Here is a 144,179-nt window from a genome sequence, read left to right as displayed (position 1 = left end):
ATATAAGAAAAAATCTAATTTTTTTATTATATGGTTAATATGATTGTTTAATTTTTTTAATAATATAAAATTAAACAAAAATAAGGAAGAATGCAAAAATTCTTATCAAATCTTTATTATTCATAATTATTAATTGTCATATATATATATGTTAATCATAAATTGTCATATATATATGTTAATTATATTGGGTAACTATGAAGCTTTTATTTAAGTAAAAAATACACGTTTCTTATATTTTGGGTTAGTATAATATTTCCTATTAATTGGATTTTGGACCAACATTTTTTCAATTGATTCTTAAGCTGTCACGTAAGCTAAATTGACATTTTAATTAAGTGATACTTAAGCATGATCTGTTTTAGTTTAGTACAAACTTAAAGTTACAATTTTTTTAATGATCTTCAATTAATATATAGGGGATTTTAGCGTTCACCGTTAGTAACGTTGTTGTTCTCTTTGTAATGCTTTTTAGGTAGCATATTTTAACTAAGCACATGATATATTACGGTTTTTACCATTTTTGAACCATAGTATAAGTTTTACAAGTGTGTTTTAGGGTGCTTTCAAGTTTACATACGTTTTGAAGTATTATAAAGATCAAGGAGTCATTTAGAGCATAAAGATGAAGAAACTCATAATTGTGAGAAAATAAACAGAAGTAAGAGTCGATATTTTTGAAGGAAAACGACACCGGCGCGTTTCACGTGGCCCAGTCTATTTCCAGAAATTGCATTTTTAGCCCAGAAATTTCTACTAACTACAAGAAAGCCTCTAGACGTGTTTTGTTAGGAGTTTTCAAGGCTCCTAAAACAAATGTTGTAGTATAGTGATTGTCGAACCAGTTTTGAGGGATATCAAAGCAATGAGAATGCAAGTACTCACTTAATCTAAGTGCAACCAATGATTTAGATGAGTTTTAAGCTATGACTAAAACTAAAACGCAATAACAAAATGATACTTTCTTGACTAAGGGAAAATAGAACTCATGGGCATAGGGATTAGACCTTGGGTGATCAAGTTTCGAACTAAGGATGACAAATGATCAATCAAACTATCGACCTTAAGCCTAGACACAATTCTAAGCAAGCTCTATGTCTAGATGAATGCTCATTTGCTAACATATCTCAAACATCAAATGTCTTTGGTTGAATAATATGAAAGCAATCATTACTAACAAGTCTATTAGCTATTTTAGCACATTTAACAACAAATGTCTTTGGCAAAGTATACTAAAAGCCTAGGAGAGTTGTCTCAGGCATTTCATCAAACACCTTTTGGGTGGAAAATGCCTATTGATCAACTTTTGAGTGGCCAACTCAGAAGATGCATTATGAATACTCTACTAGCAAGGAAAAAGAATGATCTACACTAAAACATCCTAGAACTAACCTAATCACCCTTAATCTCCCTAACCCATGAATTCAAAAGGTGATTACTCACTAATCTCCATGATTCCTCTTAAACCCATATTGGATTTCAGATTAATCATGTAGAGAAATAGATAAGAAATCAACAAGAACACAAGAACATAACACTCAAAATCCAAGAGATAAACTTCTCAAGAGAGTTTTTGTGTATTTCTCAATAGATCAAAAGATAATCTGCCTGCCGGCCACAAAAGATGTTTTAAAACATAGGTTTTAGAAATGTAAAACGTGCATACTGAAATGACCAAAGGGCCCTTAAGTAAAATAGAAATCGACCCAACAATAGACGCGGAGCGACCTCGGCGTGTCGCTCCGACAAGTCGCTCCGGCCATCGGGAGCGACCTCAGTGGGTCGCTCTGAGAGGTCGCTCCGTGCTTCGCTTCGTGTCGTCTCGCCATAGAGACGCGAGCGACCTCGGGGTGTCGCTTTGGGAGGTCGCTCCGAGAGGGGTGTGAGATGCGAGCGACCTCGGTGCGTCGCTCTGGGCAAGTCGCTCTGGGCTTCCAACGGGATGAATATGGCGAGCGACTTCATGGGGTCGCTCCAGCTAGGTCGCTCTGAGAGGTGCTTTGGAGCGACCTCATGACGTCGCTGCGGAACCTCGCTCCCATCCTCTGCTCGTCCAATGATCACCTATTTCACCTCCTTTGAGCTCCAAATGCATCCAAATGTCCCCAAGAACTCCATGTGGCACTCCAACACCTGATAAAGACTCATGTATGCAAAATGTAACCTAAACATGGCTAAATCCTAGTCTATATGATCAAAATGCACATGGACGAATGGATAAGATAATGGAAATATGCAAGATATCAACTCCCCCAAACTTGTTCTTTTACTTGTCCACAAGTGAACTTTCTAGAACTCATAGGGAGAGAGGTTTGAAGGTGAGAACTCATAGCCAAAAGAAACACAACTAGCACTCAATTCAACATCTAATCTAGCATGGGCACACTCTCTTATTACACTCTAGCTTCTCTAGGCCTATTCAACTCTTTTCATCCCTACACTCATCATCATGCATTCACACATGCAAATCAGCCAACTCTCAAGTTCATTAAGCATAGCATCAAGTGAATTCTTGCAAATGGTCAATTGGTCCAAATCATTCGGTTGAGTAAGAGAAGGCTTTTATTCAAGTGGGTCAAGAGGTTCAAAATCCATGATCTTTTAAAGTGGTTTACTCTCAAAACAAGTAGCCTTGACATTGCACATAATATATCTAAGAAAGGGACCAACTCATGCATACAATGCTCAATCTCCATTGTTCTACCCTTTTCCCAAACATACAAGTTACACAATCACTTCCCAATGTCAAACCCAACTCCCATCTCTCACCAAAAGATCCCAAGAATACTTTACACATAAAACTCTTTTTCTTTGAAATCTATAAAGGATTTTCTCAACTTCTAAACAAATCTTAGCTCTAAACAACTTTGCTAGCCCCCTTTTCTTTCTTTTTCTCTTTTTTTATTTTTTATTTTTTATTTTTTTCGGGGGCCAAGACTTTTCATAAACTCGAGCTAGACGTTTATCTATTAATTCCAATAAGATTATCCATTTAAACACAAAGAGTCTATTCTTTTCCTTCGAACTTTTCATGCTTCCAAACCATAGTCACAACACTCACCCCCACCTATAGCTAGACAATAGAGTGCCTAATCTAGCAAGAATGAAGACCAAGCATTGTCGTTCTCGATACTCTCAACATTATGCACATGTAAGGCTTTCCGAAAAAAGGCCTCACTCATCAAATAATGAAAGCTTAAAAGGAGGAAGGGATTTTGGGAATAGTGTACCACTAGAGTTTGTCAAAAAAGATTGGCATAAAGGATGTGACAACTCAAGTGTGTATATCCATGATTCAGTACACAAGGGACCATGAGCAAGATGCATTAAGTTCGTTCAGTTCAAATAAGGTTGTAGTTGGCTTTAAAGACTGAGTTTCAGCAATCAACAAGTTTCAGGAAGAGTTTTCAAGGCTCGAAGCATACAAGTCCTTTTGAGAGGTGCATAAGCTACTCAGGTGCAAAGTAGTGTTCTTTACAAGGCATTTAAAATCATTGCTCCCAGTGCAAGTGAATGCAACCTATATGCTCTAGACTCTTCTAGAGATGCAAATGATGCAAACTAAATGATTTTTTTTTTATATGCAAATAGATATGCAATGCATGACTCAATGAAACAACATCAAAGTAAACATAATCAAATACTTGGTACCTCCCCCAAACTTAAATGACACAGTCTCTGTGTTGTCAAGGAGAGAGAGATACCCAAAAAGAGAAAACTAATATGCAAAAACGAAATGGTATATACAAGGGAAAGTAGTGGGTTACCTTCTATGGAGAGTGAGTAGAGCGAGATGCTCCCTCCTCGTCGTCTTCAGGTGGTAACTCTTCAAGGTGCTCATCAGCAAGAGTGCCCATCTCTTCAATGTAGAAGGCTTGCCCGAACACAGTTGGTTTCTTCATTTTCTCCTTGATGTCAAAGTGGAGAACATGCCCTTTACCCAAATGGAGATCAATCGTGCCCTCTTTCACCTTAACAATTGCTCCTTCTGTAGCTAAGAATGGCCTTCCAAGAATCAATGGGTCTTGAGCCTCCTCACCCATCTCAAGCACCACAAAATCTGTAGGTATCTCATACCTTCCAATCTTCACAGGTAGGTCCTCTAAGATGCCCACAGGGAACTTCACTGAATGATCAGCTAACACCAAGGAGAGTCTACACTTCTTGTACTGAGTGAATCCAAGCTTCTTTGCAACAGACAAAGGCATCACGCTGACACTAGCTCCCAAATCGTAGAGACATTTCTCAAATACCATAGGTCCAAGAGCACAAGGTAGTGTGAAGCATCCTGGATCCTCTAACTTCTCTGGAACATCAAGCCTCTGGATGATGGCACTGCACTCATGGATAAGAATCATCATGCTTTCCATTTCCTTCTTCTTTGCAGCTACAACATCTTTCAGGAATTTGTTGTATTGAGGAATCAACATGAAAGCATCGATGATGGGCATTGCAACCTGAGCTTCACTCATTTGCTTCTCAAATAAAGCCTTGTACTTCTCTAGCAGCTGCCTCTTGAATCTACCAGGGAATGGTAGTTTGGGTTCATAGGGAGGAGGAACAAAAGAATTCTCACTTGCTGGAGCAAGAACTTCACCATCTTTCACTGTTTTTTTCTCTTCCCCCACCTTTCCTTTACCTTTGGCTTCTACAATCTTCTCCAAGATTTCATCATTGATTTTCTCATCAACAATCACCACTTCATCATCTAAGTTGATGGCCACCTCCTCACCTAGTTTCTCAGCATCCCTGGTGAGGGTTGTAGGAGGTAACTGCTTACCACTCCTAAGTGTGATAGCTTTGGCCTCCTTGGGGTTTTGGTCAGGTTTTCCAGGTAGAGATCCTTGCTGGCGAGTCTGGTGAGTGTTCATGGAAGCAAACTGATTCTCTAAATTCTTGACTGTAGAAGCAAGATGTGAGAACTTGTTGTTGAGCTCATTGTAGCTCCCATCAATCTTGGAATGAAGGTTCTTCAACTCATAACCAACATGCTTCTCACTTCTAGTCTGAGACTCCAAGATTTGTTTCAGCAGGGTGTCAGTGCTGCTCTCTTGAGGAGCAGAGGAACAAGATGAGGGGGTTTGCTGAGGTTGATAGCTGCCTTGCTGGTTGTTTCGAGGCGGATAACCAATCTGTTGGTTGTTGGGGTAGGATTTCTGTTGGTAGTTGTTGTACTGAAAGTTGGGCTCTTTTTTGTACCAGCTACCATTGTTGTTGATGAAACACAGCTCTTCCTGACCTTTCAAACCCTCAACCTCATGGACAACAGGTGGATCGTCCTGCTTGGAGTTACCAACAAACTTCAGCTGCTCTTGGGTGGCTTTTTCAGCAATGAGTAGGTCGATCTTATCTTCCAAAGCTTTGATCTCTTTCCTCGTCTGCTTATCATCACCCCTACTGCCCCTGTCGTGATCTGCACTGTAGACTGCATCACTCTTCACCATGTTGTCAGCCAGCTCTTCCGCATCATCTTCAGTTCTTCCCAAGAAGAACCCATTGCTAGCTGTATCCAATCTGGCTCTGTACTTAGGAAGGACACCTCTGTAGAAGGTACTGAGCAAGCTCTCCTTAGAGAAACCATGATGTGGGCATTTGGTTTGATAGCCTTTGAATCTCTCCCAGGCTTCACTGAATCCTTCCAAGTTCTTCTGTTGGAAACTGGAGATCTCATTTCTCAGCTTAGCAGTTCTTGAGGATGAGAAGAATTTATCCAAGAATGCTCTCTTGCACTCATCCCAAGTAGTGATAGAGTCGCTGGGTAGAGACTTCTCCCACTGAGGTGCCTTATCCCCCAAAGAGAAAGGGAATAACTTCAGCTTTAAGACATCCTCTGACACACCATTGGTTTTTGACAACTCACAGTAGCTGTCGAACCTGTCCAAGTGATCGAATGGGTCCTCTAAAGCCAAGCCATGATATTTGTTGTTCTCGATCACGTTGAGGAGTCCTGACTTGACCTCAAAGTTGTTGGCTGCCACAGCCGGTGCTCGGATTCCCAGTCTATGACCATGAATGTTGGGCCGGTCATAAGTACCAATGGGTCGAGCTGCCCGCGGTTGGTGTTCTGCCCCTTGCGGTGGATCTGCCATATCAATATCCAAGTGGGCTTGGTGTTCTTCTTCTCTTCTAGCTCTAGCACACTCCCTCTCAAAAGCTCTGATGTCTGCTACTATTCGAACTAGGTTTGATGGACCTCTGCTCCTCAAGTTCATACACCTGAAAGTGAAAGGTAGGTGAAAAAGAAGAATCAGTAACAAAACAAAATTAAAATGACTTAGTCTCAAGCAAGTTACTAAATCTCAATGTTTAAATCTACTCAGAATTTGGCAACGGCGCCAATTTGTTGTTAGGAGTTTTCAAGGCTCCTAAGACAAATGTTGTAGTATAGTGATTGTCGAACCAGTTCTGAGGGATATCAAAGCAATGAGAATGCAAGTACTCACTTAATCTAAGTGCAACCAATGATTTAGATGAGTTTGAAGCTATGACTAAAACTAAAAAGCAATAACAAAATGATATTTTCTTGACTAAGGGAAAAGAGAACTCATGGGCATAGGGATTAGACCTTGGGTGATCAAGTTTCGAACTAAGGATGACAAATGATCAATCAAACTATCGACCTTAAGCCTAGACACAATTCTAAGCAAGCTCTATGTCTAGATGAATGCTCATTTGCTAACATATCTCAAACATCAAATGTCTTTGGTTGAATAATATGAAAACAATCATTACTAACAAGTCTATTAGCTATTTTAGCACCTTTAACAACAAATGTCTTTGGCAAAGTATACTAAAAGCCTAGAAGAGTTGTCTCAGACATTTCATCAAACACCTTTTGGGTGGAAAATGCCTATTGATCAACTTTTGAGTGGCCAACTCAGAAGATGCATTATGAATACTCTACTAGCAAGGAAAAAGAATGATCTACACTAAAACATCCTAGAACTAACCTAATCACCCTTAATCTCCCTAACCCATGAATTCAAAAGGTGATTACTCACTAATCTCCATGATTCCTCTTAACCCCATATTGGATTTCAGATTAATCATGTAGAGAAATAGATAAGAAATCAACAAGAACACAAGAACATAACAATCAAAATCCAAGAGATAAACTTCTCAAGAGAGTTTTTGTGTATTTCTCAATAGATCAAAAGATAATCTGCCTGCCGGCCACAAAAGATGTTTTAAAACATAGGTTTTAGAAATGTAAAACGTGCATACTGAAATGACCAAAGGGCCCTTAAGTAAAATAGAAATCGACCCAACAATAGACGCGGAGTGACCTCGGCGTGTCGCTCCGGCCTTCGGGAGCGACCTCAGTGGGTCGCTCCGTGCTTCGCTTCGTGTCGTCTCGCCATAGAGACGCGAGCGACCTCGGGGTGTCGCTTTGGGAGGTCGCTCCAAGAGGGGTGTGAGATGCGAGCGACCTCGGTGCGTCACTCTGGGCAAGTCGCTCTGGGCTTCCAACGGGATGAATATGGCGAGCGACTTCACGGGGTCGCTCCAGCTAGGTCGCTCTGAGAGGTGCTTTGGAGCGACCTTATGACGTCGCTGCGGAACCTCGCTCCCATCCTCTGCTCGTCCAATGATCACCTATTTCACCTCCTTTGAGCTCCAAATGCATCCAAATGTCCCCAAGAACTCCATGTGGCACTCCAACACCTGATAAAGACTCATGTATGCAAAATGTAACCTAAACATGGCTAAATCCTAGTCTATATGATCAAAATGCACATGGACGAATGGATAAGATAATGGAAATATGCAAGATATCATGTTTTGACCTATTTATACTATTTTTACAGCGGTTGCTTAGGCGAAGCTTTTATTATTCTTCTAGAGTTTTTTTAGATAGAAGATCATAAGACTCTTTCGTAGATTTGATTGCAACTCCAGTATTTCTAGCTCTACTTTTTGATGGAATTCATTCCGTTTATTTCTGTGTTTTGTTTTAATATGTTTGAATAGTTTACTTGTTAGAATTAGGATTTTCTAGGGTTTTGATGAACTTGTAAAATATTGAACTGTTAGGGTTATTGTATTGAATCCTTCACATGATTATTCATATTCCTTATATTCTAGAGTAGCTAACTTGAAACCTGATTATAGGATAATCAACAACCGCGAGAGTGGGTACGACTTCTGAATCTAATCATGTTGAGCTAGGTTGATAAACATAGTGAGAGTTGGTTTAGTAAACTTGGTGAACATATTGAATTGAATCTTAATGATTGTCTTGGATAATTAGACCCACAACGAGGGTTGGCGTCTGCTAAGTTTAGGCATCTGATAGTAATTTCATACGAGAGCTGGATTACTTACTTGTTGAATTTGATTTCTAGGACGGTTTTTATTTAAACCCTCAACATCTATAAATTTGAGTTCTGATAACATGTTTGAATTCCGTAAGTCTTGTGTCTTCCCTATTCATCTTACAACACAATTTTATTGTTTATTTACTATTTTCATATATTTTTCCTAGCTTAATCTTAAATCGTAAGTCTATTGTGTGATCCACACTCTCTGTAGATTCGATCCCTAAGTATTGTAATCGATCTCTTATTTGAAGAGTTGCTCTGAGATGAGCATTATCTGCGCACAAAAAGAAATTGAAATTGGTTAACTGTTATAGAATTGGCATAGCAAAATAAAATATTGCAACTAAAATAATAGTTCATCACATTATTAAAACTAGGTTATTCTTTGGTGTTCATGCACAAATTTAAATATTAACAAAGTAAATATGTCATAATAATTAATTAATATTTCTTTAAATTTTAAATTGTTTTCTAATTTATATGTATGATTTGTTATAAATAATATGATATTATTTTCATCATACATGCGATTTTAGATATATAACATTTAGTCGGTTTAGCTTCTTTTTTTTGTCATCAACATGCACAAACTCGATTAAGACTATGCTAACCAAATAGAGAACTTTGTATGTATATGAACAAATAGGCCAATTGACTTCGAGCACATCGTGCAAAATTGTCCACCTTTGTGTTTTGAGTCTAGGATACGTGCTTGATCAAAAATGTTATGAAATTTTTCCCAATCTATGGTATCTCTTCAAAGTATGTTGCAAAAACATGTCACTTTTCTGGTTCCAAACAAGTAAGGCAATCAGTACGCAGAAAATATTATCAAAATCCGATCTATGCCTATCTGTAAGATACCATTGATAAGAAAAATTGGGTAAAGACATGAAAGCATATCTTTCTCCTTATTTCTTCACAGAGACAGGTCCTCTGTGATCTGCCTTCGGTAACTCTTCCACAATCGGAAATCTGCCCTGTGGAGGAAGATGAAATCCCCCCGAGGAAGAAGATGAAATCGCCCCTCATCACCGTTGAGAGGCGCCAAATGATACGCGAAAAGCACTTCATTTATGCCAAAGAAGAGACGCTCCAGATCACCTAGGTTCTGAATGGCTATGAGAATTCTCCAGACGTGAGGGTTAAGCTAAGAAGGTGAAATCTTGAAGAAATCACAGAGATCAATAATCTGAGCGTGGATCTCTCCCCTGAAGCCATATTTGAAAAAGGCCTCATATATGGCTATCTCTCCGGGTCCACTGATATACCATGAATTTTACAAGTTTTTAGCCATGGTATATAAGTGCTTAGAGTATATTTATTATGTTTTGGAGTCTTTTTAGAGTCTTTACAGGTTCAGATATGTTTTCGAGCAGTGTGGTGATTTTGGTGCATTTTGGAGATAAAGATATAAGAAACTCGTAGCTGCCCATCGAACCAGCCGAGAGTCGACATCAGAGTCAAACGTCGATTGACAATCATCACTTTTCGTCGATTGACAGCGAGGCACGAGAAGCGGATCACATGTTTTGACCGACTTATAGCCCAAGTCCCACATTAATTACAGAACTACACCTAGCCGACTCATACCTAATGTTTATGTGATCTGCCATTTTTTGGGCAACACACGCTTTTCCTACTTTCATATTTTCATACCACAAAGTTTAGGGTTTTTAGTAGGTAGGAGAGAAGATCCAAGACTCTTTCTGAGCTTTGTATTGGAACTCCAGTTTTTCTATCTTATTTTATTCTATGCAATTTATTCAGATTATTATCATGTCTTGCTTGATCATGTCTGAGTAATTCATTTGTTAGATTTAGGATTTAATTAGGGTTATGAAGGATTAGCCAAAACTACAGAATTACTAAGGTAATAGAAAATCCTTCAAGGAATTGCTTGTAATGATTGTGTTTTAGAGTAGCTAACTAGAACCCTAATTTTAGGATTGTGGACAACTACGACGGTATATTATGCACTAGAATAGATTCCCTTGAGCTAGGATTGCTAGAAACAAGCGATAGGTGATTTAGTTAATACTAGTGAACCTATCGATTAACTCGCTAAAGCTTGCCTAAAGAAACGTCGATCGACGCTAACTCAATAGCATCGATCGACGTTCGATCCGTATCAACAAGCGACAACTGAAATATTGGACATAATCAATAGGATTGATTCACAGCGGAAGCTGGAATACTTTCTCATAAGAGTTTGAGTTCTAGGATTGACAACCTAAGTATTCTATATCACTATAATCCTGATTAGTTGAAACCATAAATTTAACGCTTTGTCATTATTGTTTACAACCTCAGTCAATCAACTGAACAACTACCTTGTTCACCCTACTTATTTACTGTTTTAATATATTTACCGAGCTTAATCACCACTTATTAGGATCTATTGTGTGCCCTTGCTCCTTGTGTATTCGATCCCTAACAACTGAACTTCTTATTTGAGAGAGTAAAAGTCTTTTATTGGGGTAATTTGAGTGATATAATCCACAGCTAGAAAGCGCGTTCAGACGAACCAGGAATCAGAAAGTGAAAGAGGAAGGAAGAAAATACTTTGATCTCCATTCTTTGATATCATCCTCTCCGATTACGGAAAGATGAACCATCAAAATAGGCATCATGGAAGCATTAAATAGTGGCACAAGATCCAAGAAATCATCGTCGGATGGGTCCAGAGTATCCGACGAACTGTCAAATTTAGACATGAGAATCTAGCTTTCTCTTCAATTTTTTCCTATTTGCCGTTGACGAGGAAGGAGACAGAGGACATTTCATAATTATCTTTCACTCCTAGCCAAGATACTGGAGGATGCGAAATAAAAGATCAAATCTATATTTCTAAATGCGTCGACTAGAAAAGTAACCCTAATCAACTCTGGGAAAGCAAAATTCGAAGGATTATTGATATTGCTCACATTAACTGTTACATCTCGAGCTGTGATATATGGAAAGACTTATGAAGATTTATTTGGCTACTTATGTCACCAAACTTGACTTATCTTTTTCGTCACACATCCGTTTAGAGTTCCAGAGTTAGGTGTGCTTGAGATGTAGTAGTGGAAGGATGGATGACATATCGAGATGTGATTCGCGATACCATGTGAGTGAGGCTAAAGCACAGAGAAAAGTCATGTGGTGATTGTAGGGCCAGTAAACAAGTCTTTCAAGCCTTTGAAAATTAACGCACCGCCCGTCAGATGGGATGGATCCCACGGGCCGAGTGCGCGGACGTGGGTGGCCCATTATTCGTGGAAGATCAGGGCGGTACAAGTGGTATCAAAGCCAGGTTAGCCATCTCAGTTCTGGCCCGAGAAACGTCTTGAAACCTGTCGTGGGGCGCAACGAGGATGTTGTGTTCTTTGAGAGGAGGTGAATTGTAACATCCCGAGTTGTGATATATGGAAAGGCTTAAGAGGATTGATTTGGCTACTTATATCACCAAAGTTGACTTACTTTTTCCGTCACACATTTGTTTAGAACTCCAAAGTTAAGCGTGATTGAACTGAAGTAGTGGAAGGATGGGTGACCTATCGGAAAGTGATTTGCGATACTGTGTGAGTGAGGCCAAAGCACGGGGAAGTCATGTCGTGATTGCAAGGTTAGTAAACAAATATTTTAGGCCTTAGAAAATTAACACACCGCCCATCAGATGGGACGAGGCCCACGGGCCGAGTAAGCCGGCGTGGGTGGTCGGGCATTACATTACCATATAGAAACTTTCTCTCTCAGATAAGATGTTCAGTTGTAATACTTTTGAGAATCGAATCCACAGGGAGTGTAGGCACCCAATAAAATTTAGATATTAAGATCAAACTAGGCAATCAATAAATATGCAGTAAATAGCAGTAAACAAGTAATCAATTGGTTGTGAGAATATATGAGAAAATAGTTAGACTTAGGGTTGCATCCAATCAGAATTATGATGTATATATTGATATTAGGAGTTTTCAAGGTTCCTAAGACAAATGTTGTAGTATAAATGATTGTCGAACCAATTCCAAGGGATTTCAAGCACTGAGAATGCAAGTACTTACTTAATCTAAGTGCAACCGATGATTTTAAAGGTTTTCTAAACTAATGATTATTACTAATGCAGTTTCAGAATAATAAAAACGGTAAATGAGTTGACTTTCTTAACTAAGGAAATGAGAACTCATGGGCATAGGAATTAGACCTTGGGTGATCAAGTTTTGAACTAAGGATGGCAAACGAACAATCAAACTATCAACCTTAAGCTTAGACACGATTCTAAACAAACTCTATGTCTAGATGAATGTTCATTTACTAACACATTTCAAACACCAAATGTCTTCGGTTGAATAATATGGAAGCAATCATTACTAACAGGTCTAAGGCTATCTTAGCATTTCTAACAACAAATGTCTTTGGCAAATTATGCTAAAAGCTTAGAAGAGTTGTTTCAGGCATTTCATCGAACACATTTTGGGTGGGAAATGCCTAAAGATCAACTTTTGAGAAGCTAACTCAGAAGATGCATTATGATTACTCTACTAGCAGGGTTTTGGAATGATCTACTCTAAAACATCCTAGCTCTAACCTAATCACCCTTAATCCTCCTAACCCATGAATTCAAATGGTGATTACTCACTACTCTTCATGATTCCTCTTAAACCCATTTTGGATTTCAGATTAATCATACAGAGGGATACAACAACGAATTGGAAACACAGAATTGCAATAACTAGAAGAACAAAGATGATTCAAGAGATGAACTTTCCAAAGGTTTTTTCTTAGAACAAAAGATAATCTGTCTGGTGGCTGCCAAGAGTACTTAAAACATAGGTTTTCAGAAGTAAAAACGTGCATAATAAAATGACCAAAAGGCCCTTGAGTAGAAATGAATTCGAGCAATCAGACGTCGCGCAGAGACCTCCAGTAGTCGCTCCGAGAGGTCGCTCCAGGCTTCGGGAGCGACCTGGAGGGGTCGCTGCGAGACGTCGCTCTGGGTCGCTCTTCGCGAGCGACCTCGCTGCGTCGCTCCGGTCACGTTGCTCCGAGTGATGGAGTCGCGAGCGACCTCGCTGCGTCGCTCCGGTCAGGTCGCTCCGGGTGATGGAGACGCGAGCGACCTCGCTGTGTCGCTCCAGTTAAGTCGCTCTGAAAGGGTGTCACAGCGACTTCACGGTGTCGCTCCGGTGAGGTCGCTCCCATGCACTGCTCGTCCAATGATCACCTTTTTCACCTCTTTTGAGCTCCAAATGTCTCCAAGAACTCCATGTGGTACTCCAATACCTGATAAGGACTCATGTATGCAAAATGCAACCTAAACATGGCTAAATCCTAGTCTATATGATCAAAATGTACATGGGTGAATGGATAAGACAATGGAAATATGCAAGATATCAACTCCCCCAAACTTGTTCTTTTACTTGTCCACAAGTGAACTTTCTAGAACTCATAGGGAGAGAGGTTTGAAGGTGGGAGCTCATAGCCAAAAGAAACACAACTAGCACTCGATTCAACATCTAATCTAACATGAGCACACTCTCTTATTACACTCTAGCTTCTCTAGGCCTATCTCAACTCTTTTTGCCCTTATACTCATCATCAAGCATCCACACATTCAAAAATCAACCAACTCTCACATTCATTAAGCATAAAACATCAAGTGAATTCTTGCAAATGGTCAATTGGTCCAAATCATTTGGTTGAGTAAGGAAAGACTTTTATTCAAGTGGGTCAAGAGGTTCGAAATCCATGATCTTTTAAAGTGGTTTACTCTCAAAACGAGTAGCCTTGACATTGCACATAATATATCTAAGAAAGGGACCAACTCATGCATACAATGCTCAATCTCCATTGTTCTACCTTTTTCCCAAATATATAAGTTACACAATCACTTCATAATGTCAAACCCAACTCGCATCTCTCACCAAAAGATCTCAAGAACATTTTGCACATAAAACTCTTTTCTTTGAAATCTATAAAGGAATTTCTTAACTTCTAAACAAATCTTAGCTCTAAACAACTTTGCTAGCTCCCTTTTCTTTTTTTCCTTTCTTTTTTCTTTTTTTTTTTTTTTTTTTTTTTTTTTTTTTTTGGGGCCAAGACTTTTCACAAATCGAGCTAGAAGTTTCTCTACTTATCCCATAAAGACTAGTCAATTAAACACAAGAGTTCACTCTTTTCCTTCAACTTTCTCATACTCCCAAATCAAACTTCACAACACTCACCCCCATCCTATGGCTAGACAATAATGTGCCTAATCTAGCAAGAATGAAGATCAAGCATTGTCGTTCCCGATACTCTCAACATTATGTGCATGTAAGACTTTCCGAAAAAGGCCTCACTCATCAATCAATGAAGGCTTAAACAGAGGAAGGGATTTTGGGGAGAGGTCTACCACTAGAGGTTGTCAAAAAGATTGGCATAAAGGATGTGACAACTCAAGTGTGTATATCCATGATTCAGTACACAAGGGACCATGAGCAAGATGCATTAAGTTCGTTCAGTTCAAATAAGGTTGTAGTTGGCTTCAAAGACTGAGTTTCAGCAATCAACAAGTTTCAGGAAGAGTTTTCAAGGCTCGAAGCATACAAGTCCTTTTGAGAGGTGCATAAGCTACTCAGGTGCAAAGTAGTGTTCTTTACAAGGCATTTAAAATCATTGCTCCCAATGCAAGTGAATGCAACCTATATGCTCTAGACTCTCCTAGAAATGCAAATGATGCAAACTAAATGATTTTTTTATATGCAAATAGATATCCAATGCATGACTCAATGAAACAACATCAAAGCAAACATGATCAAATACTTGGTACCTCCCCCAAACTTAAATGACACAGTCTCGGTGTTGTCAAGGAGAGGGAGATACCCAAAAAGAGAAGACTAATATGGAAAAACGAAATGGTATATACAGGGAAAAGTAGAGAAATACCTTCAAGGATAGTAAGTGGAGGCAGATGCCCCAGCATCATCGTCCTGAGCTGTAGTAACCTCCATGTCCTGAGCTGTAGTCTCCATACCATTGTTGGCTCTGAACTTCTTCAATCTCAGCTTCAATTTCTGAAGAGGCTAGGGATGGAGACTTGTTTCCAGAGGTGGAAGGCTGAGTGGGTGGGTTCCTCTGTTGTCGCTGGAGCTGTCTATCAGTGAGTGGGAAACCAAGATCAGTGGGGTGAGGTGGGGGCTGGGGGACTGATGTGTTCGCGAAGGCGAAGTCCGCTGAGCTACATCCAGCTATTCCTCCTCTGGTCAAGACATCGGCCACCTTCTTCATGAACTTGGCTTAAGTCTTTGCTTGCTTCTTCACCGTCTTGCTCAGCGCCTTGCACTTGTCCTTCAGCTTTTCGATCGTTCTGTCTTGTGCCTTGTTCCATCGCTGAAGTCGGCTAATGTGGTCATGAGCATCACGAAGCGCACCAGGGGGAAGGACTCCATCATGTGGCTTGAAGTAGTAGCGTGGAGGTCCATAGATGGGTACAGATTCTTCCCTAGGAGGTTCTGTGAAGTCGTGTCTCGTCGGAACACTCTTTTTCCTTGGTGCAGCAATGGGACCGAGAGACCCGTGTTCTCCAAGAAAGTCTTCTTGGGATAAGTTGAAGCTGATAGCTCCAGGTCTCTCTAAGCTCGTCAGTCTCTGGTTTGGAAGAACCACTTCGACCGGCTTGCCCTGCAAGTAGTAGTGGTAGACGTAGTCCTTCCCATACATCCCACTGAAATAGGTGGCAATCCTCAAGTAAGTGCCATCGATGAACTTAGGCCCTGCTGCGTCCTTTCCCAAAGGAACATTCAGAAATTGGAGCAGTGGCGTGATCATCCCGCCTATCCCAACCTTTGGTTGCGAATCAGTTGTGTACCATGCCCAGTCTCTGTAGTGCTCGAGACGATTCACGAAGAAACTGACCATCCCGAAGGAAGCATAGATGTCGTTGCTTGGAAGGGGCAACGTTCCAGGTGGGGCATAGGGGCGGATAGCCGGGCAGAGCAGTCGCATGTCTTCCTCGGTGACACTACCAGCTTGCTTCCGTGGGTAGAATGCATGGACGAGCATCCTATGGAGGTAGCGTACAGACGGGTGCCGGATATGTGAGTTCTTGTCAGCCCCGGTAGAGTGTTTGTTTCCAGTGATTAACTTCCAAAGCTGAGTGGGGAGGTTTTCACACTTGGGAAGGGAGTAGTCTGCCAAGTCTTGGAAACCCATGACTCTCCCAATGTCTTTGAAGTTCATGTTGTACTCTCTCCCATTGACCTTGAACTTTATTTTGCCCCATCCTTGCCTCACGTGCGGATCGTCATGGTAAGTGACCTCAAGGGAAGACAAGAACTGACAGGAGACATCCCGGTAGGTGGGGTAGGCCATGGTGAGGAGTTTGGGCATCTTCAGGTGCCCCAGCATTGCCTCAATATCAGAATCGAGACCCACCTCCTTCAGCAAATCAAGGTCAGCGAATCTGGTCGGAGTCCAAGTTACCCCATTCAACAAATGGTGATACAGCTCTTCCTCAGATGGAGTTTTCGCCCTGTCTCTATCCTCAGCAACCTCTTTCCCTTTGGACATCTTGGCCCTCTTTGTAGGAGCCTGCTCATCTGCACTTTCATCGCCACTCTCTCATCTGTGGCAACTGCTATACTCTTCCCTGCCCTCTTCTCTTGCTCCTTTGCCTTCTTTGCAGCCACGGTTTTCTGTCGAGAAGTCTTTTGTGTCCCAGAACCAGCTCGTTCCGAGGCTAAAGCCTTTCCTCTCAACGAAGACTCTTGACTTTCAGGTTCTTGCCTCTCAGCATCCGACTTTCCCTTTGTTTTCTTAACCATTGTACCTGAGAAATACAAAACTTGGAAAGGGATAAGTCGATTGACTTTGCAAATGTAAACTTCAAGAAGGAACGTAAAGAACCACAATTCTCAATCTTTTCATCATGTGAAAATTACAAGACAAGTAAAATTCAATAATCAAAGTTATTCTAGAATGAGAGGGTTCTCTAATCAAACCTTTCAACACCTTAACATACTAACTCACCCACTAACACACTCAAATAGGATCAATTTCGAAAAGCCCCAAATCCATGAACCCTAATTTTGCCAAAGTTCAAATTAAGCTCAGTTCCACCTTTAATTCAACAACCCAACTTGATATATAAGCTTTCCCTAGTCTATTTCACCACAATCAAGCAAGAAAATGACCAAATTTCGATTTTCAAATTCTAGGGTTCATGGACCTATCAAAAACACAATACCTTGCTTTGGATGGAAGGAAATGGGGAATGGTTGGTGAGGAATAGACTGTTGGGGCGAAAGCTTAGATTTCAAAACAAGAACTAGGAGATTTGGGTGAGAATTGAGAAAGTTAGGAGATTTTTGGTGTGGGTTTGTTTGAGAGAGTATGAGTGTTTGTGAGAGGAAGGGAGAGTGAAAGAGATGAAGGTCGTGGGTATGGGTAGTTCTAGGGTCGTCCGGTTAGGTTTAGGGTTGGTTAACTCGAATTAAACTGGACAAAATCGAAGAGGGACTTACCTGGACCAGCTCGGGAGCGACCTGGAGTGGTCGCTTTGATGGGTCGCTCCGTGTCGCAGTAAATGCGAGCGACCTCACGTGGTCGCTGCGAGATGTCGCTCCGAGAGCGACTCTCGAGCCTCGGAGACAGAAAACGCGAGCGACTTAGCCGAGTCGCTCTGATCACATCGCTCCCAGCGACAGAAATACGAGCGACCTCACGTGGTCGCTTCGAGACGTCGCTCCCAGAGCGACTCTCGAGCTCCGGACACCGAATATGCGAGCGACTTAGCCAAGTCGCTCTGATCACGTCGCTCCCAGCGACAGAAACACGAGCGACCTCACGTGGTCGCTGCGAGACGTCGCTCCCAGAGCGACTCTCGAGCTCCGGACACAGAATATGCGAGCGACTTGGACCAGTCGCTCTGATCACGTCACTCCCAGCTGGAGCGACCTCGTGGCGTCGCTGCGGAACCTCACTCCCACGCTCAAGTCCTTGCCTTGACCGGATCGATGAACCACCTGAACAATACTTCAACACTTTCCCTTTTTTTTTTTTTTTTATGAAATATGATGAAAATGAAAATACCAATGCAATATGTACAAGGATACGCATGGGACTTCCTCCCAAGTGAGCTTATTTTAAGTCTCTAGCTTGACTTTGCCTCCTTTTGGACTAGGCTGGGGTAGGATCAGACAGTGGAGTTGAAACTCCATCTTCCTCAGGTGCATCAGCCATGTAGAGCTTAACCCTTTGCCCATTGACTGTGAAGTCTCTTCCATCAGTACTCCACAAAACTATTGCTCCATATGGCTTAACCTCTTTGACCTTGAAAGGGCCGGACCACCTTGACTTAAGCTTTCCTGGAAACAACTTCAGTCTTGAGTTGTAGAGAAGAACTTGATCTCCTTCTTTAAACTCTCTCTTTAGGATATTCTTGTCATGGAAAGATTTAGTCTTCTCCTTGTAGATCCTTGAGTTTTCGAAGGCATCCATTCTTATCTCATCAAGCTCATGTAGCTGAAAAAGCCTTTTCTCCTTGGCACTCTTGATGTCAAAGTTCAGCAACTTTACTGCCCAAAGTGCCTTGTACTCAAGCTCCACTGGTAGATGGCAAGCTTTCCCGTACAATAGGTTGAAAGGTGTGGTCCCCAGAGGTGTCTTGTAAGCTGTCCTGTAAGCCCAAAGCGCATCATCAAGCTTAACTGACCAATCCTTCCTTGTAATCCCCACAATCTTCTCCAGAATGGACTTGATCTCTCTGTTAGAAATCTCAACTTGACCACTTGTTTGAGGATGGTAAGGAGTTGCAACCTTGTGCTTAACACCGTTCTTCCTGAGAAGTCCCTCAAGCAGTTTGTTGATGAAATGAGACCCTCCATCACTGATTACAACTCTTGGAACTCCGAACCTTGGAAAGATGGTGCTCTTGAACATCTTGATTACCACTCTTGCATCATTGGTGGGACTTGCAATAGCTTCCACCCATTTTGAGACATAATCAACAGCTACCAGGATGTACTTGTTGCCATGTGATGATGGAAATGGCCCCATGAAGTCAATACCCCACACATCAAACACTTCAACTTCAAGGATTGGATTCTGAGGCATCTCATTCCTCTTGGTGATGTTTCCCCTCCTTTGGCATGAATCACACCTTGAAACAAAGTCTTGTGTGTCCTTGAACATGTGTGGCCACCAGAATCCAGCTTGTAACACCTTAGCAACAGTCTTGAAGGTAGCAAAGTGGCCTCCATAAGATGATCCATGACACTGTGTAAGGATCCCATCAATCTCCTCATTAGCAACCACTCTCCTATAAAGTTGATCTTTGCAGAGAATGTAGAGGTAGGGCTCATCCCAGTAGTATCTCTTCACATCCTTGTAGAACTTCTTCTTGGCATAACCCACAAGATTCAAAGGCTCTTTTCCTGTGGCTAGGTAATTCACCAAATCAGCATACCAAGGTTCTTTCTCTTCTGTTGCCTTGACTTCTTCAAGCTTCCTTCCAGTCTCACAAACTGCTATCACTGCTCCAATAGCCATGATCTGTTCCTCAGGGAGTCCTTCGTCAATGGGAATGCCACACTCCACTCTCAGCCTGGACAAGTGATCAGCTACACCATTCTCAACTCCTGGCTTGTCCTTGATCTCTAAATCAAACTCTTGCAGCAAAAGAATCCATCTCAAGAGCCTGGGCTTTGCATCCTTCTTCGCCAAAAGGTGTCTCAACGCAGCATGATCTGTGTAGACAATGACTTTAGATCCCACCAAGTAGCTTCTGAACTTCTCAAAGGCAAAGACAATGGCTAGCATCTCCTTCTCTGTTGTGGCATATCTCATCTGAGCATCATTCAGGGTTTGGCTCGCGTAGTAGATCACATGGGTCTTGCCATCTTTCTTCTGCCCCAAAACAGCTCCCACAGCATAATCACTAGCATCACACATGATCTCAAAGGGGAGATCCCAATTAGGTGGCTGGACAATTGGAGCACTGATGAGTTCACCTTTCAGCTTCTTGAAGGCTTCTAGACACTCCACATCAAAGCTGAAGGTGGCTTCTTTGCACAGCAGCCTGGTCAATGGTCTAGTGATCATGGAGAAGTCCTTTATGAATCTCCTGTAAAACCCAGCATGACCAAGAAAACTTCGGATGTCTTTCACTGTCTTTGGTGGGGGCAAACCAACCATAACATCGATTTTGGCCTTATCCACCTCAATCCCCTTCTCTGAAATCTTGTGCCCCAGCACAATCCCTTCTTTGACCATGAAGTGACACTTCTCCCAGTTCAGCACAAGGTTGGTGTCTTCACATCTCTGTAGGACCCTGCACAAATTTGACAAACAAGCAGAAAACGAAGATCCATAGACAGAGAAATCATCCATGAACACCTCCACAACATCCTCAATCAGATCAGAAAAGATCGACATCATGCACCTTTGAAAGGTGGCTGGAGCATTACATAGACCAAATGGCATTCTTCGATATGCGAAGGTACCATAAGGACATGTGAATGTTGTTTTCTCCTGATCATTGGGATGTATGGGGATCTGGAAGAATCCTGAATATTCATCAAGAAAACAATAGAATGGATGATTTGCAAGTCTCTCAAGCATCTGATCAATAAATGGGAGTGGAAAATGATCTTTTCTAGATGCAGAGTTCAGTTTGCATAATCAATACACATCCTATGCCCAGTGACTGTTCTTGTTGGTATCAATTCATCCTTGTCATTTTTAATCACAGTTATACCACCTTTTTTTGGCACAACATGCACAGGAGATACCCATTTAGAATCTGAGATAGGGTAGATAACACCAGCATCTAAGAGTTTAAGAATCTCTTTCTTTACGACATCCTTCAGGTTAGGATTTAACCTTCATTGATTCATCCTCAAGATGTATCCTATGCATACACAAAGAAAGTGATATTCCCTTGATGTCATCAAGTGAGTAACCTATTGCTTTTCTAAATCTTTTAAGTGTTTTCAAAAGTTCAGATAGCTCAGTTTTAGTAAGTTCACTACTCACAATGACTGGATAAGTTCCATTAGGACCAAGAAATGCATACCGTACACCATTGGGGAGAGGTTTAAGCTCCACCTTAGGCGCCTTAAGTTCGCTCCAGTCGTTTTGCTGGGTGTCCCCTTGTTGAATGACCGAGGCTTCCTGATGGACAATTTGAGGCAGCTCCTCATACTGATCCTTACTACCAAATCCTCTGTGTGAATCCAACATCATCCCATAGGCAGCACTCTCCAGGTTCTGAATCACTTCAGCTGGCCTCTCTATCGTCAAAGCATGCTGTAGAGGGTCTTCTATTGACAATTCTTCAAGGAGCTCATCAGCAAGGGCATCCATCTCTTCAATGTAGAAAACTTGCCCTTGAACTGTTGGTTTCTTCATTACCTCCTTGATGTCAAAGTGAAGAACATGCCCTTTACCCAAGTGGAGATCAATCTTGCCCTCTTTCACATTAACAATTGCTCCTGCTGTAGCTAAGAAAGGCCTTCCAAGGATTAAAGGATCTGCAGCTTCCTCACCCATCTCAAGCACCACAAAGTCTGTAGGGATCTCATATTTTCCAACCATAACGGGGAGGTCCTCCAAGATACCCACCGGGTACTTCACTGAACGATCAGCCAATACCAGAGACAGTCTACACTTCTTGTACTGAGTGAAACCAAGCTTCTTAGCAACAGATAAAGGCATCAAGCTGACACTAGCTCCCAAATCGCAGAGACATCTATCAAATACCATAGGTCCAAGAGCACAAGGTAATGTGAAGCATCCTGGATCTTCTAGCTTCTTTGGAACAACAAGCCTCTGGATGATGGCACTGCACTCATGAGTGAGAATCATCATGCCCTCCATCTCCTTCTTCTTTGCAGCTACAACATCTTTCAGGAACTTACTATATTGAGGAATTAGCATGAAAGCATCAATGATGGGCATTGTGACTTGAACTTCACTCATTTGCTTCTCAAATAGAGCTTTGTACTTCTCTAGCAGCTGCCTCTTGAATCTACCAGAGAATGGTAGTTTGGGTTCATAAGGAGGAGGAACAAAAGAATTTTCACTTGCTGGAGCAACAACTTCACCATCTTTCACTGTTTTCTTCTCTTCCCCAATCTTTCCTTTACCTTTTGCTTCCACAATCTTCTCCAAGATTTCATCATTGATTTTCTCATCAACAATCACCACTTCATCATCTATGTTGATGGTAACCCCCTCACCTTGTTTCTCAGCATCCTTGGTGAGAGCTTTCTGAGGTAACTCCTTACCACTCCTGAGGGTGATAGCTTTCATGGTCTCCTTGGGGTTTGCTCAGATTTTCCAGGTAAAGAACCTTGTTGGCGATTTTGTTGAGTGTTCATGGCAGCAAACTGGTTCTCCAAGGTTCTGAACTTGTTGTTGAGCTCATTGTAGCTTCCATCAATCTTTGCGTGAAGGTTTTTCAACTCATAGCCAACATGCTTCTCACTTCTTGTCTGAGACTCCAAGATTTGTTTTAGTAGGGCATCAGTGCTGCTGACTGGAGGAGTAGAGGTAGAAGTAGTAGGTTGTTGTTGGGCAGGTTGTTGTCCTTTGTTGTTGAAACCGGGAGGAGGGTTTTGTTGAGGCTGATAGCTGCCTTGCTGGTTGTTCCGAGGCTGATAACCACTCTGTTGGTTGTTGGGGTAAGATCTCTGTTGGTAGTTGTTGTACTGAAAGTTTGGCTCTTTCTTGTACCAGCTACCATTGTTGTTGATGAAGCACAGCTCTTCTTGCCCTTCCAAACCATCAACTTCCTGGACAACAGGTGTGGCTTCTTTGTTTGGGTTACCAACAAAGTGCAGCTGCTCCTGGGTGGCCTTATCAGCAATGAGAATGTCAATCTTATCCTGGAGAGCCTTTAACTCCCTCCTCGTCTGCTTGTCATCTGTTCGACTGCCTCTGTCGTGGTCTCCACTGTAGACTGCATCACTCTTTACCATATTGTCAACCAGCTCTTCTGCATCTTCCTCAGTTCTCCCCAAGAAGAACCCATTGCTAGCTGTATCCAGTCTGGCCCTGTACTTAGGAAGAGCACCACGGTAGAATGTGCTCAGCAAGCTCTCCTTAGAGAAACCATGGTGTGGGCATTGAGCTTGGTAGCCCTTGAATCTCTCCCAGGCTTCACTGAAGCCTTCCAAGCCTTTCTGTTGAAAACTGGAGATCTCATTTCTCAGCTTAGCAGTTCTTGAAGTAGAGAAGAACTTCTCCAAGAAAGCTTTCTTGCAGTCATCCCAAGTGGTGATTGAGTCACTTGGTAGAGACTTCTCCCACTGTCGTGCCTTATCCCCCAGAGAGAAAGGGAATAACTTCAGCTTTAAGGCATCCTCAGACACACCATTGGTTTTTGACAACCCACAGTAGCTGTCGAACCTGTCCAAGTGATCAAATGGGTCCTCTAGAGCCAAGCCATGATACTTGTTGTTCTCGATCACGTTGAGGAGTCCTGATTTGATCTCAAAGTTGTTGGCTGCTACAGCTGGTGCTCGGATTCCCAATCTATGACCATGAATGTTGGGGCGGTCATAAGTGCCAATGGGTCGAGCTGCTCGCTGTTGGTTTTGTGGAACGTTGTTGGCATCATTTTGAGGTATGTCTCCCATATCAGTATCCAATCTCTGCAAGTGAGACTGTTGCTCTTCTTCTCTTCTCTTTCTAGCACACTCTCTCTCTAAAGCTCTGATGTCTGCGGCTCTTGGAACTAGGTTTGATGGACCCCTGCTCCTCAAGTTCATACACCTGTAAATTAAAGGGAGGTGAAGAAGGAGAATCAGTAACTAAAGAAAATAAAATGACTTAGTCTCAAGCAAATGACTAAATCTCAATGTTCAAATCTACTTAGAATTTGGCAACGGCGCCAATTTGATATTAGGAGTTTTCAAGGCTCCTAAGACAAATGTTGTAGTATAAATGATTGTCGAACCAATTCCAAGGGATTTCAAGCACTGAGAATGCAAGTATTTACTTAATCTAAGTGCAACCGATGATTTTAAAGGTTTTCTAAACTAATGATTATTACTAATGCAGTTTCAGAATAATAAAAACGGTAAATGAGTTGACTTTCTTAACTAAGGAAATGAGAACTCATGGGCATAGGAATTAGACCTTGGGTGATCAAGTTTCGAACTAAGGATGGCAAACGAACAATCAAACTATCAACCTTAAGCTTAGACACGATTCTAAACAAACTCTATGTCTAGATGAATGTTCATTTACTAACACATTTCAAACAACAAATGTTTTCGGTTGAATAATATGGAAGCAATCATTACTAACAGGTCTAAGGCTATCTTAGCATTTCTAACAACAAATGTCTTTGGCAAATTATGCTAAAAGCTTAGAAGAGTTGTTTCAGGCATTTCATCGAACACCTTTTGGGTGGGAAATGCCTAAAGATCAACTTTTGAGAAGCTAACTCAGAAGATGCATTATGATTACTCTACTAGCAAGGTTTTGGAATGATCTACTCTAAAACATCCTAGCTCTAACCTAATCACCCTTAATCTTCCTAACCCATGAATTCAAATGGTGATTACTCACTACTCTTCATGATTCCTCTTAAACCCATTTTGGATTTCAGATTAATCATACAGAGGGATACAACAACGAATTGGAAACACAGAATTGCAATAACTAGATGAACAAAGATGATTCAAGAGATGAACTTTCCAAAGGTTTTTTCTTAGAACAAAAGATAATCTGTCTGGTGGCTGCCAAGAGTACTTAAAACATAGGTTTTCAGAAGTAAAAACGTGCATAATAAAATGACCAAAAGGCCCTTGAGTAGAAATGAATTCGAGCAATCAGACGTCGCGCAGCGACCTCCACTAGTCGCTCCGAGAGGTCGCTCCAGGCTTCGGGAGCGACTTGGAGGGGTCGCTGCGAGCGACCTCGCTGCGTCGCTCCGGTCACGTCGCTCCGAGTGATGGAGACGCGAGCGACCTCGCTGCGTCGCTGCGGTCAAGTCGCTCCGGGTGATGGAGACGCGAGCGACCTCGCTGTGTCGCTCCGGTTAAGTCGCTCTGAAAGGGTGTCACAGCGACTTCACGGTGTCGCTCCGGTGAGGTCGCTCCCATGCACTGCTCGTCCAATGATCACCTTTTTCACCTCTTTTGAGCTCCAAATGCACCCAAATGTCTCCAAGAACTCCATGTGGTACTCCAATACCTGATAAGGACTCATGTATGCAAAATGCAACCTAAACATGGCTAAATCCTAGTCTATATGATCAAAATGCACATGGGTGAATGAATAAGACAATGGAAATATGCAAGATATCATATCTGCTAAGGGAGTGTATCAATTGACACTCACTCATTAATGTCCTAATCGATATGTTCACTAGAAGTCTAGACTAGATCTCTCATGTATCTAACAACCTACTTCAGCAAAATCATTATCAAGTAAAAAACCTACTCTTGAAGTTATCATCAATGTCCTAATTTAGAGTTCTAGTTAGCTACTCTATAACACAATCAGTAAGTCCAATTTTGATTTCATTTGGATACAGAAATAGAGACTACTCTCATTTCATTTGGATACATAAAAAACGTTATTTTTCATTATAATCAATTATTTTAATTGTTTTAATAATATTAATTTTAGTATTATTTAAAAAATATAGGTATATAAATAAAATAAAATTATTAAAATTTATGTTATTTTAGCTTTAAGGTTGTTAGAATCATATTATTAATGTGTATTTATTATATTTAAAAATTAAATATATGACTTAAAAATAGTGGAGTATGGTATGAATTTTAAAAAAAAAACTATTGTAAAAGTTGAAAATGAAGTGGATGTTGAATAAATTAGGTGGAAGAATGAGAAAATGATGTGAAATGTTAAAAAGGAAAAGAAAGGTGTTGAACATGAAATGAGTGTTGAAACCATTGTACATGGTCTAAATAATAGGTCCTTAGAATCTAGGCAAATATTGATTAGTAGTTAAAATCAAAATCCCGAGTTTATTGGTTTAAAGTTGTGTGATTTGCACGTAATTAGTTAAAACAATATATTTTAAAAATTTGAAGCGAAAATGTGATTGTTTTATAAAATCTGATCTTTGTAAAATATGTTTTAGAGTGTCACTGATTTTTCCGCTATCACCATAAATGCAACTTTTGCGAGAGGTAGTAATTGTTGGTTTTTTACGACAATCAAAAACGCTATAGATCATTTTAAACTACTCCAAAATTTTTAAATTAAATTTGGCTCCTGCTAGCATTTGTGGTTGTGGTTGTGGACGATTGTGGAAAAATAAATAAATGTAAAAATATTTTTTAAAAATATTTTTTTTTTATTTTTTTTATTTTTATTTTAATATTTAAATATTATAAGTAAAAATATTATAAATATATATATATATTTTTTATTTATATTCACTAACGATATTAAAATTTATATTATTAAAATTTTAAACCAATAATATTCATTATAATTTTAAGCATTTATATTTCTGTTGCTGAATATAAGTAATTTAAATTGCGTAATCCAATTTCTTAAAGTTGTTAGATTTGTCAAAATTGTTAGGTTTCTTAACGACATCAAAAAATCAAAGCCTATGTTAAAGTTTGTAATCCAATTTGGTTTACACGCGTAATATGAAAATTTGGATTTTACTTCTTTTTCACAATCTATTTCCTTTAAAAGAGATCATTAAACCAAATTGGAACTAAAATTTTCCTTAATGTTCAATGGGTAAAAGAAATTTCCCTTAATGTTCAATGGGTAGAAGACGACGAGCTAACCACTGATTGAGCTAACCACCAGTTGATACATTTACCAATATAAATGACGTTGTACACATTCATTTACTACGATCAAAAGAGAAATATTCTTAGGTCGTTTCACCCTGTTTTCGCACAAACAATGACTCCAACTTACAAAACTCCAACGATCAAAACAAACACATGAAAGTAAACTTCCTAAAACTATGAAGGTGGATAAAAAGCCGGAGATTAAGAAGCTCAGCATCGAGGCCGGATCTTGTTGGGGAAAGTCACACGGCGCAGCGGAAATACTAATGGTCGTGTTCCCCTGACCTTGTGCGAACCTGTGAGGAAAATACTTCGACGATGGCAAGATATCAAAGTTGCGACAACTAAATGAGACACACAATTTTTACGTGGAAAACCTTCTCGATGTGAGAAGGAAAAACCACGGGACCGTAGTCCACTCAAAAATCCACTATATAAATGGTATGAGTACAACCACGTCCTCCCTGTTCAACAGCCTGAACAGAACAGAGAGTCTAGCTACAAAGAGCTATCTCCAACACAAACAACAACAACAAGAGAGCAACACAAAGCTTCAAAACCGGCAGCAACCAAACGACCTCAGCTCACAAAGATTCCGGCTTCCAGAAACTAATCCAACCGTACAAATCCAAGATAAACACGTCTGAAATACCTCTGCCAAATTTCAGCTCAATAAGAGAAGATCTCACCGTTGGATTTACCAAACACCCAAGACTGCTCTGCTGAAGAACTATGGCGACCAGCTTCAAGAAAACCCAGACAACAGAAGATCCAACCGCTGAAATCCAAATCCCTTCGGTGAACCTCTAACCCACTGACTGAAGAAGCTTCCCACAAAATATCAGCCCGATCAGGATCCGTTTGACCCTCCAAATCCAGTCTTGAAAACACCTTACGAGTTTTCTCCTTCTCTTTCTTTTTCTCCTTTTCTCTCTCTCTTCTTTTTGTCAAAACTCTATTATTGTGAGTCTAGTGACAAAGGGGGAACATTATTATTTCTTAAGTTCACCCCAATTGGTCCTCTCCATCTAGGAGGGACCCAACAAACTCCCCCTCCGACTAGATGGAAGAGACAGCCATTCCGGCTATCTCTCGGCATACCTCAAGCTTCCCCCTCGGTAATGACTTCGTCATCATATCAGCTCCATTATCATCCGTATGAACTTTCTCAAGTTCCACTTCCTTGGAAGCAACCACATCACGTATCCAATGATACCTCCTCTGAATGTGTTTTGACTTCGAATGAAATGTAGAATTCTTCCCGAGACAAATAGCGCTTTGACTATCACAAAGCAACACATACTTTTCTTGCTTGAAACCGATCTCTTCACAGAAGTTCTTCATCCACAACAACTCTTTACAAGCTTCAGTTGCGGCAATGAACTCTGCCTCAGTGGTAGATAGTGCAACACACTTTTGCAGCCTTGACTGCCATGCCACAGCTCCACCCGCAAATGTTACCAAGTAACCCGAAGTAGACTTGCTAGAATCAGCATCTCCCGACATGTCAGAATCAGTGTAACTGACCAGCAAAGGCTTCTTACCTCCAAATGTAATCTTCAAATTAGAAGTCCCTCTGAGATATCTCAAAATCCACTTCACAGCATTCCAATGTTCTCTTCCCGGATTGGAGAGAAACCTGCTGACAACTCCAACGGCGTAGGCTAAATCCGGTCTTGTACAGACCATGGCATACATCAAACTACCCACTGCAGAAGCATACGGAACCTTCGCCATATCTTCCTTCTCCGCATATGTCTTCGGACTTTGTTGACTGCTCAGTCTTAAGTGTGGAGCAAGAGGAGTACTCAACACTTTAGACTTGTCCATGTGAAACCGCTTAAGTACTTTTTCAATGTACTTCTCCTGAGATAAGTGAATCAGCTTCTCACCTCTATCCCGAATAATTCTCATACCAAGAATCTGTTTCGCTGGACCCATATCTTTCATGGCAAAGGACTCACTGAGCTGCTCTTTCAACTCCTTAATTCTGTCCATGTTCCTGCCCACAATCAACATATCATCGACATACAGCAACAAGATGATAAAATCATCCTCACCGAACACCTTCACAAATACACAATGGTCTGAATCAGTCTCTGCATAACCATGCTCCCCCATAACAGACTTGAACTTCATGTACCACTGCCTTGGTGCTTGCTTCAATCCATAAAGGCTTTTCTTCAAGCGGCAAACCAAATTTTCTTTGCCCTTTTGCACATAGCCTTCCGGTTGTTCCATGTAGATCTCTTCCTCCAAATCACCATGAAGGAAAGCAGTCTTCACGTCCATTTGCTCAACCTCTAGATCAAGGCTCGCTGCCAATCCAAGTACAACCCGAATGGATGACATCTTCACAACAGGAGAAAAGATTTCATCATAATCAATTCCCTTCTTTTGGCTGTAGCCTTTCACAACCAATCTAGCCTTGTGTCGAGGTGGCAAATTTTCATCCTCATGCTTAATTCTGTACACCCACTTATTAAGCAAAGCCTTCTTGCCCTTAGGCAATTCCACCAACTCAAAAGTATGGTTCTCCTCAAAAGAATCCATCTCCTCATCCATGGCTCCAAACCACTTATCCTTGTGTTCATCCTCCAAAGCTTCATCATAGCTTTCAGGCTCTCCCCCATCAGTAAGTAATACATACTCACTAGGATCATACCTTGTCGACGGTTTAAGACCTCTCTCGGATCTTCTAACAATAGTAGGTTGGTTCTCAGCAGCTGGTGTCTCACCATGATCGTCACCATGATCACCACTACCATCTTCATGTGCGGGAGCATCTGCACTGGGTGTATTATCCTGAACCTCAACCTCAACCTCACCGTGAACCGATGTAGAAGGAGTAGCCTCTGTATCGATCAAACCCTCAAAAATCTGAGTTGGCTTTTTGGACTTGTCAATGTCCTTAATCGTTTGATCTTCCATAAACACAACATCTCTGCTCCTTACGAGCTTCCTCTCAACGGGATCATAAAATCTGTACCCGAACTCATCATGACCATAACCGATGAACACACACTGCCGCGACTTCATCTCAAGCTTCGATCTATCAACCTTGGGAATATGAACAAATGCCTTACACCCAAAGACCCTCAAGTGACTGTAAGAAACATCCTTACCAGTCCAAACCCTCTCTGGAACATCACCATCCAATGGAGCACTTGGTGACAAATTCAGCACATGAACCACCGTGTTCAAAGCTTCTGCCCAGAAAGTCATCGATAAGCCTGACTGTGAGATCAAACATCTCATCCTCTCGACAATCGTTCGATTCATCCTTTCAGCCAACCCATTCAACTGTGGAGTATGAGGTGGCGTGAACTGATGCCTTATTCCATGCTCTTTGCAATAAGCATCAAATGGTCCAAGATACTCTCCACCATTATCACTGCGGATACACTTCAGCTTCTTCCCCGTTTGTCTCTCAACCAATGCCACAAAGTGCTTGAAATATCCCAGCACCTGATCCTTCGTCCTCATAGGAAATACCCACGACTTCCTTGAATGATCATCAATAAAAGTCACATAATATGATGCGCCACCAAGAGATCTTGTCTTCATTGGACCACACACATCTGAGTGTACCAAATCCAGTACCTCGGGTTTCCTAGAAGGTGCGGAAGACTTGAAAGATACCCTGTGTTGTTTTCCCGCAAAGCAATGCGAACACTTCTGTAGGTGCAAACCAGAGATTCCTGGAATCACCTCATTCTTAGACAACACAACCATTCCTTTCTCACTCATGTGACCGAGTCTCTTATGCCATAGCTCCATGGCATTATCATTCTCCACCGCATTAACAACATCTTTGGAGACCTTAGCCTGCATCCAATAGAAAGATGAAGACTTCTCACCTCGAGCCACAATCAAAGAACCGCGAGAGAGCTTCCATTTACCACCACCGTGCAAACTGAAATAGCCCTCATCATCAAGTCTTCCCGTCGATATCAGATTCATCCTAATATCAGGAACATGCTTAACATCCTTAAGCACCAGCCTAGTACCAAGACTAGTCTCCAAGCAAACATCACCAATGCCAGCAACCTGAGCCATCGCATCATTCCCCATCTTCACAGAACCATAATTACCCGTAGTATAGGTAGAAAACAAATCCCGCTGTGATGTAGCATGAGTAGTAGCTCCACTGTCAATCACCCAACTGGTGTCCTGGCATGCGACATTAATGGCATCACCCTCAAGAAGAATGAGAAACTGATCTTCGGTGAGAGTCACCCGATCCACCTTTTCTTCTTGATTTCCTTGCTGCTTGTTTTTCAACTTCCAGCAATCCTTCTTCATGTGCCCTTTCTTATGACAGAAGTAGCACTCCATATTAGCAAATCTATTAGACTTGCTCCTGCTCCTGTTCTTGTCTCTCTTGGGATCTCTACTTGTACTTCTCCCCCTTGACTCAGTAACAAAAACATCTGAACGCGAACTGCTAGCATTCGACTGCCTTCTTGCTTCCTCATTAAGAACACTGTTCTTCACTGAATCCATCGAAATAACACCTTCCGACGCGGAGTTACAAAGAGACATCCTGAAAACCTCCCAAGAGTCCGGTAAAGTACCGAGAAGCCACAGACCGTGAATCTCATCATCAAACTTGATGCCCATATCAGACAACTTGTTGAGCAATCCCTGAAACGCATTCAAGTGATCTGTCATCGGAGTCCCCTCCTGATACCTCAGCTCAATCAACTTCTTGATCATGTACATCTTGTTGTTTCCGGTCTTCCTAGCATATAACTGCTCCAGCTTCTTCCACAAAGAACGAGCATCCGTCTCAGTCTCAATATGATGCAACACATTATCATCTACCCACTGCCTTATCAACCCACACACTTGGCGATGCTGCAGCTTCCACTCTTCATCCGTCTTCTTCTCAGGTTTCTGCTCCTCGAAGACTGGAACATGGAATTCTTTAACAAAGAGCAAATCCTCCATCTTGCCCTTCCATAGATGATAGTTAGCACCATTCAAGCTTATCATCCTGCTCATATTTTCCATCTTTCACACAAGCAAATAACAACCCAAAGTTATCAAAACCAAAGCTCTAAAACCAGAAGCTCTGATACCACTCTGTTGGGGAAAGTCACACGGCGCAGCGGAAATACTAATGGTCGTGTTCCCCTGACCTTGTGCGAACCTGTGAGGAAAATACTTCGACGATGGCAAGATATCAAAGTTGCGATAACTAAATGAGACACACAATTTTTACGTGGAAAACCTCCTCGATGTGAGAAGGAAAAACCACGGGACCGTAGTCCACTCAAAAATCCACTATATAAATGGTATGAGTACAACCACGTCCTCCCTGTTCAACAGCCTGAACAGAACAGAGAGTCTAGCTACAAAGAGCTATCTCCAACACAAACAACAACAACAAGAGAGCAACACAAAGCTTCAAAACCGGCAGCAACCAAACGACCTCAGCTCACAAAGATTCCGGCTTCCAGAAACTAATCCAACCGTACAAATCCAAGATAAACAAGTCTAAAATACCTCTGCCAAATTTCAGCTCAATAAGAGAAGATCTCACCGTTGGATTTACCAAACACCCAAGACTGCTCTGCTGAAGAACTATGGCGACCAGCTTCAAGAAAACCCAGACAACAGAAGATCCAACCATTGAAATCCAAATCCCTTCGGTGAACCTCTAACCCACTGACTGAAGAAGCTTCCCACAAAATATCAGCCCGATCAGGATCCGTTTGACCCTCCAAATCCAGTCTTGAAAACACCTTACGAGTTTTCTCCTTCTCTCTCTTTTTCTCCTTTTCTCTCTCTCTTCTTTTTGTCAAAACTCTATTATTGTGAGTCTAGTGACAAAGGGGGAACATTATTATTTCTTAAGTTCACCCCAATTGGTCCTCTCCATCTAGGAGGGACCCAACAAACTCCCCCTCCGACTAGATGGAAGAGACAGCCATTCCGGCTATCTCTCGGCATACCTCAAGCTTCCCCCTCGGTAATGACTTCGTCATCATATCAGCTCCATTATCATCCGTATGAACTTTCTCAAGTTCCACTTCCTTGGAAGCAACCACATCACGTATCCAATGATACCTCCTCTGAATGTGTTTTGACTTCGAATGAAATGTAGAATTCTTCCCGAGACAAATAGCGCTTTGACTATCACAAAGCAACACATACTTTTCTTGCTTGAAACCGATCTCTTCACAGAAGTTCTTCATCCACAACAACTCTTTACAAGCTTCAGTTGCGGCAATGAACTCTGCCTCAGTGGTAGATAGTGCAACACACTTTTGCAGCCTTGACTGCCATGCCACAGCTCCACCCGCAAATGTTACCAAGTAACCCGAAGTAGACTTGCTAGAATCAGCATCTCCCGACATGTCAGAATCAGTGTAACTGACAAGCAAAGCTTCTTACCTCCAAATGTAATCTTCAAATCAGAAGTCCCTCTGAGATATCTCAAAATCCACTTCACAGCATTCCAATGTTCTCTTCCCGGATTGGAGAGAAACCTGCTGACAACTCCAACGGCGTAGGCTAAATCCGGTCTTGTACAGACCATGGCATACATCAAACTACCCACTGCAGAAGCATATGGAACCTTCGCCATATCTTCCTTCTCCGCATATGTCTTCGGACTTTGTTGACTGCTCAGTCTTAAGTGTGGAGCAAGAGGAGTACTCAACACTTTAGACTTGTCCATGTGAAACCGCTTAAGTACTTTTTCAATGTACTTCTCCTGAGATAAGTGAATCAGCTTCTCACCTCTATCCCGAATAATTCTCATACCAAGAATCTGTTTCGCTGGACCCATATCTTTCATGGCAAAGGACTCACTGAGCTGCTCTTTCAACTCCTTAATTCTGTCCATGTTCCTGCCCACAATCAACATATCATCGACATACAGCAACAAGATGATAAAATCATCCTCACCGAACACCTTCACAAATACACAATGGTCTGAATCAGTCTCTGCATAACCATGCTCCCCCATAACAGACTTGAACTTCATGTACCACTGCCTTGGTGCTTGCTTCAATCCATAAAGGCTTTTCTTCAAGCGGCAAACCAAATTTTCTTTGCCCTTTTGCACATAGCCTTCCGGTTGTTCCATGTAGATCTCTTCCTCCAAATCACCATGAAGGAAAGCAGTCTTCACGTCCATTTGCTCAACCTCTAGATCAAGGCTCGCTGCCAATCCAAGTACAACCCGAATGGATGACATCTTCACAACAGGAGAAAAGATTTCATCATAATCAATTCCCTTCTTTTGGCTGTAGCCTTTCACAACCAATCTAGCCTTGTGTCGAGGTGGCAAATTTTCATCCTCATGCTTAATTCTGTACACCCACTTATTAAGCAAAGCCTTCTTGCCCTTAGGCAATTTCACCAACTCAAAAGTATGGTTCTCCTCAAAAGAATCCATCTCCTCATCCATGGCTCCAAACCACTTATCCTTGTGTTCATCCTCCAAAGCTTCATCATAGCTTTCAGGCTCTCCCCCATCAGTAAGTAATACATACTCACTAGGATCATACCTTGTCGACGGTTTAAGACCTCTCTCGGATCTTCTAACAATAGTAGGTTGGTTCTCAGCAGCTGGTGTCTCACCATGATCGTCACCATGATCACCACTACCATCTTCATGTGCGGGAGCATCTGCACTGGGTGTATTATCCTGAACCTCAACCTCAACCTCAACCTCACCGTGAACCGATGTAGAAGGAGTAGCCTCTGTATCGATCAAACCCTCAAAAATCTGAGTTGGCTTTTTGGACTTGTCAATGTCCTTAATCGTTTGATCTTCCATAAACACAACATCTCTGCTCCTTACGAGCTTCCTCTCAACGGGATCATAAAATCTGTACCCGAACTCATCATGACCATAACCGATGAACACACACTGCCGCGACTTCATCTCAAGCTTCGATCTATCAACCTTGGGAATATGAACAAATGCCTTACACCCAAAGACCCTCAAGTGACTGTAAGAAACATCCTTACCAGTCCAAACCCTCTCTGGAACATCACCATCCAATGGAGCACTTGGTGACAAATTCAGCACATGAACCACCGTGTTCAAAGCTTCTGCCCAGAAAGTCATCGATAAGCCTGACTGTGAGATCAAACATCTCATCCTCTCGACAATCGTTCGATTCATCCTTTCAGCCAACCCATTCAACTGTGGAGTATGAGGTGGCGTGAACTGATGCCTTATTCCATGCTCTTTGCAATAAGCATCAAATGGTCCAAGATACTCTCCACCATTATCACTGCGGATACACTTCAGCTTCTTCCCCGTTTGTCTCTCAACCAATGCCACAAAGTGCTTGAAATATCCCAGCACCTGATCCTTCGTCCTCATAGGAAATACCCACGACTTCCTTGAATGATCATCAATAAAAGTCACATAATATGATGCGCCACCAAGAGATCTTGTCTTCATTGGACCACACACATCTGAGTGTACCAAATCCAGTACCTCGGGTTTCCTAGAAGGTGCGGAAGACTTGAAAGATACCCTGTGTTGTTTTCCCGCAAAGCAATGCGAACACTTCTGTAGGTGCAAACCAGAGATTCCTGGAATCACCTCATTCTTAGACAACACAACCATTCCTTTCTCACTCATGTGACCGAGTCTCTTATGCCATAGCTCCATGGCATTATCATTCTCCACCGCATTAACAACATCTTTGGAGACCTTAGCCTGCATCCAATAGAAAGATGAAGACTTCTCACCTCGAGCCACAATCAAAGAACCGCGAGAGAGCTTCCATTTACCACCACCGTGCAAACTGAAATAGCCCTCATCATCAAGTCTTCCCGTCGATATCAGATTCATCCTAATATCAGGAACATGCTTAACATCCTTAAGCACCAGCCTAGTACCAAGACTAGTCTCCAAGCAAACATCACCAATGCCAGCAACCTGAGCCATCGCATCATTCCCCATCTTCACAGAACCATAATTACCCGTAGTATAGGTAGAAAACAAATCCCGCTGTGATGTAGCATGAGTAGTAGCTCCACTGTCAATCACCCAACTGGTGTCCTGGCATGCGACATTAATGGCATCACCCTCAAGAAGAATGAGAAACTGATCTTCGGTGAGAGTCACCCGATCCACCTTTTCTTCTTGATTTCCTTGCTGCTTGTTTTTCAACTTCCAGCAATCCTTCTTCATGTGCCCTTTCTTATGACAGAAGTAGCACTCCATATTAGCAAATCTATTAGACTTGCTCCTGCTCCTGTTCTTGTCTCTCTTGGGATCTCTACTTGTACTTCTCCCCCTTGACTCAGTAACAAAGACATCTGAACGCGAACTGCTAGCATTCGACTGCCTTCTTGCTTCCTCATTAAGAACACTGTTCTTCACTGAATCCATCGAAATAACACCTTCCGACGCGGAGTTACAAAGAGACATCCTGAAAACCTCCCAAGAGTCCGGTAAAGTACCGAGAAGCCACAGACCGTGAATCTCATCATCAAACTTGATGCCCATATCAGACAACTTGTTGAGCAATCCCTGAAACGCATTCAAGTGATCTGTCATCGGAGTCCCCTCCTGATACCTCAGCTCAATCAACTTCTTGATCATGTACATCTTGTTGTTTCCGGTCTTCCTAGCATATAACTGCTCCAGCTTCTTCCACAAAGAACGAGCATCCGTCTCAGTCTCAATATGATGCAACACATTATCATCTACCCACTGCCTTATCAACCCACACACTTGGCGATGCTGCAGCTTCCACTCTTCATCCGTCTTCTTCTCAGGTTTCTGCTCCTCGAAGACTGGAACATGGAATTCTTTAACAAAGAGCAAATCCTCCATCTTGCCCTTCCATAGATGATAGTTAGCACCATTCAAGCTTATCATCCTGCTCATATTTTCCATCTTTCACACAAGCAAATAACAACCCAAAGTTATCAAAACCAAAGCTCTAAAACCAGAAGCTCTGATACCACTCTGTTGGGGAAAGTCACACGGCGCAGCGGAAATACTAATGGTCGTGTTCCCCTGACCTTGTGCGAACCTGTGAGGAAAATACTTCGACGATGGCAAGATATCAAAGTTGCGATAACTAAATGAGACACACAATTTTTACGTGGAAAACCTCCTCGATGTGAGAAGGAAAAACCACGGGACCGTAGTCCACTCAAAAATCCACTATATAAATGGTATGAGTACAACCACGTCCTCCCTGTTCAACAGCCTGAACAGAACAGAGAGTCTAGCTACAAAGAGCTATCTCCAACACAAACAACAACAACAAGAGAGCAACACAAAGCTTCAAAACCGGCAGCAACCAAACGACCTCAGCTCACAAAGATTCCGGCTTCCAGAAACTAATCCAACCGTACAAATCCAAGATAAACAAGTCGACAATACCTCTGCCAAATTTCAGCTCAATAAGAGAAGATCTCACCGTTGGATTTACCAAACACCCAAGACTGCTCTGCTGAAGAACTATGGCGACCAGCTTCAAGAAAACCCAGACAACAGAAGATCCAACCGTTGAAATCCAAATCCCTTCGGTGAACCTCTAACCCACTGACTGAAGAAGCTTCCCACAAAATATCAGCCCGATCAGGATCCGTTTGACCCTCCAAATCCAGTCTTGAAAACACCTTACGAGTTTTCTCCTTCTCTCTCTTTTCTCCTTTTCTCTCTCTCTTCTTTTGTCAAAACTCTATTATTGTGAGTCTAGTGACAAAGGGGGAACATTATTATTTCTTAAGTTCACCCCAATTGGTCCTCTCCATCTAGGAGGGACCCAACAAACTCCCCCTCCGACTAGATGGAAGAGACAGCCATTCCGGCTATCTCTCGGCATACCTCAAGCTTCCCCCTCGGTAATGACTTCGTCATCATATCAGCTCCATTATCATCCGTATGAACTTTCTCAAGTTCCACTTCCTTAGAAGCAACCACATCACGTATCCAATGATACCTCCTCTGAATGTGTTTTGACTTCGAATGAAATGTAGAATTCTTCCCGAGACAAATAGCGCTTTGACTATCACAAAGCAACACATACTTTTCTTGCTTGAAACCGATCTCTTCACAGAAGTTCTTCATCCACAACAACTCTTTACAAGCTTCAGTTGCGGCAATGAACTCTGCCTCAGTGGTAGATAGTGCAACACACTTTTGCAGCCTTGACTGCCATGCCACAGCTCCACCCGCAAATGTTACCAAGTAACCCGAAGTAGACTTGCTAGAATCAGCATCTCCCGACATGTCAGAATCAGTGTAACTGACAAGCAAAGCTTCTTACCTCCAAATGTAATCTTCAAATCAGAAGTCCCTCTGAGATATCTCAAAATCCACTTCACAGCATTCCAATGTTCTCTTCCCGGATTGGAGAGAAACCTGCTGACAACTCCAACGGCGTAGGCTAAATCCGGTCTTGTACAGACCATGGCATACATCAAACTACCCACTGCAGAAGCATATGGAACCTTCGCCATATCTTCCTTCTCCGCATATGTCTTCGGACTTTGTTGACTGCTCAGTCTTAAGTGTGGAGCAAGAGGAGTACTCAACACTTTAGACTTGTCCATGTGAAACCGCTTAAGTACTTTTTCAATGTACTTCTCCTGAGATAAGTGAATCAGCTTCTCACCTCTATCTCGAATAATTCTCATACCAAGAATCTGTTTCGCTGGACCCATATCTTTCATGGCAAAGGACTCACTGAGCTGCTCTTTCAACTCCTTAATTCTGTCCATGTTCCTGCCCACAATCAACATATCATCGACATACAGCAACAAGATGATAAAATCATCCTCACCGAACACCTTCACAAATACACAATGGTCTGAATCAGTCTCTGCATAACCATGCTCCCCCATAACAGACTTGAACTTCATGTACCACTGCCTTGGTGCTTGCTTCAATCCATAAAGGCTTTTCTTCAAGCGGCAAACCAAATTTTCTTTGCCCTTTTGCACATAGCCTTCCGGTTGTTCCATGTAGATCTCTTCCTCCAAATCACCATGAAGGAAAGCAGTCTTCACGTCCATTTGCTCAACCTCTAGATCAAGGCTCGCTGCCAATCCAAGTACAACCCGAATGGATGACATCTTCACAACAGGAGAAAAGATTTCATCATAATCAATTCCCTTCTTTTGGCTGTAGCCTTTCACAACCAATCTAGCCTTGTGTCGAGGTGGCAAATTTTCATCCTCATGCTTAATTCTGTACACCCACTTATTAAGCAAAGCCTTCTTGCCCTTAGGCAATTCACCAACTCAAAAGTATGGTTCTCCTCAAAAGAATCCATCTCCTCATCCATGGCTCCAAACCACTTATCCTTGTGTTCATCCTCCAAAGCTTCATCATAGCTTTCAGGCTCTCCCCCATCAGTAAGTAATACATACTCACTAGGATCATACCTTGTCGACGGTTTAAGACCTCTCTCGGATCTTCTAACAATAGTAGGTTGGTTCTCAGCAGCTGGTGTCTCACCATGATCGTCACCATGATCACCACTACCATCTTCATGTGCGGGAGCATCTGCACTGGGTGTATTATCCTGAACCTCAACCTCAACCTCACCTCACCGTGAACCGATGTAGAAGGAGTAGCCTCTGTATCGATCAAACCCTCAAAAATCTGAGTTGGCTTTTTGGACTTGTCAATGTCCTTAATCGTTTGATCTTCCATAAACACAACATCTCTGCTCCTTACGAGCTTCCTCTCAACGGGATCATAAAATCTGTACCCGAACTCATCATGACCATAACCGATGAACACACACTGCCGCGACTTCATCTCAAGCTTCGATCTATCAACCTTGGGAATATGAACAAATGCCTTACACCCAAAGACCCTCAAGTGACTGTAAGAAACATCCTTACCAGTCCAAACCCTCTCTGGAACATCACCATCCAATGGAGCACTTGGTGACAAATTCAGCACATGAACCACCGTGTTCAAAGCTTCTGCCCAGAAAGTCATCGATAAGCCTGACTGTGAGATCAAACATCTCATCCTCTCGACAATCGTTCGATTCATCCTTTCAGCCAACCCATTCAACTGTGGAGTATGAGGTGGCGTGAACTGATGCCTTATTCCATGCTCTTTGCAATAAGCATCAAATGGTCCAAGATACTCTCCACCATTATCACTGCGGATACACTTCAGCTTCTTCCCCGTTTGTCTCTCAACCAATGCCACAAAGTGCTTGAAATATCCCAGCACCTGATCCTTCGTCCTCATAGGAAATACCCACGACTTCCTTGAATGATCATCAATAAAAGTCACATAATATGATGCGCCACCAAGAGATCTTGTCTTCATTGGACCACACACATCTGAGTGTACCAAATCCAGTACCTCGGGTTTCCTAGAAGGTGCGGAAGACTTGAAAGATACCCTGTGTTGTTTTCCCGCAAAGCAATGCGAACACTTCTGTAGGTGCAAACCAGAGATTCCTGGAATCACCTCATTCTTAGACAACACAACCATTCCTTTCTCACTCATGTGACCGAGTCTCTTATGCCATAGCTCCATGGCATTATCATTCTCCACCGCATTAACAACATCTTTGGAGACCTTAGCCTGCATCCAATAGAAAGATGAAGACTTCTCACCTCGAGCCACAATCAAAGAACCGCGAGAGAGCTTCCATTTACCACCACCGTGCAAACTGAAATAGCCCTCATCATCAAGTCTTCCCGTCGATATCAGATTCATCCTAATATCAGGAACATGCTTAACATCCTTAAGCACCAGCCTAGTACCAAGACTAGTCTCCAAGCAAACATCACCAATGCCAGCAACCTGAGCCATCGCATCATTCCCCATCTTCACAGAACCATAATTACCCGTAGTATAGGTAGAAAACAAATCCCGCTGTGATGTAGCATGAGTAGTAGCTCCACTGTCAATCACCCAACTGGTGTCCTGGCATGCGACATTAATGGCATCACCAGTCAAGAAGATGAGAAACTGATCTTCGGTTGAGAGCACCCGATCACCTTTTCTTCTTGATTTCCTTGCTCTGAATGTTTTTGACTTCGAATGAAATGTAGAATTCTTCCCGAGACAAATAGCGCTTTGACTATCACAAAGCAAACACATGCTTTTCTTGCTTGAAACCGATCTCTTCACAGAAGTTCTTCATCCACACAACTCTTTACAAGCTTCAGTTGCGGCAATGAACTCTGCCTCAGTGGTAGATAGTGCAACACACTTTTGCAGCCTTGACTGCCATGCCACAGCTCCACCCGCAAATGTTACCAAGTAACCCGAAGTAGACTTGCTAGAATCAGCATCTCCAGACATGTCAGAATCAGTGAAACTGACCAGCAAAGGCTTCTTACCTCCGAATGTAATCTTCAAATTAGAAGTCCCTCTGAGATATCTCAAAATCCACTTCACAGCATTCCAATGTTCTCTTCCCGGATTGGAGAGAAACCTGCTGACAACTCCAACGGCGTAGGCTAAATCCGGTCTTGTACAGACCATGGCATACATCAAACTACCCACTGCAGAAGCATACGGAACCTTCGCCATATCTTCCTTCTCCGCATATGTCTTCGGACTTTGTTGACTGCTCAGTCTTAAGTGTGGAGCAAGAGGAGTACTCAACACTTTAGACTTGTCCATGTGAAACCGCTTAAGTACTTTTTCAATGTACTTCTCCTGAGATAAGTGAATCAGCTTCTCACCTCTATCTCGAACAATTCTCATACCAAGAATCTGTTTCGCTGGACCCATATCTTTCATGGCAAAGGACTCACTGAGCTGCTCTTTCAGCTCCTTAATTCTGTCCATGTTCCTGCCCACAATCAACATATCATCGACATACAGCAACAAGATGATAAAATCATCCTCACCGAACACCTTCACAATACACAATGGTCTGAATCAGTCTCTGCATAACCATGCTCCCCCATAACAGACTTGAACTTCATGTACCACTGCCTTGGTGCTTGCTTCAATCCATAAAGGCTTTTCTTCAAGCGGCAAACCAAATTTTCTTTTCCCTTTTGCACATAGCCTTCCGGTTGTTCCATGTAGATCTCTTCCTCCAAATTACCATGAAGGAAAGCAGTCTTCACGTCCATTTGCTCAACCTCTAGATCAAGGCTCGCTGCCAATCCAAGTACAACCCGAATGGATGACATCTTCACAACAGGAGAAAAGATTTCATCATAATCAATTCTCTTCTTTTGGCTGTAGCCTTTCACAACCAATCTAGCCTTGTGTCGAGGTGGCAAATTTTCATCCTCATGCTTAATTCTGTACACCCACTTATTAAGCAAAAGCCTTCTTGCCCTTAGGCAATTTCACCAACTCAAAAGTATGGTTCTCCTCAAAAGAATCCATCTCCTCATCCATGGCTCCAAACCACTTATCCTTGTGTTCATCCTCCAAAGCTTCATCATAGCTTTCAGGCTCTCCCCCATCAGTAAGTAATACATACTCACTAGGATCATACCTTGTCGACGGTTTAAGACCTCTCTCGGATCTTCTAACAATAGTAGGTTGGTTCTCAGCAGCTGGTGTCTCACCATGATCGTCACCATGATCACCACTACCATCTTCATGTGCGGGAGCATCTGCACTGGGTGCATTATCATGAACCTCAACCTCAACCTCAACCTCACCGTGAACCGATGTAGAAGGAGTAGCCTCTGTATCGATCAAACCCTCAAAAATCTGAGTTGGCTTTTTGGACTTGTCAATGTCCTTAATCGTTTGATCTTCCATAAACACAACATCTCTGCTCCTTACGAGCTTCCTCTCAACGGGATCATAAAATCTGTACCCGAACTCATCATGACCATAACCGATGAACACACACTGCCGCGACTTCATCTCAAGCTTCGATCTATCAACCTTGGGAATATGAACAAATGCCTTACACCCAAAGATCCTCAAGTGACTGTAAGAAACATCCTTACCAGTCCAAACCCTCTCTGGAACATCACCATCCAATGGAGCACTTGGTGACAAATTCAGCACATGAACCACCGTGTTCAAAGCTTCTGCCCAGAAAGTCATCGATAAGCCTGACTGTGAGATCAAACATCTCATCCTCTCGACAATCGTTCGATTCATCCTTTCAGCCAACCCATTCAACTGTGGAGTATGAGGTGGCGTGAATTGATGCCTTATTCCATGCTCTTTGCAATAAGCATCAAATGGTCCAAGATACTCTCCACCATTATCATTGCGGATACACTTCAGCTTCTTCCCCGTTTGTCTCTCAACCAATGCCACAAAGTGCTTGAAATATCCCAGCACCTGATCCTTCGTCCTCATAGGAAATACCCACGACTTCCTTGAATGATCATCAATAAAAGTCACATAATATGATGCGCCACCAAGAGATCTTGTCTTCATTGGACCACACACATCTGAGTGTACCAAATCCAGTACCTCGGGTTTCCTAGAAGGTGCGGAAGACTTGAAAGATACTCTGTGTTGTTTTCCCGCAAAGCAATGCGAACACTTCTGTAGGTGCAAACCAGAGATTCCTGGAAACACCTCATTCTTAGACAACACAACCATTCCTTTCTCACTCATGTGACCGAGTCTCTTATGCCATAGCTCCATGGCATTATCATTCTCCACCGCATTAACAACATCTTTGGAGACCTTAGCCTGCATCCAATAGAAAGATGAAGACTTCTCACCTCGAGCCACAATCAAAGAACCGCGAGAGAGCTTCCATTTACGACCACCGTGCAAACTGAAATAGCCCTCATCATCAAGTCTTCCCGTCGATATCAGATTCATCCTAATATCAGGAACATGCTTAACATCCTTAAGCACCAGCCTAGTACCAAGACTAGTCTCCAAGCAAACATCACCAATGCCAGCAACCTGAGCCATCGCATCATTCCCCATCTTCACAGAACCATAATTACCCGTAGTATAGGTAGAAAACAAATCCCGTTGTGATGTAGCATGAGTAGTAGCTCCACTATCAATCACCCAACTGGTGTCCTAGCATGCGACATTAATGGCATCACCCTCAAGAAGAATGAGAAACTGATCTTCGGTGAGAGTCACCCGATCCACCTTTTCTTCTTGATTTCCTTGCTGCTTGTTTTTCAACTTCCAGCAATCCTTCTTCATGTGCCATTTCTTATGACAGAAGTAGCACTCCATATTAGCAAATCTATTAGACTTGCTCCTGCTCCTGTTCTTGTCTCTCTTGGGATCTCTACTTGTACTTCTCCCCCTTGACTCAGTAACAAAAACATCTGAACGCGAACTGCTAGCATTCGACTGCCTTCTTGCTTCCTCATTAAGAACACTGTTCTTCACTGAATCTATCGAAATAACACCTTCCGACGCGGAGTTACAAAGAGACATCCTGAAAACCTCCCAAGAGTCCGGTAAAGTACCGAGAAGCCACAGACCGTGAATCTCATCATCAAACTTGATGCCCATATCAGACAACTTGTTGAGCAATCCCTGAAACGCATTCAAGTGATCTGTCATCGGAGTCCCCTCCTGATACCTCAGCTCAATCAACTTCTTGATCATGTACATCTTATTGTTTCCTGTCTTCCTAGCATATAACTGCTCCAGCTTCTTCCACAAAGAACGAGCATCCGTCTCAGTCTCAATATGATGCAACACATTATCATCTACCCACTGCCTTATCAACCCACACACTTGGCGATGCTGCAGCTTCCACTCTTCATCCGTCTTCTTCTCAGGTTTCTGCTCCTCGAAGACTGGAACATCAAATTCTTTAACAAAGAGCAAATCCTCCATCTTGCCCTTCCATAGATGATAGTTAGCACCATTCAAGCTTATCATCCTGCTCATATTTTCCATCTTTCACACAAGCAAATAACAACCCAAAGTTATCAAAACCAAAGCTCTAAAACCAGAAGCTCTGATACCACTCTGTTGGGGAAAGTCACACGGCGCAGCGGAAATACTAATGGTCGTGTTCCCTTGACCTTGTGCGAACCTGTGAGGAAAATACTTCGACGATGGCAAGATATCAAAGTTGCGACAACTAAATGAGACACACAATTTTTACGTGGAAAACCTCCTCGATGTGAGAAGGAAAAACCACGGGACCGTAGTCCACTCAAAAATCCACTATATAAATGGTATGAGTACAACCACGTCCTCCCTTTTCAACAGCCTGAACAGAACAGAGAGTCTAGCTACAAAGAGCTATCTCCAACACAAACAACAACAACAAGAGAGCAACACAAAGCTTCAAAACCGGCAGCAACCAAACGACCTTAGCTCACAAAGATTCCGGCTTCCAGAAACTAATCCAACCGTACAAATCCAAGATAAACAAGTCTAAAATACCTCTGCCAAATTTCAGCTCAATAAGAGAAGATCTCACCGTTGGATTTACCAAACACCCAAGACTGCTCTGCTGAAGAACTATGGCGACCAGCTTCAAGAAAACCCAGACAACAGAAGATCCAACCATTGAAATCCAAATCCCTTCGGTGAACCTCTAACCCACTGACTGAAGAAGCTTCCCACAAAATATCATCCCGATCAGGATCCGTTTGACCCTCCAAATCCAGTCTTGAAAACACCTTAGGAGTTTTCTCCTTCTCTCTTTTTCTCCTTTTCTCTCTCTCTTCTTTTTGTCAAAATTCTATTATTGTGAGTCTAGTGACAAAAGGGGAACATTATTATTTTTTAAGTTCACCCCAATTGGTCATCTCCATCTAGGAGGGACCCAACAGATCTAATGTGATCACGACGACGACGGTCAAGAAATCGGCTCCGGCGAAGTCAGAGAAGTGAAGAAAAAGGAGTAACCCTGAATATATAATATTATTACTTGGCAGTCAAGAAATGTTATTACATAGTATCGTTTTACTTTTGGTCGTTATTCTATAATTTTATCCCATATGCATGAATTTTCTTCTTCTCTTTTTATTTAAGTTACTCGAGAAATGAACAGATTAATGCCAAATATAACATTTTAACATTTAAAAGAAAAACACATTTTAAGATCTACGATTGTTTTCCTTTTCATGTGCTTGGAAATAAATTATCTAAAGTCATCTAAGGGTAATGTACTTGGCTCAATTTATAAGAACGCCACAAAGTTCGTTTAACCAAGATAAACAATCGATGTTAAAGAAATTCAAAGCAACCAAAATGTTTCAGCTGAAGTCGAAGACAAATGTCTACCTCTTCTGAAAGCAGAAAATATGAAATATGGATTTGATTTGTCCCATAGCTCCGACAGTTGCTTGACAGTTGACACTCAATATTCTGGAGTCAGCTCGATCGCTCTTGCTAATAACCTATTATGTACGTGCATAACTCTTCCCCCATATTTTTGGATATATTCAGATGCCCTTACTACCTCTAAATTTGGTTTGAAACAATGGCATGGCTTTGTCACTCATCTTATCCTCACTTACGAACTTTAGAATGACCGTAACCGGCTCCATCTTCCGGCGACTTTTCCTGCTCTCTCTTTTGATCGGTTGACAGAATCATGCGTAACAGATCACTTTGCTTATATCCAGCAAACGCATATCTTTGTGACCACCGCTTTCTGTTTTGATTCCACAAGTCAGTCCCTCATAGGTCACCATATTAACCATAGCGAAAGGTTAACCATGGTTCGCTATTGCTTTTTTTTTTTTAGCACAATCATGGTTCGCTATTATTGCTTTTGTACTCTTTTAATATCTTGATCATTCTTGTACTTTATGTTCATCAAACGATGTTTAACTTTCTTACAACTTAATTAAAAATACCACTATAAAGTATAAACACACACACAATGAAATGTTACATGAGTACGAAAGAATGAAGGAGGGAACGTGTAGGTGCCGCCATAGGATCTTGAGAGAGCTGTTTGATAAAAATCCATATCCTTAAACGTTGCACATATGCATGAACGAAACTGGTTAAAATAGCTTATATATAAATATAATGAGAATCATAAAACAAATTAAAGACACCTCTTGATCAAAGATCGATCATGATAGAGGGGTCACTTTATCATGGGTCACTTTATCATCAGATTCGTTTCTTTTTTATTATTTGAGAACCGGATTACAGAACCGAAACTGGACAAAATAAAAGGATACATACAACCTTCTATGTCAGCCGCCGGGTTCACCAAACCTCCACCTCGTCGTCAAGATCTCGCGGGCGTAGTTGGATCAACCTTCGATTAGGTCCAAGGAAGAATTCGTGTCAAAGATGGCACATTAAAAAAGATGAGGAAACCAATCCTCACCGCCATCAAACGCCAAGACTTGCATATATCTCAACAAAACCACCGCTTAGATCGGTTAAGGTTTCAGTTCTCTAGTCGGACCACTACTCTCTGGTTAATCTTCTCTTAGGTCACTTAATTACCGAATCCCCGATATGTTCACTCGCTAAGTTCTCGCCGGAACCACCGCTTAATCTCTCATGCCTTAGATCAAAATGGGATCACCACATGAACCTCTCATCGGTTAGATCCTCATCCTGACCAGCTCGAACCTTCCTCATGCGAACCACTCTCTTTAGTATACGACCAGATTGTTGGACATGAAAGCAGAGTTGGGACAGACCTAAAAACAACTCAGAGTTGCACCAGCGTTCATGATTCCAATTTAACATGCATGTGTGAAGTGTCTTTAAGGTTCGAGAGTTGCTCGAGTGAGCTTTCGGGGTTTGGGGCAAGACAAGTTTGCATCTGGGCCAATTCGATACAAAGTCCAAAAGAGAGGAGCTCAGCTCTAAACGAGCTCCGTGAGTTTCTTACAAAAAAGTGGGTCCTATAGAGTAGAACGGTTTGTATTTATTTATAGCGTTTTTTATTGTTGAAAAACGTCAACAACATCTATCAACCACAAAAGTTGATTGCTGATGGTAGCAGGGAGAAGAGTCATACCCTAAGTCTTCAACTGAATTTGCAAAATCTTTCTTCCACAAGATATGCATTAATATCCTAAAACTAAGAGTACATAGATATATTAGCAATTCTCTAAGTTACTTTTTTCACATGACAATCATATTTATACCAATCCACTTGCAATGAAATCTTCCTAAACACATGAACTTTTCGACACTCCCTTACACTTGTTGACATTAGCCTTTTAACATAACTTATATATAAGAAGAAGAAACTTTTTTTTTTAACTTAACAACATATAAGAAAAAATAAATAAAAACGATGGAAGTAATATGTGACGGCAGCACAAAAATTGTAATTTTACGATGGATTGATTGTAAATTGTTCTATATATCCGCCTTGCATAATTATTGGCTCGGAAATCCTCGACATAGATTTTAGTTCATTCATCATTCTCTCCCTATCTTCAAAACTGCAAGTTGATCTCATAGAGATTGCAACTACTTTTAGACAGCTAGAGTTTGCAAGGATGTATCTCACGAGTTCCTTCTCTTCGCTTCTTGCTCTATAACCTCTCCAGTCAAAGATTTCTAGATGGGTTAACAAGCATTTGGGAACGGAATCCGGATGGTTCCAAGAAACTGGGAAATCCTCGGTTAGATAAGTCTGGTAAGTTGCAAGAAATATTAGCACATCTGCTTCAGCCTTTATTAGTCCATCAAAAATACTTTAATTTATTTGAAATAAGGGAAGAGTACGAACCCCGTCGATAACAAGCACTTTTAGTTTAGGAGAATTTTGAACTAAAATCATAAGTGGTTCCAACCAGTTCAAGTTATATGGTAGTATTATGCATTTTATTAGTCGAGAGAAGTTATTGGTGATACAGCACCCAACCTAAATGAATATAAATACTTAGATAAGCGTTGTGGATGAAGAATTAAGAGAAGGTATCAAAACTATTAGTAAATTTCTACGTACCGTGAAAATGTTCAAATATATATCGAAAATTCTGAGGGAGGAAAAAGACCTCACAGTCTTATAATCAGGGTGACCTAAAACATATATACTTGCAGCATCAAGGCAAGACCTGTTTTCGATCGAGAAAGCGTCTCCTGAATAATCGTAAATGAATATCGTCTTTAAAGTAAGAGAATCGATCATCAGAGACCCCGTGCTATCACTAGAATCCTTTTGATAATCGTTGCTATAATACAAGGTCTCCAGAGAAGATACGTTCACAACGAAATTTGTCTTCGTTACACCTAACCACTTTTAAGCCTTTAAGAATAGGACAACTTGATAAAAGCCCAACAAGAGAACTTTCATCTTTAAACACAACAGCGAGAAGACAAAGGTAACTGAGGGATGGAAGACTACCCGGAGATATAATATCTACGCAAATCTTGTCACAGAGAACCAAAGATACTAGTGTAGAGCATGTGTAAAGACTCTTAGGCAGTTTTATAGGCTTTGCAGCCCATTTGAGCTGGAAAGTTAGCTTGCACACCTTGCGATCAACCGCATTTGTTATCCACTTTCCCACATCAACGTCAACAGGACATCGTGGACCGAGTTCTGTGTGCAATTTTTTTATCACAGGTGCCTTGTGAAGTTGCAATGACTTATCAAGAAAATGCCAAATGCTTTTGCATTCATCCTCAGTAACGTCGTCGCTCTCTTTGTACTTTAGTTTTGGCAGCATCGTCCAAATATACCGCCACCGTTTGGACAAAATCATGGTAGCCACCGCATCTTTTATTGGAATATGCATTAATATTTGCACAACTAGATCATCGGGTAAAACATCAATCATGATTTTAGTTTAAACTTTTTAACAATTTCTAGCGTTTGAAGATCTTTTTTCCATGAAACTATACTAGAAATAAGACTTTAACTTGATGGTATGACTTAACAGTTATTTTTTTTTTTTTTTTTTTATTGAACACAGAGTTAACAGTTATATAATGCTGTTTTCTTTATACAAAAATGTTTAAATAAACAAAAATCTATGAAATCTCATACAGAAATTATAGATGTTTTAAAAAGCTGAGATTTTCTACTATTTTATGTGACTCTATCCAGCTAAATGATTTATATGAATATCTTAAGAATATATCTAGTTATATGATAGAAAGAGAGAGAAAAGTATCAGATTAAAAAATAATGAATTTAGAGTGATTGGTATATAATTATTTTAAGAGTGAAATAAATCTGTACTATATAAAATTTGATGCTATAATCTATTAAATGTGTCCACTAAGGATTTAAAACCACCAATCATAAAATGACAAATCGTTATTTATATTTATAAAAGTATCAAGACTGACAATTTAAAAAACAATATAGAAATTATTTTCTAATAAAATATGTTAATAAAGAAAAAAAATCAGTTTTAAAAATACCAGGATTTCCAAACTTTAATTATTTTAACATAAAAATAGATATTTTATAAAAACATGACTATTCATCATCTTAAATTGTTATTTTATATCTCTTTAATGTTATTCACCAATAAAAGTGATAGAATCCATGTTTATAAAATTTTAATAAAGTAATCAACATAACATATAAATTTTAAAATGATCTTGCACGAGTTCTGTCAAATAAGATATTTGAAGAACAATGTTAATAAAATATATGAAAACATAAAAAACTAAAGAGGTTCACCAAATAAATTATTTAATTTTTAATAATATATATATACATTATAGTATAGTCCCAGCAACAATATTATCTAACAATATTAATCAATAACTAAAAAAGAAATTCTAACAAACATCTAACAATTAGGAAAACAATTTTGTAAAACTAATAATACATCATAATAATCTATAATATCTAATATTATAGATTTTGTATATTATTATTTAACAAAACAATTAGTTAATGTTAGTTAAAGTTTTATATATATTTTTTTATTATATCTAAAAAAATATTTAATATTATTATATTCATCAAAATATTTATTATGATTAAAACCTATATCTAAATATTATACTATCAAATAGTTATTTAAAATAACTAAATAAGAGTATTTAAATACATATATGCATACAATAAGTATATAATAATCATATTTACGATCTCATGGGTAATAAGCACGTTGTCGGAGATGGCTCTTCCCGGAACAAAGGCTGACTAGCGATCAGAGATGAGAGAGAGGAGGGGCTGTAAGAGCTTGGTGAGGATCTTAGAAATGATCTTGTAGTGTGTGTTACAAAGGGCAATGGGTCGGTAATCCGCAACCTTCCTTGGGCCAGAGATCTTTGGGATCAGACGTACATGTGTCTCATTTTGACGCCTATGGAGTTCCCCTGGAGGGTAGAAGTCCCTGATATCTCTGGAACTGTCGTCCCCAATAATGTCCCAAAAGGACTGGTAGAAACATGCTGAGAATCCGTCTGGACCCGAAGCTTTATCCGAATTAATGGAGAAAGCAGAAGCTTTAATTTCCATGTCAGTGGGTAGGGCGATGAGAGCTTGGTTCATCTCTGGGGAGACCTTTGGGGTGAGAGCTTCCTGGACCACACTTAAATCCCAAATAGATCGAGAGGAGAATATGTCCTGATAATAGCTTGCGATGGTTCATCTCTGGGGAGACCTTTGGGGTGAGAGCTTCCTGGACCACACTTAAATACCAAATAGATCGAGAGGAGAAGATGTCCTGATAATAGCTTGCGATGGTTTGTACTATCTGTCTTTCTTCCACAAACACATTACCGGTTTCATCTTCTATGACTGCAAATTTATTCTGCGCTTTGCAGCCCCTCATGACAGAGTGGAAGACACTAGAGTTCCTATCACCGCAACTTAGCCACTGAATGCAACTTCTTTGACGCCAGAATTGTTCTTCTTCCTCATAAGCATTATTAAGAACCGCTTGTAGCGAGTCAATGAGGCCCGCGTTTGGAGTGACATCCGAGAGAGTGGCTTCAAGTTGTGCTTGAGTGGACTGGATAAGCTCTCTGCTGTTCTGGTTCTGAAGTATGGTTCACACCACAATCTTCGTTCTTACACTACATATTTTAGTGAGTACTGAGTCATGTGGTTGTAGTCTCCACGATTCTTCCACAATTGCTCTGATTTCTGGTTTCTCTTGAAGTCTCCTATCAAAGCGGAAGACACCTTTATGTTTCCTCAGTAAGTTACTATCAAAGAGAGAGAGCACTGGCCTATGATCCGATCCTTCGAAGCGATGATACTCACAGCGACCCTTCGGGAACATTTCACTCCAAGCGATGTTAGCCATTGACCGGTCCAGTCGGGATTGGATGAAGTGGCTATAGCGGGTTCCTCTCCAAGAGAGTGAGCTACCGAATGTTAGAGGTCCCAGATTCCATATTGAGTGACGAAGCTATGGAAAGACAAGAAGGAGCCTTCCCACCGTAGAGGGCCTCCAATCTTTTCCGAGTTGTTTAACAGATCATTAAAGTCACCAGTTATCAGCCATGATTCATTTCGTTGTGCTCCAAGTTTAGATAATTTATTCCATAAATCATCTCTTTCATCTCTTCTTGGGGCACCATAAACATACGAAACAAAGAAGGATTTACTCTGATGTGTGATACAAGTATCAATGATATTTGGTGAAGAGTACAAAACATCAAGTTGTATGTTTGGTTTCTATGAAAGCGCAAGTCCTCCACTAAGTCCTTCGGGAGGGACAGTAAAGTGGTGAGAGTACTCAGAGCCTCGATATATATTAAGGACAGCTTCATTTTGATTCTTTGTCTCCATAAGGAACAGAGTGTCTGGGGAAAGCTTGGATCTGATTTCCCGAAGACGGCGAACTGTAATATCTATGTTTTCAATTTAAAAAAATCCTGTCTTGAGTCTTCTTCCGATCACTGTAATATTCAATACTTACTATCAGTCTATCACTGGTAAATTTGCAGCTGGTTGTTTGGGTCTTCTCCCTCAACAAATCCGGTTTGTCTTAGACCAGATATAGAGCCTAAATGCAACTGAGAAATATATAGTTGAGACTTATCCATTGTAGTAGGAGAGTGAGTTTGGATCATTACAGTAGCTCTTCTCTTCATATTGCTGAATCAAGAGGTCATATCATGTCGGTTACTCATTTATGAATAAATTTTCCAGTAGAGTTAATAACTATAGCAACTTGATTTTGGTTGGAACCCTTAATATCCGAGCATGCATGTCTCTAGGGTGAGAGAAAACCAACTTAAAATTACAATGTCATGGGAGAAGTGGCCAAGTGGGCAGGTCTTATCTCACTGTATCATCTTTGCTTCAACGCTAACCTAACTGACTTTCTTCCTGAAACAGATACAAGTGCTTCCAGAGGCAATTGTTCTTCCAAGGAGCGATAGCGTGTTACGATAAGCAAGCTTCGTGTCTGTCCACCAAAGGGACTGGGAAAACTTAAGTGCCACATTCCTCTAATTGGCGGAGACGTCAGATTGGTCCAGGTCGTATATATAGTAGAAACTGTATAAATTAATACTCGATAAATTAATAAACACCATATATTAATAAATTTTTTTTGGTCCTAAGGTAGACTAGTTCAAAATACGACACAAGTCGATAAAATAATAAGATACTAATTGTATACAAAATTCTATATAAATATATGATTCCATTAAAATTATAAATTAATAATTCATATGTATATACATTTTATATAGTACAAATAATAAATCATTATATTGTTTGTTTTCTATTCATAAAAGAATTATCTTTATATTTTCTTTACACTTAATATATTTTGATATGTTTTAGTAAAATTATATCTAAAACCACATTTAAGCTCGATAAAATATATTTTATATACACCAAATAATGTGATAAAACAAATATGAGCAATAGATGTCAAAACATTAATTAATGTATATATCAAATATTTTTTTATTTTAGAAAAAAATATATTTTAACATAAGAAAATCTAAAAAAAGAAACTTTTTGTAAATTAGTAATTCTATAAATTAATAAAATATCATAACTTCAACATTATTAATTTATAGAGTTTTATTGTACATGATTCCATGACATTTCCTTGATAATACATATATACCGACGGGTGAAGCCACAGGGGTGCATGCACCCTAATTGTTAAAGAACTTTAAATATGCACCGACTATAATTTATGATTGTGCTGTCAAAAAAAATAATTTATGATTGTGCACCCATAAAAATTTATATTAAACCCAAATGAATAAAACTAATACCAATTTAACCCATTAAAAAATTAAAATTAGCTCCAAAGTTCAGTTATATTATCTACTTTTTTGTTAAACCCCTAACTATTCGATCAAATAATTAGCATGATAAATTACACAAAATAATTACAATAATATTAATTAAGCCACGTAAAATAAATATTATACAACTAAATTCTATCTTAACACTAAACAATATTTAAATTATTCTATAAAATTTGCAAATAATTAGCATGATAAATTACACAAAATAATTATAATAATATTAATTAAGCCACATAAAATAAATATTATACAACTAAAATCTATCTTAACACTAAACAATATTTAAATTATTCTATAAAATTTGCATAATCAATTTAAAATAAAAATGCAGGTCATGATCTAGTTTCTGTGTTATAGGGGATCTTCAAGGTCACATGAAGTATGCTATGAAAACTTCAACATATGCCACACCTATGACACCATTATCTCCGAACGATTTTGTTCAAAATCTCAAATGTATCCTATTAGTCAATAATGATAAAACTAGGTATTTTGCCCGCACATGCGGACATAATTTTCTTATCAATACTTATTAGTTTATGTCTTATTAATCTAAAACCAGCATAATAAGTTATTATTTATGTTTTCAGATAGTTAAATCAAACATCAAAGTATTTATATATGTCAAATATTTTATCAAAATATATATTTATTATTGTGTTAAATTTTTTTAAACACTCATATCTTAGAAATAGTTTAGAAAATATCTTTATATAAATGTTTTTTTCTTGAATAATATTTAATTATAATTTTTTGTATCTTTTTTAACTTTTATAATAAAAATATTGTTTTCAGATAGCAACAAAATATATATAAGAATTATCGTATTTTTAAATGTTTTGATAATTTTATTATATTATTTTAGAATCAATTATTTGATATTAATATAACATATAAATTTTATATGATTAAAATAAAATTCGTTTTTAATTATATATAAAATTCATTAAGGGTATTATTTTAATTAACACATTAGCGAATCAGTTAGAAATTAATAATAAATCAATAACCTAGCTAAAATTCTAAAACCTAATAAAATATGACAAATAAGAAAAACTAACTAAATTTTAATATAAAATAGAAATTTAATATTACTAAAATAAAATTCGTTTTTAATATATATAAGATTCATTAAGGGTTTTTTTAATTAATAAATTAGTGACTTAGCTAAAAATAAATAATAAATCAATGATTTAGCTAAAACTTAATAAAAACATGACAAATGAGCAAAATTATACAAAAAAATGGAGAACATGACAAATTAGCAATGACTAAGCTAAAACCTGATAAAAACATGCAAAATAAACAAAATTGACTAAAATCATGGAAAACATGACAAATAAGCAAAATCAAAATAATTATAGGACTCAATTATATATCTAATTACATATGTTATTGTTATTATTTAAATTAATAAATTATGGACTCAACTAAAAACTATTAGTAAATTAATGACTCACCTTAAACCTAATTAAAACATAATAAATAAGTAAATTACCTAAAATCATGGAAATCACTTTATAAATAATAGTATAGATGCCGATTTGATTTAAAGATGTTGTGTTCAAAGCTCATAAATAAACAAAGAAAGGAGAAAGCGTTGAAATTTACTAAAAGATTTAGCTCATATCTTATAAGTACCACAAACTTCATTTCTCACATCACAAAGATTTACAATAACAATAAGCAGAGCAGCTACCTATCCAAATACAAAAACAATTAGCTTTCTCTATAAAGAATGCATGTTCCAATATCAATCACACACCATTTATCATTAGAGATTGAAAAGGAACTTTCTTAATCTCCACAAACGTTGAGTAATCAGTGCTCATCGGTTGCTTCCATGGTTCTCCATCCATCTGCAAGAAGGCATCTTTCCAGTCACCTCCTCTTAGCTCAAATCTAACCGCAGCAGCCTTACATAGATCACCAAAAAAAACGAATCTTGTTACTATGGCTATATGATTACACATTTAATTTGATGTGTGTGTTTTTAAAAGTTACCTGAGCTATGTGCTTGGCTGAGATGAGCTCAGTCATGACAAATGACGCATGCCATCCATGCTTGAAAGCAAAGATCTCTATCAAACCATCATCACAATGAGCCTCCACAAATCCTCTCTATAGCCAAAAAACAAATAGGTTAATGTTAGAGATTTGAGTTACAATGATATGATGAAATAAAAACATTAGAAGAAAGAACACCTTCTCTAGATAGTCCGGTTTTAGATTACCCCATGGATGACTTCCACTTCCATAGCTTTCAAGATTCAATGCCACAACTGATCTCACACTACAAGAGAAGTCCATGCCATGCATCAGGTTAAGCATTAGAATCATAGGTGTAAGCATGTTATCCAAAGCTGTTTCTTTTTACTTTTTGGGAACTGCTATCTCTTCCCACTCAGAGCAGTAAACCTTCTTGATGTGGATCTTCAATATATTCCTAAGTCCCCTGCAAAATTTCAAATAGCACAAAGAAACAGTTTTAGTAAACAAGAAGCTAGGCAGAGATTTTAACTTGAACATAGCGAAACCTTAAGCCTGGATCACTGGCAAAGGGCGTGCAAAACCAACCCTGAGTGCAACTAAAGCCTGAATAAATAAGCTGCAACAGCAAACATTTGCGTGGTTAATGTTTTATTCTTTTTTGTGATTCAAAAGTTTGGCTGAGGATAATAGGAAAACAAAGACCTTGTTGGAGATAGGGCCTTGAGCAAGATATGGTTTAGTGTTGCGAAGATGATGGAAGCCATATGCAACTTGAGCATCCATACCTATGCTTAAGTAGTTGTAGAACACTCCTTCATAGGACTTTGCCACCAGAGGCGCGTCTACTCCCACGTCCAAGCCCTGAAACACACACAAAAAAACACATGATGTTGATGAGAAGAACCAAGCCAAGGGGGATAGAGCCAAAACCTGGTCGAGTTCGTTTTCCTCGGCTGGTTTTAAAGAATAAGGAGGATCCACCACTTCTCCAGATGGCATTGACACTAGAATCTTCCAGCTGCAACAACACACATAAACAAGAGAAGTGAACAAACAAATGTTTACGACTAGACAAAAAAGCTAATCTTGTTTTTTTTACCTATCTAGTCGAGCAACTGGACCCATACTTGCACGATGGAGCGTTCTTTTAACAGCAATTCTCCAAGCAAAAGGGAACGAACCACCCTGAAGAGAAAGAACACATCAATCTTCACACGCAACGCAATGCATTAGGAGACTTGTTGTAATGTTCACTCACCCAACCAAAACTCCTAGAGAGATCATTGCCTGTACCGAGAGGGATCACGCCAACAGGAGGAATTGGTAACGTTCCATCTTTGTTAAGCTCTCCAAGACATCCAAGAACCCAACCAACAGTACCATCTCCTCCTGCAACCTACCAAACCAAACTCCATTTCACACTCAAATGCTATTGGATAAACATTGCTTGTAGTACTACTACTCACCATAATCCTCAACCTTGCTCTGCATTCTTTAGCACATTCATCTCCTTCCCCTGCCACTTTCTCCAAACACGCCAAGCCATATCGAACAAACTCATTAGGCTTCACTTCCGTAAGATCAAACACCTGTTTTTTTACAGAATCACCAATACCAAAGCCATCTTTAAAGTCAACTCATCATTCCAACAACAAACAAACAAAAAAAATCAATTTTCCCTACCCAAACACTAGATCCAAACATCAACTACGCGTGAGTACATAAATCATAGAATCTAATACTTTCAACAATTGAATAAAAAAAAATATCATATGAAGATAGAACACTAAACTCATCTCTACTCCACACTGAACCAATCCATAAAGTAGATGTAAGATAGATTTCAAAATTAACTTTCCCTACCTAACCACTATTTACAACATCAATCAACTAGGCGTATATAATACATAAACTAGACACTTAAACAAGAGTTGATCAAAAAAAAAAAAGACACTTAAACAAGAGAAACTAAAACAAAAAAAAAGATCTGATCAAGACAGAACATTAAACTCTTCAAACCCAACAAAAAAAGCTTCATTTTTTTTTTTCATGAACTGCAAAAGAGTGAAACCAAAACAAAACCTGCTCTTCGCTCATCAACTGTTGAAGCCTCTCTTTAAGCACAGGACCATGACGACCACCGCTTTTAGGGTTGATGAAGACAACCATCGGCGCGTGGGGAGCCATATCGGCGACGGCGCCACCGGGAAGAAGCAAATGGTCGGGAATGGCGGTGGTATCTTTGCGTTTGATACAGTCGCGCATGGCGAGACGGATGTACTCAGGCATCATCAGCCTCTGGCGAAGCTCCTCCTTGTCTACACCGACCCACGTCAGATTAGCGAGTCCGCAGCCTCTCATCGACGTCGTGTCATCAGCCTCTAAGGCCACGAATTTCTCCGTCGGCGCATCCATTGCTCTCGCCGGAGAAGTATTTTTACTTTTTCGTCCTCTGATTGGAGGAAATGGAGGAATGTTCGAATCCCAGATGTAAATCAGAATTTTGAGTTTGGAAAAAAAGTGAATATTGAATATTAAAATCAACCAATACAAAATCTTCGTTGACAGTTTGTATTTTCTTGTCTTTTTTGGTTTTTGTTTTTCCAGAAAATGTCGAATTTCGAAGACAGCGCAGAAAACGTGTGTGGGCTTAATAATATGAGTAAATGCAAATGTATTTTCAAAAAGAAAGGATTTGTTTCACTTTCTCTCAGATTGTCTCTAAAAATGCTAGAGGTCATGGTATATTTGAAAACCATAGGAATTAAAGTTAATTATATAATAAGACAGTTTTAAAACAAGATCTTAATGTTATCATATTTAAAATGGTTTCTTTTTTTTTGAGCAAAATTTAAAATGGTTTCATTAGTGATTTTGTTTGGTGAATATGATTTGATACAGTTTAATATAAACTAGATCTCGATCCGCGCAACCGCGCAGATTTTTGTTTTCATTTATTTTTATATAAATATTTTATTTTCAATTCTAAATTGATATATATATATTATAATATATGTGTCTATCAATTTTTAAAACATAATTTTTTTCATTGAATAGATTGTTTTAACCTTTCACATGTATTTGTATTTTCTTCTATATATAATTTTGGATTATTATTTCATTATTAAAATCATAACTATATATATAAAGATTAGTAAAATATTGCTTTATTGTCATATTCAAAGATATTGTAACATTTTTTTTTAAATTAAACTTTCTGCTTCATAGATTTATATTATCGAGTAAATAATTAAACATTTAGTTTTTGTTTAATTTTTAAAATAAACTATATAGTTTAAAATTTGTTTTCATTGGTTTAAGGTAGTAAAAATTAATCATTGTTAGATAATATGATTTTTGTTATTTTTTAAAAAAAAAATCTTTATAATTTTAAAAGTTAACGCAGACAAATATTTAAATATTTAACATATGGAGGTATAGTATTACAACATTAAATTATATCTATTTAATTTATACTATCTATAAATCCAATGAATCATCTATTCTTTAATCTAATTATTGATAGCCCAATAAAATTTTCTGGTAGACCCAAAATTGGATCATCTATTGTTTAAATTCAATTATTGATAGCTCAATAAAAACTTCTGGTAGACCCAAAATTTAAATGATAAGATTAGAGATTAAATGTAACATGACTTTTTAGGAATGTGTCTATTTTTAAAAAAAATCACATGAATTAAGGTTGTGACTTCTGTTTTAATATATAAGAATGTATTAGATACTTCTACATATATATAAATTTTGTTCATGGCTGTTTATCAAGAAATGTTGTTGATCTCCCTCTCACTTTAAAGCTCTACTGGATGATAATCCGCGCACATGCGCGGGGTGAGTTCTTATAATAATGTTTGTTTATAAAATGATTTTAACATTTTGCAACACTACAATCTTTATCGATTATAAAATGATGAATACAAATGTTGGTCTCTTAAATATATCATCATTGTTGAAGAGTTAATGTATTACATCTCATTTTAACTATTTTTAAGACTTCATATGCACAAAAGGAAATTAAGTTTTACGGCTGACACAAATCACCAAAACCAAATAGGCAACATCGATTGTATAATGACGAAAGGGGATTAGGTTTATGTTCTCGATTTGTTTACTATCGACTCTCCATAAGTGATTTCATTTTCTACCTCTATAGAATTGTGCTTTCGTTCTCGTCTTTGTTTCATTGATATGATTTAAGTTTCTTTTTTTTAACTTCTTTTATGAATTCAATGAATTACATAAGTGTCAATTAAAAAATAGACATCTGTAAAAATTGGTTTCACTCCATATACATATCTAAGAATCAAAATTTTGAAAAAAAATCACCGGAAAACTATATTAATAGGTTAGTGTTCAAATCTAATATATCAACCTGTTATAGAATATAAGTGCAGACTCGAAATATAAATATTTGTCTAGTATATATTCACCAGCTCGGTCTAAAAATCATCTAATTAAAACAACAAAACAAATTACTTATTTCACCAGTTCAGGTAATATCTGAATCCGAACGGGTAATATCCGAACCCGAATGGATTTCCGAAGATAACCAAACATAAGTATAGTTAACTCTATATTTCTAGTTTATTTCTCTCATTTTATTCAAAATATTTATATTAATGATTCTTATTGCTCAAAATTAGATAATATACATATAATTATGAACAAAATCATTTGCTACTCACTTAAAATACATATCAAGTTCTTGTTTCTTGCATTAACAAAAGTTGCATCTAAAATTTTAAAACAACAACTAAATTAGTGTCTTTCTATTTTTAAAGTTTTATCTTCAAACCTATTAATAGTTTAATCTTTTAAAAAATTAAAAAAAAACAGTTAAGTTAAAATATATTTTAAATACAAAAAAATTAAACAATGAATAATTTATTTATTTTTTCTTCAGAATTTAAATATCCGAACCCGACTCGAAGTGTAGAAATACCGGAACGGGTTCTATACCTTTATACTGAAATATCCGATACAAACCCGCGTGTATCCAAACGCTCACCCCTATGATATATGATCATTTGTATCTTGCTTGAATAAAAAAAAAAAGTTAAACCATTGATCACAAAAATTTTAATGTGGGAATTTTACTATTTTTAGTAATTTATAGTCGTTTTTTAAAATTCAAAATATAACTTATAAGAAAAAATCTAATTATTTTTATTATATGCTTAATGTGATTGTTTAATTTATTTTAATAGTATAAAATTAAACAAAAAAGAGAGAGGTTAGAAAGTTTTTTATCAAATATGTATTATTCATAATCATTAATTCTCATATATATGTTAACTATATTAGGTAATTCCGTAACTTTTATTTAAGGAAAGAAAAAAATTCTTTTGTATACTATTAATTAATTTGATAGTTAGTTTAATAAAAAAACATAATATATGTTTATATGGACCAACTTATTTTTCTAACAATTATAAGAATCATTCTCGTGATGACACGTGGCTACGAAAACATATACTTCTGGATTAATATATAAGGGATTTAGAAAGATAAACAAATAGTGTTATATATGTTTATGGTTTTTTGGTGTTACATCGAAGTTTATCAAGAAACGTTGCTGTCTTCTCACTTTACTGTGCATTGTTTTGCTGATAGGAGTGTCTCTGTTCAGCTCTGAAGCTTCGGTTTTTGATCCAAAAGAAACTTCTCCTCTAAGTAGCATTTGTGAAAGCTTTTCCAAGTCTTTTGTCTCCGTCACTTGAAAAGCATCTCTGGTAGCAAAAGAGATAAGCCTTCTTCTGGTCGAGGCGTGGCATGTCCGGTTAGCTTACATACATTCGCTTATTTGAGTGTTTTAGCACTATTTATGATGCTTACTCTTTTGAATATTGAAGACAATTCCATTGAATATTCCTAGAGCTTCTTAGGTTCTTAGCACTCTCTCGCCTTGGGATATACATACCACTAGTGGGGTGGGGTAAATCGAGAAGCTTTTGTTGGCAATTTGGATCAGAACAGCTTGTTGAGTACATTGGATTTGCAGGTACTTTTGTTCCGACTCTTGTCGGGTGTGCTGCAGATACTGCAACAAAGTACAAGAACATTGCTTGACAAAGTAAACTGATGACCTTCTGTTTTACATATCAAATCAGATTTTACTGTAACAAAGGTTTTGACTTTGATTAGTACCATATAATAATCTCACAATTGTCATGAATCTGTCCAAGATAACCAAGTACAAATTATAAAAAATATTGAATCGATCAGAAGAAGAAGCTGAAGCTTGAAAATAAAGAAGCTTAAGAGAGCAATCAATCATTGCTCCTCTTCAAAATTGAAATGAATTTCATAGCATATCTATTTCCTTTTCTATGTATAAGCATCTCACATAGGGGATAAAGCCACCCCAACCAAATTGGAACCAAGTTCAAGATACTCTGTACAAAGGCATAATAACAAACCCTAGTAGAAAGAACCCTTTCATGATATCAAAACCTACCCCCATCTTTTTTTTTTTAATATCACAACATGAAATCCCTAAAAACAAACCCCCTTCTTCAAAGATCTATGATTTCGTTTCGACAATGCCCCTGCTGAAAAGTGAACTTGCTCTGTTGCTCACCGTCCTTTGATTTATCTGAAGCTGAGGCCAACCATTCAAGCATATTGATAACCATTGGTGTATCATCCAGATAGTACTTGGCCTTGCTCGGTTTCTGACCCACCGTGCACGCAAACACCTCTGCAAATGCGATTGGGGAAACATCCTGGTGCTTCACTATGCTGTCAAACATGTCTTCATCGGACCTGTCATCGCCAATGCACAGCAGAAAGTCCGGTCTCTTCCCTTTGCTGTTCCTCATTGTCGCTATCAAATGCTCCACCACCTTTCCTTTGCTTACTCCCTGAAAGCCAAAATCCCATCAGAATAATGCCAATTCCGAGCAAACAAGTGTAGAACTGAATCATTTATGTGTACCTGAGGTTTAACTTCTACGATGTGCTGACCTCTCTTGACAACAACAGGCTCGTTGGTGAGCACGCTCTCTAGATGATCGAGAAGCTCCTTAGCTTGCCAAGAACCGAATGAAGGGTCAGCTTCTTGGTGGTGCCACACCATTGCACTCTCTTTCTCCTCTATGAATGATCCATCGGTCGCTTCTGTGTAGTGGCTCATCACTGGTTCAGCGATCTTCTTCCAGCCTAAATCGGTGGGTAGTACAGTCGTCTCCCATGGGGAATCACTGTTCCATCTGTGAGAGAACAGAATCGAAAGCATTTAGCTTTAAACAAATGAGACAGAAGATGATCAAACTATAAAGGTTAATAGAAGTAGTACCTAGTGAAATAACCATGCTCAGCTGAGATACCGAGATTCGCGCAAGAACCAAACCATTTGCTAAGAGGGTCCTTACCTCGACCACTGACGATAAAGACTAGGTTGTTGGGGTCGCCACACAAACGGTTGAGAAGCGAGATGAGATCATTGCTCGGCTTTTTATCCAAACTATCCTGATCCATCATCGTCCCATCATAATCCAACAGAATCAACCTGCTGCTTGTCTTCTTATACGCAGGGACTATGGTTTCAACACCTAGCTTCCTGAAGTTCGGGTCCAACGCAACAACCCTGAACCCAAGACCCAGTCCAACTCCCCAGAACCTCTTGTTGTAATGATCCTTGCACGCCCTCTGAAGATCTTGGTCGTAGCTACGCGACCAGTAGGCCACGTCGTGAGAGCTTATGTACTTGTGGTGCTTCTGGTGGCGCAAGTTCTTCTCTTTATCCGACATTGTAACGGCAGAGCTCATCGCATCGGTGACCGCATCGATGTTCCACGGATTCACACGTATCGCCCCACTCAGAGACGGAGAGCAGCCTATGAACTCAGAAACGATAATGACACTCTTCCTAACATCACCAGCCCCAAAACCCAACGCTTCGTCCAAAACAGGGCTCCCTTGCCTAGTCACCGTGTACTTGTAAGGCACCAGATTCATCCCATCCCTCACAGCATTCACCACAACGCACTCGGAGATAGCGTAGTAAGCTACTTTATCCAGAGTACTCACAGGTCCGTTCACAAACACAATAGGCTTATAACCAGAACCAGGTCTCCCAAACTTGTTATTCACCTCATCAGCAATCAAGTGTATCTGCGTCTCCACGTCTTGAACATCCTTACCTGAACTCCTCGCAGGGTTAGTAATCTGCACGAGAACCACTTTCCCACGAAGCTCCTTGTTCTGCTCAAGAAGCTGACCCATCGCCCAGAGCTTCAAGCTAATACCTTTGAACATATCCAAATCATCCACACCGAGAATCACAATCTTCTCCTTGAACCTCTCTCTCAGCCCCTTCACCTTCTCCGCAGTCTCCTCCGCTACCTTAATCTCCTCAATCTGCCCCATGTGGATCCCAACCGGCAGAATCTTGATGCTCACCGTCCTCCCAAAGTACTCGAGACCAATGTAGCCTCTTTTCGACTCGTAGTCAAGACCTAGCATCCTACTGCAGCAAGACAGGAAATGCCTAGCGTAATCGAACGTGTGGAACCCTATCAAGTCGCAGTTGAGGAACCCTTTGAGGATCTCGTCCCTCACGGGAAGGGTACGGTAAATCTCCGACGAAGGGAAGGGACTGTGGAGGAAAAATCCAAGCTTTATCCGATGAAACCTCTTCCTCAAGAAAGTAGGCAAGATCATGAGGTGGTAATCGTGAATCCAGACGTAATCCTCATCAGGGTTGAGCACTTCAGAGATCTTGTCAGCGAAGATCTTGTTAACCTTCGTGTACGCCTTCCAGTGGGATCGATCGAAGAGGGATCCTTGGGCCTGGGTCATGGGGAGGAGGTAGTGAAAGATGGGCCAGAGGTAGTGTTTGCAGAAGCCGTGGTAATACTTGTTGAGCAAGTCACCGGGCAAGAAGGTAGGAACGCACTGGAACTTCTCGAGAAGGTACTGAGAGACGTCTTCTTGTTCCGAGGGCGAAACGTCGGCGTTTAGAGACCCGACATAGACGACTTCCGTCTCGGGAGGGAACCCGTCTTTGAGCTGCAAGTAGAGACTGTCATTGTCGAACTCGAAGCACCACTTGTTCGACGAAATGTCTCTGTGGGCGCGGAGCGGGAGCTGGTTCGACACCACGATGCGTCTCGGTTTTGTGACCCACGCGCCGCCGTTTCCGCCGTCTCCGTCGCCGGTCTCGAGACCCGGAAGCTTCGTGACGGCATTGGGGATCCGGTTGCCCATGATCTGGTAATCATCGGCCGAGACCAGGCTCAGCTGGTCTTTCCAAGATTCCGGTAACATATTTGAGAAAGAAAAAAAAAAAGATTAAAGCTTTGCGTAAATCGAAAGAGGATTAAGAATGGGTAAATCGAGAATCTTTCATAACATAAGAGACAAGAGAGAAGACGAAGAAGAGAGCGTTCGTTCGTCTTTAAGAAGGAAGAAAAAAACGGAAGTTTTTTCGGTGAGGATAAGAACGAAACGAAAGAGGAAATAAATATATTAAAAATCAGGAATGGACGGTCTGGATTTTCTCGAGATGGAAATGATTGGTCGATCTGAGCCGTTAGATGAGCGCGTGTGTGTGACTCGAACCGACTTCTCTTTTAGAAGATGGGAAACAAATCTTAATAAAAGCGTATTAACCCTCTAATTTCTGATTAGTTGCTATGAGCTGTTACTTCTCAAATATGGGATATAAATATTTACAGCTACTATTTTCCATAGATACGTTATTTGTATATATCTTATTGCTGACGTGGGTTACCAAGGCAAAACGTCTATTTACTTTGGAACATATCTCATTTTTAATAGATGGAGAAAAGTTGGTCAATCTATGAAACCTTAAAATCTAAGGGAATATATATTTTTAGACTTTTGAATTAACTACATGAAATAATATATTGATTTATTTATTGGATTTATATATCTGTTCATATGTAGTACTCAATAAACCCCAATTTATTCTTTTACTGTTTTATAGAGATAGTGGAATGCCACTAGTTTAAATATGTATAAAATTCCACAAGTGCAAATATATCTTGAAAAGTAAAATTAAAAAAATAGAAAATTGTGTTTTTTTTTTCACGATGAGATACAAATATAAATCTTAGTACGAATCGGCAAAGGTCGAGTTGCGAGTGTCAATCCAGTGTGGCACACACGTGTTAACATATGAGAAAACACGCTTCCTTGTTCGAGCTTGTCTTGCCAGGAAGTCTGCTTTGGTGTTACTGGATCTGTCCTTATAGACTTATAGACCACTTGTCCGTCTTGGTAGGACGCCCATAGAGTTTTAAACTCGTTAAGTTCAGCTTCAAAGGCTAGCCAATCATCAGGTGTAACGATCATTTTGACTAACTCTTGGGAGTCAGTAACAAAGTAATTGCAGTAACGTTGGTGGCGAGATAAACATTTCAGAACCCATACCAAACTTTTTAGTTCAGTGTGGAGTGGCGAGAGTTGCTTATGGCAGCCTTGGAGTCCGAGAATATCTATCGAACCGTCTTGTAGCTGTAATATCCATCCTACTCCACTCATAGTTTCATCATTTTTCCACGATCCATCAACTCTACATATGAACGTAGGTACTTCAATCGGGGTTCTAGGTATGCGTTCTATGATGCTTTCACCTAGGTCGATTTCTTTATTGGCCAGAAACCATGCATTGCATTCTCGTATTGCTAGATCAATTGTATCCAAAGGTGAGAACACCCGTCCATAAAACAACTTTTCATTCCGGGTTTTCCAAATATACCAAATAATCCATGGGAAAACCCTGGTTAAATCTTCCATATTTCCACCCGAATTGGTTCTTGAGAGGAGATAGTCTATATTGGTGTAGAGATTTTCTGATGGGAAAACTCCCGGAGCCGATGGAATCGTTGAGAGAGCCCAACATTGCATAGCGGGAGTACATGTAAAAATCGTATGATTAATCGTTTCCTCCGCATGGCCACATCTGGGACAGGTAGGATCGTTGCCAATATGTCTTTTGAAAAGTCTTTCATTGACTGAGATTGCCCCTGATAAAATATGCCACACGAAAATTGTGTATTTAATTTCTTATTATTTGTAGACATTTTCAATGAAAATTTTCAAATGAAAAATAAGAAAGAAATCAGTTATATTTTAACTTTTCAAGCTGTATTTAAAATTAAAATTTAAAATCTATTATCCCAAAATATTCTCTCAGAATATTCTAAAATTATTCCAGTGTTCATCCGTATATGAAGAGTGATGTGAAAACATATATATATATATCACAAATATTGTATATATAGTATCAACAAATATAAAACGAAATACATGTGGAATAAACAGAAATACACGATCAAGTAATTACTAGAGTTCATTTCAAAAAAAAAAAAAAGTAATTACTAGAGTTTAGTCCAGGTACATGTGGAATAACTTCAAATCATACAACAACCAATAATATATCAGTGAATTCTATCAGAAACTAAGCAAAATACTAGTTTATCTTTTTGTTAATGGATAAACATACTATAAACTTTTACAAAAGGTATCTCAAACCTTTTTTAAAAAAAAAACTATCTAGATAAAAACGAAGTTAGCCAATTATGCTCAAAACAAATTTTGTTTTTGATAAAAAAAAAAAAAAAAAAAGAACAATTCTTTTTGTACTATTCTAGTGGGTGGATAAGGAAAAACCACGTGGCAAACATGTAGAAGAAACGTGGCGTGTTAGGGTGGGAAGAGAAGATTGGCAAAAGTCACGAAGCATGTGCTTCTTTGTTTTCTGACTGATGACGTGGAAGACTTTCGCTATCATCGGCAGCTATATCAGCCAATCATCATTTGACACGTCAAATTCATTCCCTCCAGGAACGTTTCAAACTTTGTTCTCCGTTTCTCCTCGTTTCAACGGTATAACATGATGGTCGACCTCCATTGGGAACACGTGGCATTATCTCAAAGGAACATTTATAATGCTTCACATCTAAATTTCATTTTTTTTCCCAACTTTTAACTAACACCTAAACCTTTTTTTTTAAAATACTCCCATCATTAACACCTAATTGTGATCTTATAATGTTCAAACTCCTTTGGTTTTGCAAAATAAATTATCAAAATACACAAAATAATGGTTTAACTACTATTTACTTTGCGTGCTAGGGATCAATTATTTTAACTAAATATAGAAATTTGAAGTTAATGTTATATCATACACCAAACATGGGTTAGAATGTTGGCTATTTTTTATTTATATAAATAACTACTTAAAATAACATTGGATGTTAGATTTCAATTATTTAAATTTAATTGAATTTACAGAAGGATTATATAGAATAACCACTTTCGCGAAAATTTTCAATCATTTTCTATGCCGTATTAAAATAACTGATTATTATATAATTTTATCACGGTAAAATATTTTTTTCCGTCTATGGAAATTTATTAAAGAAGCCACAAGTACATTGAAGAACACATACATAAATCACTACAAAAAGAACCAAAGATCAATAATGTTTTATCCAAGAGACATGTTTGTAAAACAAATTAAAGCGGAGTATTGTACATCTTTGAAAAAAATTTAAACTTGAAATTTATAATAATTAATATTAATGCTGAGTCAGTAAAGTTTTCAAATAAGTAGTATTTTTAGAACCATCTTCTTATGTTACTTTTAAAACATTTAAAATAATGAAGTTATTAGTAAGTACTTATATTTTATATGCAAAAGGGAAAGATATTCACTATTTTTTCACAAAAGTGTTATTTTAGTATTTTTATTACAAAAAGTATCGTTTTAGAATTTTTAATACAACTTATTCTAATTTTTATTTTGATATTAATTACAAAATGCATTGATCTTATAAATAATTTTATTTATTTCATATATTATTAGTTAAATAATTATTTTTTAATCTGTATAAAATATCAAAATGATATTCTTTATAAAATGGAGAAAATTTTTTTTGTGTATTTCCCAAGAAGAAATAGAAAGAAACTTTAGACAAGAAATTTACAAAATAATTTGGGTGATCAGTATTTTCCATGGTAGCTTCAAAAATATCATAACATGGAAACTTTTTAAAAATCAAAGAATCTTTTTTAATTGAAGAAGAAATGAGTGGTTTAATGGTGTGGAGGATTTGTTTTAAATTTCTAGGACAAGATAAGGGAGTGGGAGAGAAAAAGAAATACTAAAACGAAAAGAGGCCTTATCCAAATCCCAGAAACCATTGTCCTAATTGTGGGACCCGATCTGATCAGCCACGTTGTCTGAAAGATTTTCTTGGGCCCCACTTTATCTATAGAGTCTTGAGATAATTATTTTAATATTCTCCTTTTCTTACTTTTTGTTTATTTTTGAATATTCTTTCTCCTTTTTTTGACTATTCTTTTTCTTTATTTTTTTTAAATATGGCAATTTCTTGTTTTTGTTAGTTCCGTAGAAATATGATAGCAAGCAATTGACCACAGCCGCCAGATTTGTAGTCTTTCAAAACTTTTTGCATGCTAAAGTTCGGTTGTAATGCTCTGAAATTATGGGCCCCATCAAATGCTTACTTGACAATCGTGTATAAATGACGACAAAAATGTAACTAAAATATACTCCCTCCGATTTTTTAATATAAGTCATTTTAGAAAAAAATTTATGTTACAAATTATATGACGTTTTCATTTAGTAACACTTAATGTTATATGACTAATGATAATATACCTTCTATTTTATTATTGGTTGATTTGTGGTTAGGTAAATAATTAATGATGTTTTTGTTTAGAAAATATAAAAATTTAATAATTTCTTAATCTATATGCACAATTCTAAAACGACTTATATTAAAAACGGAGGAAGTATGTATTTCTAGAATACTCATACATATTATTTAAAAAAATAATAATTACCTAGGTGTTATTTTTTAACTAACTATTTGCCGTACCTTTTAACCGGAATAATTTCAATAAATACATTTCCTTTTAAAATTTACAATTTACCATTAAATAATACATAAAAATATATTTTCAAAACAAATATATTTTTAAAACATGAAATTTTTCAGAACAAAAGAAGTATTATCAGTATATTATAAATTTTAGCTATTGTTATTGCATTTCGTTTCTAGGATTTTATTATTAATACACTTCTTTTTATGAATCAGAAGATGCTACTCACAATTTACAATATCATTGTCTTTGGTGTCGTTCTAGATTATAATTATATATATATATATATATATATATATGTATATTAAATAAAAATTTATTTTAATTTAATTAACTATATACAGTATAAACTATAAATTGATATTCGATAAATTAATACTCAATAAATTGATAAATTTTCTCGATTCTAAATTGAGCCGGTTCAAAATATGATACATATCGATAAAATAATATACCTTTTGATAGAATTATATGCAAATATATAGTCCCACTAAAACTATAAATTAATAGCTTTACATTTATATATATAATTATATATATTATATAAAAATAATTTTAGGATAATTCTTTTTAGTATTTTTCACCAAAAGAGTCTCCAAAGAGAAAAATGACTAAAATAGGTTTTATTAAAGTTAAAAAGTTTCAAAGTGATTTTTTTTAAATAGTTTCATAAAGCGTTTTGGAATTTCGAAAAGAAACTTTAAAAAAAATATCGGAAAGTTTGAATTTGAAAACATATAATTTTAAATTATAAAATAAAATTATTTTTATTGTTTATTAAATTATTTATATTTATATATTTATAAATCAATGAGTAAAAAGGTTTTTGCCTCTTTAATAATTTTTTTTGATCATTTTTCTTTTTGAGGTTCTTTTGCTGACAAAACCTTAAAATAGAAATATTTGAGAAAAATTTTTTTTATAAAATTTCAAAAAAGATATTATATATTTTTATATATTTTTTACATTCACAATATAATTATTTTTATTTTCTTTTAACACTTCAGTGTATTCTAATACTCCCTCCGTTTCAAAAGATCCATATTTTTAAAAAAAAAAAATCAAAAAGATATATGTTCTACATTTTCGATGCATAAATTAATTGAAAATTGTAAATTTCAAAAAACATAATGGTGTTTATAAATATTTTATTGGTCAAAAATTGTGTGCAATAGTTGATAACGAAAAATAATGCATTTGAAACTAAAATTTGATATGTTTTCTTAAAGCATCTCCAAAAAACACTATATAACTTCAAATATGAAGTTTTTTGCTCTCCAAAAAGAAACTTCAAAACTTCAAATTTGATGTTTTGAGGAGTGAAACTCTATATTTGAAGTTTCACTACTCAAAACTTCAAATTTTTAGTTTCATATTTTTATTTGCATTTTGGTCCCTACAATCACACATCACCTTTATGATTCATAAATATTTTCTCGTTTATTATTTTAATCCTTAAAAAATTATATCTCATAAATATTTTAAATTTTGTTTACAGATTTTAAATTTTACACATAAAATTAAATAAAACTTTAAAATAAGATTTAAAATATTTTAAACTAGATTTAGACAATAATAACATACAAACGAAATTTAACAAAAAGATTTAAAAAAATTACATGAAGACACACCTATTACACAAATTTAAATCTTACAACAACACTAATAATCAGATAAGCTTGATCCGGAACCTTCAAAATTTTCAAATACCAAATTTTTTTGTGTAACTGAAGATGGTTGTTGTTGTTGTTGTTGTTTTTTTTATGTATTTTTCTTACAATTCTTTCTTGTTCATATCGAATATATTCACGAGTATTAATATCATCGAAAAGAAATTAGTCTTTTAGCAATATTTTATGTTTCTATTTTACTTTCTTGTTCCGATTTAATGATTTACAAGTATCAATATCATCTGATTTCAACAATTTTTAGCTCATAATCTACAAAGTAAAAATGAGGAAAACCATTTTTACTTCGAAATGCATTAATAGATGATATATGCATTACGAAAATCATTTTATGGAATAATATGGTATTTTGTTTGAAGTTTAATATTAATTAAGTTATTTTTATTTATTTTTTATATATTTTAATAGAATATTTATTAATTAATATTGTTTTAATATGTTTATATATTTGCTAGTTATTTATAAAAGTTTTATGAATTCAAATTAGTTATGACAAATATAAGGACCATATTATAAAATATAAATAGTTTTGAAGTTGAGTTTGAAGTTTTGCTTTTGGAGAATAACACCTTTAAACTTCAAATATAGATTTTTGGAAACTTCAAAATAGAGTTTTTTTTTTGGAGATGCTTTTAATAAGTGTGAAAAACCTAAAACATAATTTTTTGAAACGGAAAGAGTAGTATATTTAGTAAAGTTTATATATAAAACCACATTAACTCGAATCTTTGTTGAAGACGGATTAACTATAATTTTTTACTGTTTTAGTTTTATTACCAACGGTTAGTATGTGAATTTAATGTTGACAGACTGATGATAAGAAAGTGGATAATATTTTTTAAAGAAGTCGATAATGTTGCATTAAAAACGGTTTGATAAAACAATAATAGTGAAAAACAACTGTTGAGAACGACTTTCTTTGGTCGCGGCATGTTATAAGTGCAGCGAAACAAGACGAATCACGACTCTTTTACAACTAAATACGTCTGCAGTCTGCATCCCAAGTATGACGTAAAGACAAGGTTTGCGTAAATGCATGTCAAAGGTAACATTTTTAAAAGACATAATATGAAATATATAATCGATTAGTCAATACCCAAAAAAATTGTTGCATAACACTTGTTTTCAAACTTTACCTATATTATACAACTAGGTCCATAACCTTATTATACAACTAGGTCCAGTTAAGACTACGAATACACACACCTTCACGCGATCTCCGAACTGATAAGAGCTATCCAACTAGCTAGTTTTCTAGCATTAAATCGTCGATGAAAATATCATATGAAATTTTAGGTTTGGAAAGATCTTTTCCACAGGAAGTTCGAGGTTTGAGATCCATGACCAGTTTCTGAATTTATCTGTATCAAAACAATTAAATATTTTACATATGCATATAAGGCCAATCAACATAGTGAAATGAAACATAAGTTTTGCCCCTTCAAATTTGAAAAGTTAATAGTATATAATTTTAACCATATGACCTTATATTTTCTAAAAATTCCAGAAATATAAAAAGATATATATGTTTCTAGAAGAATAGAATAGATTTGCGTCTGAAATACATCAAATACTATAATGCTTTTACCACTTTTTCATTTTTCTGAGTGAATGTTAAATTTATTCGACATAAAAACACTTTTGTACAATAGATATGTGTTTTTTGTTTTTGTACAAAAACATTTTTTTTTCATTCTCTTGTGATTGATGCTTTTGTGTTCGAAATATTATATACCTTGGCGAAGTATGCCCTTTCGCTATTATGTTATCTTGTATTATATATAGATATATAAGAAAATAAATCTAGCTTTACAGAAAAGGGACAGGAATAATCAAGAGATGTTCAAAAAATTGTCAGCTACATATGGACACAAAAGCAGCATCCTTCCACAAAAATAATGCATACTATTATTACTCAGATTTTCAAAGATCCTATTAAGAAATATAAACTAATCCCTTATATATTATTTGAGAAACATTACAACTTTTTTTTGTAGCCACATGTCATCACTAGGATGATTCTTAGAATCATTAGAGAAATATGTTGGTCAATCTAATTATATAATAAGCTTTTTATTAAACTAACAATAAATTCATCATTAATGTACTTTATTATTTCCTTAAATAAAATTTACGGAATTGCCTAATGTGGCTAAAATATATATATGGCAATTAATGATTTTGAATAATAAAGATTTGATAAAAAAATAGTGTATTTTCTATCATATTTGTTTAATTTTAAACTATTAAATAAATTAAACAACCACAATAACCATATAATAAAAATTTAGATTTTTATGTATATGTTATATTTTGAATTTTTACAAACGGCTATAAATTACTAAAAATGTTAAGAGTCTCACATTCAAATTTTATGATCCATGGTTTAAAAATTTTGGTATGACAAAATACAAATGATTACAAAAATTATATAAGTAAAAAGTCTAATTTAATTAATTATTAAGATTAATATTTATATCGTTTTAAATTAAACTATAAACCATATAAAATACAATATTTTAGTTTCCAAATTTACTTTGAACAATTTTTTTGATAAAAGTTTTGAACGATCATTGACAACTTTTTTAAAAAAATTATAAATTACTAAAACTATTAATCCTACAATGAAAATTTTGTTATCAGTAATTTAGATTTTTTTCTATAAAAGATATAAATGATCGAAAAAACTATATGAGTAGAAATCATCATTTAATAGACATTAATATTAAAAATATACTAAAATATATTATCTATGTTAGTATTATTTAAATTTAATTACATATCCTATCAAATATAAAAAAATATTTTTTGGATTAATAAAATTAATTTATATGTTCGCACCAATTTAATTATATATTTAATAGTTAGTGAACTTTAATTATTTAATATATATTAATTATTTCATAATATGTAAAAATATTTAATACATAAAATAATTTATATATATAATGTTGATTTCGCGCAAGGCGCAGATCTTAACCTAGTATTATATATTGTCATAATCTATTATATATACACACATTCTCATCGACTCAACCCCCGTAAGTACTAGTTATTGGTCATGTACATTTGCATATTACACTTGTGGCATAAAGCTAATATATATGCAAAGAAAGGTATTATATATACTCGCAAGACTGAAAGCCGATCCATAAAATAGGAAGAATGACTCATTCTCAACCATAAAATAGGAAATATGACTCATTCTTATAAGCTTTTAGATAAATAAAATCCGGTGATATATGCATATACCAGATTGGCTTCCCGTAATATGGTAATTTGGTAAATAAAATCTGGTAGTAAAAGTTCGGCATTGCTTTGTGTTGTTATTGGCCTCGGGTTTTTGCTGTCTGGCTGAGTTGTCTTATCTTCGAAGGTCGCCCGAGAGTTGTTCTTGGTTGAACCTGATCATAAAGAGTGAATCATCGGGGAAGCTAATATTATCGGGTTCTATCTTTCAGTTTAACTGAGGTTCTTTTTTATGCTGCAAGCGGGATGTTTTGACTTTGTCTGGTCCGATGGTTAGTTGTCTTACTTGTTGTGTTGTTCCCGTGTTAGGTTAGGAAGAGTACTGTTTAGTTGTTTTATTTCTTTTCTGCTTCTCGTTTCCCTGTATATCTGTAAAAAAAATTAATAATAATATCTTAACATTTTTATCAAAACAAAAATACATGCATATATTTTATTTTGAATTCGACCAAAAATAACTGAATTTCTAGTTTTGAAGAACATTCTATGTAAGAGAAACTTTTACGTAAGCTTTTATTAATCATCGAACCAAAGTATATAACTCATTCTCACAATTTCCGCCATTCTTTCAAGTTAAGATAAAATGTTATTTCTAATGATCACTAATTCATTACGAATATCAAATTTCATCATCTAGAAAAAAGGAACACTCGTCATCTTTCTACTGTTATAGATTTTTCCAGTATGTGATTTTCTTGTCACCAAATATAAATACTTATTTGTTCTCTATATATATACACCAGTAATTAATCCGTTCTATTGAATAAAGAATGGATTTGTGCACACAAAAAAAATAATACAGAATGGATTACATTTTCATTGTCATGGATGGGTGAGCAGTTTGCATCAATAACTTTTGTATAACGGTCCTACAATTTATAGGATCATAAATGTGAGAACCACTACAGCTGATATTTATAGATTTAGTGGGCCGGATTTGATTGGGTTCATACACGTAATTATTTAAAACAAAAACAAAAACAAAAATAAAATGTAAAATTTATTTTCTTTTTGGCTCAACCAAACCAAAGATGTTAGAAAAACCTTATTGAATAATATCTAAAAAAATAGTAATATTTCAATTATGACAGAAATGCGTAATTAAATTTAAAAACTTAAACCTGTAATAAAGTTACAAATGGCAACAAAGTATCTGCAGAGGTTCTTAAAGCTTCTAAACAAGAAACGATTCTTATTCTTTGTCATCCATTATTATTATTATTATTTTTAATAGTTATATACTTTGCATGAAGACCCACGATAGACTTGCGCTTAAAGCAATTTTAATTGCGAGGATGCTCATTTGAGTATCTTAACAACAATATATTATTATTTTTTATTTAAGTTCTAAAACAAAAATAATCATTAAAAACTTGACATGTGTCTTGACAGTATCTAATGAGGTTTTTAAAACATCTTATTTGAGATACAAGTTCTTAAGCATTTATTCCTTTGTCTTACTTTTTGTTTTTTTAATTATTATTTTGTGTATATATTTTGGCTAAAAAAGTTTCATTAGAGGTGCTCATCTTAGTTTTCTAGGGGCTTCTCTTAAACGAGATTTCTACTTTTTTAAACGAATACATATTTTAAAATTTTCACACATACTATTAAAATATATTAATTTAGTCATAAATCCATAATTTATGATTATTTATCTATATTATTATTTGCGAAATAATTTTTTCCTCCAAGCTTTTACATTAAAAGTTTGAATGGTTGAAATCGCTAATACCCTTAATATATTATTAGATTTACTTATTAAATCAGATTATTTATTATACATTAATATAATAAACATTGATCAGAAATGAAAACTATTTTAAACTGAAAGATAATTCCCTTATATATAATGTATTACTGTTCAAAAAGAATATTTTTAATCATAAAAATCAAAATTTTAGGAAACAAAAATATGGATAATTAAATATTAATCAAATAAAAATTGAATTTTATATATAATCAAAAGAATATTCAGGAATCCCAGAGATAATATATAAAGAGTTTTTTGAAATTGTTTATAATACATGAGAGAATTTCCAAAAGTTTAAGTAAATAACAAGCATATAAATTTAATAAAAAATGTGTCAAATATAGATAATTTAGTGTTGTGTTTAAACGTTCTGATAGCATAAACAATATCTAATATATTTTCTACAATTTTAAAATAACAAAATTTAATAGATGCAATTTTTCCAATTTTATAATTAATTATTATTAGTTGATAAAATCTAATAAAACATAAAATGTATCTGTTCTAATTTCTTTTTCTAATTTCTTTCTCTAAAATATGTCGGAAGAAGTAATTAATATACTAAAAATCAATGTGTGACAATTTCATCATTTCATGTCGGGTGAAATTCAAAGCGGCATCTTAATTTTGCCGTATAGTCTTTAGACAATCGCATGTGCAATGTTTTCACATTGTTTGGACAAGTTATTGAAAAGTTTCGCGAAAAGTTTTACACATAAAATATGATAAATCAAACGATTAAGTAATCATATTTCTTAGAACAATTCATGGTACTCTTTAATATTTGGTACTAGGGTCGGTCCGCGGATTATATATTTCAATTCGTTATATATACTATTTAGATCATACGTATTTTTATTAATTTGCTTATATGTCATTTAATGCTTATAACATATTTTCTTACGACTATAATAGATTTATTACAATTATAGTAGGTGAATCTAATAGAAGGGATCCCTAATATAAATACTCATTGTTTTAAGTAAAACTAAATTATATTTCGTATTAAAAAAAACAAATTTTGTAAAAAAGTAAATAAAAAACTTTTAAAAATGCTCTATTAGTTAAATACACTAAAAATTCTATGAAAATATTAATATTTACTATATTATTTGTTAAACTATAAAAACATAATATATTACAATCTAACTATTGTTAAAATGTAGTTCATGATTAAAACTCTGTAAGAAGATAATCAGTATATTCTCAATGTATATGCACAATTAATTTAATTTTATTATTGACTATTATTTTGTTGCAGACAAAGAAAAATATTATTTTGTTTTACAATTACGATCTTTTTAAAATACCAATCACTATATTACATTGTTATTAAAAATACAATTTATATACTTTCTAACTTAATCTTTGACTTTTTATTTTTTTTCTTACTATATTAAGTATTAAGGTATCTGTTTATTAATGGTTTAAGTGAATTTTAAATATATTCTCAGTCTAATATTTTGATCCAAAAACTTTTTTTTTTTTTTTTTATTTCCAGTGAAAATATTCTACAATTTAACAAATACACACACACATATATATATATATATATTGTTATTCTATCAAATGTAATTTTTTTCCCTGATTCTGGTAAATATAGTTTTAAAATTTTGAATCGGACAAATTTACCTATGTATATAGTTGTTAGCAAATGTAGCCAAGAGTCGTTGTTAAAAACAAATGTAGCCAAGAGTCGTTGCGTAAAAATTTCTTGTCTGACGCGTTTGATATATCAGATGAATGACAAATTACTGGATAATTATTGGAAAAAAAAACTAAAACAAATTAAGATTTTTTAAACAATTAAAAATTGCAAGTTAGTTCTAGTTTCTAATAGATTAATCACTTTTTAGATGCCAATACATATATAGTGTAATCACTTCTAAAAACAATGAAGACAACAATTTTGAATGATATTGTGAATGAAAAATTTGCGAAATCACATTTTCAAACTGTGACAACGTGATAAAGTTCTATAATATTCACCACCTATGTTTTCAAGTGATACTAAATCTGTTTCAGTGTCTTGTAAAATAAAATTATAATGGAGTTTAATAGTCATCTAAATACATGTCATCTAAAAAATATTTCACAACTTGTGCTTATAGCTATCACTCAAAAAAAGGAAAAGCATTCATAAAACAAAATATTCTTAAGAGATAAAACAGAAGCACAGATTAGTAAGAACATTTCTTGAACAAAAATAAAGACATTCTTGGGAAGAAGACTGATAGTAATATACTTCAATACAAATATATTAGCAGGAGATGAGGAATGAAGCCAGTCGCCAAGGTTAAGATGTGCAGAAGGAGAGCCTCCAAAAATGCCATTGGTGAGACATTTGTCTCTGTTTCAGTTCTCACATGTGAGCTGTTGTTTCTCTGATCATCTGATGTAATAGACTGCACGAAACAACTGAAAAGAATGCATCAGATGTCAATCCTTATAATAAAAACCATTATTGGTATGCATATAATAGAAACTAAATCTCAATCATGCAATAAGGAAAGAATATTAATTTGGGGGTTACACGATCCTTCCCAGCGAAGTCATTGCGAGGAGTAATGAAAAGCATTCTTCCTGACGAAAAAAGTTAGTACATGAGAATTATCAGAATCTTACATTTGTTGTATATCACAATTTGGTCAAGAGAGCAGCCTGTCCTGGCTTTGTCACCACAAAACTATTCCACTGAACTGACCCTCGTCATTGGTACTATCTCCCTTTGTTTCCTTTTTCCAATCCAAAAGCTTCTAGCACGCTCTTTCCCAACACAAACCCTCAGTTTATGTGACCCTTGAGAAGTATAAATTGGATGTGCAATTCCATGTCTTTATGAGAAGAGCGAACACATCAGAGTCAAACGTATCCGTAGTACCTTCTTTAAAGAAAACAGATGTGAGTTAGTAAAATATAAGCAAGAAAATATGTAATGGAAGGGACTGACTTAGAATTTTACTGCGGTTGGAAGTTGAGAACTTAGGAATTCAGGACTGCCTGGCAATCAACATGAACTGGTCGTAACTGCAGAAGCGGAAAAATCCATCAGGATAAGGTCCCTGCTTTCACGCTGATTGACCTCTGGATCAGAGTTGACTGAACAAAAAAAAAAAGTAACATGTGAGACATTCTCAGACGTATACACATGCAAGAGACAAAGTATCGTAAGTACAGCAAAAATAGCAACCATCAGAAACCCCTCGAGTCCTGAACATTAAAATCTTAGAGAAATCAACAAAATAAACACTGAGAAAGATGTAGCATTGTAAGACCAGAGACAAAGGCGGAGGATAATGGGAAATGAATCATTTGAACCAAACCAGTATGAAAAAAAAGATTAATCTCAAAATACAACATCTATTACTATAACAATCAAGAATTGAGAAAAGAAAATTACTCAATTACCTTTCCATTAGCACGACCAGATCGACATCCAACAACTCTCCACCTTTCTTTACATTGCGAGGTTCCCAGAAGCGAAGGAGACTTGTTACAACGAAGTTCCTACACCGGCCTGCCTTGAGCTCAGAAAAATGGAGTTGTTGCTTAGCCATTATCGGATATTGGTGAGAGACATTTAGGGTTATATGCTAAAGGCGGACCAAATAGATGGCTGCGAAGACTGTTAAACCCTCAACCCTCTATATATATACGCTGCTGGAGCTTAAAGAAGAAGCAAAGAAGCATTGAAGATGAAGTAGTGGGTATTGAGGCTTGAGTGCCATAACGACTACCGTTTCTCAGCTCAATCGCGTGGGGAGTGGAATCAGAACGGCTAGGGTTGCGAAGAGGAGATGTCATCTTCTTTTACGAATGAGTTTCTTGGGCTTAGAATAAAACGTATATGCAAAGGCCATATTCAATTGAAAAACGCAACAAAAACTCGTTAATAGGGGGACAGGTGTCAGCCTCTCCATGAACTATTTTCTGACTTAGCAGTAGGAGAAGGGAATAGTGTACTTTATAGTAATAGATAGATATTACCGAAGATGTTAATTCTACAAGTAAAATTTTCTACCTTAAGAGTAAAGATACCAAACTCGAGTGTCAGCAGCTGTAGGAAGGAGATTTAGCAATATGCTGTTGTTCTTGCCTCAAAGAAATTATAGGTTTCAATCTAGAAATTCTTAAGTTCGATTTTTTTTAAATATATTTGTCATATTACGTTGACTTGTTTAACACTGATTTACTATTCTAGATTCATGGTTTTCTTTTATCATTTCAGTGTAAATGAGAAAAGCTTCCACATATAATTTTCTAAATGACTTAAATACAAATAATAAGTCGACATGGGTTCATACAATATGGTTATTGATATTGTATAGTGACATTATATTTAGGGGAATTTACCAAATATGACTCAAAACTTGATTTTGATTGCAAAAGTATACCCAAACTTGAATCAAATGCAAAAATAACCCAAAAGCATTGTGAAATTACATCCAGCCCCTTGTGACCAAACAAAAAAACAGAATTCATTTTTATGAATATATCCTCGTTAAGTCTTATGAGTCTTCTGAGATTCTGTTAAGTCTTCTGGACGACGTCCACGGAAGTCGTCTGCTATAGTTGATCTTAAAAATAATTTATAAATTTTGTAAGAAATATTTTGATAAGGGAAAAATTAAAATAATGTAATTATAAACAGTTTTAAGTGATATAAATTAAGATATAATAAAATTGAATTGTTTTCAACATAGATGAGTGAAAGTAGTGAATCATGATATTCTCTGGTCTAGGGTTTGGCAACATATGTTGTAGTATTGTATGTATTCTTAGTGTTAGATTTTGGAAAGCTTAAATATTTTTTAAAAATTAAATTTTTATCTACATGTGATTATTTCTGTGTATATTAAACACTTTTTAAGTTTAATTTGATTTTTTGAAGTGTTTAGTTAGTTAGTTTAAGAGTTATGTTTAGGGTCTAGATGACTAACATGTAAGTCGTTGGGAAGTCTTCTAACTCCCGCTAAAAATATTTTAGTTTCCCGTTAAAAATATTTTAGTTTCCCGCTAAAAATATTGAAGTCTTCTGGGCGACTTACAAGTAAGTCGTTTAGTAAGTCTTCTGATCGAAAATATTTAACCTTATTGAAATTTTTGTCTCCATATATAATTTTTTTTTGCACATTCTCTCTCCTCCTCTCAAATGGCTGCAACAAAAATGATATGTTCCTCATTCTAAAACTCTCCAACCTTTATCTATTCTCTTTGAACTTATAAACACCAAACTTTATATCAATTTATTGTTTTTGTCTCATGTCTTTCTCACTAGTTTATCTTGCTTTGCAGGTTTTTCATCACATGGTTCTCATCTTCCACTCATTTAAAGGTAGATTTATTAATTTTAGATATGTATTTTTGTGTGTTCTATAAAGATAGATCTATCTAATATTCCACTCATTTTCTCTGTTTTTAAGCCATTTAAACGTTTTTGGAGATGCAGGTTTTTCAGATCTGGATTTGGATATGCAGGGTTTTCAGATCTGGAAGACTTCTGGGGTAGAAGACTTCCAGACGATTTCCAGGAAGTCTTCCAGACGACTTCCAGGAAGTCTTCCAGACGACTTCCAGGAAGTCTTCTGACGGAGTCTTCTCCCATGTCTCCCTTTCATAATAGATCTGAGCGTTTTGGTAAGTTCTTATGTTGATTTTTCTTCATTTGGTAATCTCCTGTTGCATAAAATTCATATTTTTTTTCCAAACTAAAACTCTCCAAACCCACTCTAATCTCTTTGACTTGAAAAGACTAAACTTTATATGAATTTTTCATTTTTGTCTCATGTCTTTCCCACTAATCTATCTTTTTGTTGCAGGTTTTAATCAGATGGTTCTCATCTTCCACTTGGATATGTACTTTGTGTGTTTTATAACAGTATGTCTATCTAATTTTCCACTCATTCTCTATTTTTAAGCCATTTGAACATTTTTTGATATGATATGCAAGTTTTTACAGATCTGGGTTTGATATACATGTTTTTCAGATCTGGATCAGACTTTAGAAGACCTATGGGAAGTCTTCTCAGAAGTCTTCTAAAATATAATGCGCTAGAAGACTTCCAGTAAGTCTTCCAGACAACTTCGAAGAAGTCTTCCAGACAACTTCCAGGAAGTCTTCCAGACGACTTCCCGGAAGTCTTCTGACGGGGTCTTCTTCCATATCAAGTGGAGTCTAAGCTTGTCTTTGTAGAAGAATGATCTATAATAGTTTTGTTTGTGGTCTGTTTTGTGATTTGCATGTGTACTCCTTTAGTTGTGATTTTTTTTATAAATTTGAAGAGATATTAATGAAAAAGTTTGGTAAATATGTTCATTTTCCACGACATTATCTTGCCAAAATTACTTGACATAATTGAAGTTATTGATACAACTTCAATAGAAAAACACAATAACACAAAAAAATAATCAAATTTATTACAACTAAGGGAGAAGAATTATCAAGAAAACTTAGTCAAATTCACAAAAGATAAAACATTACATAAGTTCAAAGCTAGAACACTTTCATTAGATACATAAGTAAAAAGTATATCTTATGATCTGAGAAGACACATTAAACCATGTTACTTGATATTCCTGAAGTTACTTAACACTTTTGAAAACTAAATAAACATATCTTAAAGTTACTTAACAAATTTACAAAAACTAACGTAGAAGACTTCCACGAAAGTCTTTTCAATTAGCTAGAAACTTTACTAAGCATGAATGTTGGTAACCTTATAAATATCATCAATTAAGTTATAAACTTCATTCAGTAGCCCCAATATTGACTAATGTACATGAATTAACAAAAAAAAATTAAAAATTCTTTATAGTTTTAGAGAAAATGAAAGTTTATTAAACATTGACGCATACGACTTCCACGGAGGTCGTCTGGTAGACTTCTAGGAAGTCGTCCATTTAGGTTAGTTTTATAATTGATTTTTAACCTAGACGACTTACATGGAAGTCGTCCATCTTTGTTTGTTAAATAAAAATTTGATACGACTTCCATGTAAGTCGTCTAGGGAAAATGGGTTAGTTTTGCATTTGACCGGATTGTGTCAGAAATTTGACTTTTTCTGGACGACTTACATGTAAGTCATCTAGTAGAAAATTAAAAAAAAATCAATATTTTGTTATACCTAGACGACTTCCATGTAAGTCGTCTCAGGTTAGTTTTGCAATTGAAAAATAAAACAAAAAAATTTATTTTTTTTAGACGATTTACACGGAAGTCGTCCGTCCAACGACTTACATGGAAGTCGTCCAAAATAAGCAAGGTTTGACCAGAATCTCGGAATAAAATCATGGACGACTTTCGTGGAAGTCGTCGGACGGACGACTTCCGTGTAAATCGTCTAAAAAAATAATTTTTTTTGTTTTATACTTGAGGAAGATGAGGGTGATAGAGTAAAATATGCATTTTCAGAAAAATGATTGTTTAAGGTGCATTAAGAGCTTCAAATTGGTTGTTCATGGTGGTTGGTGTATTGATGGCAATGACAATATTGTGAATACTTGAGAAAGATGAGGGTGATAGAGTAAAATATGCATTTTCAAAAAAAAAAATGACGGTATTTTCGTGAATAATCTGAACTTTGGAGGTGAAATAGGCAAGTCAAGATTCAAAAAAAAAACATGAATTAGTTTTGTGTTTGATTTCAAGTTTTGAGTCATATTCATGGAATGAGTACAACTTCTGTATTTGGTGGGGAGCCGATCGGTTTACACATAAAATGAGAAACTACTGTGTACCATAAAATTTTATTTCCAGTGTCACATTTAAAATTAAATATTGTGCTCTTCATATTTTAAAAATTTACTATACCAAAATGTTTTAGGTATTTTTTTTTTTGACGAAAAAAGGGTTAAACCCGGGTCTATTAAAGACACAGACCTAATCCCCAGGTGAGAGGTGCAACCCACGGATAGATCCTCTCCCGGGTATTCAAATGGGCCGTAAGTATGGGCCCATATCCGCGTGGCCACATGTGGAGCTAATAATTTCGCACTAGAGGGGAGTCGATCCCTGGCCTGGACCAACAGGGCAACTCCTCCTCTAGTGGAAACCACTAGACCACCACGATGTGGTTAGGTATTTTCAAAAATAACCAAACACATACAGCTCAATTGGTTTATTCTGTGTGTGCGTCAACAGCATAGGTTAACCTTGATTGCCGCAAGCAGCTCTTTGTCGCCTTCCATTGATATGCAAACCGAGAAAAGCATCTTTAAGATTTCAGGTTCACCAAACAAATTATTCATCTATATCAGACTCCTCTTGAAGCATTTTTAGTTCTTGGGGATACCACCATCAAAGAGCCCCAAGATATTTTGTAAACTTATCTTTAAAACAATTCTTAAAATCTTATCATATTCCCAACAACGAGTCAACAGAAATAAGACCTTTTGAGATTTGTTCTATGTATCTATGCATTTCATTAAAACATAAACATTTTATGGAACTAATCTTATTTATGATTTATACGAGTTAAATTTTACCTATTTCTAGACATTTCATTAAAGTTAATTTGGCCACTATTTACATATTATACCATTTTAGTTGAATACACCATCACACATGAAATTATCTTACTATTAAATAATTTTTAAACTTTTTGATGTTTTCTATTTTCACTATGATAAAATCTTATATATTTTTTTTAAAATGATTGTTTAAATAACGAATTAAATTTATTAATATTATTAAAATATGTATCTAAATATTATTTCAGTTTTCTTCTAAAATTTTCTTTTTTTACAGGCATGGACATGTAGATTTCAAAGAAAATAGAAAAAAAAATTATTTGTCTAAGTTAAGCATGGGCGTTCATATTCCGGACTGATATTTTGGATTTGATCCTAGGTCTTATTTTAGTAAATTTTTAAGTACGGATCAAGTTCAAATATAACACATCGGTTTCCATTCTAAATTATATGACATCCTAATCTTCATAAAGTAACCGTTCAAATTAGGGTTATATCAGTTCGGTTCGAATATACTTGAAGTAAAATCTAAAATTTAAAAGGCAAAACATGAAGATAAATACTTTTTATAGAATCGAGTATTTAAATTATTTAAATTCTAAATATTTATTTTTAGATATCAAATAAAAATAAATATGGAAGTGAATATTTGAAGTACATAGTTTTTTTTTATGATCCTGGTATCCGGAGCCTCGAGAGGATCCAACTAGCGCCAATGACCGTCCACCGGAGCTTAGCCGGGGAGCCCGCCGAGGCATACAGGAGGGCTGCTGATCACCCATGTAAATCCCACCAGTTGCCACACGTTAGCAGGTTTCTCCGTATTAGGCCCGAAGGTCACTCAAGATAATTACCTTCCAGCAGCACTCGAACCCATGATTTCTCAGGTTGAGTTTAACCACTGGACCACTAACACGTGGTTTTGAAGTACATAGTTCTGTTTCAAATAATTATACTTCATATTCAGATCGGTTTCTTTGGATATTTTTTGAATTTTTTGTTTTTTTATCATTTTTGGGTCATCCATTCGGATTTTCGATTAATAACACTTCAGATTCATATATGTTGTAACACCCTACAAGATCCATCCAATTATTGTTTACATTTTTGATCGGGTACATATCAGATTTTTCTGTTTGGGTTTGGTTTGGATTTCGAGTTATGGATTTTATGCCAATGCGTGAATGATGAATAAAAACACAAAATGAGATTACTATATTTTAAAACCCAACAATTTTAACTTAAAAAAATTAAAAATCAAACTAGTTTACAAATATAAACAAAAACTAAAATAAATATTTTTATTTTCATTAAATTAAATTGTATATAAAATATAATTTTGCGCTTAAAAGTGTAGATGAGAATCTAGTTACTATTATTTCGGTCTGTTCTACAATTTAAACAAAACTTGATAGTAATCTAGTGGGGTTTGTGAGATTTTGCTTGAAATCATATGTGGCATAAACAGTACAAAAGAAGAAGCAAATATATATTGCAAAAACATATATTATTCATAACAATAATTTTCCAAATCACAAAACAAACAAGCAATCCATTCATGAGACTATACCGTATTATGCGCGTGGTCTCTTTAAATATTTCAAGGCAATGCTCCAATAAGAGAAGTGGATGATAATTTCGTATATTCAACATCCCTCAGCGACTCAATGTCTTGGCCGCGGAGACTCTTGCATTGGAAATATGCAACGGTGTAAATCACAAGTTGAAACATCCTCACCGCAAAGATTGATCCCACAAGTACCAAACCGGTGGTTAAGGTAACCGCAAACGACCATCTCAAATCGACCAGCCTCACGACCTGAGCTAAACCGAAGCACAATAAACCGAAGATAACATTCAAGAGGAATAGTTGTGGCTTCATCCCTTTAACGATCTTTGCAGCTTTCCCCAAAGCTTGGAATCCATAAGTTTCCTCGAGTATCGATATGACCAAAGATAGGAACCAAACGATAGCTAAATAGGACTCGAACAATGCGAACAGAACAAACAAGGACCACGACTTGGTTGCTAAGGAACTAAAATTTGAAGACAACAAAAGGAGAGGGAAAAGGATTATGAAGAAGAGAAACCAATAGCCAAGACTGAAGAGAGATATGTAGAAATAGGTCACAAGAGGTCCCTTCCAAGATTTAAGGGTCAGAACCGGAAAGTCTCTGAGGTTCACGTTCTCATCTTTATGAGTAAGAGCTGAAGCATGGACGATGATTAGAACCGATAAAAGTTTGATGACAAAGGAGACTGTGGAAATGAAGTATGAAGAAACCACAAACTGGCGAAAATCTGCAAAGACTCTCATAAGTTGAGCTATGTATTCCGGGCTGCTTGGATCCATCATAGGTAACAAATTAGATTCTTGAATCAAGTTTGTTATCTCAGGTTTGATGGCAAGGACCGTGAACAAGTAAACTAGACCATTGAGCAAGAGAGGGAATACCAAGACCGAGAACATCAACTTCTTGTTCTTGAGAAAGAGTTTGCGGGATTCATTTAAGGTACCCACAACATCCTTTACAACATTCAAGAACGGAACTCGATCCATGGGTTAGAAGGAAGAAACGCAAATGAAAAGCTCTTAGATATTGGTTGTTGAATGGTGGTGAGGGTTTATAAGGTCATGCATTCATACCCACCCTGCTTATATACTACTAACCATAAGACTGATTAATTGATTGACCAGCTACTATTCTATGGAATCCATTTGACTGAGTCCAAGTTTACAAAGCCACAAGATATCACCTAGTTGATCTAATACAAAAAGAAAGAAACCAAGACATTCAAGGCCAAGAAACCGAAGCAATATAACAACGTCGAAGAAAAGTCTAAAAAACATGACTACCTGATAGCGACATAATTAGAGATGTTAAAGAGAGGAAACAAGAGGAAGCATGTTCAAGATTGCAACTGGCCTCCCTCATCAAATGAACGTGATCAACACTCGCTTCATTAATTTATGTTGAAATGGTCAAGCAACACCGTGTAGAAAACGAAACGTCTACATCTATTGACATCTTATTAGTGAATATATAAACTAACTGCATATCATCTCCGGTAAAGACGTCAGACAAAAAAAATCTCTGGTAAAGAGTAAAGTAGTTGACTTTGTTAACTAGAAAGAATAATATAAAGGGTAAAGAAAGTCACCGGCATTGTGTTTTACTACATTACTTTTTTTGAAAACATCACATATAGTAAAACAAAAATGGTTCCAAAACGTCAACTAAAACAAAATGGGTGGAATATAAGCATAATGTCGGGTAATTCAAGTTAGTAAGATGTTCTTTCTTCTCTCGCCGTGGAAAATTCAAAAAGAATTTAAGCAATATATAAAAGATTACGGCCAATCAATTTGTCACCAATTAGTTTTAAATTAGAAGCATATGAACCATAATATCAGAGGCATGTTAGATTCGGGAGTATTATGAATTACCAACTTAAAACCAGTTGATGACAAGTGGATTAACTCTAACCATTTATACATTAGTTAGGATCCCCTTAAATTTCCGATGTGGAATACTTATCTTTAATATATAAGATTAGAAGTTTTGGATCATCATGCTTAACGGTGTGCTAGTCTTCACTAGCGTTCTAATCTTGTAGATCTGGTTTTAGATCTCTGTCTCTCCATCTTGTTTTGTGGCCTGTCCGGTTTGGTCCCTCCTCGTGCAGCGGTTGAATGGTTGTTGTTGTTGGTGATTCAGTTTTTGAAGTAGAGCAGGACTTATACACAAACTTAAGAAAAAAATTATTAGGGTCCTCACTTAATGGGATCCCACTTCTAATTTGTATTCATATATAATTATAAATGTAAGAAGAGAAAAAAAATTAATAGAAGAAAAGTGAAAATATTAGATGTAACGTGGATAACTTGTTAGGATTTAGATAATAATAATAAGAAAATTTGCCAAATATGATTCAGAACTTGATTTTAAATACAAACATATACTCAAACTTGAATCAAATGCAAAACTAACTTAAAAGCCTTGTGAAAATACAGTCAGCCCCTTGTGACCAAACAAAAAAACAGAGGTCATTTTTACGAATATAGCTCCAGTAAGTCGTCTGAGTCGCCTGAGATGCTAGAAGTCTTCAAGACGACTTCCAAATAAGTCTTCAAGACGACTTCCAAATAAGTCTTCTGGTGTAGCTGATCTTAAAAATAATTTATAAATTTTTAAAAAAATATTTTGATAAGTGAAAAATTAAAATCATGTAATTATAAACAGTTTTAAGTGATATAAATTAAAATATAACAAAACTGAATTGTTTTCAACATAGATGAGTGTAGATAGTGAATCATGGTATTCTTTGGTCTAGGGTTTGGCAACATATGTTGTAGTATTGTATGTATTTTTAGGGTTAGATTTTGGAAAACTTGAAAGTTTTTTTTAAAAATTAAATTTTTACATGTAAGTGTTTATTTTTGTGTATAGTAAACACTTTTGAAGTTTAATTTGATTTCATGAAGTTTAATTTGATTTCATGAAGTGTTTAGTTAGTTAATTAAGTTTAGAGGTTATGTTTAGGGTCCAGACGACTTCCAAGTCGTCTGGTGAATAATTTTAGCTGGTAAGTCGTCCAAATATTCCTGCCTAATTTTTTTAAAAAAATTATTTTCCCGCTTAAATAATTTAAACTAGACGACTTACTTGTAAGTCGTCTGGGAAGTCTTCTATTTTAGTTTCCCGTTAAAAATATTTTAATTTCCCGCTAAAAATATTAAAGTCTTCTGGGTGACTTACAAGTAAGTCGTCTAGGAAGTCGTCTGAATCAAAAATATTTTAACCTAATTGAAGTTTTTGTCTCCCTATATAAAATAAAATTTACACTTTCTCTCTGCTCCTCTCAAATGGCTGCAACAAAAATGTAATGTTCATCATTCTAAAACTCTTCAACCTCTCTATAATCTCTTTGAACTTATAAACACTAAGCTTTATATCAATTTATTGTTTTTGTCTCATGTCTTTCTTATTAATTTTCATCACATGATTCTCATCTTCCACTCATTTAAAGGTAGATCTAAAAATTTTAGATATGTATTTTTGTGTGTTCTATAAAGGTAGATTTATCTAATCTTCCACTCATTTTCTCGGTTTTTAAGCCATTTGAACGTTTTTGGATATGCAGGTTTTTCAGATCTGAAAGACTTTTGGGACGACTTACCTGTTAGTCGTCTAAAATATAATGCGCTAGACGACTTCCAGGAAGTCTTCCAGACGACTTCCAGGAAGTCTTCCAGACGACTTCCAGGAAGTCGTGTGGACTTCTTGGAAGTCTTCTGACGAATTCTCCCTTTCATAACAGATCTAAGTGTTTTGGTAAGTTTTTATGTCTGATTTTTCTTCATTTGGTAGATTCCTATTGTATAAAGGTCTTACTTTTTTCCCAAACTAAAACTCTCCAAACCCACTCTAACCTCTTTGACTTGAAAACACCAAACTTTATATGAATTTTTCAATTTTGTATCATGTCTTTCTCACTAATCTATCTTTTTTTTTTCAGGTTTTTAATCAGATGGTTCTCATTTTCCACTCATTTAAAGGTAGATCTATTAATTTTAGATATGTATTTTTGTGTGTTCTATAAAGGTAGATTTATCTAATATTCCACTCATTTTCTCTGTTTTTAAGCCATTTGAACGTTTTTTGATATGCATGTTTTTCAGATCTGGATTTGATATGCAGGTTTTTCAGATCTGTAAGACTTCTGGGATGACTTCCCTGTTAGTCGTCTAAAATATAATGCGCTAGACAGCTTCCTGGAAGTCTTCTGACAAAGTCATCTTCCATATCAAGTGGAGTCCATGCTTGTCTTTGTAGAGGAATGATCTATAATAGTTTTGTTTGTGGTCTGTTTTGTGATGTGCATGTCTACTCTTTTAGTTGTGATTTTTTTGTAAAATCAGTAATAATGTTTCCCAAGATGTAATACATGTGCTAACAGTGTTTTTAAAATCGGACCGGCTAGCGAACCGGAAATATTTTGGGCCATGGGTCATTGTGGTTCGACCGGGTCTGAACCGGGTTCGATGGGTTTACGTAGATTAAACTAAATTTAATGATATTTTATAAATAATATGTATATTTTAAAAATAATAGATCATATCAAATAAAATGTTTAAATTAATAGTCACAATGTGTAGAAAAATTTAAAAATAACAATTAAAATCTAAAATCAATATGAAAAGCACATTTAAACGTTATTCACAGATTTTATACTCTAAATTTTCATCACTTTTAAGAAAAATTATATACACATTAGGTAAAAGTTGTATTTTGAAATACAAATTTCAGAAACGAAAATGTTTCAATTATTTAAAGTCTTCAAAAGAAGTGATCATGGAAGAATTTTTTTTTAAAAGTGAGAAGTAGACAAAAACAATATCTTGACGTGAATATTAAACTTTGTGATTCTTGTAATTTATGAGCTGTAGAGACGACAAAAGAAAAAGTCGAGAGACAATACTTTATTAATCTTTGATAAATCTTATTTTTACTTAAAAAGGAAGAAAAATTAATTGTTTCATTAACAAAATTTTGGCTTATATACGAACCGGGGTTTGGCCGGTTCATTGGGTCGCCGGTTCCCGGGTTTTCGACGGTTCGATAGGAGTTTTTAACTGGTTCGGTTTTAGTTGGGTTTTAGCATTAACCCAACCCGGATTATTTTCGGTTCATGGTTCAACCCGGTCCGACCGTCGGTTTGGTCCGGGTTTTAAAACACTGGTGCTAACAATGTGTTTACACATTTACAAATCAATGAAATAATAGACTTCAATAGCCTTTCTCTTATCTTTGGATCTCTCATATGCAATAATAAACTCTAATGGCCTTCTTCTCATCTTAATAGACAAGAATGTTGGTAGCTTCATATTGATACAACATTTTAAGAAGCATTTTAACCGTTCTTCCAACACATAACAATAATTATCATTAGTATCTATAACAATAATACTTAAGAGATGGAAACAAACAATAGTAACTAGTCAAAGCATATAACAATTTGAGACTACTTCCATGTAAGTCTATACATTGACCAGAAGACTTTCATGTAAGTCGTCTACAGCCAGACGTACTTCATGCGTTTTAGTTATCTCGAGCAAGTTCCAAACTTGTCTATCACTTCTAACATGAATAGGAGAAAGGTCTGGAGCCATCTGTTGTCATGAGTAGGTTAACTCCACAGACTATGTGTTCATGTCCAGGTTATAATCTTCTTGAGCCATTGCAACAAAATCAGCATGTGTCGAACCTTCACTCAAAAATAACATTCTCGCTCCTTTGAAATGATCAACCACAAAATTCCAACATCCATCTTTCAACAACCATTTTCCATACACTGCATGTAACCAACGCATCATCTGAAAAAGTCAAAATAAAACACATTATACATAGAACAAAGAAAACAAAAGTTTATTAAAGATCGACGCGGACGACTTCAATCTAAGTCTTCCAGACGACTAAAATATAAGTCGTCTACTTTTGTTTGGTTAAAAAAAACTCCAAAAAAGCTAGACGACTTACATTTCAGTCGTCATAGGTTAGTTTTGCATTTGACTGGATTATTTCAGAAGTTTGACTTTCCTGGACGACTTACATTTCACTCGTCTGGTGAAAAATTGAAATATCAATATTTTATAAAAACTCGATGACTTACAATTAAGTCGTCATAGGTTAGTTTTGCAATTGAAAAATAAAACTTCAATATTTAATTATATATAGACGACTTACAATTCAGTCTTCCGTCAGACGACTTACATGTAAGTCGTCTAGGATTTACGAGGTTTGACCAGAATCTCGGAGTAAAATCCTGGACGACTTACATGTAAGCCATGTTCAAAATCGCGCTAGGCGTGAGTCGGGCGGTTGGTCCGGGCCTAGCGAATTGATAAATAATCGGGGATTACGATTAATCGGAGATTAGTTTTGAATATTTTTTAAATTTTATTATAATGTCTGGGTTATTTAAACAAATTTTGAGAGCTTCTCTTAAACTTTAAGTAGGACCAGCGGTACTAATGCTCTGCATCACTCCACCAAACCCGAGTTCGAACAGTATTTAATTCAATTTTGTCCATTTTAAGCCTTTTCTTTTAGTGAAGGGTAAAATCGTAAATTCTCTTTCGTCTTCCCCATTTTTTTCAGATTTTATGATCTCTACTACATTTCCATGGCGGCTATCGACATTGTTTTCACCTTATTCATCAAAATTTCATCTTTTATGCTTTAAACTCATTCATACATCATCTAATATATCGTTTTAGATTCTCAAAACTCAAAAAAGAGAAACAAATTGTTGTTGCCGATTTTGTGGCCGAACATGACGAAATCGCCACGGCCAACCACCGTATAGCGTCTCACCAGCGTTTAATCGGCCGCTGAGAGCGCGTTTTCGAACATGGCATGTAAGTAGTCGAGCGGACGACTGAATTGTAAGTTGTCTGGGTATAATTAATATTGAAGTTTTTTTTTTCAATGGCAAAACTAACCTACGACGACTTACATGTAAGTCGTCGCGTTTTAATAAAATATAGATATTTCAATTTTCCACCAGACGACTGAAAAATAAGTCGTCCAGGAAAGTCAAAATTCCGACAAAATCCAGTCAAATGCAAAACTAACCTATGACGACTTAAGTCGTCTAGGTTCTTTGGAGATTTTTTTGGAACCAAACCAAAGCAGACGACTTATATTTCAGTCATCTCAGAAAACAGATTTCAAAGTCAATTACAAAAATAACCTATGTATTGACCAGACGACTTCCAGGTAAGTCGTCTACAGCTAGAAGACTTACCTGGGAAGTCGTCTGGACGAACAGATCTAGAAAAAAACTCGATTTCATACCTTAAATTGGTGAGATAACGTCCTTAGCACACATAAGGCTTCTCCAAGCACACATAATCTCAAACGAAAGTGACCCACCTAGAATCGTTAGCTTCTATGACTCTATGAACCATAAAAAATGTAGAATCAAAATCTTGGTTTTTTTAGCTGAATGTGGAGAGAAAGTGAGAGAGATGTTGTGTTTAGTTCATAAGAATGGAGAAAGAAGAAGGGTAAATCGATTTTGGGAGAATTAAGAGCTTCAAATTGGTTGTTCATGGTGGTTGGGGTATTGATGACAATGGCAATTTTGTAATTACTTGAAGATGATGAGGGTGAGAGAGTAAAAATGTCATTTTCGAAAAGAAAAAAAAATTGATGGCATTTTCGTGAATTATATGAACTTGTGGGGTGAATAGGGCAAAACTAATTTCCAATAAAAAATGAGGTTGGTTTTGTGTTTGACTTTGATTTTTAAGTCAATTTTGCAAAAAGCCCATAATAATAAATTTAACATTACAGTTAAAATAAATAAAATTCATCAAACAATTGAATAGGGCCTTTTAAAATTAATAGAAGAAAAGTGAAAATATTAGATATAAAATTTAGATAATAATAATCTACATTATAATAGAGCAGTTGCATCACTCCTGATGCGACACGTCAGTGATATGTGGTTCCCACTTTTAAAAAGTGTGAAAAAGTGTCAAGTCTGTGACTCGAACCCGGGTTATTGAGATCTAACAACAACATTTATACCACTGAGCTAAAGGATTCTTTGTACATTGATAGCTGAAACAAATATATATTTATGAAGGTCGGAAACCTTTGCTTCTTCGGTTTTTTCTGTGGGACCCACACTTATTTATTTTATCTAATGATTTAATAAATACTTTATAAGTCATGTTTTGAAATGGGATTCATAAAAAAAAAGCCCAATAAACCTCTTTGCTCTGTAAGCATCTCTTCAATGGAAGTTTAGGGCTTTCAATTTTTAATCATCGGTTCATGACTCAACTAAGAAACACAGATTGGCTCTTTGAGTTTCATGAATCGGTTTTTCTTCTTTAGTCTCTACATCTCCCCATTTTTAGTAAATTCATCATCGGTTCTTTTATTTTGCCTGATAAATCATGACTGTGTGGTTTTAATTTTCTTTGGTCATCCTTAGCTTGCACCCTTTGATCTAACCAAGAAGAAGAAGAAGACATTTGTCGTTCAGGATGCCATCAAGGACTCAGCTGAGTCACACGGGAGACATACTATCCGTTGCCTGATTGTTCAAGAAGAGTTTATGTGTTGTGAAACATATTTGTTTCTTTTCATCAGTTGCTTTGTTTAATCTTTTTTCCTGCAAATAATGATGGCTTTGACAGTTCATTCACGGGAGCCAAGAAGTAAAAGAAGAAGAAGCCAGTGAGTGTTTGACATTTTCTATCTTCCTCAGTTTTTTTTTCCATTTATTAAACTTGGATTTTGAAGATTATTTGCCTCACATTCTTTTTATTTTGATGGTTGTTAGGTTGAATGAAGATCATTGAATAAAGAAAATGTAGATGCTCCTGAAGATTTGGAGGTACTTTATATTTCTTTCTCTGATACTTCTAGAGACATAAATTTGAACCTTACAGAGGGTATATTGCAGAGCATCCTAATGATGAGTAAGAGGTGGAGGGAATTGATCTGCACCAGCAACGTTACCCGTGGGAGGGAAGTGCCATGGATTACTTATACGACGAGGTAAGCATATCATTGTACGACACTAAGATGTAAAGAATTACTAATCACGATTACTTTACTAGCAGAGTTCTTTTGCACAACTATTGTCAATGGAATTAACACTGGAAATTGATTGTGCTATATTTCATGTTCCAAATGCTAACGCAAACTCCAATGTTGATTCTCAGCTTTAACATGCCAAAATCACAATGCAGTGGGTGTTGTAAGGTAATTCAGTAGGCACAAATGTTCAGTTGAAAAAAATTCTAAACTGTATTTATGCATCAACTTATCATCCGTAACATAATAATATGCTTTTTCTGTGCTAGGAACCGTTTGTAAATAAATGTCTCAGATGTATATGATTGCTTAGTTTGTTGTTTTTGACAGTGAAATCACTAAGCTTGCAATGTGTCAGGACAGCAAAAGCATCTCAGCTGATGGTTAGCTTTACAATTTCGTTGGTTTCTTTTTTCTATTATGTTGGATGAATTATTTTAGCTAACAAATATCGCAACAGAGCGCTGACAATAACTCTAATAGATTTATATATACATTTAGAATTGGAAGTTTGGTGAGAACATGAACAAGTACTTATGTCACGCTATTGGACAGTTATACGTCATTTCAAGAGAAATGATTTCTTATGTTTCTCATAATCAGTAAGATTTTAACTGTTTTGTCTACTTTGCATTCATACCTCATTCTCCATCTAACTTCTCGGTGCTACTATATAATGATCAAGGCATTTTCTGCACAAATAGGCAAGTGGAGATGTTACGTTGGGTGCTTGGTTTATTGGGCTTGGCTATACAAAGTCTGTTGTGACTCTAAAACTTTTACCTCATTTAACATTGATTCTGGTTCTTGGGAGAATTGCAGATTGTGAATGAAAGGCACAAGTAGGGAACATATGTGTAGCTGCGTTCGACTCGACATGTAGCGGTATCTGCAGATCCGTTGATCCCATTGTGGAGGTTAACATGCAATGTGTTGACCTGGAAATCATTATTTGGAAGCTACATTTCGAGGCATTTCCTTAACATATAAATAGACCATAGACAGAGTTTGATATTTATAATACTCAGTGATCATGGAGTCTGCAGAAAACAATCCTTTTGCATATTCTATATGGAACCAAGAGATATGTACCTTTGTTTGATGATTGTATTATGATAGCTACTAACATAGGAGATGACTAGAAAAATAGAAATGAGTATGAAACTCTTATATGGGTAGCTTTTGTAAACACATTTGGGTTTATTAACAGTTGTGACAAGCAATTATGTTTATAGTAAAGGAAACCCGTCGCAGCGTCAATAACAAATGCGCCTGTTTTTTGGTTGTTTGGGATTGAAATAGCTTATGAGTTTTCTAAATCAATATAATTGATTTGACTAAAGCTATCTTGAATGACAAAAAGAAAGATTGCAAGTTTAATAACTTCTACTTTAGACTTTAATTTCAACTAAATTATAATCAGTTTTTTATCCATATCATCTTAGTTATAATCGTAAGGATTTATTAGAATAAATAAACAGTTTCAACAATATTTAATATGTGATTTAATAAACAAAAGAATATGTAGGATTTTTAGGATTTAAAGAGATTGGAGACAATAGTTAATGAATATGAAAAGAATACGAAGCAGATGATGAAAAATGATTCGAGCAAATTAGTGGCAACACAGAGCTAAGCGAGATAAAAATATCAATCAATAAAGAATGAAAGAAGAATGAGCAGGGTTAAGTTATTACACAAGCCAAAACTAAGACAAATCAAACGACAGAACGTGAAAACAAATGTAAACAAGACAAGAGGAGATGGTGAAGATAAAATGCATTGAAAAACTGAATGCTAGATTAGTAAGCAATAGACAAAAATAGATTAAAATGCAAAAACCAAGGCGCGGATAACGATCCCTAGTAAAATTTAACACTAAAGTTTCTAGTCAAACATTTGTTTTGTTTATAGGAAAAAAAAAATTCTAGTTTTCTTTTTTTTTGAATAGGGCCTTTTAAAATACAGGTCCGACTCTGCCTTAAAGTATAATTCTTTCTTTCTCCCATACCTTTTTTCATGCCGATTTCGTTCTCTTTCACTTTTTGTTTCTAGAGATGGGTTTGTCTGGTGCTGTTGTCAGTTTCGCTCCCTGTCTCTTCTTAGAGATAAGTCTGAGGTCTTTCTTTATAAGCAGTTCTTGATCATGTTTGCCGACTTCATTGTTCTGGTTGAACGTTTTTCGAGCTTTTTGTGGCTTGTTCTAACCGGTTCTGGAGCATAGGCTCTCTGTTTGGATTTGATATGCTTATTTGTTATGAAAAGTCTTTGTTACCTATAAAAAATTGGTGACCCTCTGTTTAAGGATGTGACACCTCCAACACCAGTCTCTTGGTAAGTATATTAAGACTAAAAAATAGAAAATATATTGAAAAAGGTGAAAAAAAAGAGAAGCAGTATATGTGCAGAAATATATTTCTCTTCACATTAGAACTTCTTTCCACTATATGTCTTTCTTTTATTGGTCAAATTATTTTTTTAATTAAAATTATTTATTTATTTTTTTACTTTAGTATACCCAATACAGTTTCTATGCGTTGTGGTTGCGCTAACTTTCAGAACCTTGCATATACTCATGTGCCGGATGGATCATTTTGAGTGGTTTATTTTGCAATTTTCATCTCAAACAAAAAATCATAATTGAAACTGTATTAAAAGCATTAACATTAAATGAGAAGATACTGAAACAAAGGATCTGCAGTTGAGGCTGCTCTAAGGAAGCTTATTTTTGCTGACTTAGTTTCCGAAAATATCCTATAAATCCTCCTGCTTTGTATCTTTTGAATGTTTCAAACAAAATATTCTGAAGTAGAAAAAAAAACTTGTATGTTAAATCTTTATCAAATTCAACTATAAGAAGAATCAACACATTGTACTGGTTGACCAAACATTGAAGAAACATTTAAGCAATTTACTTCTTATACATTTTATTTTCCCATTTTTATACTTATATTTAATGATACTGTTATAAATAATGAAATAGTAGAATAAACTATTTCAAAATATTCTAGTCTTCAGTTAATTTACACAAATAAATATAATAAACTATTAACATAAATTCACTTTGAGATGATTTTTTTTACTATGATTAATTAATTTAAAATATTCAAATTTAAACTAATATCCTTTGTTTATTTTGCTATTTTATATTTAAGATTAATATTTTTATGTAACATAAATAATATTTATATATTGTTTCAATATAGTATTACATTGCTAATTAAAAAATTAGTAGTTTAATATCTAAGACATCATATTAAACAATAAATTCATATGTAAACTGAAATTTCTATGTATTAATTAAAAAAATAGTATTACTAAACACATTAATATTATTGACATAACCATATTATTAAAACAACGTGGTATTAATGTAACAACTTGACTACCTCTACTTCACATTATTTTGTGTTTAAATTTTTTGCACAATTATTGAAAAATTGTTAACTTTTATTCATTTTGCATTAACTAAACCTAATCAAACCAATAAAAAATCATCCACTAAAATACAATTGGTCAAAAACACAAAAAAAAAACATCAGAATTTTGCATAGATCTGAAAACATCATTTAAATTGAAGCAAAAAAAATCTTAAAACACCAATTAAAATGAAACATATGAAATAGTAGAAACACAACTGAAAAATTATTAAAATTATATATTAATTATATTTAATTATTTCAGCGTTTATTTCATTGCAGAATGATATTTTGATTATAATGGATATGGTTTACTACGACACCTAGTATTAATAAGAGTAATAATACACCAAAACGTTTTTTATATTACTATGTCTATATTAGTGTGGTGTATTTGAAGTTAAAATTTTTTGCGATATGAATTATTAGATAATGTTTTTTTTTATGTTCTTTGTTTGAATCTTGCGATTTTCCCCTAGTTTCTTTCGGTATACCTCATACAAGATAAGCACATAAAATGATATTCAATCAAAACCAGGCTATCACCATATTCTCTCAATTGCCTATCCTTTATTGAAGAAGAGGAGTACCTTAGCAGTAGCTTCTTACACTTAAGATTGACCTCCGGACAGATATGAAAGTTTTCTAAATTTCATACGGTACTTACTCACCTAAAGTCAACTTCCCACTTTCCAAATCAGTTTACTGAAGAAACTGACCCTAAGCATAGCTCTCTCTCAAATACAAAGGCCAAGAAAGAGATTCCTTGGATAAGTTGAAACCTTTCATTTTGCTTTTAATATTCTGTCTCATTTCGTACGACTATGATTGTACCGCATGCCCTTTAACTATTCACTTTATGACAACATGGTTTATTCAGTTTGGTGGTTCTCCGGTGTCATGAAAAACACAAAAACATGTGTTCTGTCACGCTCCCATGTAGAGGCTGAATATCGTTCGATGCAGATACTGTAAGTGAGATTATTTGGCTGTGTGGCCCTCTCGACACACTAGACATGGACTGTTCTACTTTTGTTCCTCTTCATTGCGATAGTCTCTCGGCTATTCATCTTAGTAATAACTCAATGTTTCACGAGCGGACAAACATGTTGGCAATGAATGCCATTTCATAAGTGATGAGATTATACGAGGTGTGATTGCTCCTAAACATGTTTCCACGACTCAAATAGCAGATGTTATGTCTAAGACTCTTGGATGCAAGGAGTTTAGAGCTTTTATTTGTAAGTTGGATATTGTGATTTACACACTCCAACTTTTTAGGAGAGATATTGAGAGTGTTATGGACTGATTTATATATTGGTTAATTACATAAGTCTAGGCAATTGCCAAATTTTGTATAGGGCCAATGTGTGTATAAAAAGCCTAGGTCTTCTTTGTGAATGAATAAAAAAAAACTCTTTACACCAAACTAGGGGGTTTTGACAAAGTAAGGAAGAAAATCACTTCTGACTTCACCAAACTTTTTCAACTATAAAACAAGGAAGAAGAGCCTTAGAAGAAGTAAGTGGATTCTTAATCTAGAATTACACAAAGGAAAACTAAGAACAGAGTTCTTACCCACCTTATCTCGCTTACATTACACTCATAAACATATGGATCTACAAACGAAACTACTCACTTGAAACCAAAAAGTTATCATCCTCAATCGATGTCTAACTTCGGCATCACATAATATTTGGGAGAAAACTCCTTAAGGTCACTCTTTCATGCATGATAGATGCACACCCAGTGACCCAAATATAGTGCGACACCATTCTTCATCTCCCCAAATAACAAATTCTTATGTTATACAATTCAAGTTGTTCCACCAGAACACACACTCCCATTTGGCGAAACAACCCTACAACCAAATATTCCACACTATTATAACATTACTCATATTTCTCACTCTAAAAAGCGCATAGTGGGACGTATATCTTTGGCAAAATTTCAAGATGACATTGTGGTCATCCCCTAGATGATTTGGTTGTATATTATTTCAGCATGAATAGCCCATTCCCAAATTTTAATGATAGTTTGAAATATTCCCTTATGTCTAGTCATTTTCAATCTTAATGGTATTTTGAATTCAAACTAGGTTTATTACATCAAAACAAAGGTTAAGCTGTCAGAAAAATTGGTTTATTCTTATGGATTCTACATTTATATTGTTTGTCCCGTTGGCTTTAACATGGTTAAAATCATAAAATATTATCATTTATGATTCATGAAGGAAAGTGGTATTATCAGTCTGTTTATTTAAAGAAATGTATCGTTGACTTCCCATTTCTTTAGGTAATAAAATACTAAGATCCAAATCCCATTAATTTCTGGAATAATTTTTATTTTTTTGATCAAAATTTTCTGGAATTTTAAAAATGATTTCAAAGACTAGACTCTTCTTGGGTGTAAAAAAAATAGAAAATGAAAAAATAAGAAAAAACCTCATCTGTCACCATCAATGGTCCAACCTGTGATTCTCATAATCACCACTGTCTCATTAATTTCAAAACACTTCGAGCTCAAAGTTTTCTCATCTCTTCTCTCAGTTTCAAGAAAACCAACCACAACGCTTGACTCTTGGTAAGTTCTTCCATCTCTCTCATGACATTTTCTCAGGAAAACATGAGCTTGATATCCCCTTCATCATCACCACAAGTTATACCTCAGAAACCAAACACAAGCTTCGACTTAGCCAGCAAAGTCAGCCCAGACATCCTCCTAATAATCATAATCCTCTCCATCATCTTCTTCATCTCCGGTCTCATCCACATCCTCGTCAAGTTCCTCCTCATGCCATCAACCCAAAACAGAGAAGATTACTTTGACAACAGCAGCGCCACAGCTCTTCAAGGCCAGCTTCACCAACTTTTCCACCTCCACGATTACGGCGTTGACCAGTCTTTAATCGACACGTTACCTGTTTTTCATTACAAATCCATCACCGGCCTCAAGATCTCACCTTTCGATTGTCCCGTTTGTCTCTGCGAGTTCGAAGCAGATGACAAACTCAGACTCTTGCCTAAATGCAGCCACGCCTTTCACGTTGACTGTATAGACACGTGGCTTCTCTCTCACTCTACTTGTCCACTTTGCAGATCCAATCTCCTTCTCTCTGATTTCTCACCACATCATAGTCCATATCTCCTTGTTCTTGAGTCCGCGAGTGGTAGAGACATGGTTCCTGTTCCTGAGGCTAATGATCTTGGGACGACCCATTTCGGGTCGGGTCGTACACCATGCGACCCGGATGGTGAATTGGATGGTGTACATGGAAATGTTGTTCCTTTAGAAGTTAAGCTAGGGAAGTTTAGGAACATGGATCATGTTGGTGAAGGAAGTAACAATAAGAATAGTATTAGTGGTAATAGCAATTTAGATGTAAGGAGGTGTTTTTCAATGGGATCATTTGAGTATATTATGGACCAAGAAGCTACACTTAAGGTCCACGTTACGACCAAGAAACAATCCGACAAAGACATTCGCTTGTCTGGCCGTAGAGCAGTTATGTCGGAATGCGGTTTTGATACTAGGGTTAAGGGAATTGGGAAAAGTGTTGTGGAAAGAGAGAGCTTTTCTTTGTCGAAAATTTGGCTAAGGGGGAAAAAGGAGAAGCAAAAGGTTACTAGTGTTAGAGATCAAGAATGTTCTTCACTGTCTTCCTTTTCAATCCAATTTCCAAACCAAAGCAATCCTCCAGAGATGAAGAGTGGGATCGATGAAGAGAATCAAAAGAGCGAAAATTCGGAATCTTTGGAGACGAAAACGCCATCTTTTGCTAGGAGGACCATGCTTTGGCTTGCAGGGAGACAAAACAAGGTTGTTCATCCTTCAACATCCCATGTCTAGTTTTTGACTTTTTCTACAATTGTTTGTGTTTCATTAGAGAGAGAGTAGATGAACATTGGTATTCAAAAAAAAAAAAGAGAGTAGATGAATAGTGGGAGATTAATTAATATATGTAGGGATCTTACTTCTTAGGCACATTGAGAATTTGGTGGGTCTGTATTGCAGACATTTCAATTATTGTTCTAATTTTTATTATTTGTTTCTAATAACATGGAAGACAAGAATGTGAAAGAAGCTACTTTGATGACTAAAGTAGATTCATTCTGTTTATCAATAGCTTACTAAAATATTTTTACCAAATTCAAGATTAAGTGTTCCATCTGCATGAATTTGTTTTCTAAATATTTTTATCATCAGAGGCACGCAACTGACGTATCATCTATGAATTTGTTTTAGAATTTATAGCATAAATAACAAGTGCGTTTGTTGGTAGACAGCTGCATTTTAATTGAGATATGGGATATGTACCAATTTTTATCACACATGTAATGTGTCTATATGGGTAATAAACATTTGAATACTCATGTAAGTAATATATATGAAAATATATATGTATATGTATGTGTTATAATTTGAACTTTTATAATTTGAACTAGATTAAGATCCGCGTCTTGCGCAGAATGAACATTATATATATAAATTATTTTATGTATTATATGTTTTTACATATTATGAAATAATAATTATATATTGAATAATTAAAAATCGGTAAATATTACATATATAACTAAATTGGTGCGAACATATAAATCAATTTTATTAATCCAAACAATATTTTTTTTTCTATTTGATAGGATATAATATTAAATTTAAATGATATTAGCATACATTGTACATTTTTAATATTAATGTCTATAAAACGATGATTTATACTCATATGTTTTTTTTATCATTTATATCTTTTATAGCAAAAAAATTAAATTACTGATAACAAAATTTTCATTGTGGGATTAATAGCTTTAGTAATTTATAATTTTTTAAAAATTAAGTTGTCAATATTTGTCCAAAATTTTTATCAAAAAAATTGTTCAAAATAAATTTCAAAAATAAAATATTTATGTATTTTATATGGTATACAGTTTAATTTAAAACGATATATATATATATATCTTTTAATCTTAATATAGTTAAATTAAATTTGTTACTTATATGATTTTGCAATCATTTGTATTTTTTCATAACAAAAAATTTAAATTATGGATCACAAAATTTGAATGTGAGATTTTTAATAGTTTTAGTAATTTATAGTCGTTTTAAAAAAAATCAAAATATAGCATATACAGAAAAATCTAAATTTTATTATGTGGCTAATGTGGTTGTTTAATTATTTTAATAATTTAAAATTAAACAAATATGATAGAAGATACACTAATTTTTATCAAATCTTTATTATTCGAAAACATTAATTTTTATATATATTTTAGCCACATCAAACAATTCTGTAATTTTTATTTAAAGAAATAAAAAAAATTAATAATGAATTATGGTTAGTTTAATAAAAGCTTATTATATAATTAGATGGACCGACATATTTCTCTAATAATTCTAAAAATCATGACACGTGGCTACAAAAAGAAATCGTAATGCTTCTCGATTAATATACATGGATAGTCATGTATATATGTGTTATAATTTCGATTCGCTAGAAGTCTTTTGCATTAATTGATGAAACTAATAAATGTCACGGGAAGAGAAGGGTTGTATGCCCACTAGTCGCTTTTGTCAAGTTTAAACTAGGATATATTTTAACTTTTAAAATAATATTTTGAATATAAAATAAGGTATGCAGATACACATTTTATAAAATATTTAAATTTTTGTGTGTAATTTTGTTTTATAAATTTATATGTTAACATATGTTGGTTGTTCAGTTTTTAGTTCAGTTTTGGTTCAATTCTTTAGGTTTTAGGTTTTTTGGTTTTAGAGATATAAGAATTATTCAGTTATTTATGAGATTAGTTTTTTTTTACGTTTTTTATTTCTGTTATGATTTTCATTTCTTGGTGTATATGAGAGTGTATTTGAGTCTATTGGGGTTTCAGGTTTTCGGGTTAAATATTTTGGCCCCATTCGGGTATTTAGAAATTTCGGTTCGGTTTCAGTTCAGATCTTTACGGGTTCGGGTTCAGATAATCTGTTTAATGCATCAGTCTTGGTCTATTGGAATTATAATATCATGCGTATTCATGGACTTTCACGAGTTTTTGAAGAACTCATCTCTTGATGTAGTTGATTTGGTCATCTTTCACTTTCACTTCCACTTTCTAACACTGCATACAACTAACTATTAAACACAAGCGAGCATGTAAAATTTGCGGCTTTTTTGCGGTGACAAAAAGAAAATAAAGTCATATTTTGCATAACTTCAAAAGCACTTTTGCGGCTTTTAAGCCCTATCAAACGCAGTGAATGGCTTATGGCCACATACTACGTTTGCTTCAAAAACCTTTGCTCTCTAGTCTCCATATTTTGTTCGTTTGTTATTTCTCTAGTTAGGAAAACTGTATGGTTTGATTACGACAATAACAAATTTACAGGTCACATGTGGGTTTGTTTGACCTTTTTGTTTGCTTCGGGCACACGGTTGTATATAAAATTTAAATCTTACTTTGACCTGAAGTTACCCCCAAAAATAAGATGAAATTACATGTGGGTGGTGAAAAACAAGATGAAATTACCCCCAAAAATAATAAAATGAAGCAATTTTTACAACCAATAACATACCCACATTTTCATTTTGAATATTATATGGGCTTACGACATGAAGATGATACTATAAAGAATACGTTAGGATCAAGTTTGAGTCGTTGGTAAGTTCTTTCTATTAAAAAATCGAAAAAGTTATACAGAAAACATGACTTAACATTACGCCACTATGTGTTGATTGAATCTCTCTTACAAATCATTAAATTCTCCACTAAGACAAATGAGAGAACGATAAAAAACCACACATGAAGACAAAACCAAAACGTTCAAGTTTGATTTAAACCAGGGAGGCTGTGATGTTTCCTTCTTCATTTAAATATGACACACGTTTCTTCTGTATATGCAACGACTCAGTAGGCGTCATAACAGAGATACCAATCAGCCTCAAGCATTCCGGTTTGGTTTTTCTAACGATTTGATTCCGGTTCAGTTTGGCATTTCTTAAAACAAACTATTCACGCATTTAAACCAAACCTCAATCCATACGGTTTGAACCAAACTGATACTGTATTACGAATCAATGCCGAAACAATGATCCCACGACGTGCTTTGCCGTTGACCTTTTTTTTTTGTTTCAGCTAGTGCTTCACGACCAAATAAGTTATTATAAAGAACAAGAGCCAACAAAGATCATTCAAACATCACACATTGTTCAAATGGAAGCTCAAACTACCATTCTCTATCTCTTACTCTTCCTATCTCTAAACTTCGTGTTTCAAACTCTAAAACAACGGCTGAGTCCGGCAAATACGCGGCGACTAACCCGTTTCCTCCACCTCCCGTTCAAGCATCCCGCCGCAGCCGCCGTTTTCGCCAGACAAGATGTCCATGAGTTTCTCGATACATCAACCCAAGTAGAGAACAACGAAGACGATTCCGAGTTCGACTTCAAACCTTACATGAAAACCAAAGCAGAGTCAATAAACAGAGCGCTAGACAAAGCCATCCCACTCGTCGAGCCTCTCAACATCCACAAGGCAATGCGCTACGCGATCCTCGCCGGCGGCAAACGCGTCAGACCAATACTCTGCCTCGCGGCCTGCGAGCTAGTCGGAGGGGAAGAGCGTTCGGCGGTTCCGGCGGCTTGCGCGGTCGAGATGATTCACACGATGTCACTCATCAAAGACGATCTTCCTTGCATGGACAACGACGACCTCCGGCGAGGTAAGCCCACGACGCACAAAGTCTTCGGAGAAAGCGTCGCGATTCTCTCCGGCGGCGCGCTCCTAGCTCTGGCCTTCGAGCATTTGACGGAAGCTGACGTGTCGCCTGAGAGAATGGTTAGAGCGGTTAAAGAACTGGCGAAGTCTATAGGGACGAAAGGGCTCGTGGCGGGACAAGCGATGGATTTGAGCAGCGAAGGTTTGGATCAAAACGACGTCGGGTTGAAGGAGCTTGAGTTTATTCACGTTCATAAAACCGGTTCGCTGCTTGAGGCTTCGGCGGTTATCGGAGCGGTTATTGGAGGTGGTTCGGAGGAAGAGGTTGAGAAGGTGAGGAGGTTCGCGAGGTGTATTGGGTTGTTGTTTCAGGTGGTTGATGATATTTTGGATGGGACTAAGTCGTCGGAGGAGCTGGGGAAGACCGCCGGGAAAGATCAGGTGGCCGGAAAGCTGACGTATCCGAAAGTGTTGGGACTTGAGGAAAGTAAAGAGTTTGTTAAGAGGCTGAAGAAAGAGGCGAGGGAACATCTTAAAGGGTTTGATTCAGACAAAGCCAAACCCTTGGTAGCTCTTGCTGACTTCATTGCCAACAGAAATAACTGATATTGCATGCTGAAAGGATAATCAGATACTTTTTGTTGTGGAGATGTTAAATTATTTAAATCAAAATATACAATTGTGAAAACGGGTAAAATTAGCTGTTTGATTGGGACTTAAATAGATATTTGTTCTCTTGTAAAATTACATAAAATAAATTGGTTAATTGGAAAGTTAAATTAGAGTTATTGTTCAAGATGAAATAGTACTAGATTTTGATCTGCGCATCCGCGCGGATGTATTTTAAAAAAAAATATGATGCTATTTGTTTTTTATGTCACTATTTGAGGTTGAGCAAAAAACTCGAATTCGAAGAATCGAACCGATCCCAATCCGAATAAGTAGTACCAAATCCGAATCGAAATCGATTAAATATCCGAATTATTCAAAATTTTGGTATTTGAAGAACTCAAACCTAATCCGATCCGAACCAGAGTATTTTGGGTATCAAAAATAGATTTATATACTTATATATATTAATTATTTTTAGATTTAATGTATATAAAAACATAAGAATATATATGATACTTTTAAGTTCGTTTAAATACTTGAAAATATATACAAATAATCAAATGTAAATATCTAAAATAGTTAAAATATACTCAAAACTCCAAAAATACTTAAATAATTATTAATTCTCTATCCAAATATTTAAACCAAACCAGTTTAAATTGGTTATCCAAATCCGAACCGAATCCTAAAAAATCTGAACCGAACACGAAATCCCAAACAGACCCGAAAACGAACATGAAGGCCCACCCCTAATCACTATTATATATCCTATATATGTGTCATTATAAGTTATAAAAATATGTGTTATAATATAATTAATTGTCTTTTATATGTACCATCAAATAAGTTTTCTTATAATTAATAATACAATCATATAAATAATCACATATATTATACTTTTAAATTTCAATGTGAAATATAGAAACCATAATTTAAGTTGGTGTTTAAATTGAGCTTTGTATTGTATTTTTCTTATATATATTGAAAACATTTTTATAACGGTTATTGAAAAATATGTTAGTAAAAATCAAATTTTGAATATATGTATATTTTTGAATGAATTTTTGATATAAATCAATTTTAAATTATTATTTTGATTTGAATATGTATGTCAAGTAACATAAACTCATTACTTTTTAATATAATGTAATGGACTTTCAATTTTTAAATAGTATAAGTCCATTATTTTTTTTCCTAATTTACTGTTATACGTGTTTTCAAACAACACTATTTTTTAAATTGTTATCTATGTTGCCAAACAAAAGTTTAAAGTATTTCTACTTTAATAAGATAGGTGCATCTCTTGTTGTAGTGCTTGTGATAGATGTGAAAGATGGCTTTAGCAACAAGAGGAAAGAACACGACTATTTTTTTTTCTGAAACCTCTATGATATCTAAGTTATGACATTAATCAACTGAGTTGAGTAGTTTGTGGACTCCCCCATCGCAGCTCAATGGATCTCTTGAAACAATGATGACTTCTCCGTCTATGTTGGATTGATGAGTTGGTGGTACTTTCATGCCACATATGTGATGCAGATTTGATATAATTAATTTGGTCTCAACAAGACAACAATTAACATGCTTGACATTTTTTTTCTGGTCAAGGACATTATGTGGTTGAACAAAACATCTAAGAAAACTATTATATGAATACATAGAAAAGGCTTTATATTTTCATGGTCCAAGGCTCATGCTAAAGCATAAAATCAGACACGTTCTAGCCAACTTTAGAGACCATTTAACCCACTTGAGTAACAAATGGGCAAGATGTTAAGCTGTGATTTTGCAGTAGACTGAAATAAACCAAAATATAATGTGGACAAAAAGGAGAAAACCAAGTAGTTTCTTGTATAAATGATCAAAGAAATAAATTCACAAGATTGAACACAAAAAAAAAAAAAAAATTCATAAGAATTTAAAAAAAAAGCCTAAAGTAGAACGAACCAAGGTGACTGGTCTTTTGATTAATCAGTCAACTGGTTGAATAAGACCAATCATCACATCGACCAAAACAAGTCGATTGACTTCTAAAACAGAGTTTGTAATGCTTTATAACTTATTATTCTCCATCGCCTTTCATCATCTAACTCTTCACGTCTTGATTCTTATTAATATTAGCTGGTTAATTAATTCTGTAAGGATCCAGCTTATGAATCCTTCAAAAGCACAGACATTAACAAACATATATAAATCAATCGCATAAAATCTTCCACCAAGTTTAGTTAATGCATTGTGCAAAGGTTACATCAGGGCAACTAATAACATTAAGTAAAATATCCATTTTTACTTTGATAACTTCTCTTTAGCTATTCATAATAATACTTGTGCAAAACAAAACAAATCAACAATCTTCAAAGCCAGCAACTAATCTGAAATCCACCTTCTCACGACAACATTTCGGTCCTGATCAATGTTTAAAACTTTATTCAAATAACCATGAAGCAATTAAGTTTAGTTTAAGGTGTAGGTATCTCACCAAGCAGCTTCTTCGGTGGTTGAACCAGTAGGGTATCTGATTATCCTCTGCAGAATCACAGTCCTCGCCTTCGTCACATCGCTACAATACTTACTCGCATGCTTCCCAAGCTCTTCAATGGTTTCAGTAAACACATCAAGCTTCTTCTTGATCTCATCTATAGCAAGCCTCACCACTCTCTCATCGCTAACCGCAAACTCAGCGTTCTTCAACAAAGACCCAAACTCCACTTCCACTCTACGCACAAGCACGCTTATATTATCCATCTCTCTAACCGACACGTACGTCCCGATTCTAATCGACGTAACGATCTCCTTCTGCCCTCTAACCACTTTCTCATACTTTTCCCAAAGAGAGTTGCACCACTTCCCAACAGACCCCACCGGAACAGTCAACGCGCCGGCCAAAGCCGCCACTACAGGCGGCGCAGCCACAGCGGCTGCGACCACCGAGAAGATGAGCACAGAGACAAACGCGGTCACAAACACCACGTTGGAAACTCGTCTCCACGTTTTGACGCTCTTGAGCTTCTTATCGAGCCTCCTCTTTAGCCTATGAAGCTCCTCGAGCATCATAACCTGATGTCTATGCACCGAATCGAAGAGAGCGAAGAACTCTTTCGAAAACGGATCGCCAGCTAAGGTAAACCTCTTGAGCTCCTCAAGCGTCTTCTCGTAATCCTCTTCCTCGAACTGCTTGACAGCAAACTTTATAATCACTTGGCTTCTCCTCGCCCTGTTGAGACAGCTCTCGAGCTCAGAGCAGAAGTCCATAGTCTTCGCGGTGCTGTCGAAGTACATGTTGACAAGAGAGAACATGTCTTGATTGCTCCATATGTCATCTCTGTCCTGTAATATAACTTTGACCACGTCTTGGTTCATGTCCAAAAGGCACTGCGTCACCTCTCTGAGGGATTCGAAGGAGAGAGATTTGATCTCTACGCCTGATGACGCTGCGAGCTTGTTGATGACGAGGTTGGTTCGTTGGTGAAGGGATGAGTCGAAAGACTCGAGCTTTGGGTCTTCGGTGCAAGCTCGTTCGTAAGAGGTCAAGTGTTCTGTGTAAGCTGAGTTGATCTTGATATGTACAGGTGTTGTAGGTGAACCGTACTCAATGTTTTGCTTCTTCTTGGATGGGTTTCCTCCCATCATTTCTCGAAATCTATGAATTAAAAATTAGAAACCAAACCTATGTTGTTGAGCTTGTAAGAGAAGGAGAGCAAAATGAAGAAGATCGAAGTGGGTATTTGATTTATAGCTTAAAGCAACTAACTTTTAACCGAATCTTGCGGAGCAATCTAACATTGGAACCGACATTGCAGAGAGAGAGAGAGATAAAGGTGAAAACTTTAACCGCAAGGGTAGTATAAAATCGCAGCGAAGCAGTAAAAAAAACAAAGTGAGAGTAGTGATTTTACCTGGGAATTTTGCAGATGATTTTGGTAATTCAAGCAGATGAGTTTACTTTGAATTTGTAGAAGAAGGGGAAAGAAAATGCGGGAAAGTTTCAGGGTTTTATCTCAAGTGAAAGGGAGAGATCTGAGGAGGAAGACTATTTCTCTTACGCGGTTTTTAAGACAGTGTGTGAGAAAGTCTTTGCACTATTCTCTCTCTCTCGGCTAGTTTCTGATCAATGGCAAGGAAAAACCAAGAAAGAACCAAGAAAGTACATAGAAGATAGTTAAAGAAGAAACTGAAAATTTTACCTTTTTTTTTTCTTTGTTGTCTGAACGGATAAATTAATCAGTCGTCGAGGCTTGAAAACTGAAGCCGTAGAGGCCCATCGATTTTCCCATCTAGAATCTAAAAACTTGCTTCCTCTAGCTAAGATGTTTTACAGAATTTCGATGTTCCAATGTTTTCATTTTTTTTAGGTAATTTTTACTTTATTAAAAACTGTATATTTAATCATATTTTAATAGTTTATTTTTTAATTGGTTGAATACCATTAATGTATAATTTTAATGATATTTTATAAAAAAAAATAGTTTTTTTAATATATGTTTTTCTACGTAAACATCTTATATTTAGTAACAGAGGGGGAGTACTCAGCTACTAAGCAGACAAAGATTAAAACTCTTTTTGTACGAAATCTTTTTGGAAGATGTGCCCCCGTGATTTCTATTGTTTTTCTCTTCTTTTGATCTGGTCACAGAGTTAAATAATACATCTTTATTTCTTATAGAATTTTTCAAAATGATTTTATAGATTTATTAACTATGGGTTGGAAATTTCGTATTGACTAGGAATGATTGAACTCTCAATGATTTCTCCTCACGTTTTCTCCCCTTATAAACAACTAAATAAAATCTATAAAACATTACTTTCTATAATTTTTTGTTTGAACATACCAACAACCATCCAATACGACACACGATTCAGATACCATTATGTGTTTTTTTTTTTGACATCCATACCATTATGTTGTTTATGGACCACAAAAAAAAAAAGTATATTAACTAATTCAATACAAATCTGATTTTTTATCTTCCAGCATTTTGGTTCTTATACTATTTTTGGATTTATTTAAACCCATATCTAATTCTGATTATTCTTGAGAAAAAAATCATGTGAATTTATCCGATCGACAAAAATAAAATAAAAATATTAGCATACCTGGATAGGTGCCAACAAGAGGGGGAGACGGGTTAATTATTTATTCCAGTGAACTGCAATCAATCTGTTACACCCAAAAAGGAAAAAAAAAAAAAAACAATGCAAAACTACTACCTGGTCTTCTGAAGTTGGGCGAGGGAAAGCCAGAGAATCAAAATCTTGCAATAATCTTTATTCGGGGTGAGGTTGTTTCATCCATCAATATGAACTTGGTTAGTTATTGCTAATAGAAAGTTTTTTTTTAACATTGGTTAAATAGTCAATATATCATCATATAATCTATGTTTCTATTAGATATGATTAGGATCAACTACTTACCACATATGCAATATATGCAATACCGATGAACAACTTCACGGACAACGATTTCACAATATAGCTTTTATCAATTGATAGGAAATCTTCCATTTGTTGTCAAACTTATAACGCATATGCACAGTTCTGCATCTTCATTTTTCATCCAATTTAACCTTTGTTGTTCCAAGTAGACGTTAAACCTATATGGATTTGATAAATAACTAAAAACTCTAAAATACATATTTTCACTCGATAAACAAACTCAAAACATAGATTTCAAACTAGTAAAAACACTAATATATCAGTTCTATAGATATGAACATTTTACTTGCCCTCAAGTAAAGACTAACAAAAACTCAAAATATAGTAAAAAGGTTTGAAAACATGAGAATTCACATGTCTTTTAGAATACCATTTCACATCAACCAATTGCCTTAGAGACCAGTTGTAAGCCACATCAAAAAACACTAACCTTAAAAGGTATTACAATGTATTCAACCTCAATTTAACAACCTAACTATTTTCAGAAATACCTTACGACTGTTAAACAATTTTGTTGTAACTGCAACTATGACTAGAAAAATATCACAAAATAACACAAAACCAAAGTAAAGGAACAAAACGTTTGTTGTCTTTGTAGTCTTTTACTATTTGTTCTTTTGCTTCGTTTTTTGGATCAGCTTTGGTTTCCTCAGGTCTCATCTTCTTCTCCACTTCCCTTTTCTTCTTTTGACGTTCTTCTTTTGTTTGACAAACCTCGGTGTTTGTTGCTTTTTTAGATGGTAAGTCATCTATCACGAGCTAGCATATGTTTATTAGCAGTATAAGCAAAGAGTTATAAAAAAAATTATTAACAATTCAAAATGTGGATTTATGGACGCAAGTCTCACCTTCACACATGAGAGCTTTCTCTTCTTCATACTGTTTTCTTCTTTCTTGGTTCGAGCTAGCGCCTCTCTCTGCGTGTTTCTTCTGTCAATCTTAGTGTTTGTTACTTTCTCATATGGTGAGTCATCTTTCACCAGAATATGTTCCTCTGGCAGCATAAGCAATTAGTTATATTAGAAAACAGTGTGGATTTATGGATGCAAGTCTCACCTTCAAACTTGAGAGATTTCTCTTCTTTCTGCAGCTTTCTTCTTTTTTTCTTCATGTACAACACTTCTTCTGTCAACATTAGTGTTTGTTGCTCTTTTAGATGACAAGTCATCTTTCACTAAAATATGACCATCAACTTTCATCAACTCATCGAGAGACAGAGAAGAACTTAATGAACTAAGCGTTACACCTCGTGAAATAGTCTCAGATGCAGTTTTTCTAATAAAACATTATTTTGATCTTTTTGATTGACTTATTTTATGTTTTGTAGTATCACAAAAAACTTGCATTATTTTATACTAATAATAAGAAATATGATATTTGTTTTTCATAGCACACAAATGATTAATTTCAGTTATTTTCACACTACAATATAACATTAGCTAGGTGTTTCGCCGCGCATGTAAGCATAAACATTTTATAATTACGTTATTAATAAATTTTTTACTAATTAAAAGACTATAATGATAAAATATTATTTATGTTTTTAAACCAATTATTATTTATGTTTTTAGTTGCACATTCTTGCCTATATTTCTTTGTACATTACGTTTACTATTAATAGATCAATCTTAAAATTCACTTAATATTCTATTTTCAATACAGAAAAAATTATTAAGGGTAACATCGATTTTAACCGCTATAAATTTTAACGTAAGAGTTCGATTGCGAAAAATTATTTCGCAAATAATAGTAAGGGGATATGTATTGTATACGAAGTTTCTCATACATGCAATCTTATTGTTTTTACTTTATACAAGTCAAGTCATCCACGTGTATTAATTCTGAAACACAAAAAGTTGGAAGTGAAACAAAGGGACGCGTAGCCCATTAGGTTTTGTGAAGGCCCAATAGGTTGATGGAATGCTACATGTAGTTTCAAAATTACACCGAAAGGGTTCTTCTGAATCAACAACCAAGGGAGAGAAAGCTACGATCGCGAGAGAGGCAAAGATTCGATCCTAATTGTTTCGATCCGAACTCGTAAGCTCTCTTCAATCCCTTTCGCGTCTTGTAGTTAGATTATCTAGTTCTGTGGAACCTCCGATCATCTTGTTCGGCTTATTCGTCCTGGGAAGATTCAAAATTGGGCTTTTAGGGATTTATCTGTAAGGTGTTATGATTCGAATCCTTATATCTTCTTTTATTCGTAGAAGAAGAAGAAGAGGCGTCATCATGATAGGGTTGTTCAAGGTTAAGGAGAAGCAAAAGGAAGAAGCTAAGAACAACAACGCAAGAGGAGCTTCTGCCAAGAAACAATCTGCTGGTGAACTTCGTCTTCACAAAGGTTTCTCTCTTTCTTCCTCCTCTCAACCTAATTCAAGTTCTGATTTTGAAACAAAGCTGTAGAGTGTTTGGTTCTTAAAGTGTTAGAACTTAGTTAAGCTTTTGTTCTAATTGATGGTTGTTGCATACAGATATAACAGAGCTGAATATGCCAAAGTCTTGTTCGATCTCTTTTCCCAATGGAAAGAACGACTTGATGAACTTTGAAGTCACCATTAAACCCGACGATGGTTATTACCTGTAAGTAGTTTTATTAAAAATCTTCCCTTTCGGTTGCTAATCGATACGTTGTTACCAACAAACAGAGGTGGTAAATTTGTTTTCACGTTCCAAGTCTCTCCGGTGTATCCACATGAAGCTCCAAAAGTTAAGTGCAAGACCAAGGTTAGGCTTCTCTCTTGACATGTTTGTTTGTTGATTCTTTTTGTAATCTGCTTATAAAGGAATACGTTTGTAGGTGTACCATCCGAATATCGATTTAGAAGGAAACGTTTGTCTGAACATCTTGCGTGAAGACTGGAAGCCTGTTCTCAACATCAACACTGTCATCTACGGTCTTTTCCATCTCTTCACGGTAACAAGGATCTCTCCCTTACTTATAGATACTCTGCTTCTTTCTTGGTGGGGGGGACTTGAGTGTTTTTTGTTTCTTTCACACAGGAACCCAATCATGAGGATCCTCTCAACCATGACGCAGCAGCTGTTTTAAGGGATAACCCCAAGCAGTTTGAGGCTAATGTCAAGAGGGCTATGTATGGTGGCTTTGTTGGCCAAACCTCATTCCCTCGCTGCATCTAGTTCAATGATATGGTTCTGTTTCAAATCACTTTTCTTCTTCTCTAGAGACTTGGTGTTTGCTCTTTTGTACATTTGGCATTTTATGATCGGTTTTATTATTATAATAAATAAACTTCATCTAATACCGGTGATGCAAGGCTTGCATTGCAGACTAACCCAACCAACCAATAAGCATAATACTCTCATACCATCTCTGCTTCCCTTGAATCTTGGAGATGTATCTGTTTTCCCATCTTTACTAAAGATACGATTTAACAAAGACAACAGTATCCAAATGCGACAGCCATCATTCACATGAACCCCTTGGATAACACGTCACCCTCACGATTAAAGTCTTTTTATATTTTGTGCCAAACCCGAAGACTTTCTCGACATTATCTCAACCAAAGGATGCTTCGAGTTCACGATCAAGGGCATAGTCCATTATTGTTCTAGGAGGAGCAATCTCAGCTAAGATTGGAGAGTTAAATTGCTGGTCCACACAAAGTTATGGTGAGACCAGATTAGAATTTTAGTAACCAGGAAAGTAGTAGCTGTTGGTGGACTGTGGGATTATTCTTAGAAGAAAAATGGAGAATACAGCTCCCATGAAAATGCTGAATTGTGTGCAAATCAACCAGCCTGACATAATGTCTACAAATCTCTCTATCTCATAGATGGCAATATGTTCACTTATCTGCCTAAAACTGCTCAATTTGTTGTGAAAACCATTGCATTCCATGGCACCGAGCCCCTATGTTTCCCTGAAAAACTGTTCGTAATGTGGTTACATTTTTTCATGGCCACCCACGATTCCATCCAAAATGGAGCTCGAACTCACTGACTATTTGTTGCAGAATTGTTTCCATCTTACAAAAAACGCATTCCCGAACTAAAGTACTAAGTGCATTGCCCCCGCGCTTGCGCGGAGTTGTGGACAGAGTTCTTGTTTCATCTCAATATTTGCTAGGGTTATTGTAGTTGTGAATTTTGCGTTTTGAGTTGTTTTTCAAGTTTTTTTTTATTGTTATAGAGTTAGAGTTGTGATGATGAACTGTATATGCATTGTTCTCCGCTTATGAAGGACTAAACTGTGTTAGTAATGTGATTGATATAGTTCATGTTGTTGTTTGTTGTGACACTGAGACTTATTGTTTGTTTGTCTTTTTAATTTGTTTCTTGTACTGTTGAGAATACATAAATTATATTAAAGTTGTTGAGAGTACCTTTTGTTTCTGGATATTTTTTCTCCAGATTAGTTGTGTAAGTTATGTGTATTAAGTAATAATTTTTATTATTCTTATTATGTTTGTTATATGTTTTTATTTTATTTTTAAACTTGTTGGTCTTACCGGACCTTTAAAACAAATACATGAAGACTTGTAGAAATAACTATAAAATGAGTGACAGTTCTGAGTATTTGGGTTTTAATGAGTTTTAAACGAATTTATGTATTTCTCATAAGAAGACAATAGCATTGGTCTGTTGACATTGGGCATGTAAGCTAATTTTATAAGACAAGAGGAGTAAGCATGTGGAGCTGTTGTTGCCGCCTTTGTGTCTGTCAGGATTGTCTCTTGTATCTCCTGTTGTGGATGTGTTTGTTTATCTTTTATTTGATGAGTAATATGTAAACAAAAATCATTGTTAGTTGTATTTATCAGAGTTCATAACTTACTCTGCTTTTTTTGTTTAAGTATTTTCACTGATCTTGATTGTCGTCTTCGTCTTTTTCGTTGCGAAAGTAAGTTTGTAAATTTTTTAAATAGCTGGCCATGTAGTTTGTAGTTGTTTAGCTGACTCGATGTATGTGTCGTTGCGAAAGTAAGTTTGTAAATTGTTAAATAGCTGGCGTGTAGTTTGTATTTGTTTAGCTGACTCGATGTATGTGTCGTTGATTTTTAGTTGAGGTGATTGGTTTGGTATATTTGTTTTGAAGTTTATTTCTAAGATTAGACAAAAAAAAGAGGTGATCATTAATGATTCGTCTTTTTTGGAATTCTATTTTTTGGTGTTTTAATTGTTTGGGTTGTTGTGGTTTCTTTTAAGCTGTAAAATAAAGGTTTGTGTAAAATTAGTTTGATAAGTAAAGGAGATAAATAGACGACCACAAAATTTGGGTAGGAAATATTTTTGATTATTGATGTTAGTACAATATAGATAATAATATAAAGGGAATTGTGTGTTGATTGTTTCTTACGGATCAATGAGGAGACGGATAACGACTCGAGTTGTGTCTTTGCTAAGGTCAGAGCCTTGGACAGATTGGATTTGCCCAACCACATCTGCGAGTTTAAATATCAGTTATGATAACAAAACATATTATAAACTCAGATGCAATACGATAATATACCTGGGAGTTCTAGTTTTGTGTTCGCAATCACTTGGAAATTGTCAAATAGTCTAATTATGATCGGAGATTGATCTCAGGAGCACTCGTGATGACTTCATAAATAATAGTTGGTGAGATGAAACGAATGAGGAATGGATGATCAATTATCTTGTACATGCTTGAGCACTCAGCAACGTCAAAACGATCGTCTTTCACAATGGAACCGGCTTTCAAAGATGGCATGTAATGATTAGCACGTCCGGCGGGAATAAACCTATGAATCACAGAATCTGCAAATAATATTATTTAACAAAGAATCAGGAAATTAATTAAAAACAATTATATTAAATAAGTGTGATAAATAGAAGATTAACTTACCTTTTCATCAAGGAAGAGAACCGTGATTCGCATAAACTCACTGTCTTTCTTGAAATTCAGGAATTGTGTGTTGATTGTTTCTTACAGATCAGTGAGGAGACGGATAACGACTCGAGTTGTGTCTTTGCTAAGGTCAGAGCCTTGGACAGATTGGATTTTCCCAACCACGTCTGCGAGTTTAAATATCAGTTATGATAACGAAACATAGTATAAACTCAGATGCAATATGATAATATACCTGGGAGTTCTAGTTTTGTGTTCGCAATCACTTGGAAATAGTCAAATAGTCTACTTATGATCTAAGATTGATCTCAGGAGCACTCGTGATGACTTCATAAATAATAGTTGGTGAGATGAAACGAATGAGGAATGTATGATCAATTATCTTGTACATGCTTGAGCACTCAGCAACGTCAAAACGATCGTCTTTCACAATGGAACCGGCTTTCAAAGATGGCATGTAATGATTAGCACGTCCGGCGGGAATAAACCCATGAAGCACAGAATCTGCAAATAATATTATTTAACAAAGAATCAGGAAATCAATTAAAAACAATTATATTAAATAAGTGTGATAAATAGAAGATTAACTTACCTTTTCATCAAGGAAGAGAACCGTGATTCGCATAAACTCACTGTCTTTCTTGAAGTTCAGGGAATCCCATAAGCGAGGAGGTTAGAGGCTATGCTCTGACTACTACGACCAACACAGAGAGACTCGAAGGTTGAGTGACGGATGCCGGGAACGCCGGTTTGAGGAACTGAAGAGGCATAGAGGCATTTTCTAGAAGATCGTTAAAACTAAGATGAATCAATGAGTTTTGTGGAGATGCAGATTGGGTTCATCAAAGATGAGAATCATATATATAGAGTTTACAGAAAGGCTACAAATCAAGAACATTTAAGATCACGCGATTTAAGATGGGGAGATGATTACGCGTTTAAGCACATACCAATTAACCTAATGTGTCAACAATACCATAATCGAATGGTATGTCATTGTAGCATTTTAGGATCGAATCCACAGAGAACTAGAGACTTATAACACCAAGAATACACAAACCTTCCTAATCTAAGCAAACAAGAAGATAGATGATTTGTAACAAACTAATATCCTAGAAATATAAACAAGGTGATCTCAAATCCAATCAAGAAATAAGTACAAGAATTCAATCAAATACTAAGGATGGATCCATGGTAAGGATAATTGATATAAAGTGATCAAGGTTCAATCTAAAGGTGGCAACATTCAATCAATCTATCAACCTTAGGCTTAGACACAATCCTAAACAAACTCTATCTCTAGATGGATGTTCATTCACTAAGATAACTCAAGCATCAAATCTCTTTGGTTGAATATTATCAAAGCAATCATTAAAATCAAGTCTATTAGCCATCTTAACACCTTTAACAACAAATCTCTTTGGTAAAGAGTGTTAAAAGCTTAGGAGAGTTGGTTCAGACATTTCATCAAACACCTTTCGGGTATGAAATGTCTAGAGCTCAATTTTAGAGAGGCCAACTCTAAAATAGCATTAAGATCACTCAACAAGCAAGAAATAAGAAGGATCTACAATAAAACACCCTAAATATACACTTAATCACCCTAATCTACCTTAACCCATGAATCCAAGGAGTGTCTACTCTCTAATCTCCATGAGAAACCTCAAACCCATGATGGATTCAAGGCTCATCATGTTTATGAGAAGGAGAAACAAGATATAATATGAAGAACTTCCTTAGATTATGATATAAAGATTCAAGCTTTTTTACAAAGGAGGTAACGTTCTTGAGAGAAAAATGAGATTCTCCTCAGATTAGGTCTTAAAGGTGTTTATAGATGTCTAAAAACGAGTTGGGTTAACCCAACAAACCTGGGTTAACCCACAAAAACATAGATATTTTTCTCCGTAGTGACCAGAAAAGGTCGCTACCAGAGGTCGCTACGCTTGTAGCGACTTGTCATGCCCGCTACGTGTGGCCGCTAGGATACTTGGGAAATTTTTAGAAGTCTTGAACGCATAGAGACCTCGTGAAGTCGCTATGGCTGGCCGCTGTAGGAGGCGCTTCAAATATAGCGGCCTCTCCATCCCGCTACACTCGCCCGCTACGGTACTTATCTTCTATAGCGACCAGCCTTTGCCGCTACGCCTGGCCGCTAGGATCCTTCAACGACTCATCTACATTCTTTGGGCATCAAAACACTCCTTGGGGCACAGAGTTCATCATGAAACTCCCTCCATCACCTGATAAGGACTAATGCATGGAAATGCAACCTAAACATGTGTAAATACTATTCCAAAAGACCAATGAGCACAAGAAAGGATAATTAAAACAATGTAAATATGCAAGATATCAACTCCCCCAAACTTGTTCTTTACTTGTCCGCAAGTAAAAATTCAAGATCAATTAAAGAGGAGAGAATTGAAAATGGAAACACATAACCAAAAGAGACACTTTCTAGCCTTCAACCTAACATCCTAAAAGAAACATAGCAAATAGCATGAGCAACTCTCTAGTGCACTCTAGTTTCTCAAGGCCTATTAAGACTCTTTTATCTCTACACAAGGCTCATTGTCATCCAACCAACAATTTCCTTAGCCAACTCTCACATTCATTCACACACACACACAAGGTGAATTCTTGCAAATGGATATTTGATCTCAATCATTTGGTTTGGTGAGAAAGAGTGGTCTAGTGTGAAGAAAAATGAGTTTCAATTGCATTATTTATAGTGGCTCACACTCAAGAATGAGCAAGATCATTATGCAAAATTTATCTAAGAAAAGGAGCAATTCATGCATACAATGCTTGTTCTCATCATTCTACCCTTTTCTTAAGTAGCTTTAAGTTCTACCATTCCTTTCTTTTTTTTTCCTTTGATTTAACTAACTAGAGACTTGTTCTTTTGAATTTAAACTTTTAGACTTAGCTCTCTTCTTTTCTTTTCCCCCACTCAACTATTGTTTATTTGATTCCCCTTTTTTTTTTATATTTGGGAGGGGGTTCTATTGATACTTTAGAGCTTTTCCTTTCTAACTTTCTTTGTCCCTAGGGGTTTCTTACCTTAAACACTCTTTTTGGTTCATCTCTTTCTCTCAATCTCTCTCATTCCCAAGATCAAAAGAATTTAAGCTTACAAACCTAAAAACAATCCTAGAAGCTAGCTCAAATGAAGTCCCAATGCTAGCCAAAGATTAGAACAACCCCATTGTCGCTCCTAATACTATAAAGATTTTGCACATGACATGCTATCAATAAAAGACCTCACTCAAGCAAATTAATGTTGGCTTCAAAGAATGGTGAGGGTTAATGGGTATGAGAGTGCCATTTGGGTTAACAAAGATTGGTACAAGGAGAGAAAGATAACCCAAATGTGTATAATATCCACGATCAAGTATGCAAATACCCATATGCAAGAGAGATTAAGTTCATTAAGCCTTATTTCATTTGGAGTTGGTTTCAAAAACAATGTCAGTCATCAAGCAAGCAACATGTTTCAAGAAGAGTTTTTAAGGCTCGAAGCTTACAAGCTTTTTCAAAAGATGCTTAAGCTACTTGATATATTTAGCTAGGATGTCAAATCGAGTTCTAGACGTGTTCTTTACAAGGTTTCTCCCTATGTATGAATGCAATCTAAATGCTTCTAGACTCAATCCTACAGATGCAAATGATGCAACTGAATGCTTCTTTTTGTGATTTTCGAAATTTTTCATTTTTTTTATAGGTATGCACAATGGAATGCATGGGTTTCAATGGCAAGTAGACAAAACAAAACACAATATGAGATAGTAGACTCTCCCCCAAACTTACTTCACACAGTCTCTTGTGTGAGAGTAAACTTAAAAGAGAGATCAAAGGAAAAATAAAAGATGAAAGAACTAAGTATTTACAAGGGTGGAATGCACTTACTTGAAATTGGCTGTCATGATAGAAGGGAAATGAGGAGGGAGGACTTGTTGTCGCCTTGGAATTTTCAACATGATCTTTGGGAATTTTTGAGAATTCCCCGAAACTTGTCCCTAAGCTTATTCAAACACACTAAAGCAAGAAAAAAGAGATATAAAAATATATACAAAGGATACCATGGGACTTCCTCCCAAGTGAGCTTGTTTTAAGTCTCTAGCTTGACTTTGTGTGCTTGCTAATCATAAGTATCAAAAGGCTGAGCCAATGCACTTTTTGTCCTTCTCCTACAAGAACAAGGAACCAAGTATGCAAAGGAGCACACTACTGTCCATAGAAAATAGACAGATTTTTCCTCAAAGAGCTTCACTAAAGATATGACATGAGTTATGAAATGCTCTTTGAGGTTCAGATGATCATGAGAATCAAAAGCATTAGGTGGAAACGCAAAATCAACTACAGGTTCAAACGAGGTTTTAACAAAGTAGTCAACTCTATCTCCATCAATCAAATAATACACAATGTTCACATTCTCATGATAGTTTTCAGCATGGGGGTTTTCTATCTCAAGCAAGAGCTTATCCACATCAAGTTCATCCCCTAAATCAGCAAGTTTAAGAAGAGGTCTAGGTTCATTAAGAATGAAAAACTCAGATTCAAGATCAAATGAAGCACATAGATAACTCTTGTCAAAACAAACTTCAATATGATCTCTAACAAGCTTTTCTATTCTCGACTCATCTAGTTTCTTAGTTTCACATATCAGATCAAGACATTCATTTATGAGCACAAGAGAATCAAGATCAGGGGCGTTATCCTCACCACAAGGCAAGCAAATTTCCTCAAGTTTAAGTTCTAAAGTGGAAATGCTTGTACCTTCCAGCTGGGGTGGTGGAACCCAATACATTACCTCATCAAGGGCACAAGCAACATCAAACTCATACTGGTTAACATCTCTTCCTTCAAACTCTGCTCTATCCCTAATAAGGTGTATCCGGACCATTTGTGCTAGGTGTCTTATTGGCTTGCCCCAATACTCTTTCGTTCTCTGAAGCCGGTGTAACTCCACTCTTTGATCTGGTGTGAGTATGTGTATATCAAAGGGTGGTGGCTTCACATATGGCTGATCTTCAATGTGATCTTCAAATGTCTCTTCCTCTTCTTGTGGCTTCTCAAAGTAGCTTGAAGCCATCTCTACAAATAACAAAAGCTAGAAGAAGAGGTTAGTAGCTACACAAAAACAAAACAAAGCATAAGAAAATAAAGCTTAATCTCAAGAAAGTTTGAAATCCTAATGACAAATCTACTTAGTTCCCCGGCAACGGCGCCAAATTGATTACGCGTTTAAGCACATACCAATTAACCTAATGTGCCAACAATACCACAATCGAATGGTATGTCATTGTAGCATTTTAGGATCGAATCCACAAAGAACTAGAGACTTATAACACCAAGAATACACAAACCTTCCTAATCTAAGCAAACAAGAAGATAGATGATTTGTAACAAACTAATATCCTAGAAATATAAACAAGGTGATCTCAAATCCAATCAAGAAATAAGTGCAAGAATTCAATCAAATACTAAGGATGGATCTATGGTAAGGATAATTGATATAAAGTGATCAAGGTTCAATCTAAAGGTGGCAACATTCAATCAATCTATCAACCTTAGGCTTAGACACAATCCTAAACAAACTCTATCTCTAGATGGATGTTCATTCACTAAGATAACTCAAGCATCAAATCTCTTTGGTTGAATATTATCAAAGCAATCATTAAAATCAAGTCTATTAGCCATCTTAACACCTTTAACAACAAATATCTTTGGTAAAGAGTGTTAAAAGCTTAGGAGAGTTGGTTCAGACATTTCATCAAACACCTTTCGGGTATGAAATGTCTAGAGCTCAATTTTAGAGAGGCCAACTCTAAAATAGCATTAAGATCACTCAACAAGCAAGAAATAAGAAGGATCTACAATAAAACACCCTAAATATACACTTAATCACCCTAATCTACCTTAACCCATGAATCCAAGGAGTGTCTACTCTCTAATCTCCATGAGAAACCTCAAACCCATGATGGATTCAAGGCTCATCATGTTTATGAGAAGGAGAAACAAGATATAATATGAAGAACTTCCTTAGATTATGATATAAAGATTCAAGATTTTTTACAAAGGAGGCAATGTTCTTGAGAGAAAAATGAGATTCTCCTCAGATTAGGTCTTAAAGGTGTTTATAGATGTCTAAAAACGAGTTGGGTTAACCCAACAAACCTGGGTTAACCCACAAAAACATAGATATTTTTCTCCGTAGTGACCAGAAAAGGTCGCTACCAGAGGTCGCTACGCCTGTAGCGACTTGTCATGCCCGCTACGTGTGGCCGCTAGGATACTTGGGAAATTTTTAGAAGTCTTGAACGCATAGCGACCTCGTGAAGTCGCTATGGCTGGCTGCTGTAGGAGGCGCTTCAAATATAGCGGCCTCTCCATCCCGCTACACTCGCCCGCTACGGTACTTATCTTCTGTAGCGACCAGCCTTTGCCGCTACGCCTGGCCGCTAGGATCCTTCAACGACTCATCTACATTCTTTGGGCATCAAAACACTCCTTGGGGCACAGAGTTCATCATGAAACTCCCTCCAACACCTGATAAGGACTAATGCATGGAAATGCAACCTAAACATGTGTAAATGCTATTTCAAAAGACCAATGAGCACAAGAAAGGATAATTAGAACAATGTAAATATGCAAGATATCAGGAGATGAAGAGTTCACCAGTGAAAAAATATATTACGAAGAGACACACAACGCAACTCTGTAACTCAGACTTGTCTAAGACAATGATGAAAAGAACCCTAACTCATGTTAAACGAAGACATTTTACAATATGGAAAAACTATAATTGTTGTTTTTTTCATATAACGTGATGAACCTCATTTAAAAATGAAACTCATAATACACTTGTAGGCCCGACCCACAGAGAAAACCAAAGAAGCAAAGGTTTCCGACCTTCATAAATATATATTAGTTTCGGCCATCAATGTACAAAGTATCATTTAGTTTAGTGGTATAAATGTTGGTGTTTATATCTCAATAACCCGGGTTCGAGCCACATACTTGACATTTTTTCACACTTTTTAAAAGTGTAATCCACGAAAATGTTGACGTGTCACCTCAGGAAAAAAGGAACTGCCTCATTATCTATCTATATAAATAAAATTGACTTTTCTACTTCCTCCTTGTGCCACATCACCATGGAGGGATGGGCAAATCGCGCCACGTTTCGCAATACGAGAGCTCTGCGATTTTTTTCACTGGCGCTTCTCTAATTTATCTAATGTGATCTGGGCTTTTATTATAAAAGATAGAGTAGGCCTAGATATTGAGCCCTGTTAGAGACCCATTAGGTTTTGTCTCCCATCTTCCTCTTTCTCGCGACCTCGACGATATGATTCCACCAAAACCGTCACCATCCATAAATCTGTCGTTGATCCAACATGAGTGATAGGCAGTTGATGTCCATTGCCGACCATCACAGATTCAGGTCCATGATAAGGTGACACATTCTGAAGAGCAGAAGCATGAGCGGTGATATGAGCTGTAGCTGTAGAGTCAGGATACCACTCTCCACCTGCTGTGTCTGAGACCTGGATCGCAGCTAGAGCTTTTGGAATATCAGTACTTTGATATGCGTTGTCAAAGCGGTTCCAGCACTTCAGAGCCGAGTGTCCTACTCGTCCACAAATCTGACATGTTGGTCGGTTGCTATCACTTCCCTGAGCTTGATTCCAGCCAGAGGAGTTAACCTGTTGAGAAAATCCTCTGCCTCTGGTTGAGAAACCTCCACCACGACCTCTGGCACCAAACCTACCACCATTGTAACCACGACCACGCTGATTACCATTGTACCCGGTCCGCTGTGTCTGAAAGGCTGTGAAAGGAGTAACCTCAGCTGGAGTTTCATACGACTGCAGTCTTGTGTGAAACCCAGTAACTTCAGAGACCACATCTGAGAATGTAGGAGGCGGATACCGAGACATAGAACTCTGAATAACTGTAGAGATAGGGTCATAATCTCTAGAGAGACCATTCAGAAACGTGAAAACCTTCATAGACTCATCTACCGGCCTTCCAATAGAGCTCAGTTGATCACATAACAACCTAAACTCCCGACAGTAGACCAAGAATTCTTTACCTCGAGTGGAAAGGAGTTGGAGTCGACGACGAAGGTCAAACTCTCTAGCCACTGAGCTCTTGTTAAAGTTGTCTGCAAGCGCAAGCCACACTTCCTGCGATGTGGTTAAGGTATGAACATAACCCAAAACTTCCTCTTTCAGAGTACCAAACAACCACGATTTCACTAACTGATCCGTACACGTCCACGCTTCAAAGTCTGGATTTGGATTCACCACTTGAACTTCATTCTCTACAACCGTTACAGTTGCTCCAGGAGCCTCCACTTGCCCCGTAACAAAACCTAGAAGCTTCTGACTACTCAACAAAGCTTCAAACTGTGTCTTCCACAGCAGATAGTTGCTCTCACTCAACTTGAGAGTCACCGAACTCGTCACATGTAGACCCGTCGGAAACGGGTAAGGACCATTTGGAGCTTCTTCAGCCATTTGAGCGACCTGTTAGGGTTCTTATTGCTCTGATACCATGAGAAAAATTGTAACTTTATGAAAACTGAATATATTTTCCCATCCACTTAGAAGATTACAATAGAGGCTCTTATATATTGTTCAGAGAGACTCTCAAACCCTAGTGTCATGCCTTAATCTAGTTACACGTAAAGCAATCTAAACCGTTAGTTACATGACACAAGAGGAGCGTATTGGTTGTGCAGGACCACAACCCCAGCTGGCTCCACCTTCTTCCTTACCGTACTTCTTTGTCTGCACTTCATCACGTCATCACTTGAAACACCTTTTACCGCCTTCAGACATGGGCCTTTATTCTCTCTTCCTTCGAAGCCCATCTGAGTATCTTTGTCTTGGCCCACACTCTTAATCTCTTCTTCATCCTCTGTTTTCTTCATATTACTTACATGATAAAGCACATTTTTTTCACAGAGAGGCACAAGAATGATCCCTTTTTTTATTCAACGTTTAATTTAAAGTTTGGTCCAGTCAGTCCAAAGCTATGCTTAGGGTTGTGTTGGATGAGCTGTCCCGACTCATTTATGTCGGTTAACCCTGTTGTTCCGGTCGACACGTCATCTGCTCAATAGCACACTTCCGCTAGCAAAAACAAACCAACAAATTAGTCCACTAAAATTAAAAGCGTTGCAAAGTTAAGAACCGTAACCCACTCTCCGTAATTATCTTCATAGCCCACTTAAGGCCCAACTTTCATTACAAAGATGGTCTTCTCCATTCTCTTATTTTGCTGAGCCGGTGTTGCAACGTTTGGGTAACACTATTAACTCCAGCCATCTCTCCACCTTTACACCTTCCCACCAAGGTTTCCCAAACCCTAATTTTTAACAAGCAACTTCTCTAGTACTCTTTCACCTCTATATAAAATTTCACTCCGAATTACAGACCACCATATTACCAGTTCATCAACACAAATTCATTTGCATAAATGTCTCATAAACATGTAAATCCAGTGTTGTTGTCTCTCTGATTGTTTTTTTTTTTGCTAAGTCCGATCGTGTTCTTTGAAGATGTTGTTTCCAGAGTGGCTGAGGCGAGGTTGATTTTCAAGCTCATTCAGTTTCAGGAAGCTTGGAATCCAGCAGAAGCTGGGATGCTAATTGCTCTTGAGCTTCTCCTGATCGACGAGAAGGTATGCGGCATGAGCTTTGAAATCCTCTCAGTTTTTTTTTTGATAAAACACATATTTCATTCAAGGGAAATAGTTCTACTTCCAACAGAAGAGGATGATACAATAGCTTTGAAATCCCCTCAGTTTGTCCACCGCTTATACTTATAATCCTATCAATTAAAACATCCACATGCCTTTTTTTATGCAAGGATTTATCGCACCTAATCGTGTACGCCATTATGAAGCTTTTCTCAAGCTGAGCTCCACCTCTTTAGCCTCACCAACTTCTTCGCGACGAAAAACAAAGGTCATTAACTACAAATACACGAGTTGCTTTACTCACATCTTAATATCCTTTGATATATGTCTTTCTTTACTGTCTAAGACGTCAAAAATGTCTTCAAATCTATTTAGAAAGTTGTGATAGTTACAGGAAATGAGCTTGGATGTTAACATAACTAGCAATGTTGGTCTTCAAGGTTCCCTTGATTCTATTGGTGAATCAAGTTGAACGAATGGTTCAGATGGGAACACAACGATATATTTCTTGAAAAACTGATTCTAACTTTATGGTTAAGAGTCTTACGCATAAGAAACTGTATGTTAATAATTACTAATTATTGGTGGCTTTACATAAAACTTAAGCCTCAGAAACTGATATTGGTGGTTTCCCTTTGTTTTGTTTTTTTGTTTTTTTTTTTTTTTTTGATTAACCTGGAGGGACTTCCACCTCCAGGGGCCAACCCCTCGGCGCGAGGCGGACCATTTGGTACTATGGGGAATTAGATACCCCAATTGCCTGGCCAGCGGTTCGAACCCGGGTGCGTATTGAGGCCGAAGCTCTCTCAACACCACCAGGCTAACCCAGCTGGTTCCCTTTGTTTTGTTGCAGTGATCAGTTGGGCATACGGTTTTATCAATCACTCAACCTCGACCGTAAGTTCTATTTCTTCTTAATTATTCAAGGGCTGTTTATAACTTAAGCTTTTTCTCTGTTAACTTGGAAGCAGTCAACCTGCGTAAGGTCAACAAGGTGAGAGGCCACTGGAGTGCAAGAAACAGTGCGTAAACTTTTTATATGATATATCAAGTTGCATAGTCAGGGTGTGGTTTATATGAGATATCAACTTTTGGAGGGTGATTGGCTTAAAATTGGTTATTTGGTTTAGGTCTGATTTTTCATATGTAATGTGTTTCTGATCATGAACCGGTTTGAGCAAATAGTATTTTTCATTAAGGTAAATATAGTTTTACTGGTTCTCTCGGTTCGTAAAAAAAAAAGGGTGTACTTATGTGTGCATCTAACAACTCAGGATCCAAAACAACTAACATTAATTGAATGTTGTAGAAACTTCTTTATACTTTGGATAATTTTCATACTATGGGGACTATGTAGATTTTTGCATCGTATTAAGAAACCAACTGAATTGAGAATTTTGGAAAGAACATCTCAATGATGTTAAAAAAAAATAAAAACCCGGTGTACTGGTATAAATCATCAAGTGGATGGCCCATAACCAAGGTCCAACAGTGTGGAAGAGAGGCGGCCAAGTTCCCAGTCGGCCAAGGCTTTACAACTTTCCTTTTCTATGTTTTTTTACTAGTTTTCCTATTTCCTATTAGATTAGGTTTTGGATACTTTGATTTTTACTTATCTTGTAATCCTTATATAAAGGAACCTCTATTGATCATTAATAATAACAGAAGAATTCTCCATTCTTTTACAACACGTTATCAGCACGATAGACTCCAAAAACCCTGAGACAAAATCAAAACCTCTAAACCCTAAAAAAAACCCAAGCCAGCGGCGACGATCCTAGACAACCTCCGTCTCGTCTCAACTCCGATCAAGCTCAGCTCCTAGACGTTCCTTGTTCGTGTCCAACGTCCTCAGCCTCAGCTCAGCTTGCATTGAACTCAGATCATGATCCCGACCAGACGTAACCGTCCGCGAAAAGCAACAAGCTCGTGACCGCTCTCGGCCTGCGACCCGACAAGGAGCCATCTCGCGTCCGTCCGTCTCAGCTCGTCCCTGATCTTTGGTGGTCCGGTCCAGACCTACAAAACAAAGGTGCCGACTAATCTGAGAACATAATGATCAAACTTAAAACCCCCAATCCATTATTATGGAACCCCATGTCCTTGATCAAAACCCTAAAATCTATAACCCAAAATCGACAATCTCATAACTAGATATAGAAATCGATTCCTTAGAACATATTGATTGCTGTTATTGAATGTTCCTGATCTGAATTTAAGAAACCCTAATTCTGGAATCGAAACCCTAAACCTAAAAGATTGAATCCGATTTTAATTGTTCTTGATTGAGTGTTTAATGATCTGAGGTTTTAGGATTGATAGATTGATTGAATAATCTAATCTCGAATTTAAATCCTAAAGGCCTTGAAACCTTGAATTCATATTGATTAAACCAGCAGCATATATTGCTTAAATTGAAACCCTAAATTTATAAATTGAATCCAATAGAAATCGAATTGCTAAGGTTGTTTGCATGACATCTAAATCTGAATATGAATTGCATTCGTCTTGTTTAATCGACCAGCATATAGATTATACGAATTCGAATTGATTACATTGGTAAAAGTTTATGGCCGTGTGGCCTTAATCTCTCTGTCACATATAGAATCATAAACTAGGATTGTTCGCACCATGGTTAAGTAGATTTTTATATACCCGATCCTATAGTTTGATTACATGGCCGCATAAGGCATGATTGTGGCCGATTTTCTTGAATGTCTTATGGTCGAATGATCACATTGTAAAACCTAAATTCTGATTGATAATGTGATCCAGATGTCGAAAATCTTAAATCTAGACTATGCAGCCCTTAATCTCTCTGGAGATAACTATTTACAGTGGGCGCTAGATACAAAGATCAACCTGAGGTCAAAGGGACTCGGTGATACTATCATCGAGGACAACAATGAGAATGATAAGAATCGTTATAAGGCGATTAGTATTATACGCCATCATCTCATTGAAGGTTTAAAAGATCAGTACCTTACAATGGAGAATCCACTAGACTTTTGGATCGCTTTACAGCGTAGATATGATCACCAGAAAACGGTGCTACTCCTAAAGGCTAGATATGAGTCTGTGGATGAATACAATTCGGTATTGTTCAAAATAGTCTCAATGATGAGATTGTGTGGTGAAGAAGTAACCGAGAAAGAGTTACTTGATAAGACCTTCTCTACTTTCCATTCAACGAATGTGTTGCTGCTGCAGCAGTATAGAGAGAGAGAGAGGATTCGCCACATATACTGATCTGATCTCGTGCCTACTTCTGGCCGAGGCTAATAATGAACTATTAATGAAGAACAGTGAGATGAGACCTCCAGGATCAGCACCATTACCAGAAGCCCACAAAGCTGAACAAGAAAAGAAAGATCCCAAAGAAAGCAACCACGTCTACAATGAGAGAAGAACACATGGTAGAGGCCGTGGTGGGTACAAGGGACGTGGTGGCCGTGACAATTACTCATATGGCCGTGGATATGGAAACCACAATAACCGTGGTCGTGGTTCCAACTATGGTCGTGGAAGAGCCATTTTTGGCCGCGGTCGAGGTGGTATATCCAAGCCGTCTTAATCGACCAAATCCGTTTGTCACAGGTGTGGGGTGAGTAACCATTGGTCCAAGAATTGCAGAACCCCTAAGCATCTATGTGAACTCTATCAGGAGAGTCTTAAGAACAAGAACCCAGAAGCTCATCTGGTTCACGACGATGGGTATGATGCTGATGATGATTTCGACCATGAAAAGGATGATCTAATGGATCATGAGACATCAGATTGTCTTAAAGACTAATTCGACTTTTATTTGATTGTTCTAAGATTGCTTTGTGTTTTTCTTTTTGGTGTTTGAATTTATAATATGAAAGCTTTAAAATTTTATAAAGTCTCTGAGATTATGAATCTTCTCATATATAGAATGAATGATGAAATGAGTATACTCGTGGTGGATAGTGGCTCAAGTCACACAATTCTTAGAGACAAAAGATACTTCGTCAATCTCATAATGCAAAGTGCAAATATACACACTATTGCGGGTGTGGCCGGCCTGATTGAGGGTCACGACCAGGCTTATATATTGATGCCTAAAGGCACTCGTCTAGAGATTAAAAATGCCTTATATTCCCCCAGCTCTAAAAGGAGCCTATTGAGTTTCAAGGATATAAGATTGAACGGTTTCCACCTTGAAACATGGGAAGAAGGAAATAAAGAATTCCTTAACATATTTTCGATCACCCAAGGCAATAGGACGGTCCTAGAGACTGTACCCGCAATAGCTACCGGTCTATACTATGCAAAGACAGTATGATCGAGGCTAATGCCTGCGAAAATTTTACTCTATGGCATAACCAGCTTGGCCATCCCGGTACTAGTATGATGCGAAAACTGATAATGAATTCACAAGGGCACACATTCAAATGAGTTGTCCCAAATAATCTCACATGTGCAGCATGTGCACAAGGAAAACTCATAACTAGGCCTTCACCAGCCAAAGTGAATAAAGAAATCATAAATTTTCTGGAAAGGACTCAGGGAGATATATGTGGACCAATACACCCACCTAGTGGGACATTTCGGTATTTCATGGTCCTGATTGATGCATCGACCAGATGGTCACATGTTTGCCTACTATCCACATGAAATTTAGCATTTGAACGCCAGCTTGCTCAGATCATAAGTCTGAGAGCACACTTTCCAGATTTTCCTTTAAAGACTATACGTCTAGAAAATGCTGGTGAGTTCACGTCCCATGCATTTAATGAGTATTGTATGTCCATGGGGGTAAGTGTGGAACAATCCGTGGCACATGTACATACACAGCTGATAGCCTGGCCATTACTCATGAGGTCTAAACTCCCGGTATCAGCGTGGGGACATGCAGTATTACATGCAGCAAAACTGATTCGCATAAGGCCATCTAGTGAGCATAGATATTCGCCATCCCAGTTACTCACGGGTCATGCCCAAGACGTGTCCCACATCAAAACATTTGGATGTGCCGTTTACGTTCGAATTTCTCCACCACAGAGAACTAAAATGGGACCACAGAGAAGGATGAGAATATACGTTGGATATGACTACCCAACTATTATAAAGTATCTTGAGCCAACAACCGGTGATTTGTTTAAGGCCAGATACGCAGACTCACACTTTGATGAGTCCACATGTCCGACCTTAGGGGAGATAACAACCGGTTGAGCAAAGACATAGAATGGTCTCGACCATCAATATCTTGGCAAGATCCTCGGACTAAAGAATGTGATATGGAAGTCCAAAAGATTATACATCTTCAAAAGCTAGCTAATCAATTGCCAGATTCATTTGCTGACCCGAATAGAGTGACAAAGTCATACATACCGGCTTGTAATGCACCTATAAGAATAGATGTCCAGAAGGGACAAGGTCAAGTGGCTACAGAGTCTAAACAACGTCTCAAACATGGTAGACCTATTGGTTCCAAAGATAGACAGCCTCGGAAGTCCAAGAGAGGTGCTGGATCCGAGAGCATTAATGAAACCGTCCATGACATTGATGGACCGGCCGAGCCGACCAGAACGGTCGAGCCGAGTGGGCCGGCCACACCAAATGAACCGACCGTTCCATATAATGAGGTTCGGGACGCTGAACTTCATGGAACGCTAGAACCGGATAATCAAGAGATCTCTATCAATTATATAATGTCTGGAACAAAATGGAACATAAAAGATATCGACGTCGATGATATATTTGCATATAAAGTAGCACTTGAGATCATGGAAATATATGAGGATCTAGAACCCCGTCCATATATGAATGCATGCAAAGATCAGATTGGATCAAATGGAAAGAAGCTATAAACGTGGAGTTAGAATCATTAAAGAAAAGAGGCATTTTTGGCCCTATAACTGTGACACCAAGAGATGTCAAACCAGTGGGATACAAATGGATCTTTGTGAGGAAAAGAAATGAGAAAGGAGAAGTAGTGAGATATAAAGCACGGCTTCTTGCACAAGGATTCTCACAGAGACCAGGAATAGATTATGAGGAGACTTACTTGATATTCCGTGTTTTTAACGGTTTTAAACTCGTTTTGGAGCAATTAAATGGTCGGTTTTAATTAATGTTTTGGTCTATTTGATGCGTTTTGGTGTTCTTAAGTGTAATATGCAGGTTACTAGATAGCTTGCAAGAAAAGAACGCATTCGGGATTTATTCAGAAGCAAGATGGACCGAACAATGGACCGAATGAGAAGTATTGATCGCACAGGACATAGATCGACCGATCCATTGTCTGTGGATCGACCGATCCAGAGCTAAGAAGAAAAGCCGTGTCGCTACGGTTTCATGCACTAGATCGACCGATCCGGTCCATGTGGATCGACCGATCCGGTCCATGTGGATCGACCGATCCCACGCTCTACGGGCTCCACACGCACCAACGAGCTTTTCACTCCTTTTTACCCACTCCCCTCAATAATGGACGAAAGAACTCTCGACTTTTGGGACTCAGAAAGACCAGAGACGACCAAGAAGGAGATTTACAAGTTCTTGAGAGAGATTTGAGAGTTTTGTAACTTGTTTTGTGTGATTTGTGAAGATTTGTAAAGGAGTTCATCTCAAAACCATTTGGAGAAGATCTTCTGAACCTTTACTCTGTTTTAATACAATCTTATCATGTTTTCTTCATCAAAATCGTGTTGTTCTTGCTTAGTTATGTGTGAGTAGTCATCTAGTTGGGTTTAGGGGTTCTCATAGGGGATTTCTTGATGTTTTGATTCATAAAACGTGTGTAGACTAAGGGATTACGTTTTGGTTCTTCATCTAATGGATTTCTTACTGCTTGAACTGAATTGATCACTTAGTTCATGATATCAGATTGTTTGATGCACCGAAAGTGATTGTTTGAACTTCCGAAAATACTTTAGATGAGCAAAGTGTCCTTAACCCTCGGAAGTTGATGTTATTGCGCTTTGTGAACATATTGAACCTGTTCTTAATGCTTGTTTAGAAATTGAAACTCAGCGGAAGTTAGTGTGGAGATTTCTATAACATAGAGAATTAGCGCTACGGAAGTAGGTTAATTCTAATATCGTGTTTGAGTTCTAGACGGTTCTTAATATATCCCTGTGTCTGCCATTAATTGTATCTTGATTAAAAAGAAATCCCTGAGAATTCCCAATGCCCAACGTTTGTTTTAAAATAGTTTTCAAATCGTTTAAATCATCTTTTTACAGCTTGTTTATGTTTTGTGACACTAAAGAAAATTAAATAAAAAAACATCAAAAATATATCTTCGTTCGCTGTAGCTATTAACTTGTCTGCAACTCTACGTGTGATCATCGGTCCCTGTGGATTCGATCCCGCATTACTACTGCGTACTTTACTGTGCACTTGCAGTTAGATAATCGGGTTAAAACTCGACACATCAAGTTTTTGGCGCCGTTGCCGGGGACCATTTGGTCACCCTAGAGTTAATGATCAGTTTAAGACTATAGCATTTTTATTTTGTCTAATGTTTCTGTCTTTCTCTTTCTGTTTGTGTTTTCAGGTGAATGAGCGGATTTCATACTAGAAGCAAAGGATCATCGAATTTAATACCTTTGGAGTTAGAGCTCGGCCGCCTAGAGAGACAAGTGAAAAAGAAAAGACTTGAGTCCGCTGAAGAGGTTGAAATGGCTGAACACCAAGAAGACCAGTTTCAGGACAACCCGCAAAATCCAATTCCTGTAGATGAACGAGAAGGCAACAATGCTGGTGATAATCAGCAGGCTGGTGTAGCTGCAAGACAACAGGCTGGAGACTATGGCATGCCTAGGATGACGCTTGCACATTATGATACACCAGATGCATTCTATGCCGATCGTTCTGGGATTCGCCCACCTCCCATTGAGAGAAGAGACTTTGAGATCAAGACTGGTCTCATTAATTTGGTGGAGAAAAATCCGTTTCATGGAAACCCGTCTGAGGACCCGATGTATCACTTGGAGCATTTTGAGCGAGTCTGTGACACCAGCAGACATAATGGAGTTCCTCAAGGCGCTTTGAAATGCAGGTTGTTCCCGTTTTCCTTAGCTGATAAAGCTATCAGATGGTTAAAGTCCATCCCTCCAGGATCTCTTACTACATGGGAAGAGACAAGAGCTGCTTTTCTACAGCATTTCTTCACCAAGTCAAGGTCCACATATCTGAGAAGCAGAATTGGAAGCTTTCAGCAGCTTGATTCAGAAAGCTTTCATGAGGCTTGGGAGCGTTTCAAGGAGTACACACAGGACTGCCCTCACCATGGTTACACTGATGTGAGCTTGCTGAACATTTTCTATAATGGAGTTCATGAAGAGAGTCAAGATGCCATGGACACAGCAAGTAATGGTGATTTCATGACCAAGACTGTTGAAGAAGCTTACACCTTGCTGAACAACCTGTCATCCAGCAAAGCAAACCGCAAGTCAAGGTTTGACACCAGCCAGAAGGGTGTTGGTTATGAATCCAAGAAGATAGATGAGCTGAATGCCAAGATTGAGATGCTTCTCAAGAGAGATCAGAAATCTGTGAAATTTGTGGAGGAGCAAGGCTATCGTTCCTCACAAGAAACTGTTGGTGATGATTCAGATGATATGCAAGCTGATGTGAACTACATTGGTGGTCAAGGAAACTACAACAGAGGCTACAATCAGAACCTTGGATGGAGTCAAAATCAGCAAAATAATCTGTCTTACCGGAGCAACAATGTGGAGAATCCACAACATCAGTCCTACCCTCAGGCAGGAAACAGGCAGAACCAGAATCAGAACCAGAGTGTGTTCAACCAAGGATATCAGAACAGAAATCAATATCAGGGGAACAACTCGGGCAACTCAGGATTTCAGCAAAGGCAGCAGTACAACAACTACCAGAATCAAGGGAATGCCTCTTCGTCACAGTCTTCTCAGGATAACGAAATTAAGAAGATGCTGCAAATGGTGCTAGAAGGTCAGAAGAATAGCACTGCAGAGATAAACACCAAGGTGGATAACATGTATGGAGAGCTTAATGGGAAGTTTGAAGCTTTGAACACCCATTTGAAAGTTTTGGAAAAGCAAGTTGCTCAAACCGCCTCCAGCAGCAGAACAGCACCTGGATTTCTACCAGGGAAGTCAGAGACGAATCCCAAGGAGTTTGTGAATGCTGTAACACTTAGGAGTGGAAAAACGATTGAGGGATCGAATAAGAAAAAGATCGACCGATCTCAGGAACAGATCGACCGATCCAAGGGGACGGAGATCGACCGATCCGGTCCATGTGGATCGACCGATCCCGTGTCAACGAAGCCAAATTCCTCTGAACCTGAAGAGGTGTATGTGGCGCCTCCTGCTTATGTTCCTAAGGCTCCATACCCATCCAGACCAAGGCAGAAGATCAAAGAACGTGAGTACGAGAAGCTAAAGAACCTTGTTGGGGAGTTACATGTGAGATTGCCATTCGTTGAAGCGGTGAAGATGGTACCTTCTCTTAAAAGGTACATGAAGGAGATTCTTACCGATAAGATGAGCCTAGAGCGTGGTGTGTTGATGCTCAATGAGGAATGTAGCGCAGTTCTACAAAATGTCATGCCTAAAAAGCGTGAAGATCCCGGAGCATTTGTTCTACCATGCCGCATTGGATCACTTACCTTTGAGAGGAGTCTCTGCGATCTGGGTTCAGGAGTGAGCCTAATGCCTTTCTCTGTCTCTGAGAGGCTAGGCATGACGAACTACAAACCTACAAGGATCTCCTTGGTCCTTGCTGACCGATCAGTGCGAAGACCAGTCGGTGTACTAGAAAACATCCCTGTTGGTGTTGGAAAGGGATATGTGCTTACCGATTTTGTAGTTCTGGAGCTGGAAGAGGAACCTAAAGATCCTCTCATTTTGGGCAGACCGTTTTTAGCTACTGCTGGAGCCATGATTGATGTACAGAATGGGCATATAGACTTACGTCTAGGAGACATGGCGATGAGATACAATGTGGAGAAGGTGCTGAAAAATCCGACTATTGATGGACAGACTTTCTGGGTTGATACATTGACTGAACTGGTGGAGGAAATGGATGAAGAGTTGCACACTGATGATCCTCTACAAGTCGCATTGACCCAAAGGGAGAGTGAGTTCGGGTTCATGAACCAAGAAGTGGTTGGATTTTCTGAGATTTTGGATTCAGCCTCACCGATTGAGAAGCATGTCGCCTATGTCAGCCTTGAAGACTCAGGCACCGATAAAACCGTCAAACCGTCATCCTCCCAACCAGATTGGAGTGAGGAGAATGCTCCAAAGGTGGAACTTAAAGCCCTCCCAGCTGGGCTGAGGTATGCATTCTTGGGACCGAATTCCACATATCCTGTTATTATTTGTGCTAACCTGAATAATGTGGAGACCGCTTTGCTTCTTTCAAAATTGCGAAAGTATAGAAAAGCATTGGGGTACTCTTTGGATGATATTACAGGTATTTCTCCAGATCTTTGCATGCACAAGATTCACTTGGAGGATGAGTCAAAGACGTCCATAGAGCACCAGCGAAGACTGAATCCCAAACTGATGGAAGTTGTGAAAAAGGAGATTCTAAAGCTGTTGAGTGCAGGGGTGATCTACCCAATTTCAGACAGCACTTGGGTGAGCCCGGTTCATGTGGTTCCTAAGAAGGGTGGCATCACTGTCATCACAAATGAGAAGGCTGAGCTGATTCCTACCAGAACAGTCACAGGGCATAGGATGTGCATTGACTACAGGAAGCTAAACTCAGCCACAAGGAAGGACCACTTCCCACTTCCTTTCATTGACCAGATGCTGGAAAGACTAGCCAACCACCCCTACTACTGTTTTCTCGATGGCTACTCCGGGTTCTTTCAGATACCCATTCATCCAGAGGACCAAGAGAAGACAACATTCACCTGTCCATACGGTACTTTTGCCTACAGGAGAATGCCCTTCGGATTGTGCAATGCTCCTGCCACTTTCCAGAGATGCATGATGTCGATCTTTACTGATCTTATTGAGGACATTATGGAGGTTTTTATGGACGATTTCTCAGTCTACGGTTCTTCATTTACCGACTGCCTTGCTAATCTGTGCAAGGTGCTGGAAAGATGTGAGGAGAAGAACTTGGTGCTAAATTGGGAGAAGTGCCATTTCATGGTGAAAGATGGCATTGTTTTGGGTCACAGGATATCAGAGCAGGGTATCGAGGTTGACAAAGCAAAGATTGAAGTTATGACCAGCCTACAGCCTCCTAGGACAGTGAGGGATATTCGGAGTTTTCTGGGACATGCCGGTTTCTACAGGAGGTTTATCAAAGACTTCTCTATGATAGCGAGGCCACTCACCCGTCTGCTGTGCAAAGAAGCGAAGTTTGTTTTTGATGCTGACTGCCTCGCTGCGTTTCAGATTCTCAAGAAGTCTCTAGTCAGTGCTCCCATTGTGCAGCCACCAGATTGGGACTTGCCATTTGAAATAATGTGTGACGCAAGTGATTACGCGATTGGAGCTGTTTTGGGGCAGAGAAAAGACAAGAAACTCCATGTGATCTATTATGCCAGCCGAACGCTTGATGATGCTCAAATCAAGTATGCTACCACTGAGAAGGAGTTGCTGGCAGTAGTTTATGCTTTCGAGAAGTTCAGGTCCTATTTGGTGGGCTCGAAAGTAATTGTGCACACAGATCATGCAGCCTTGAAGTACCTGATGACGAAAAAGATGCTAAACCGAGACTCTTAAGGTGGATCTTACTGCTACAGGAGTTTGATATTGAGATCAGAGACAAGAGAGGAGCAGAAAATGGAGTGGCAGATCATCTTTCCCGAATGAGAGTGGAAGCTGAAACACCACTGGATGATACATTACCCGAGGAGAATGTCTATGTGATCACCTTGCTGGAGGATGAGTATTTGGATCAGGCTGATTGCTGTGTCATGAGACAAATTCAGGATGATCTCCCATGGTTTGCAGACTTTGCAAACTACCTATGTGCTGGAATTGAACCACCGAACCTGAAGGGGTATGAGAGGAAGAAGTTCATGAGAGATGTGAACCACTACTACTGGGATGATCCCTTCCTCTACAAGAGATGCTCAGATGGTTTATTCAGGAGATGTGTTCTGGAGAATGAGATGCAAGGGATTCTTTTCCACTGCCACAGTTCAGAATACGCAGGCCATTTTGCAACATTCAAGACGGTTTCTAAGGTCCTGCAGGCTGGTTACTGGTGGCCTACACTTTTCAGAGACGCCCATGAGTTTGTCTCAAAGTGTGATGCATGTCAGCGGAAGGGCAACATCAGTAAGAGAAATGAGATGCCCCAAAATTTCATCCTTGAAGTTGAAGTTTTTGATGTATGGGGAATTGATTTTATGGGCCCTTTCCCATCTTCTTATGGAAATGAGTACATCCTGGTTGCGGTTGATTATGTCTCCAAGTGGGTGGAAGCAGTAGCCAGCAAGACAAATGACTCTAGTGTTGTCAAGAAAATGTTCAAGACAGTCATTTTTCCAAGATTCGGGATCCCGAGAGTGGTTATTAGTGATGGAGGCTCTCACTTCATCAACAAGACGTTCGATAAACTGCTGAAGAAACATGGAGTAAAGCATAAGGTAGCTACACCTTATCATCCTCAGACAAGTGGGCAGGTTGAAATATCGAACCGAGAAATCAAGGGGATTTTGGAGAAGGCTGTAGGCAAAACAAGGAAAGACTGGGCTGTGAAGCTTGATGACGCCTTATGGGCGTATAGAACCGCCTACAAGACTCCCTTGGGCACCACTCCTTTTAATCTGGTCTATGGAAAGTCTTGTCACCTACCTGTGGAATTGGAGTACAGTGGTTTTTGGGCAACGAAGTTGATGAACTTCGACATTAAAACCGCTGCAGAAAGGAGGATGGTTCAGTTGAACGAGCTGGACGAGATTCGGTTGAACGCCTATGAGAACACCAAAATCTACAAGGAAAGAACTAAGGCGTGGCATGACAGAAAGATAATCCCGAGAGACTTCGCTGCTGGAGACAAAGTCCTTCTGTTCAACTCTAGACTCAAGCTATTTCCTGGAAAGCTTAAGTCTCGTTGGTCCGGACCTTTCACCATCACAGAGGTTAGACCTTATGGAGCTGTTGTCTTGGAAGAGAATGGGAGGAAGTTCACAGTCAATGGGCAGAGGCTAAAACCTTACTTCACAGATGCAAAACCCGAAGAAGGAACCAACATTCCTTTATCGGAACCTGATCTCGCCTAAGGACAACAAAATAGTCAGGCTCGCGACTTTAAACAAGCGCTGAGTGGGAGGCAACCCACATGGTTTGATTTTCTTTCTCTTTTGTGATTATGTTTTCTTGTGTGAATTGATTTTTGGTTGTGTTTTTAGATGATTTTCAGGCATGTATCACGATCAGGCAGAGATCGATCGATCCTAAAGAAACAGAACGGTCGATCTCAGGATAAGATCGGTCGATCCATACGCGTAGGATCGGTCGATCTAAGGTAAGTATTGCCCGGTTTGATTTCACTTAATTTAAACCGGAAAACACCCACAAAACACCCAACTCGCGAAAATATCATCAAAACACATATCATTTCATCTTCCTCTCCTCTCAAACTCTCTCAAACCTCTCAAGAACACCAAATTCGATTTCCATCATCTCTCATCCGATTTTTGTAATTCTTGGTGCTAAACTCATTAGTTTTTCAAGCTCTATCCGTTTCTACCATCAGTTTTCATCAAGACACAGGTATGACTCTCTAATTTTGGAATCTAAAATCGCCCTAGGGTTTGATGTTGGGGAATCTCCGAATTCTAAATGGAATGGCATCTAGGATGGTTTATTTGTGATGATTATACTCATGGGTTACCTTGATTGCCAATTTCGTGGGTTGAATTGAGATTTTAGAGAAATAATTTCCAATGGTCATAATGTTGATAAAAGTTCAAATTAAAACTGAAATTCTAATTGTTTGAATGAAATGCTTGAATATTCATGATGATTAACACTTTGCAGCATGATTTCTTTAAGCAATTATGAATTTGGAACTGAAAAATAAAAATTTTAATTTTGGAGTTTAATTGAAAAACGAAAATTGGAATGGAGTGTGATGTGTTATCTTGAGTTTTGAGAAGAGATGTGTGCTAAATTTTTACATGTTTAGGGGATTGATCAGAATTGATTTTATAAGAGTGTTTTTCTATTTGTCTCTTACTTGGGTTTTGATGAATTAATTTTGCAGATAATGCCTAAGAGACAGAAGAAGCAGGGTGAGCGTGGGAGTTCCTCGGTACAGACTGCTAGGCTCAGCACAAGGGCAATTTCCGAAAGACGGATAGGTCTCATCCTGCGAATCGAGAGATAACCCAGCAGTGGGATATACATGATGATGATTTCTACGAGCAGATGAGGGGAGTGGAAATATGTCCGTCGCGCTTCGCTCACAGAGACACTACAGATGCATTGGGGATAACCGAGGATATTGAATCCTTGTTCGAGAAGATTGGCCTGGGGAACATCTTCGATCTTCACTGTGATTGCTATGCTGATTTGACCAGGCAGTTCCTCGCATCAGCCCGCCTCTACCATCCTGACGAGGACAACCCGGTAGCTGATAAGGCAATGTTCTCCTTCATTGTGAACAGGCAGTTCCACTCCATGACCATCTTTCAGCTGTGCGACGTCTTTGGGTTCGGGAAAGGACGTCAATCTTGTGTTCCTGACTTCCCGGAACACAATGATTTCTGGAAATTCATCGCTTCAGGAAACTTCATCTCTCGAGAGGCCAAGCAAGCTAGAATTCGTAGCCCTGTTCTGCGATATGCAGTGAGAGTGATCAGCAGTGTTATCTATGGAAAGACAGAACCCGCTGCAGTGACAAAAGATGAGCTAGCTCTTCTGTTCATCGGGGCTGGACACCTATGGCCTCAGGGCGCAGACATTACCTATGTTAGCGGGAAGGACATAAACATAGGAGCTGTGATCGCGGAGAAGCTTGCGTACTTCAAAGTTTCAGACACGAAGAGATGTGGGTTTGGAGCGGTTATCACACGGATCTTAAGGCAATGTGGAGTGTTTCTTCCACCTTTGGACAGAGTGGTGGATAAGAAGGGGATGCATCAGAACTTTTTCGACATGAGAGCACTCATTAGCAGCCACTACCTCACCGGCCCTTGGCGAGGTAGCATCGACAAGTCAGCCCCTCATATCTACCAGTTCCATGACCCACAAGGGAGAGAGCAATTTGTCAAACTACCCTATACCGCCATCACCGAGCTGACTGATCCAGGTGCTCTCATATTTCTACCACCGCCTGCATTTCTCTGCGCCAGACCCGCGACACTGAAGAAGAAAGGAGTCGCATCATCATCGACACACCAGCAGGCACCACATGATGATATAGAGGAGGAGCCTGAAGATGAGGAAAGTCTTTTCCCCACGGATTTCACTCCGTATATGCTGCCACCAGCACCTCCCGCTACTGCATCCGCTGCTGAGATCAACGCTTGGTCCATCAAGAGCCATCAAACCAACAACTCCATACTGCTGAAGATGTGGAAGGGAATCTGCAACATTAAGAAGGGATGCGCATCACAGCCAGCTGTTTCTGGAGATAGCGATGACGACTCAGGCGCTCACGACACCGCTGCTGGACCTGAGGCAGCGGAGGACTCTGATGATGATGGAGCATTGGAGAGGCGCTCGAAGAGGCGCACT

General features: G+C 37.1%; 8 protein-coding genes, 2 long non-coding RNA genes, 3 other non-coding genes and 1 pseudogene across 16 annotated transcripts; 7 read left to right on the top strand and 7 right to left on the bottom strand.

Annotated features, from left to right (window-relative positions):
• The first annotated feature begins 5,574 nt into the window (after positions 1 to 5,574).
• On the top strand, positions 5,575 to 5,681 carry LOC125593528. The gene has a single exon (XR_007329432.1). It is a non-coding gene; the product is annotated as a small nucleolar RNA R71 (small nucleolar RNA).
• Positions 5,682 to 23,393: 17,712 nt separating this feature from the next.
• On the top strand, positions 23,394 to 23,500 carry LOC125593505. Its single transcript, XR_007329409.1, has one exon. It is a non-coding gene; the product is annotated as a small nucleolar RNA R71 (small nucleolar RNA).
• Positions 23,501 to 41,192: 17,692 nt separating this feature from the next.
• LOC106373102 lies at positions 41,193 to 49,805 on the bottom strand (annotated as a pseudogene).
• Positions 49,806 to 55,719: 5,914 nt separating this feature from the next.
• LOC106375910 (diacylglycerol kinase 3) lies at positions 55,720 to 58,782 on the bottom strand. The gene is made up of 11 exons (XM_048769895.1): positions 58,188 to 58,782; positions 57,572 to 57,694; positions 57,364 to 57,501; positions 57,205 to 57,290; positions 57,036 to 57,123; positions 56,808 to 56,966; positions 56,651 to 56,721; positions 56,491 to 56,568; positions 56,319 to 56,406; positions 56,118 to 56,234; positions 55,720 to 56,029 (listed from the first exon to the last, which is right to left on the bottom strand). The coding sequence occupies exons 1-11, from the start codon at positions 58,518 to 58,520 to the stop codon at positions 55,871 to 55,873; spliced, it is 1,440 nt and encodes a 479-aa protein (XP_048625852.1). The 5' UTR covers positions 58,521 to 58,782; the 3' UTR covers positions 55,720 to 55,870.
• Positions 58,783 to 62,415: 3,633 nt separating this feature from the next.
• Positions 62,416 to 65,565, bottom strand: LOC106375909 (probable alpha,alpha-trehalose-phosphate synthase [UDP-forming] 11). The gene is made up of 3 exons (XM_013815924.3): positions 63,421 to 65,565; positions 63,061 to 63,334; positions 62,416 to 62,986 (listed from the first exon to the last, which is right to left on the bottom strand). The coding sequence occupies exons 1-3, from the start codon at positions 65,391 to 65,393 to the stop codon at positions 62,639 to 62,641; spliced, it is 2,595 nt and encodes an 864-aa protein (XP_013671378.2). The 5' UTR covers positions 65,394 to 65,565; the 3' UTR covers positions 62,416 to 62,638.
• Positions 65,566 to 78,764: 13,199 nt separating this feature from the next.
• Positions 78,765 to 80,766, bottom strand: LOC106374423. Of its 2 annotated transcripts, none has more exons than XR_001274941.3 (4): positions 80,103 to 80,766; positions 79,645 to 79,793; positions 79,320 to 79,578; positions 78,765 to 79,112 (listed from the first exon to the last, which is right to left on the bottom strand). It is a non-coding gene; the product is annotated as an uncharacterized LOC106374423 (long non-coding RNA). The 2 variants fall into 2 exon arrangements; XR_002659619.2 differs by having other exon boundaries at positions 78,765 to 79,099.
• A 5,887-nt stretch (positions 80,767 to 86,653) lies between these two features.
• LOC106375908 lies at positions 86,654 to 87,974 on the bottom strand. Its single transcript, XM_013815923.3, has one exon. The coding sequence runs from the start codon at positions 87,721 to 87,723 to the stop codon at positions 86,764 to 86,766; it is 960 nt and encodes a 319-aa protein (XP_013671377.2). The 5' UTR covers positions 87,724 to 87,974; the 3' UTR covers positions 86,654 to 86,763.
• A 13,466-nt stretch (positions 87,975 to 101,440) lies between these two features.
• On the top strand, positions 101,441 to 103,320 carry LOC106374422 (putative RING-H2 finger protein ATL49). The gene has a single exon (XM_022706083.2). It carries the CDS (start codon positions 101,806 to 101,808, stop codon positions 103,048 to 103,050), a length of 1,245 nt encoding a protein of 414 aa, XP_022561804.2. The 5' UTR covers positions 101,441 to 101,805; the 3' UTR covers positions 103,051 to 103,320.
• A 1,598-nt stretch (positions 103,321 to 104,918) lies between these two features.
• LOC106374421 (geranylgeranyl pyrophosphate synthase 4-like) lies at positions 104,919 to 107,717 on the top strand. Its single transcript, XM_048769894.1, has one exon. The coding sequence runs from the start codon at positions 106,413 to 106,415 to the stop codon at positions 107,520 to 107,522; it is 1,110 nt and encodes a 369-aa protein (XP_048625851.1). The 5' UTR covers positions 104,919 to 106,412; the 3' UTR covers positions 107,523 to 107,717.
• Positions 107,718 to 109,459: 1,742 nt separating this feature from the next.
• On the bottom strand, positions 109,460 to 111,796 carry LOC106375907 (UPF0496 protein At2g18630). 3 transcript variants are annotated; one of them, XM_022707251.2, is made up of 3 exons: positions 111,425 to 111,796; positions 110,008 to 111,304; positions 109,460 to 109,687 (listed from the first exon to the last, which is right to left on the bottom strand). In XM_022707251.2, exons 2-3 carry the CDS (start codon positions 111,156 to 111,158, stop codon positions 109,654 to 109,656), a joined length of 1,185 nt encoding a protein of 394 aa, XP_022562972.1. In that variant the 5' UTR covers positions 111,159 to 111,304; positions 111,425 to 111,796; the 3' UTR covers positions 109,460 to 109,653. The 3 variants fall into 3 exon arrangements, with proteins under 3 accessions (XP_022562972.1, XP_022562971.1, XP_013671373.1); XM_022707250.2 differs by having other exon boundaries at positions 109,465 to 109,687; positions 110,008 to 111,168; positions 111,425 to 111,792; XM_013815919.3 differs by lacking the exon at positions 109,460 to 109,687 and adding an exon at positions 109,705 to 109,934 and having other exon boundaries at positions 110,008 to 111,168; positions 111,425 to 111,794.
• A 3,085-nt stretch (positions 111,797 to 114,881) lies between these two features.
• LOC106375905 (NEDD8-conjugating enzyme Ubc12) lies at positions 114,882 to 116,224 on the top strand. The gene is given in 7 exon segments (XM_013815917.3): positions 114,882 to 114,914; positions 114,916 to 115,001; positions 115,172 to 115,305; positions 115,436 to 115,544; positions 115,610 to 115,688; positions 115,762 to 115,878; positions 115,965 to 116,224. Coding segments are annotated over 7 exon segments (696 nt in total). The 3' UTR covers positions 116,103 to 116,224.
• An 11,831-nt stretch (positions 116,225 to 128,055) lies between these two features.
• LOC106352073 lies at positions 128,056 to 130,027 on the top strand. The gene is made up of 3 exons (XR_002660316.2): positions 128,056 to 128,490; positions 128,679 to 129,405; positions 129,480 to 130,027. It is a non-coding gene; the product is annotated as an uncharacterized LOC106352073 (long non-coding RNA).
• Positions 130,028 to 131,803: 1,776 nt separating this feature from the next.
• LOC106373099 (zinc finger CCCH domain-containing protein 4-like) lies at positions 131,804 to 132,301 on the top strand. Its single transcript, XM_013813323.1, has 2 exons — positions 131,804 to 132,075; positions 132,142 to 132,301. Exons 1-2 carry the CDS (start codon positions 131,804 to 131,806, stop codon positions 132,299 to 132,301), a joined length of 432 nt encoding a protein of 143 aa, XP_013668777.1.
• Positions 132,302 to 136,667: 4,366 nt separating this feature from the next.
• Positions 136,668 to 136,774, bottom strand: LOC125593626. The gene has a single exon (XR_007329526.1). It is a non-coding gene; the product is annotated as a small nucleolar RNA R71 (small nucleolar RNA).
• Positions 136,775 to 144,179: the final 7,405 nt, after the last annotated feature.

The sequence above is a fragment of the Brassica napus genome, chromosome C9 (assembly GCF_020379485.1).
Source record: "Brassica napus cultivar Da-Ae chromosome C9, Da-Ae, whole genome shotgun sequence".
In the NCBI taxonomy this organism is placed as follows: Eukaryota; Viridiplantae; Streptophyta; class Magnoliopsida; order Brassicales; family Brassicaceae; genus Brassica; species Brassica napus.
The sequence above is the reverse complement of the archived record's forward strand: the minus strand, read 5'-3'. Positions and strand labels throughout refer to the sequence as shown.

Coding starts and splice junctions, on each gene's coding strand:
- LOC106375910 (XM_048769895.1), bottom strand. CDS start 58,520: ATGGATGCGCCGACGGAGAAATTCGTGGCCTTAGAGGCTGATGACACG. Junction 57,502..57,571: donor GAGCAAGGTTGAGGATTATG/GTGAGTAGTAGT, acceptor TTGGTTTGGTAG/GTTGCAGGAGGAGATGGTAC. Junction 57,124..57,204: donor CCAGTTGCTCGACTAGATAG/GTAAAAAAAACA, acceptor GTGTTGTTGCAG/CTGGAAGATTCTAGTGTCAA.
- LOC106375909 (XM_013815924.3), bottom strand. CDS start 65,393: ATGTTACCGGAATCTTGGAAAGACCAGCTGAGCCTGGTCTCGGCCGAT. Junction 63,335..63,420: donor GAGCATGGTTATTTCACTAG/GTACTACTTCTA, acceptor GTTCTCTCACAG/ATGGAACAGTGATTCCCCAT. Junction 62,987..63,060: donor TCGTAGAAGTTAAACCTCAG/GTACACATAAAT, acceptor TTTGGCTTTCAG/GGAGTAAGCAAAGGAAAGGT.
- LOC106375908 (XM_013815923.3), bottom strand. CDS start 87,723: ATGGATCGAGTTCCGTTCTTGAATGTTGTAAAGGATGTTGTGGGTACC.
- LOC106374422 (XM_022706083.2), top strand. CDS start 101,806: ATGACATTTTCTCAGGAAAACATGAGCTTGATATCCCCTTCATCATCA.
- LOC106374421 (XM_048769894.1), top strand. CDS start 106,413: ATGGAAGCTCAAACTACCATTCTCTATCTCTTACTCTTCCTATCTCTA.
- LOC106375907 (XM_022707251.2), bottom strand. CDS start 111,158: ATGATGGGAGGAAACCCATCCAAGAAGAAGCAAAACATTGAGTACGGT. Junction 109,688..110,007: donor ACCACCGAAGAAGCTGCTTG/GTGAGATACCTA, acceptor GTGCTTTTGAAG/GATTCATAAGCTGGATCCTT.
- LOC106373099 (XM_013813323.1), top strand. CDS start 131,804: ATGAAGAACAGTGAGATGAGACCTCCAGGATCAGCACCATTACCAGAA. Junction 132,076..132,141: donor CGAGGTGGTATATCCAAGCC/GTCTTAATCGAC, acceptor CAAGAATTGCAG/AACCCCTAAGCATCTATGTG.